Consider the following 144,179-nt stretch of genomic DNA (forward strand, 5'->3'; position numbering starts at 1 on the left):
TCCATCCTTGCCAATATGGAGTCTGTGTACCTTGCTCTCTATCATTTTGCACTTATTTATTTATTAACTCATAATTACTGTATTTTGCAAGTTTTGTGTGTGTGTATTTGCATGTGTATGTATGTGAGCCCAGATAGAAATGGGGTCAAAATTCACAGTTGTTTTTAATGTTCTTAAATTTACAATTTAGTAGAATTCCTTCTTTTTTTTATTTATTTTTATTTTTTTATTGGTCGTTCATAACATTACATAGTTCTTAATACATCATATTACATGGTTGATTCACATGGATTATGAACTCCCGCTTTTACCCCGTATAAAAATTGCTGTATCACATCAGTTTCCCTTCCATTGATTGACATATTGCCTTTCTAGTGTCTGATGTATTCTGCTGATTGTCCTATTCTCTACTATCCCCCCTCCCCTCCCCTCCCCTCCCCTCCCCATTTCTCTCTCTACCCCTTCTACTGTAAATCATTTCTTCCATTTGTATTATCTTGTCTTACCCCTCCTTTCCTCTTATATTACATTTTTTATAACCCTGAGGATCGCCTTCCATTTCCATGCACTTTCCCTTCTCACTCCCTTTCCCTCCCACCTCTCATCCCTGTTTAATGTAAATCTTCTTCTCAAGCTCTTCGTCCCTACCCTGTCCTTGTTTACTCTCCTTATATCAAAGGAGTCATTTGGAATTTGTTTTTTAAAGATTGACTAGCTTCACTTAGCATAATCTGCTCTAATGCCATCCATTTCCCTCCAAATTCTATGATTTTGTCATTTTTTAATGCAGAGTAATACTCCATAGTATATAAATGCCACATTTTTTTTATCCATTCATCTATTGAAGGGCATCTAGGCTGGTTCCACAGTCTTGCTATCGTGAATTGAGCTGCTATGAACATCGATGTAGCAGTGTCCCTGTAGCATGCTCTTGTTAGGGCTTTAGGGAATAGACCCAGAAGGGGAATAGCTGGGTCGAATGGTGGTTCCATTCCCAGCTTTCCAAGAAATCTCCATACTGCTTTCCAAATTGGCTGCACCAATTTGCAGTCCCACCAGCAGTGAACAAGAGTGCCCTTTTCCCCGCATCCTCTCCAGCACTTATTGTTGTTTGACTTCCTAATGGCTGCCAGTCTTACTGGAGTGAGATGGTATCTTAGGGTAGTTTTGATTTGCATTTCTCTGACTGCTAGCGATGGTGAGCATTTTTTCATGTACTTGTTGATTGATTGTAAGTCCTCCTCTGAGAAGTGTCTGTTCAGGTCCTTGGCCCATTTATTGATTGGGTTATTTGTTATCTTATTGTCTAATTTTTTGAGTTCTTTGTATATTCTGGTTATTAGGGCTCTATCTGAAGTGTGTGGAGTAAAGATTTGTTCCCAGGATGTAGGCTCCCTGTTTATCTCTCTTATTGTTTCTTTTGCTGAGAAAAAACTTTTTAGTTTGAGTAAGTCCCATTTGTTGATTCTATTCGTTAACTCTAGCGCTATGGGTGTCCTATTGAGGAATTTGGAGCCCGATCCCACAGCGTGTAGATCATAACCAACTTTTTCTTCTATCAGATGCCATGTCTCTGATTTAATATCAAGCTCCTTGATCCATTTTGAGTTAACTTTTGTGCACGGCGAGAGATAGGGATTCAGATTCATTTTGGTGCAAATGGATTTCCAGTTTTCCCAGCACCATTTGTTGAAGATGCTATCCTTCCTCCATTGCATGCTTTTAGCCCCTTTATCAAAAATAAGATAGTTGTAGTTTTGTGGATTGGTTACTGTGTCCTCTATTCTGTACCATTGGTCCACCCGCCTGTTTTGGTACCAGTACCATGCTGTTTTTGTTACTATTGCTCTGTAGTATAGTTTGAAGTCTGGTATCCCTATACCGCCTGATTCACACTTCCTGCTTAGTATTGTTTTTGCTATTCTGGGTCTTTTATTGTTCCATATGAATTTCATGATTCTTTTATCGATTTCTACAAGATATGCTGTTGGGATTTTGATTGGCATTGCATTGAACTTATATAGGACTTTTGGTAATATCGCCATTTTGATGATGTTAGTTCTGCCTATCCATGAGCAGGGTATATTTTTCCATCTTCTAAGGTCTTCTTCTATGTCTTTCTTTAGGGTTCTGTAATTTTCATTGTATAAATCTTTCACCTCTCTTGTTAGGTTGATTCCCAAGTATTTTATTTTTTGGGGGGATATTGTGAATGGAGTAGTTGTCCTCATTTCCGTTTCAGAGGCTCTGTCACTGATATACAGGAATGCCTTTGATTTATGCGTGTTGATCTTATATCCTGCCACTTTGCTGAATTCATTTATTAGCTCTAATAGCTTCTTTGTAGACCCTTTTGGGTCTGCTAGGTATAGAATCATATCATCTGCAAATAGTGATAATTTAAGTTCTTCTTTTCCTATTTTTATGCCTTTAATTTCTTTCGTCTGCCTAATTGCTCTGGCCAGTATTTCGAGGACTATGTTGAACAGAAGTGGTGAGAGAGGGCATCCCTGTCTTGTACCAGATCTTAGAGGGAATGCCTTCAATTTTTCTCCATTCAAAATGATGCTGGCCTGTGGCTTATCATAGATTGCTTTTACAATGTTGAGGTATGATCCAGTTATCCCTAATTTTTCTAGAGTTTTGAACATAAAGGGATGCTGTACTTTGTCGAAAGCTTTTTCTGCATCTATCGATATGATCATATGGTTCTTATTTTTAAGTCTATTGATGTGGTGGATAACATTTATTGATTTCCGTATATTGAACCAACCTTGCATACCAGGGATGAATCCTACTTGATCATGGTGTATAATTTTTTTGATATGTATTTGAATCCGATTCGCCAGAATTTTATTGAGGATTTTTGCATCAAGGTTCATTAGAGATATTGGTCTGTAGTTTTCTTTCTTTGAAGTGTCTTTGTCTGGTTTCGGAATCAGGGTGATGTTGGCCTCGTAGAACGAATTTGGAAGTTCTCCCTCTTTTTCTATTTCCTGAAATAGCTTGAAAAGTATTGGTGTTAGTTCCTCTTTAAAGGTTTTGTAAAACTCTGCTGTATATCCATCCGGTCCTGGGCTTTTCTTAGTTGGTAGTCTTTTGATGGTTTCTTCTATTTCCTCTATTGTTATTGGTCTGTTTAGGTTGTCTATATCCTCCTGGCTCAATCTGGGCAGATCATAAGACTCAAGGAATTTATCTATGCCTTCACTATCTTCTATTTTATTGGAGTATAAGGATTCAAAGTAATTTCTGATTATCTTCTGTATTTCTAAAGTGTCTGTTGAGATATTGCCTTTTTCATCCCGTATGCTAGTAATTTGGGTTCTCTCTCTTCTTCTCTTCGTTAGCATGGCTAAGGGTCTGTCAATTTTATTTATTTTTTCAAAGAACCAGCTTTTAGTTTTGTCAATTTTTTCAATTGTTTCTTTTGTTTCAATTTCATTAATTTCAGCTCTGATTTTAATTATTTCTTGCCTTCTACTTCTTTTGCTGTTGTTTTGCTCTTCTTTTTCTAGGATTTTGAGATGAAGTATGAGATCATTTATTTGTTGGTTTTTTCTTTTTTTGAGGAATGAACTCCAAGCAATTAATTTTCCTCTTAGAACTGCTTTCAATGTGTCCCATAGATTCCGATATGTTGTGTCTGTGTTTTCATTTAACTCTAGGAATTTTTTAATTTCCTCCTTGATGTCTTCTAAAACCCATTGATCACTCAGCAACCTATTGTTCATTCTCCAGGTGATGTTTGATTTTTCCTTTCTTCTTTTATCATTGATTTTCAGTTTCATTCCATTATGATCAGACAAGATGCATGGTATTATCTCTACCTCTTTGTATTGTCTAAGAGTTGCCCTGTGACATAGTATATGGTCTATTTTTGAGAAGGTTCCATGTGCTGCTGAGAAAAAAGTGTAGCTACTTGATGTTGGGTGGTATAGTCTACATATGTCAATTAAGTCTAGGTTGTTAATTGTGTTATTGAGTTCTATAGTTTCCTTATTTAACTTTTGTTTGGAAGATCTGTCCAGTGGTGAGAGAGGTGTGTTGAAGTCTCCCATGATTACTGTATGGTGGTCTATTAGACTCTTGAACTTGAGAAGAGTTTGCTTGATGAACATGGCTGCTCTGTTATTTGGGGCATATATATTTATGATTGTTATGTCTTGTTGGTGTATGGTTCCCTTGAGCAGTATGAAGTGTCCTTCTTTATCCCTTTTGATTAGCTTTGGCTTGAAATCTATTTTATTAGATATGAGTATGGACACTCCTGCTTGTTTCCGTGGTCCATATGAGTGATATGATTTTTCCCAACCTTTCACCTTCAGTCTATGTACATCTTTTCCTATCAAATGCGTCTCCTGTAGACAGCATATTATTGGGTCTTGTTTTTTGATCCATTCTACTAGCCTGTGTCTCTTAATTGGTGAGTTTAAGCCATTAACATTTAGGGTTATTATTGAGATATGGTTTGTTCTTCTATCCATATTTGTTTATTGATGTTACTAAACCTGATTTGTTATCCTCTTTGACTACTTTCCCCCCTTTACTGTCCTACCTCCCATTGTTGGTTATCAATGTTATTTTCCATTTCCTCTTCCTGTAATGTTTTGCCAAGGATTTTTTGAAGAGATGGTTTTCTAGCTGTGAATTCTTTTAACTTTTGTTTATCGTGGAAGGTTTTAATTTCATCTTCTAACCTGAAGCTTAATTTCGCCGGATACAAGATTCTTGGTTGGAATCCATTTTCTTTAAGCGTTTGAAATATGTTATTCCAGGATCTTCTAGCTTTTAGAGTCTGTGTTGAGAGATCAGCTGTTATTCTGATTGGTTTACCCCTAAATGTAATCTGCTTCCTTTCCCTTGTAGCTTTTAAAATTCTCTCCTTGTTCTGTATGTTGGACATCTTCATTATAATGTGTCTTGGTGTGGATCTCTTATGATTTTGCACATTCGGCGTCCTGTAGGCTTCTAGGATTTGGGATTCTGTCTCATTCTTCAAGTCTGGGAAGTTTTCTTGTATTATTTCACTGAATAGATTGCTTAATCCTTTGGTTTGGAGCTCTGTGCCTTCCTGTATCCCAATGACTCTTAAGTTAGGTCTTTTGATATTATCCCATAGCTCTTGAATGTTCTGCTCATGGTTTCTTAGTAGACTTGCTGAGCTATCTATGTTCTTTTCAAGTTGAAATACTCTGTCTTCATTGTCTGATGTTCTATCTTCTAAGTGATCCACTCTGCTGGTAGTATTCTCAATTGAGTTTTTAAGTTGGTTTATTGTTTCCTGCATTCCTAGTATTTCTATTTGTCTGTTTTTTATTACCTCTATCTCCCTGTGAAATTGATCTTTAACTTCCTGGATTTGTTTGTAAATGTGATCTTTCATTGTCTGATTTTGCTGTCTCATGTCTTCCTTGAGACTCCAGATCATCTGAAGCATGTATGTCCTGAGCTCTCTATCTGACATTCCATCTGTTGCAGCTATTACCTCTTCTAAAGTTGAGTTGACCTGCATTGCCTGTGGTCCTTTCTTTCCTTGTCGTTTCATGCTGCTGGCGTTTCTTTCTGCTTGGTGAAATTGTTGTGTCTTTGATATTTTCCCCCTCTATTTATTTATATTGCTCTTGTATAGTTGAAAAATCACCCTTGCAGGGCAGGTAGTGGCTGTGATCCTCCTCCAATTAGTGTGATCCGTCTACCATGCTGGCAGGCCCTAGGTCTGCTTTGCTGGTCGGTCAAAGGTCCACCTACCCAGCAGGCGCCAGAGGCACCTGTGTCACTCCATAGGTTGCTGGGCCTAACCTCCCGATGGGTTGCAGGTTCGCCTCGCTTGCAGGCACTGGGGGAGGGGCTGGTTCCGCCCCTCAGCAGGCTTTGGGCCAGCTCTGCTCCTGTTCACAGTCCCGCCTACCTGCAGACACTGGGGGAGGGGACAGGCCTAGCCCTCAGCCGTCCGCCGCCGGACCTGTCCTAGTGGGTCCGGTCAGCGTTCCCCGCCGGCGCGTGTAGCTGCAGTCCCTTGGCTGGTTGCTGGGCCTGACCCGCCCGCCCGTGGCTTGCCGGTTCGCCTTGTTTGCAGGCACTGGGGGAGGGGCCGGTTCCGCCCCTCAGCAGGCTTTGGGCTCGCTCTGCTGCTGTTCACAGTCCCTCCTCCCTGCAGACACTGGGGGAGGGGACGGGCCTAGCCCTCAGCCGTCCGCCGCCGGACCTGTCCTAGTGGGTCCGGTCAGCGTTCCCCGCCGGCGCGTGTAGCTGCAGTCCCTTGGCTGGTTGCTGGGCCTGACCCGCCCGCCCGTGGCTTGCCGGTTCGCCTCGCTTGCAGGCACTGGGGAAGGGGCCGGTTCCGCCCCTCAGCAGGCTTTGGGCCAGCTCTGCTCCTGTTCACAGTCCCGCCTACCTGCAGACACTGGGGGAGGGGACAGGCCTAGCCCTCAGCCGTCCGCCGCCGGACCTGTCCTAGTGGGTCCGGTCAGCGTTCCCCGCCGGCGCGTGTAGCTGCAGTCCCTTGGCTGGTTGCTGGGCCTGACCCGCCCGCCCGTGGCTTGCCGGTTCGCCTCGCTTGCAGGCACTGGGGAAGGGGCCGGTTCCGCCCCTCAGCAGGCTTTGGGCTCACTCTGCTGCTGTTCACAGTCCCTCCTCCCTGCAGACACTGGGGGAGGGGACGGGCCTAGCCCTCAGCCGTCCGCCGCCGGACCTGTCCTAGTGGGTCCGGTCAGCGTTCCCCGCCGGCGCGTGTAGCTGCAGTCCCTTGGCTGGTTGCTGGGCCTGACCCGCCTGCCCGTGGCTTGCCGGTTCGCCTAGCTTGCAGGCACTGGGGGAGGGGCCGGTTCCGCCCCTCAGCAGGCTTTGGGCCAGCTCTGCTCCTGTTCACAGTCCCGCCTACCTGCAGACACTGGGGGAGGGGACGGGCCTAGCCCTCAGCCGTCCGCCGCCGGACCTGTCCTAGTGGGTCCGGTCAGCGTTCCCCGCCGGCGCGTGTAGCTGCAGTCCCTTGGCTGGTTGCTGGGCCTGACCCGCCCGCCCGTGGCTTGCCGGTTCGCCTCGCTTGCAGGCACTGGGGGAGGGGCCGGTTCCGCCCCTCAGCAGGCTTTGGGCTCGCTCTGCTGCTGTTCACAGTCCCTCCTCCCTGCAGACACTCTAGAATTCCTTCTTTATGGACTTGAAATATGAGGAGATATCATTATTTATCACTTGGTTTCCTTTTGTTCATTTTAGTCACCATACATGAAAATGGATAAAAATATCTAAGGATCATTATAGGAGAATTTCATATTCCAAGTGTAGGAATAAATGAAGACAACCCCAGTGAGGATAAAGGGCTCTATTTTATTTGGAGGTGGCTATAGTCAGGGAGCCAGTCACCATCACCTGTGTTCAGCAGAGACTGAAGGACAGGAATGGGAGTGGGAAAACTTTCTGATAAAGAACAGGAAGTCCTCAAGTGCCCTCTGACTAGAGGCTTCTGGCACTGCCAAGGTAGCACAGTGTTCCCTCAGGTTAACTAAACCATAGATAGTCTTCTTTCTGACCACAGCCCCTGACCTCCATTTTTAGTGCATTCATTTTAGAAAGCTGAAAGTTGCATGTTTTTCCTCTGGCCCTTTAAGATATAAATATTCTGCAATTAAGAAAACTTTTCCAAGGGCCTGTGAGCTAATATTTTGAAATGTAATCAAGAAAGGTAGAGATCATGTCTCCCAGTCTCTGAAGAGAGTAGGAGTCTAACTTCTGTAATTCCAGATGGACTCATCACATTGACCTACCTTCCCTCTAAAGTCCTCCAATATTTTTTCTTCCCACTGCTTAAAAATCCTCCAGCCTTTCATTTCAGCAGTATTCAGTTCAATATCTATTATTGCAATTTTCTTGACCTTTCTTGTATGGTCTTGATTAAAAATTTCCTTGCCATTTTAACAAGTGTATAAGGAATTTTTTCTTTTGCAGAATGAGGCATCTGAAGGCAAGCCAACTATCTGGAAGTCAATTTTTCTATGTGATTGGTTCCCAGAGCATAATTGGCTTTCTCTGGTTGGTTCTTAGTTCATGAGTTGGAACAGGGACAAAAATTGGGGAAGTTGACCATTGTTGACCAAGTCCTAATCATATGGGCCTATACTGCATTGATTAGTTTAGATTTCTGGTCTGGATGCTACAGAGATTGTGGGTCAGAGTTCTGTGACTATTTATTATGTGGCTATCTGTTTGAATATTTAGTGTCTCATAAGAAAACTGATGCTCCTGGCAAATGTAAGAGAACCCAGAAGTAGAATATGTAGAAGAAGGGAGACTGTATTGCTCAGATGTGTATTCCATTAAACAATTTCTTTCTCCCATCCTACAGAAGATGCAGGGAGATCTCAAGTTGAGAAGTAAAGTGTAACACTAGAAAACTACCTGGAGAAAATTTAGAAGAACTTGGATTATTGAAATGCTCTATTGGTTCATGACAGATTAGGATTACTTACTTCACTTCTAGAAAAGCATTAACTGAAATAGGAACCTTTTAGAGGAATGTACCATTTCCAAGTAAGGGTAGAAATGGTTTCAGTGGGATGGTAAAGACAATGACTTTTGTGTTCTTTCAATTCCAGTGGCAAACCCAGTAGAGAAGGTTTTCAGCACAGTTGTCCCAGTTATGCGAAGCACCAATGGATAATTTTACCAGCAATACCTTCCAGAAACAAGCATAAAGCCTTGGGTACAAGAAGATTCCCATCTGAACAACAAAAAGGCCTTCAGTGGTAAAGCCAGAAGAGAATTACTTGGAATTGGATTAGGAAGAGGACCAGTGTTTATAATGACCCATTTCTCACCCCATGCTTTGTCTTTACCAAACTTTGGTCAGATTTTTTCATGCTGATCTTTCCTATAGGCACCTGCATTCTGCTTAACCCCAAACCTGAGCAGGCATGAAAAGCCAACTGTGCTCTCCTCAGCTTCTCCTGAGTATCACCTCACCATACAGTGAGACTCTTCTCTCGTTGAATACTGCTGGTCATTTCTCCTCATTGTCTAGCTTCACCAAAAAGTTTTTTTTTATTTCTGTTTCACTGCCTTTGTTATTAGCAGAAATTATTTTTATTTATTTTGAGATACTTGCAGATGTCATGGTCACAGTGTTTTACTTACTGCAATAATACCTTTGAATCAAAGTATCTTTTATTTTTTAACTTTTTTATTTGTTCTCTTAAGATATACATGACAGAAGAGTATATTTTGACATATTATAGGTACTTGGAGTATAACTTGTTCTAATTAGTATCCTATCTTGTGGTTTTGGTGGCACATTCCTATAATCTTGTCAATTTATGTGGCTGAGGCAGGAGGATCACCACTCCAAGGCCAACCCCAGCAATTTATCAAGACCCTATCTCAAAATAAAAATAAAAAGGGCTGGGGATGTGCTTCAGCAGTTAAGGGATCCTAGGTTTAATTTTCAGTACCACTGGGGGAAAAAAATCTATTGATCTGCATACAACAATTATACAACAAGAACTTGGTAGGCATGTATTTTGGAATTTTTTAAAAATTAAAATTTATGTGTTTTAATTTAAGAATTTTTGTTGTTGTTTGTTTTTCTTACTTGTTGGTTCATGGGAACTGGGTTGAATCTCTGCTATTTTTTTTTTCTCAGCTCTTTTTCTTGTATACTTATACCTGGTGGTGAAAAGAAGCAGGGAGGTTCCTCCTTTGTAATTGCCTCCTGTTTTATGCAGATGAGTCAGCACTTGCTTCCACTGTTACAATTTCTAAGCTTTTCTCTTTTGCTGGCTGGTCAAGTCTGTTGAGTCCAATAGGTATTTCCAGGGTATGAATTGTTCAGGAAGGTAACAGGGCAAAGGGATTTCCATCTTAGCCCTAGCTTTCTGCTGTATTGGGCAGTTTGGTTGCCATTAATCAAGCAGTAATTCTCCTTCCCATGGGGCTCCAATGTCAGTTTCTCCATTGCTTCAGAACACCAAGAGGAGACCAGTTGTTATTAATGGTATCTTAAAAAGTGTGCTTTCAATTTCATGAGGCTTTACCATTCTGAATATTATAACGAAGTCACCTTCTTATTTGCATTCCTAACAGCTTCCCTGGGTATGTTGCAACATCAGGTTTACAAAAGCAATGTGGCATTTGAGATTTTTTAAATCATAAAGAGATAGAAATTGTGTTTACAGTAAAAATTTAGTAGAATTACTTGGAACCAGATGACTTAGAGGCTATAAGGGCAGCAATACTAGCAAAGGCAGGAAGGCATTTCAATTGTGTGAAATGTACAGAGTGCATATTTTCTTCCCATAACTGCATTCTTTTCAAATATGGACCTATTTAAGTAAAGAGCATTTTCAGGAATATAACCTTTATGGAACTCTGTTACTGTATTATCCAGTTAAAATTCTTGATAACAAATGGCACCTCCTAGGTATATTTAGTACAACCAGAAGTTGTATCTGGTTCATGGTATTTGGTGATAATCATTGTACTGCTTTTGTATAATGTGGGAATAAATGATTTTTTGGCCACTGATGCTAATATATGATAGTCAATAATTAATTATGTCATAGCTATAAAAACTAAGTAAATGCTTTTTTAATTCAAAAATAGAAACAGATACACTGAGGTTGAGACAAGATTTTATCAACTGTCAAAGTAGTTTAATATTACTAAACCTCTGTATAAGAACTTGGTTTTGCAGATGAAGCTCTTTTCTGATACTAACTATGTATTTTTCAAGTATATTTTAGTAGCTGAAGAATCTTGACACAAGCAAAACTTATTCTCCATATTTCAATTTGTCTAGTAAGTGGTAATCATAAAGCCTACCATAGTAGGCATTTGTTGCTTGATTACCTGTATCTATTTCTTCCTTCTGATGCTCTTGCATTTCCTTCAAGAGCCTCTCCTCTGTCCTCAGATATATTATTTGGATAAGATGTACTCAAATTTTAGTTGTGTAGCTAGATCAGACTACTATAAACCCATTAGCCCATCCCAGAAATAGGAAGCACATGACTGTATTTACACCAACAAGAAATAAGGAAACAAACTCTGGAGCATTTAGGAAATATTTTTCTCTTCTCTTCCATGGAAGCTGAAGAAAACAGTTGGGTAGTCCTCCAGCTTATCATGATGAGTCGATTAGACATGCATTCTATGAGGGCCCCAGTCCTGTCTCTAAAGCTGAAGAGAACCAGTTCTCAAATGGAAACAGTACACAAATAAGTATAGAGAGCCACAGAAATTAAAATTGCAATTCTGAACTGGCCTGAAATCCTAAATTTTCTGGACTTTCCACATACATGAACCAATTATTCATCTTATTGTTTGTTTATTGCAGACATCTTAGATTTAAATTGTTGCTATTTTCTTCAGAATATATCTGATAGGGTTATTTTTAAGAATTAAAGAAAATCCATAAAGCTGAATATAAAATCTCCACATTATACATGGGAACTATAACTCTTAGGGTGGCAGAATCCCTCTGTAGTGTCAAGGAAAATGAATAAGACATAGGATATAGGCTTATTAATAAACCAGATATTTATGAAAATTAGTCCAAGAAGCTCATACTTTAAATAACATGCTTCTTTGAGCCTGCATAGAAATGAACTAAAAGTTTTGACCTTATATTGTCTTTAAACTAGAGACTACATTCTAGAAAACATGTTGAATGAAATGTTTTAAAAGAAACAACTTGTGGAACTGAGAAATTTAAGAAAGCAAATATTACTTTATTAGTTGTATGATGCATTTAGGTATCAGAATAAATTTTAACAAATAGAATGGGTAAGGAAAACAGTGTCCTATCATTAATTAAAATTCACAGCAGCCTATATTGAAATCCCGAATACTTCCCTATCATGATTGTATTTAATTCACTAACACTTTAAACACAAAGGAAGCCTTATCAGCATTCTGAAACTTTGGTCTAAATTGAAAAGCAACACTTTAAATCTTCTATTACACACTAATAACTCAGATGTCTATCAGTTAGTCCCTGACTGTTCTTTACATAAGTTACATGGAACAGGTCTAAGTGGAAGTGGATGGCTTTTTTACTGAAGAAAAAATTTTATTTTAAAAATGCATATGCATTAAGTTTGCATGATTTCATGTTATCCAAATAATTAGTGGGTTTAAGTCAGTGAGAAAGGAGGCTCAAATTGTTGATTTCTCATTAATAAGTTCAAACAAAGGATTGATGAATTTTTAAAAATATGGTGGTTGATGAAAAAGATTTATGATTTTTCATGAGTTAGAAAGAACTGATATAGTCATTAGGTTTTGTTACAATTTTGGTTAGAAGTCTCATGTGCAAATGTTGAATATCTTTTATTATTGCTAATATAAGACTGTCTCACTACAGTAGAGAGATGCTGTTTTGTATAATTCTGTGGTAAGATAACTCTCCATGGCACAATAAGGGTGAATATAGTTAGCAATAATGCACTGTGTATCTCAAAATAGCCAGCAAAAAGGATTTTGTATGTATTTGCCATAAAGAAATGATAGTCACTGAAGGTGGTAGATATGCTAATTACCTTGATTTAATTATTACCCAATATATGTATACATAAATCAAATCATCACAGTTATCCCATAAATACATACAATTATTATATAACAATCAGAAAAAGTAAAAATAAATTTTAAAATATGAAGTTACCTAACACAAACACAAGAGATAAAAAGCCTTTCATAAACAAATCCTGCTTCATGATTGATGTGTTTTACAGTCCAGAGTTGACATAAAGGTATATAGATCTCTGCCCAAAAGACTACTCTTGTTTTAGGAGTTTTCTAAGATTGAGTAGCTAGATATTCAAAATAATAAAGTTCCAACTTAGTTCCTTTCTATCATATGTTTTAAGTTCTTTTTCCTTCTTCCTCGATAAGTATCTAAAATTTGTATTAAGTCTTAGGAAGTGTCTTGTGTGTCCCCCAAATTTAAATGTTGAAATTTCAACCTCCACTACCTCATAACATGACATTAGGAAATAAGGCATTGTAAATGCAACCAATTAAGTTAGGATGATGTCAACTTGGAGCAGGGTAGCTTCTAATAGAGTATGATCTGTGTCCTTACAAAAATTGGAAATTTGAACACAAAGACACACAGGGAAGATAATAAAGAGACTTAGGAGAAAACAACCCATTGACATGCCAAGGAGAGAGCCTGGAATAGATCCTTCCCATGCCTCCCTAAGAAGATAACCATCCTTCTGACATCTTGATCTGCAACTTCTAGCTTCAGGAACTGTGAGAAAATACATTTCCTATAGCTCATGATACTCTGTGATGGCCCTAGCACACTAATACAATCACCAAAATGGAAGCCTTAAAAGAGGCAGTTAACTCAAAAATTTCTCCTCACACCTTGAAGAGCACTGACATTAAGATGATGGGGAAAAGATCTTTCTTTCACATTGAAAATAAAGGGGGACATGGCCCAAGTAACAAAATATCTTTCATATGTATTTGTTTTTCGAATCCCCAATCATTTATCCAGAAGTTTTCTTTTTCAATATATAATGAGTCCATGCTTATCAATGCTTTGAGCTCTTGATAGGTGGAAGGCCAGGTGAACATAGTTACAACCTATTGATCAAAATTAGAATAGTTAATACAGCTCTGGTTGATTCAGATTGTTCTAATACAGGAATTTAGTGCCATTTTTTTTTCTCCATTTACTTTTATCACTGTACTAAAAAAAGTGGAACTGATTTCTGTACAATAGATATTCTTTGGAGGAAAAAGTCAGTAGCCAAGAGTGGGAAATTTTAGAGCAACTGGGTACTCCACTGAGATGGGGACTAGAAGGAGCACAGTGACCTGGGGTGAAATTTCATAGATGCCTGGACCACGAACTTGAAGAGAGGCCGGGGGGTGAGGCTCTCCAGTGAGATTAAGACTTTTTGACTTGGTAAAGTAAACAGATGAGTGTCCTGGGGACTCGGTGCCCAGCTCAACGAATAGAGTTGGAGAATCGCTTGGGGGCTGCTTCTAGGAGATGGCAAGTAGTGATTATTTTGGAACTTACATTTCTCTATACATCTTTCTTCTATTAGAGCAAAATAAAAAAAGTAGCACAGATAAGTTTCTAAAATGTGAAAGTATCTTCCAAGTGGGCAGGTGGTGAAGGACAACACTGGTGGTCTTCAGACTATTTCTACTTGCGGTTTTCTGTAACCTTTGCTGGCCTCTGTTTTAAACATTCTCCCAAACTTGTCTTGGCGACTGAACATTTCTTCTGACACATGCCCCCACTTGCTGTAAGTGAATATTTGAATGATAGCTTTCCTTATTACCGTATTAACATTATAACTTTTGTACTAAACAAGTAGTTTTATGAACTTGTGGAGAATGTGCATGGTGAAAATAATATCATCCTGATTTATAGACAAAGCCATTGAGACCCAGAAAAATGTAGCTATTTGTCAATGGTAAAAATTGGGAAGGTTTCTATACTTGCTATTAGACACTGTTGGGCCCTCAGTTGTCAGTAATGGCCAGAAAAATTGGGAAGAAGATTGACATAGTTTGCTTTTGATATAACTCTGTTTTCATCCTTCTTGAATTTCTGCTCTATTTTCCTCCTTGAGAAAAATAATATCTTATTCTCAGTTGATGACAGGCCAATCACTCCTAAGCTTCTAGTACTAAATTTGGTGCATGATGACTGGGGCTTACTGAATACAGGACATCACTCAGGGTCAATGCACTGGAAAAGACAACTTGATACTGATAGAATTTAAGGCATACTGTTGGAAGGGCAGACAATGGGATTTGTACTCCGTAGAAGAGATTGCTCAGAAATATCTCCAATTACATCCAGAATTTCAAGATTACTTCCTTAAAAAGCCATCGTTGAATGCTATTCAACCTAGAGGCCCCTTTCAGTCTTCAATTATTTTCCTATCAAGGTCCTGAACATGGCTTACCAACCTGTCTAGGTTGGGACTCAGAACATCTTTGGAGCTGTTACTGCTGTGATTAAGTCATGGGTCTGGTCCTTATTACTTTTTCCCCCCTTTGTAACTACAGAAAACATAGTTTAGATGCTGTCAAGCAGACTTAAAGACTTCCTTATCAGCCTTTAGTTGACAGCTAATCACTTTTAGCCTTACATTATCTCTCTTGAAAGCATCAGTTATCTCTAGCAACCACCATTAATTTCCATTATCATTATTAGTACTATATATGCATATCCTTCATATTTCTCAAATGCTTGATGTATAGATGGTTTATCAGCCTGTTTTCTCCTTTATAACAGAAAACTCAAAACTAGATAATTTACAGTGAACAGAAATTTATTTATTTCACTGCTCTGGAGGCTGAGAAGTCCAAAAGGATGACACTAGAACCTGGCGTGCCTGTGTGTGTGTGTCACCTCTCACAGAAGGTAGAAGGATAAGAGAGGGCAAGCAAGAGATCAAGAGGGAACCTGATTCACTTTTTTAACAAGCCTGCTTTCCCACAAGTAGCTCACTCCCACAGTAACATTATTAATACATTCAAGAGGACAAAGCTCTATGACCTAATGACCTATATTTAAAGCCCTACCTCCCAATAGTGTCCTTGACAGCTGAGAACCACGGACAACTAACCTTGCCCAGAGACAGCACACTTCAGCAGACTTAGCATCCAACAGAGACATAATTGGTCTTTTCAGAGAAGAAGAAGACCATAATAATCAAATAAATCAAAAATTAAGTAATTTAACTAAATAAAACTTTTTATGGAGGAGAAGGCTTGAAGCTACATTTTGAAAGGTCAATTAAAAATAAAAGGAAAAAGAAAAAGAAAATTGACCCAATAGAGTTAAAAATGAAGACATGGCTAAGAAATTAATAGAATAAGAAGAAGCCTTTCTTAATAATTTGTATACAAATAAATTTGAAAAATGTCATTTAAAATTTTTAATAATTTAGGAATATATAATTTATGAAAACTGACACCAGATGAAGTAGACTGTCCAAAGTGAACACCTTCAAAGAAAGTTTCAGATGATTTCTTCACCTACCCATGGCAATCCATCTGGATTGTTTTGTGAAGAAATTTTATCAACAGCAATATATAATATTACTAATAATATTATAAAATATTTTAATATACTTTATAGTATTAACATATCTAAAAAATATGAAAATAACACCCAGCACCACAAAAAATAGCTTAATTGCTGTTTTATCCATTTAATTTTCTAGCAAAACTTCAATGAATTTAGAATATATAAACAACCAAGATTTCAGGGTCCACCTTCCCACTAGAGAATACTATATCATTTTTCTTTTCAATAAAAGAGGACAAGATATACTTAGAATTTTGGTAATATTTGTAAGTACATGAAAAAAATAATCACGATGTTTATAAAATAAATATTTTTAACATGTCAAGCATGTTTATAATATACCAGGCAAGATATTCTCATTTTGGCATTTCATTTTGAATACACTTCACTTAATTAAACAGAAAATTTAGTTTGTCAGTAATCCCTTTCTACTCTGTGTTGTATTAGAAAATGTTTCCATATATGAGACTTCATCTTCATAACAAAAATGGCAAACCAATTTCTATTAGCAATAAATAGTAAAAGTAAAGGAAGAGAAAACATGTCACTTCCAAAATATGTAGAAAATAATGAGTCACTCAGCAATATGCAATTTGTTTGAATAAGTGAATATTAATTCAATGCATTTTGTACATGTAATATTTATTTAACTTCCAAGAAGTTTATTAAAATTTTCAGAACTTTAGCTTATAAGATAGTGTTTACAAATTATAATCAAAATTCTAAATATATCTTGTCCTCTTTTATTGAAAAGAAAAATGATGTAGTATTCTGGATTGGGAGGAGGAACCCTGAAATCTTGGTCGTTTATAGATTCTAAATTCATTGGAGTTTTGCTAGAAAATTAAATGGATAAAACAGCAATTAAGCTTTATTTTTTGAGGAGGGGAGTGCTGGGCATTAGAACCCAGGGCCTTGTGTATGCAAGGCAAACACTCAACCAACTGACCTGTGTCCCCAGCCAACTATTTTTTAACTGGAAGGAAAACATTGGCTTTCTTTTGACCTTTGGTAATAACCACAAATCATAAATTATAATCATAATTGACCTAAATGTAATTGACTTTAGTCCAAATTGGTTCTTTATCTTTTTTTCTCTATTGTTTGTTTGTTTAGAGTTTCAAGGAAGTACAAATGTGCTGTAACATTTGATTTAAGAGTATTGTTTAAGTCTGTTCAATGAAAGAGGAAATATTCATCAGTGTTGCATTATTATAACAAAATGCTTGAGGCAATTATAAAACAAAAGGTATATGTTGGCTCATGGTTTTGGAGGTTCTAGTCCAAGATAAAGTCATTTCTTTGCTTTGGGTTTCTGGCCAGATTATTGCATTATGACTGGAACATAGGGCAGAGCAAACGGCTGGCCTTATAAACCAGAAGGGGCCAGGACCTACAATGCACTTCAAGGGCATGCATTCAGTGACCCAAGGAGCACCCACTAGTCCCACCTCCTAAAGGTCCATATCACCTCCTAATACCACCTCCCTGGGACCAAGATTTTACAAATGGCACATTCAATATACCAACTGCAGCCTATTCTAAATTTACGCTTTGTGTATCAGATTGTCTACAAGTGGAGAGCATGCATGGAAACACAGAAGTATTCATACTTTCTTATAAATAAATAGTTACAAACAATCTGGGTAGTTTGTGCTTTCTCATTACTTGAAATCTTGCTTATATCAAAGGATGCTTCCCTGAATTTTGCAGACTTAACTTGTATTATTTCCATAATCAAGGGTTAGAGGGAATATAAGGAGGAATATGTGTGGAATAAACCTCATTTCCACTAGGCTATACAAGTGGCACATAAGTATAATAAAATTTTAAAAAGAAAGATCAATAAAAAAAGTCTTTCAGAGCTCCTATAATTATTTTTATAGACTGATATTCATATTTGCATCATATGTGTAATCTATGATCCGTGCTGGTTAGCAGTTCTTTGATGTTGTTCTTGGTTATGTACTTCATGTTTTATTTATATAATACTCTTTTATTCCCAGCATTCAAAGATCCATCTGTCTAAGTGACAAATTAAGTTTTTAGCAAACATCAGTTATTTTCTTACTATGGAAAAGAAATAGCAGAATTTTTTTAAAGTCTTAACTGTGTAACGAGGAATTTGCCTTCTTTAAATCTACAGCGTTGACATACATATCTCTCTTTTCTTGAAATCTGTATTGTTTTACAGACACTTTATAATAACACTGTCTCTTTCCCATTTTGAATTCCTCAGCCACTCTCACAGAGATCACAAATAAATTTGGAGGGAGACATAAGTTTTATCACGTTAAAATATCTCTGGAATATAAAAACAAAGATTCTAAAAAACAATGATATTAATGATCTACTTCCACAAGACCCAGACATTTTGCAATTCTTAAAATTGTATTAAAAGATAGGAAAAATAGTCATAAAACTTTGAAACCTAACATTTTAATGATGAGAAACACGAAGCCTAAAAAAATCCAGTGACCATCCTAGCCTTATGAAAATTGGATTCCATTTATGAGACTGAGCATGTAAACGGAGTTTCCAGATATCTGTGTGATTTGACATGCATAAGGGTTTTTTTTTTTATCATATTAAGAAAGGGGGATAAGGGTATTAAAAGAGGGAATTGTTGTGAAAGAATAAATTGAACATTAATGTACAGATGCTTGGTGAGAACAAGGGGAGAAGTGAAAGGGCACTAATAGGACATTTGTCTGTTTCTCACAAAACTTGGGTATTGAGTTCTCATTGATATGATGGTTACATTTTGAAAGAACTAAATAGCCTTACATTTAATAAGGTTTCCCACCAACAGAAAAAGATTGTTTTAATTGAAAAAAAAATGAGTATATGTATACGTGTAAGAAATCCTCTCTGAAATACCAGACAGACATTACTGGGGATACCATGGAAAACAGAGGTTGAGTTTGCATATCAATCAGGTAGGGCCAAACCCATTGTGAGATTCAAATATTGATGCTATTTGTACCCTATGTTAGACTAAAGGCATTCACATTATTTTTATATAAAGCAAATGTGAATCTTAAAACTTTCAATAATACATATTCTCTTTCTCTGTCTCTCTCTCTCTTTCTCTCTCTCTCTCTTTCTCTTTCTCTCTTTGTTTGAATTCTGTCACTAGGGTTTAACAATTAGCATACAGAAAGTTGATGTATGTTGTTGAATTCATGGTTTGTTAAACTTAACCCAAAACTTTTCTCAATTTTACCTTTCACTCTTTCACTACTAAGATCCTTTTCAAAGACATACCTTTTTATTTTTACATAACTAGGCAACACACACAGACACCTGCATAAAATAGAAGGTAGGCTCCACCACAATGGTACACCTCCAGATTAGGTGCTCAGAACAGAGCTTGGCATGCAGTGATATTGAATACCTATTTGCTGAATGAATGACTGAAACGGATTTACTGTATAGAAAAACATCTTTAGAATTTTATTTAATGTACTGCCTCTGAAATCAGGAAAAGTCATACATTGCTTTTCATAGAATTTGAGAATAAAGTTCTGCCTGGTGCCTGATTAGTATTTAACAAAAGAACAGATTGAAACATTCTTCAGAGTTCTTCAAGCTATATATATTTTATATATAAGAACAGTAAATTGGAATGAGAATAGCATGAGATTCTTCAGTCCAATGGAGCCAGATTCAAACCCAGATCTAGAATTTTTTAGTTGTGTGATCATGGGCAAAATATACGTTTTGGGGATATATGATGTGTTAGAATTAGATTGTCAGATAGACATAAATAGTTACATAGATATACAAACTTATAGTATAACATAAACTTGGCACACAATAATATTAAGCTCTGTTCTTGCCCTATTCTTTGAGTAGGGCTTAATGTAGGTCACTGAAGCATTGACTCTGTGGCCATGAATGAAGAAAAACACAGCTATTTCTCCTGTTTTCACTGGAGAAGGGCTGCATTCAAGCTAAGTAATGGCAAACTAATGCATTCAGACTACCCTTTCTTCAGGTAGTTCATATCCTAAGGAGTATTTTCCTCAGCTGTTGCTAAAAGAGACATGGAAAGTTCAGCTATGATAGATGCAACTGGTGAGTAGATAACACTTAATTCAGATCTAGAACCATGTATTAATTATACACAGGAGCATAAGATCCCAAGACATCCACACCCACATGGATGTAGTTCCTGAGTAGCTTATTTCATCTATAGACAATGAAAGTTAGTTCATCCTTACCAGAAAGAAAATTTTATCAGAAAAGCCTCCTTTTTCTAGAAAAAAAAAATCTACTTTATTAATGATGACTGGTTATTGTGGCACTCACTGGATTCATCGACTGGATTATTCCATAAACTTGGATGTGGTTCTGGAATTGTACTCATATAAAAGATTTTCATTCTTTTGATTTGAAGTCATGATTTGATAACACGACATAAAAAAACATAGAACCACATGTGATCTTTCCTTAATTCAGTACTTTCATACAAAGGACTCAGACACCACCAATGTGTGTTCTGATAAGTGATCTGAAAACTCATTATTTGCAGAGTGGCTGCTGCCATTTATAAATGACCTGGTCAGAAATGGACTTTACTAATTTTTCCAGATTGTAATGGTTTACAAAATTTAAAAAAAAACTAAAAGATAAAAAGTGGAGAAAGATGGATATATAATTAGTCTGTGTTTCTCGGAAAGGGACAAGGCAAAGAAAAGCAGCAGAGAAGTACCAACGATAATTTTGGGTCAAGAAAGCACAAAGAAGTTTTTGAGATGATGATCAGAGGTGACTTCTGTCTTATTTCCATTTTATTTCAACTTTTTTCTCTCACTCTCTCTCCATCTACCTCTCCTTTTTATAATCTTAAAAAAGTTATTTATTAAGCATATACTCTGAGTTATGATTATATTATTCAAATAATATTTAATAGTATTCAAATACAAGAACTTGCTTTAATTGAGAAAAACTTCATGCCTGCTATAGTGTATCTTTATATTCATAGATGCTCAAATTCTATTTTTTCATCACCAGATATCATTATTTTTATAATAAGACTATAAACACAAAGATTTATTGTTTTTATATACCTTCTAAAATATTACACAGTCAGCTTCCAAAGTACTTTCAGATCTTCTGTTGAAAAAAATAAAGTTTTCTGATATCAATCTCCTAGAAAAAAGGAGAGAAAGTAACTCCCTAACCTTTATATGCACATATATAAAAATATGCATATATGCATGCATATCTTTGATATATACATATGCATATATTATCTTTCTAGTGTTCATCCACCTTTGGTAATTCCTGCACTTAGTGTTGGTGCTCATACAGGCAAAGGCAAAGCAATTCATTTAGCTACAGGCATATTCAATTTAACAAAGAAAAGATTTTACCCTTATTAAAAATAAGAAAACAAACATGTCCTTTATTTAGAGTTGGTATCATGATTACATGCTATAATTAAAGCTGAGCACTCTATTGTTTTCAATTGCATACTTGTAGTGTCTATAATATTTGGTAGAAGAAAGGAAATAGTCATTCCTATTTTTTACAGAAAAATATAGTAAAAATTTAAAAATAAGGCGCAAGGAAAAATATATATTAATATTTACTTGATTTTTTTTACCCCCTGAAAATGCAGCATGGAGTTCCTACTGAGCTCTGGAATTAGTTTGTAGCATTAAAGAGAGCTTTAGTCATTCATATTGCACTTTCTGGAGAGGTCATTTCTCTTATGTGACTGTACAACAAATGAAGGTGCAGATTCTGGACATCTGTGGACAGCTTCATTTTTTTCTTCTACCTTTGCTCACAGGAGAGGTTTCCAGACATCATTAGCTATTATGAATAGAAATGAAGTCCCTTGCTTCTGTTATATAGATCTTCCTTCTTATGGCTGTGACCTCTTAGATCTGTCCTTCATTATTTCAAGTCATAGCCATAGATTTCGACCTATGGAGGCCTTCCATTTCTGGCACAGTGTGAGTTTATTTCCATCCCCACCCCCAACAGGCCACTATGTCCTCTTTACAATTTTACATTTTTTGTCCTAAGAAGTTCTGTAGCTCTCAAGATTCCTGGAGATTCTGGAAACATTTTTTTCACCAACTACAATACCCAATGGACATTGCTAGCTCATGGAAGTAAGCAATGCATATGAAGGTAGATTTTCTTATGCTCTACTAAAAAAATACATAAATTGAACATTTTTATTGAACAAAGCATCTGTGACTTCTGGGTATTTCAATATGAAAGATGTTGCTCTCCTAACATATGATTCTTTCATTGGTAGGAAGACAACCTTAGAACCTAAAATCTTTCCTCTAAGCACTTTGTGCTCTGTTTGTCAGCTTTTCTAGAGTATTATTTTCAACATTCCCTGTCTTCTGGCAAGGGGAGAATCTCAGACCCTTATGCAGTTCATGCTGTTGCTTATAGTACATCTATTTTATACAGAATCAAGACGATCAGAACATAATACTTTGTGTGAAAATTATAATGAGCTGTAACACCTAATCAACTTCTTATTAACCCTGTCAGAATGTGCTCAAACTTTCGATTCCCTTTACTGAGTTGAGTCCCTCCAGATAGGGTTCAACCCAAGCTATTTGACTTTGACTGGAAATTTCTGAGTTTTGTGCTGAAATTTGCTCTTCTTTTTCTTTAGGAAAATAGAGGCTTTGGAAGACTCTATTTACAACTTTATTGATTAAGAATAAAAAAAATAAATAAATAAACAACAAAATCTGTGGGGAAAATGTCATGGTGGATAAGAAGAGAATAAATAAAGATTTAAAAAATCCCTCAAAGGCTCAGAAGACTCTGAACATTATGAATCCAATATTTGTTTCCTGATTGGCAGTGGGGAAAATACAAGAATAACAATGACTGCTTCCATGATGATGCAAACAATGTGATATTATCATTTAGGCATTGCAGACAAATCTGAGAAAGCTGGATGCCAGTTCCTTGGGGTCTCTCTCATTTTTAAACACCATGGATCAAGTGAAAAAAAACGTAACTTATTCCTGGAAAAAACAGAAAGTCTTCTGGAGTGAGTCTTTTAAGAGAAAAAAAACAAGTATAGTGTATGCAAAAAATAAAAATTAAGTGGAGAGGAATGAAGAAGGAATAAAAAAAGGACATGTTACTGTCAAAACTTAGTAAAAGTTCTCTCCCCTTGCTTTACAATGTGATAACTCTTCAATTTCTCTTTCATATCATTTTGATAACTATCTTCTCGCTGCTTATAATTCATTCAAATAATTTGTCCTTAGGCTTCCCTGTTAAATTAGACTACAAGAGTATGGACAAGGTTTGTTTAAACTCTGTACCATCTTTTTACCATAGTGAAATATATTCAGTTGAAAAACACCAAGCAAATATTTGTTGAATAATCCCTTTCTGACTGAGAGTTGTTTGGGGAATCAAAAGAAAGAGATATATAGGAAAGCAACTTAATAATAGCTTGTTAATAATATATATATATATATATATATATATATATATATATATATAAAAGCAAATTAATAATAGCTTGTTTTAATCTATATGTAGTTAGGGAGAAAAGAAAAAAAAGTGTACCAATGTTAATGTCTTACAGAACTATTATAAAATCATGCCAAAGTCCTACCTATATTTCCAGGTTTAGTAGCATATTGTGATAGAAAGCCTAATAATACTCCTTTGTAAGGTAACACATTTCAAAATGAATATTGCCCAATGATGTGATTTTAATGGTTTTCTTCTCATCTCTTGGTAGGTTTTGCCATTTTTTGTCTCTGTTACTTAATGGTGATACACTCAGATAAAAAAAACAAAAGACTAAATACTTGCAAAGGCCAGGATTACACTTAACAGGTTGCTTCTTTTGAAATGGGATATAAGGAGAAAGAAAGCAAAAACAGAAAACAAATAATTAAGGGCAAACGTAGAATTGGATTTTCTCCCAATACCAATTCCCTATTCAGGTACCCAAGGCTAATGGAGGTACTCATCACAGAAGACAAGCAAAAGTTGTACCACAGTATGCCTATGTCTATAGTACTGATCCAGAACTTGTAATAGAATGGGTTTTCTCACAGCAGGAAGTCTTTTACCTGGCTGAACATCATAGGCCATTTTCTTATTATATAAAAACTGAGACCTCCTGGGGGCTTATGAGAGCAAAGATCTGAAATATTTATATTTTACAAACATTAACATCAATTTACTAATAGCACTTACTGCTGACCGTCTCCTGTTTCTCAGATGAAATGAGGAAATCCTAGACATCAAATAGAGTAGAACTCACCCTTATGTGGAAACTTTTGTGAAATTTTCTGTCTTTGTGTTGCCAACCAAATCAGCTTTGATATTTGCCCTCCGGAGCAAGGAGACCTACTTCAAAGTTTGTTTCTAGGCTTATGTTCCATGGTGTTCATTCTTGCCAGTGATTTGTACTAAAAGCCAGCTGGCAGTACGAGCCCTGAAATATATAGCCTTGATCCTCAAAGGATAACAAAAAGGGAAAAGGACATTTGGGCTGTTCAAGCCAACTACCATGTAGAAGTAGACTGTACTCTGATTTGGAAGATTAATGTAGCACGAAAAAAAGACCAACATAATCTCATCCATTTGGCAAGGGCAGTCTTTTTTTTCTATACTGAGTTTCTATTTACAAAGTTTTCCTATAAAGTAATAACATGTATTAACTAATTAGTCTTCCTACTCTATTCATATTAAAACAAGAATAAGGAGAAGAGAATAACACAGAGATTAAATCATTTTTTATTAAATTCAAATAGAGAAAAAATAAATTAAATGTTTAAAAATATATTATTAGGCAGCTAAACTACAAAGGAACACAGTTACTATAGTATCAAGATAGTGGTTACCTCTAGTTTGGTGGGCATAGTCTGTGTATCCTCATAGTTTAGGACATCTGTCCTGAGAATGAATATTCCAAATTAACATTAAGAAGTTCAGTATTTCAGAGACTCTGCTTTATTCACCTATTGGCCCAGTCTATAGTATGTACACACATACACACGTATAATAATTATGCTGTGTGTTATGTTCATTTATGGAAAACTCCATGGGGAAAAGGAAAGGCAGGCACACATGTTAGTAAAGCCTAGGAGAGGCTAAAAATTTAATTGATTTCTAATGTGTAGAATCCTGATTTAGGGACTTCAACTACATATGATTTGTAGTCACAAATGCCTGTATACACATTTTATAGAGGATGAACAATGACTCCCTTGTACCAAAGCACATCTGCTGCTACTTGGTGACAGTGAGAGAAAGTAAGCCAAAGTGGACCAGGGGTTGGTCACTACCAGGAACATGGCTGAACAGCATTATACATGAAACAGCCTTGGCCATCACATCTATCTCACTCTGTACCACAATTATAAACACCCAGAAGATATCTAAACTGCCTTGTTGTACTCTGCTGCTTGTATTTTCCTTCAAAATATTCCTAACCATTAACCTCAGGACTTCCCTTTCCATATACTTAAAATCTTTATGTCATTGTTTGATTAGAAAACCTCATCCTTGCTTGTCAGTGATCAATAATTAACTTTTCATTACTCCTGCCATAATATTATTATTTCCTTCCTGTTAGACCTACCATTTGCCTGTTACTACAAAATCCCACCTCTGCAATATCCAGACAGATTCAAACATGAGAAAAGGATTATAGACTCTCTTAAGATGATATTCATATAAATCTGGTAGGGGAATTCTTAAATTATGCTCTACATGAAATTGTTTTTCATTGATACATTAACAGATGCTACCTAAAATTAAAGTGTGCAAAATAAAAATAGTCAACTGCACAGTAGCATATTAAAATATAAATGAATGAAAACTTCCACAAATGTCTGTTAATATCACTTAAGATGCCATAGTTAGTTGGACTGCAGCTTAGAAGATATTGGGCAAACTTTAGTTATCCTCTCTCTTACGATTATCTTTGTCTTTCCATTCCTGATCATTGAATTTTTCAGGCTGGGTGTGACCTGTCCCTTTTTCCATCTTGGAATATTGGTTCCGGGCTGGCCACTGGGCTCCATGCTGGGCTCAGTGTTATGACCAAACAGGCCTTTTGATTTTCAGCTCTATGTAAATCATACCTGAAATGTGACTGGATACATAGTAGGTCCTCAAGTTTCCTTGACAGCTATACTATGCAGTTTATCGAAATTTTTAAAATCTAATTTTTGAGTCAACATTTCACTGCCATACATATTGTACACACATTTTTAAATTTTTTTATTCCTTTTATATTCAAAATTTACTTTGGAAGAATAATTTAATTATTGTTATTTAAAAGGGCTTTAAGAATCATTTGATAAGTCTGAATATGTATGCTACTTGAAAGGCCCACATGTGTCTTCATGTTAGATTTTAGATATTTTTTTCAGTATGTTTAGTTCTAGATATTTGGGCTTCCATTCTACTGAGGTGTGTAAACTTAGCTTCACAAACCATACACAAGACAAGCTTTCATGTAGCATTATAAGAATTTTCCTCTAGAGAAAACATGAACATACTTAAAGGTCAAGGTATCTTTCTTAGTTGTCTGAAGTTTCCACTACTTTGGGCCAAATGTACTTTCTAGAATGTTCCCTGGAGAAAGGAAGACAGGACACTGCATAAAGCATTAACAATTCTTAACCCTGTAACATTTAATACTAGTAACAAGATTATCCATTTGCATAGACTTTTAATTTTCAAAGTGCTAATAAGGCAGAGGTCTTTGTTTTAGAAATGAAGAATCTGAGACAAGAATGTTTAGGTAACTTAGCCAAAATAACTCTCATGCTCCCTTCAAGATTTCAAAGTGGTAATTTTAATCTGAATCTTGAATTTTTACATAATATACCATCCAGTTGCCTATTGCTAGGTCCATTGTATTTGTTTGTGATTTTTATAAATAGGAAGTAATAGAGTCTGTCATTCTCACATGGTGGTATGCATGAGGTTCAGGCCCAGAACCAATTCATGGCAGATATTCCTTACTTTGTGAAAAAAAATATCCAGTTTTGAGTGGAATAACCTGCAAAGAGTAGACACAGATATAGATTCCCAACAGCACCGAAGTTCTTGTTCCCTGAGTCTCTGAGGCTGCACTTGATTGTCCCATCGATTGAAAGATTCAATAAAGTTTCCCTTTCCAAGCTGGGTTTCTGCCACTTATAACAAAATTTCTTGATGAATTCATATAGCTAAATTAGATAGTGAAAGAATTTTGCTAACATTTTCTTCTACTTTTCAAATCTGTGTTGCAAATTATACACACACATATCTATGTGTATGTGTGTATATATGATATATATGTATGTATGTGTGTATATATCACACACACACACACACACACACACACACACACACACGTATTCTAGATATCTCAGTAGTTTTTACAACCCCAGGGAGTTATGTAAAGAATGAATATCTCAGAGGACCAACCAAAATACAGATGCTATGAATACATATAACATCTGTTATGATGTTTCTGGTAAATTTCTTCTATTGATTCTACTCTTCATGGAAAAAAAATTAAGTATCCAGATTTTTTCAACTTAAAGATATATAATGCATATAGATAATATAAGATGTAATGATCTTTAAGAGTCAGATTAACTGGGAGGCTGATTTCACTCAATAATGTTTCAAATTTAGAGTGAGCTGGTGAAATTAGGGTGGTTGAAATTAGATTGTTATTGGATAGTTAGGAGGAAGAATTTATCTTATTTTTTATCATAATTTCATCTTGGGACTTTGGTCTAGGAATGAACATGACCAACCCAGAATCATCCACTGATATCAAAACTTTATGGTTCTGTGATTTAAACTGGTCTGCCATCTTTCTATTTATCCCAGAAATTCATATGGAAAGGGGACTTTGACTGTCATAGAAGACCTTGTCCTTACAGAATATTAATATCTTGTTGGGGAATGAGTATTTCAGAGAGTCCATGCCTATTTGTTCTGCCTAAAGAGGCTTTGGCTTCATTCTCTTTTTCCATTTGGTGACTAAATACTTATTTTCCTTTATATCTCTAAAATTCAGCTCAATAATTATATCCTATGAGGACACTTGAGTAGCTCATTTTGCCCCTCCATCCTGCCTGAGTTTGGTGCTATGCCTATACTGTCCTTGCATCCAGTGTAGATCTTCATCATGGTACTTACTGCTCTGAGTTTCTGAACCTTATAGGTGAGTCTCTTGAAGATGGATGTATATTTAATTTCTGTGTTTAGAGTACCTAGCACATTGTTGGCTCCCAATAAATACTTGCTGATTAAATGGGATGACAATATTTTAGTCCTGTGAGAATGTATAGCATGGAAACATTACTTCGACCTCTTGTGTCCTTATTCAGTATGAAATCTTTCTTTCTGTGTTTTGGTCAGCTTTTTCACTGCTGTGATTAAAAAGCTTACAAGAACAATTAGAGGAAGAAAAGTTTATTTAGGGGCTCACGGTTTTAGAGATCTCTTTGTCTATAGACAGCCTACTTCATTCCTCAGGGCTCAAGGTGAGGCAGAATATCAGGATGGCATAGTGCGGCAGAGGGAAGCAGCTCAAATGATGATCAGAAAGTGGAGAAAGAGACTTCACAAACCAGATTAAAAGTATATACCCAAAGGCATGCCCCCAATACCCAACTTTCTTCAGGCACACCCTTCCTGCCTTCAGTTTTTACTCAGTTAACTCCAATAGGGGGATTAGGAGTTAGGGTTAATGATTGGTCTAAGACCCTCACAAACCAATTATTTCTCCTCTAAACCTTGCATTGTCTTACACATGAGCTTTTGGGGGATACCTCACACCCAAACCATAACATCCTGATTATCTAACTTGACTAGAAAAACCTATCATTATATACCAAATTCATCTACCTATTATAAAAGCAGAAAAAATAAAACATGTTGCTATTGAGTTGCCTCACTTGTTATGCTAATTTTTCATGTAAATTGATATTTTCACTCACTGATATAAAGGTAATTCATATTCATGTTTTAATTAAAAACACCACTAGTAATATATAACTGCTGTCAACATTTGGCTTTATCCTTTTATTTACTTCCCTATCTCTTCTCTTATGTAGGTGTGTACATGATGTATGTGAATAAACATATATGTTCATTGAGGTACATTTACATATATGCATTTTGTAATCACTACTGTTATATGAATTATATATTGTTTATATTAAATGTTTGTGTTGAAAAGGTGTAGTTATGAAATTTTTATATGTCTTTCTCTTTTTGGTCTTGCCATTAAATATAGCTGTCCTAGTAAAAGGAAAATGAGATTTTCCTTAACTGCCCACCGGATGGCATTAGAGTTCTCTTCATAAATCTAAAGGTTAGCGCTTTTCTCTGACATTTATGTGCTACACTCTTAAAGTAGAAAGTTTTGGATCTGAAGATTTGAGTATTCATAACATCTTTATTACAGTTGTCTTCATATCTCCATTTTGATGCTAGTTCTCAGTGCAGTTACATGGGTGAATAATCAGTACAGCACTAAGAAGAAATATAAAACTTGGCCTGAGCAAGCTTGAATAAATGTGAGTTTTAAAGCACACACTAAATGTAAGGAGAGGGAAATATAGTTTTCTGATGGCAGGGGTAGCAGTAGCTGTCTTGATGATTGGATGCTTAACAGAGCATAAAAATTCAGCTTCAGATAGTTGCCAAGAGCAATTGCATAATTCACATGAAGCAAGTTTGCATCTAAGTAAGTCAATAGCATACATTGCTTACATCACACTATACTGATTTCTAAAAAAAGCAATATCTAGTTTCCTCAATATGCAAAGGCTATACAAACATAAGTCTGAATGGACACTTGTTTTCTCAGAATAACCAAAAGCAAACCTAATTTCCATGGTAAGGTGTACTCAAGATCTAAGAAATAGAGGCAATGAGACTTTTTCCAAGTTTCACATGGGAATGAAGGTGTCATCCAAATGTCTAGGACACAGGACACTGTTAGCTGTAGTTCAGATCAGATTCCTTCCCAGGCTTGCAAGTGGTGTTAATTTTTGAGAAAGGCTATGTGATGCTAAATAAAACCCTACACTGGGAGTTTGTGAGAGCAAGGCTTTCTTTCTAGTTACTTTGCTAATTGCCCACATGATTTTTTTAGCCTACCTGTATCCTATTTTTTGTTTTTCTATTTTTACACTTCATAGTTGAAAATGTATGGTCTCTGATATCTTCAGTTTCCCATGTTTTATAAATATATTTCTACTTCATTAATTTTAGCAAAATCAATATTTGAATTAAAGATTATTTTAGATAATAAGTTTTCATGTGAATCACTTGTTTAGAACTCGAAATATGTTTTCTTTTTTTTTTTTAAAGAGAGAGTCAGAGAGGAGAGAGAGAGAGAGAGAGAGAGAGAGAGAGAGAGAGAGAGAATTTTTTTATTTTTTAGTTCTCAGCGGACACAACATCTTTGTTGGTATGTGGTGCTGAGGATCCAACCGGGGCCGCACGCATGCCAGGCGAGCGCGCTACCGCTTGAGCCACATCCCCAGCCCTCGAAATATGTTTTCATTAATAGAAGAATAGAGTTCAAGGCGATTTTTCCTCCTCAAACAACAAGCATTAATAAAGTTCATAGTGAGAAGAACTATAATTTAGAAGGCACCATTATTTAATATTACCCACATAATTAATACATTAATAATTTAATATACTATTCATTTAATAAAACTATAATTTAATATTATCCATTTGAACTGATAATGGAGACACTAAGAATAAAACAGGAGTTTGATATTAAGTAATTGGAAAGAAACTCTGAGAAGGGGAACATCAGCCAGAAATGAAATCTGAAAAAAGAGCTTCAATTGTGAAGGATAAAGATGGGATGAAATCTGAGGAATTCCATTGTAAGAGATCTAAAGCATAAGCAGCATTTTCTAAAAGGGAACATTTCTTGAGATTAGCTGCTCTGCACAAATTAGATGTCATGATATTATACACAGGATATATAAAAGTTCTTAACCACACTGCATAACCATACTACACCATGGTTTGAAAATGTAATATATTCATAAAATAAATCTTATCCTACAGTAGGCCATACATAAAAATCTGCTAAATCAAATTGATTTCACTCAAATTTCATGGCATATACACTAAGTGTAGGAGATTTTACAAGATTTTGATTTCAAAGATAGTACAGACCATCCATTGCTTTCAAGACACTAATTCAAAACACATTAAAACATATACTAGAGTTATAGGAGAGATAATAACAATGAATGCTTTTAGTGTGAGATTAATTAATTTTGTCTAAGACACTGGAGACTAACAGGATCATATTTTTCAGTAAGAAGCTGACCATATGGTAGGTGAAGGAAAGCCTTGGATGCATATGGATATTAAAGAGTAAACATTCCATTATGGGATCTACAAAGAACAGTTGCAGGTAATTTTTAAGGAGGGTGGTAAAAAGAAATGAATCTGAAAACAGTTATTCTAATCAAGAAAATGTATGAGATGTTATGGAGTATGGACTTATTTGTGGTTAGTGGGGAATCATTTAAACACATTAGATATGAAAGTTACATTACTGAGATTTTCTTTTATAAACATTAGTCCAGAAGCATGTGGCATAAGAATGAGGAGACAGTCAGTAGGCTCTTGTAATTATCTAGGATAGAGTTTGTGAATACAGACTGAGAGAACAGTAATGCCTGAAAAATAGAGGAGATTCAAAATTATTTAGTTTTATGATTTGGTGTAATGAAATGTCATATATTTGAAAAATAGTGTACATTTTGAGTGAGCTAATATAGGTAAAAGATGCAGCTTATGTACAAACTGGTGAGTATAATGTAGATATTGTATAGGGATTAAATTTGTGTTTACTCTGTTGTCTGCTAAACTAGCCAATGAGCAGTGCAGAAGATACACATGAGCTCAAAGAGACCAACGTATAAACATAACTTTCCCTTATTCTTTGTAAAGGCCTACCCAAGTTGTGATAATATCAAATTAAATGGACTTGAAAATCCAACATTTAAAGACTTCAGAACCCCAAGTGTAATAATTTCTATATGAGTGATGAGAAGGAGAGAAAAAGTACTTAGAAGTACAAATCCTGGATGTATAAGGAAATTTTTGCTGAACTGAGAAAAACTCTTCTGTTTTATTTGTTACTGAATTATTATGCCTGTGACAGGCCTAACATGCCTATAAAATACCATGTGGTATATATTTTGGTAAGTTTAGCTAGACGCATTTTTCCATTTTTAGGCAGAGAAAGAGATAAATGTGAATCTTTTCTATTCAGTCTCTCCATGATCTTACATTCCACAAATCTGAGCACATCTAAGTATAAAGGATATCATATATTATACTTCCTTAATATAAAATATTTTGTAGCTGCATTGCAGAAATCTGTCTTGTGTTTCATATCACAAAATACTGAACTGGATTATTCAAAGTATGCATAAATTACCAGACAAAAGTCATTGTACAATAAAAAGAGAGAAGTGTCAAAGGGAAGAATTCATGTCACTTTAGTTGGTGATAACCCAGAATTTCAATTACTTCTACATTTATGCTAATAAGAATTGATAAATGACTTAAGAAGGCCAACAATCTATGGAGAAAACTCAAGGATATGAGTTCAATAGAAAATCAAGCAAGATCAGCCCTGTTAGTAAAGTCAGAGCACATATGTTAACAACAGAAGGAATAGTTAGAAATGTGTGATTGTGAGAAAATAAAATTAGATATGAAATAGTTTTAGTTGTAAAAGGAAATAGAACTGATATATACTTGCGAGGACTAACTCGGGTAAAGACTGCACTGGAAGAAATCAAGTTTTACAATTATTCTCCGTGTTTCTGCTACAATGTGAACAGAAATTAAAGAAGATAATAATAATACAGTATGTGATAATTTTAATTAAATTTAATCCAATTGTCAAAATGACACCTTTATGTCTTTTATCAGTCAAGTTAAGAACAGCATCAAGGACATGCAGTGAATTTTTTGTGTGTGGGAAAAAATTTTAATAAGCAGGACAGGGAAAGAGAGAGAGATAAGTTCTTTTACGAGGAAGGCAATCAAATATTACATAAAAAGACTCAAGGGATAAATAATTTGCAAAAGTTACAGGAACAAAAAGTTGTTCTTAGTACTTTTATACTTGTATTTTAGTACTTTCATACTTTTGGCCTTTTTCTGACAAGGGCACATTAGCACAGAACACTTTAGCTTCTTATTTAAGTAGAAAAAAGCATTGGCTTTCAAATTCTTTATACTCTGGAGCTCTTTAAGTATCTGCTTGTTTTATAAATATTGGTTGAAATGCCTGACAGTTTTCGTTCTTATTTCACATAGTGTTACCCCAGACACCTTTTTTTTTTTTGAATATCAACCAAAGGTATCTACGGTAGAAGATTAAAATAAACCTGTCCTTAAATTAAAAATAAAAAAAAATAGCATCAGCATGACCTATTATGTGAAAATTGTTCCAAAGAAATAGAAAACATTTCTATAAACAGAGGGGAAAGATTCATATCTGTCTGGAAATAAGAAATTCCTTGAATAGTAGATTTTGTACAAATGAGGAAGGATGGGTAAAATAGGGATAAAGTTGACATTTCAGGGAGAGTGTCTTAGCAAAAGAAACTACATAATAAAAATAATAGAAAATTAAATAATAGAAAATTATACTATAAGATAGGCATATTTTAGGAATTAAGTTTGATTAGAGGATAGGTTATGTGGCACGAATGGGCAGTCAAGTCAGTGAGAAACAAATTTGAAGAGGTAGTGCCTATACTACTTTAATAAGAGATTTAGCAAAATTGGGTTTATTCTTAGTAGGGAAGTGAGATAAAAGAACAACAAGTTGAGTATTGATGGGTATCATTGCCTCTTTGTGTGTTGTTCTGTATCATGCTCATGACCACCGTGAGGTAAGGCTGTTGATAGTAAGGCTCTCGTTAATTGCCCAGTGGGTATACTCTACCAGGAGTAGAACTGGCATCTGGCCCCTGTGAACCCCCAGGACTAGCTCCAAACCTCCAGTTCCCCAAAGGTTAGCATTTGATACTCTGACATTCTCAAATTGCTTTGAGATTTGGACCCAAAATACTTTAGAGCAGAGGAAGCATGACTGCCCTTTGTGGGCAGTTTGCAAAGTGACCTTACATAAAGTTTCACTTTCACTCAAGATAATTGTTCACAATTACTATTTCTGATGGAGAACACAAAGAGCAGAGTAAAGGCTCAGATTTCCCAGCTTAATTTTGAATGGAATGTCAATCTAGCTAACACAGAACTAGCAGATGCTTTTACTGTTGCACTGCTGCCTTAAAAATACAAAGAATTGCTTGGTAGCCATGAACTTTTATCGTTGCAAAGAGGAGGCTCATTCAATAATACTGCATATCACTATTGAGATCCTGATGCATCCTTGACCATGTGAAACTTCTTGTTAGATATCGTCTTGCTCTTTACTATGGTCAGCTCAGGAGGATACAATAGATTGTAGGAAATCTCAGACAACACTAAATTTTCTAAATTCATGTAAATCTCAATGAAGACTCTCAATATTTCCTTGGGAAAAAAATCTCTCTCTCTCTCTCTCCCTCTCTCTCCCTCTCTCTCTCTCTCTCTCTCTCTCTCTCTCTCTCTCTCTCTCTCTCACACAAACACACACACACACACACACACACACATTATATATACATGTTTAGATATAGAGAGGCATTTTTTAACAAAAAGATGGGATTGTCACAAAACACAAAAGGCATGTATTTCAACTAATCCAAAGCAAGGAACGCTAGTAATAGAGCAGGAGAAAGCTGTATAGGTTGAGGAGAAGATCACAAGGTAGGAGTCCTCTATTGATTATTGGTCCACCCTCCCACTTAGACATGTATGATGCACATTACAGGGTGCTTCATTTTAGGAATGATGGGACAGGTTTTATATCATGTGTTGAGTACTTTTCCCTGAGGAAATGATTTTCATTAATTTAAATTTTTCTGTCTAGTTCAAAAGAACTATTTTTTTCATATTTGACATAAAACACTACAATTAGAAAGTGAAGTCACAAATAGTTGTTCTATAAAGCATGGATTATTTTTACTTTATGTCTTAGCAAACTTTGAGTTTTTAGAATTATTATGTGGATTCTACATAATAATTTTTTTTGTGTGTGTGTGTGGTCTTTGGGTCAAATCCACAGTCTTATGCTGATGGACAAGTGCTTTACCACTGAGCTACATCCCTGTTCCATAAGACCAGATTATTTAAAAACATAGTTCAATCCCATCCAGTGTTTAATATCATGTTTTTTATTTTCATGTTTATCTTTGAACAATTTTTATCATATATTATAATATGAAGGTTTTTATTCCTAACATTTGTGCCAGGGACCAAAAGGGAGTTCTCCCTCAAAGAATAGCCTGACAGTGCCAGGGACCAAAAGGGAGTTCTCCTTCAAAGAATAGCCTGACAGTTACAAGAAACAGCCCCCTAGGAGACATCTCGCCTGGGAGACACCCTGCAGCCATCCATCTCCCTGAGACATCCTGCGGCCATCTGTCTTCCTGAAACATCCTGTGCTATCTCACCTTGTGAAGACTTCTAGCAACTGCCGATAAGAGAGCTCCCCCCATCCCCAGCCCATAAATACCCCTGTGTGAACAATAAAAGTTTTCAGCTTGATCAGAACTTTTGTCTTGCTGTCACCCTTCGTGTCTCTTGTCCCTTCATTCCTCCCCATCTAGGTTCGCTGCCCACGTTGATGTGTCCTGCCGGTCGGGGCATCCCATAAAGATGGAAAAAAACATACTCAAAAGTTTGGCTGAGATCCAAGTTATAAGTCTTCATGGAATAGTACAAGGATAGGGCAACTAATTTGCAGGAAATAAGTCACCAATGTCCAGGTAAATACAAATAGAAATATGACCAAAAGAAACACGAACTCACTGAGTAATTCTACTAAAAGGAGTTGCAACTGGAAACCATGGAAATTTTTAAATAGGCAAGAGCTGCTCTAGGACACCAGAACAAAAATGCAAATTATCAGTTTCTGTCATATAGTTTAGACATTTTGTAGTGTACCTGGGACATTTTTAGCATTGAAACCATGTAGGACTCAAAAATTCTTGCAGTAGGAAAAGCATGAGAAAAATTTGGAATCTAAAAATTTCATGTCTTGAAAAATAGGAAAATCCAGTTCAGTTAGAGTATATCTTAAAGCTTAACCTCTGAACATATAAATAATGTTCAAGACAATTTTTTTCCAGACAAAACAAAGCAAGGCCAACCAGGAAAACAATTATTCTTATTCAGAAACCAAACGAAAGATTTAACCCCTAATGTTTCTAACAAGAAAGCATCAAGGCTTCCCCAAGGTGAGGAAATCAAGGTCCATAAAACCAACTAAGAAGCCCCAGAGGTCCCTAGAAATAATACTTGGTGTATGGTCCAATCAAGATTAGGGAATTTTCCAGTTGGATGGCAGAACATTTTCTTAGAGAGCAACTTTCTGACTTATGTTTGAAAAGATTGAGGATGATGTGACTGAAATAAATGATGTCACTTTCTCGATAGCAAAGTAAAGGTTTGTCAGGAAGGTAAGCCAGCGCTGGGGCGAAGGCTCTGGGCTTTGTTCCAGGAGAACATGATCATATGCCAGCTAACTCAAAGTGATTCAGAATAGGTTTCCTGGTACATTTTTAAAAACTTTTCATGTTCAAAAGAAAGAGATACAGTAAACCACACAAAATAAAGGTAGAACTTAGTAAATTACTACAAGGCACTCCAGGAATCATGACCCTTGTCAAGAAATAGAACACTGCTAGCTGCCCTGAAGCCCCCCAGGGCCTGTCCCAATCCTACTTTGCCCTGCTCCATGGATTATCATCTAATCATGTAGCCCACAGATGTTAGTTGTTTCTTCTTCTTCTTCTTCTTCTTCTTCTTCTTCTTCTTCTTCTTCTTCTTCTCCTTCTCCTTCTCCTTCTCCTTCTCCTCCTCCTCCTCCTCCTCCTCCTCCTCCTCCTCCTCCTCCTCCTCCTCCTTCTTCTTCCTCTTTGTCTTTGTCTTCCTCCTCTTCTTTTTAAATATTTTTAGTTGTCAGTTGACCTTTGTTTTATTTATTTATCTGCAGTGCTGAGAATCAAACCCAGTGCCTCACACATGGTACGCAAGCGCTCTGCCACTGAGCCACAACTCTAGCTCCTCTAATTCATTCTTAAAAATAGAACTTTCAAAGTGGATTCTAAGCCTGTCATGGTGGTGCACACCTGTAATACCAGGGGCTTGGGAAGCTGAGGCAGGAGAATCACGCCACCCTCAGCAACTTAGCAAAGCACTTAGCAACTCAATGAGACCCTGTCTCTAAATAAAATATAAAAAGGGATGGAGATATAATTAAGTGGTTAAGCACTCCTGGGTTCAATTCTCAGTACCAACAACAACAACAAAAAGTAGATTCCACATCTCTCCAAAGGGTTAGGAACTGGTGGTCCCAGCACCCTAGTATCCTCTTATGTTTCTAATCCAGATCTGACTTTTAATGCTACCTTTAAGTTTTTAAATAAGTCTGTAGTCTGGAGATCCCATCTTGAAAATGGTAATCTCCCAACAACAATTTTTGCTGAGCCACTGGGGTGGGGCTGGTGGGAGGTCAGATCTAGAAAGAAAGCAAGGACAAAGACATTTTACTGGTAGAAAAAGAAGATTGTGTGTGATAGCTCCTTTCAGAAGAAATGTCAATTAAGAAAGTGGTTGGTGATGTTAGGTGCCCTAATATATACAGAAAGTATTTTTATCTTGTCAAATTAACTGCTTACAAAAAACTTAATGTTACAGTTCTCTCAGGACCCTACTTGATGAAATTCACACCTGGCCAACTATGAGGCAATTGAAACATCAAAATATATAATGATGGTGATGGATTATAGTCCATGGAATAAAATAAGAATCTGTGAGTACACACTAATGTCAATGAAGGAATAAATGGAAGGAATAAATAGAGGAAGAAAAATCTGTTCATTACAGTGGAATATAAACACTGATTATAATTATATCATATGTAAATTATGAGTGAAGTTTGATGATGCATGCATGGCATCTCTGCCTACTATGTGTTTACAAAGGGGAAAACAGTCCATCCACAGTGGAGGAAACAAGAACTACCTTAACCAATCGAGCAAAGATAACTTCACCAGTATTGGTGCAAACCAACACCATGCACACTTCCCCCTTTCTCCCCACTATTACACACTAAGGGTACAATATTGCTTTGGTGCACTCTGAAAGTTCCTTTATCTACCTCACCTGATCATCCAAAAGAAGAGCACAATAATTGTCTTCAGTCCTTTTACAGAAATATTAACCAGAAAAAACTAAACACATATGGTGGGTATAAAGATTAAAGTCTGTCAACACACTTGGGCAGACTTCTGTCACACTGCATTGTCCTCTACATTGGACCCACAGAGAATCATTTAAAACCCATTGTCTGTTCTGCAGGGCCAAGGGACTAGGTCCCAGGATATTGCATGTTCTCTAAGCCCATGGATTTTTAAAGATGTTTCACTATCACCCATTCTTCACCTCCATCACCTTATATACCAGAACAAGGGGAGTATATAAGTTTCTGAATAATGGAAAGTTTCTGAATAATGGACGAGTTGTTTATCTCATTCCTGTGATTTTTCTCCTTTTGTAAGTTAACAAGTTTGCATGCCTTTTCTCCTATTTAATCTGTCTTTTTCTGTTTATTTCAGTGAAATTTCAAAGAGGAGGGAGAAAATTTTCCTTCACCTTACACTAGCCTATGTTATTAAAAAAATGTCAAGGTTTAGGAAGACAAAGAAAGGCTGAGGACCTATTTAAGACAAGTGGAGTGTGAAAATAAAAAGGAAAATCAGGTGAAAGCAACACCAGAAGAGTTTTTGAAAATGGAGTGGAGGGAAGGCTGGGGTTGTAGCTTAGTAGTAGAGCTTGCCTAGCATGGGAAGTCCAGGGTTCAGTCCCGAGTACTGCAAAACACACGCGTTTGCACACACCATTAAGGAAGTAGCACTCATGTGCATCTCCAGATTATGCCTGAGAAACTGGGAATGTGAATTTTGGCCACCTCCACTCTTTGAGTGCAGGCATCTGAAATGACCAGATAATTATATCATGTTCAGAGACTCAAGATGTGGGTTAAGAGGTTATTGAGCTCTAGTTTCACAGATATTCTTACTAAGCACATATATTCTTTTCTCTATCTTCTACCCATCTAACAGCACCCGTTCTTTCCCAGTATTCAATAGAAGTTTCCTGTGTAAAATTTTTTTGCCATTTTGTCATAATTCAGAACTGTTTGCCCAGGAAAGCTCCTTGCTTCCCCTACTTCTTTGAAACCATGATTTAGAACTGTCTGAGCTGTTTTCCACATTGCAGATTCTAAGATCCAAAATAAAGTATTCTTTAGTTTCTGGTTTTGAATTGATAGACTAGAAGCATGACAACTACATGCAACGTATGATCCTGAAGGTGAACAGGGGAAGCCAGAAATATCACTGGGGCAGTTGTTGAGATTTTAATAGAGACTGTATTGCATTGTATTAATGTTAGATTTCTCAATTTGGATAATTTCACTGTGTTTGTATAAGAGAATATCCTTGTGTTTTTAAAGAAAATACACACTGAAGTATTTAGGAGCAAAGGATTAAAATATCTTCAAACTACTCTAAAGTAGCTCAGGGAGTGTGGGGGAGGAGGGGGAGAGCATATTTGCATGCATGGGGCAGTGGAGAGAATATGATATATCAAATGGTGGAATAGTAAAAATGTCCTCATACTATTCTTGGAATTTTTCTGTAAGTTTGGAACAGCATCAAAACTAAAAGTTATAAACAATGCTACAATGCCTGCGAATTTCTACTCCTGCAGAGCCTGAGATGTCATGGAAATTCAAAGTTGTTTCTTTTTCCAGAGCAATCAGCAATTCAGAAGTTATTTTCCTTAACATTAAAAAATAGGGACTATGGAATAAAACCTCCAATATGAGAGAAGTGATAGGACTACAGCAATTTTACTGAGTGTTGACATAATATCAAGATTTCATTATTATTTTTAGATTAGCTTCTAATCCTCTCTCTTTATCCAAACTCTTAATTTCAGGGAAATTTTTATTATATAAAAATGTTGAAGTGGGAAATAGGAAGTCATGAGTTGGTGTCTTAGAAAAATTTCATGTAGAACACAGGGGATAGCTGTGATTCTAATTGTTAAGATTAACACTTAAATATTTTCAGTAAAAAATTCCTCCTAAGGAACAGTATCTGCAACATTTTGAGAATTTCAAAGTCTGGAACTCTCTTCATTTCTGTCCCTGGATCTTCCTACCATCAATGTTTTGCTAAAGAGCACATTTTCCAGGTCAACTATTTGGACTCTCTAGTTGTTTCAGAATAAACCATTACCCTGTGGAGGTATTGGTCAGCATCTGCTCATCTGATTATTTTAGAACATTAAGTATTTTTGGAAGATGCTGATCCTGGTGGCCAATGGAGCAGCACTCATGAACTCCCAGGATGTGTGAGTGATGGAGGGACTTAAAGATCATCCAATCCCATGCTATCATTTGTTGGCAAAAGAAAACATTCGATATTTTCTTCTTTTACCCAAACCTGAAACAGGCAGATGGTGGAAAGAGCCTGATCTGTTATAGATTCCTGAGCACTAGTGCCTATCAGTGTATTTTGCAATCTTGATCAAAGGCCCCATTTACCTTCCCCATGAAACGCTGAACAAACATGGGCTGCTATGTAGAGCAAAGGGATAATAGAGGATCAAACCCAAGCCTCAAGCAAGCTAGGCAACCTCTGTACCATTAGGTTGCATCCCCAGTCCTTCTTTTTAAATTAATTCAAATCGTATCAGTGGAAGGGGAACTGGGTCCTCTAATAGTTATGATGGCTTAGAAGAGAAGAGTGAAAATATATTTTATTTGACAATTTTTTTAGATGTAAACTTTAAATGTTGAAGTAATTTGAAAGGCCAAAGGTTCAATAATATGAAGGAACTTAAGTTTCACCAGTTTTTTGGACATCAAGGGGCTTTAAGGGAATATCAGCGCCAACTCTAAGTTAATCAGTCTAATTTTCTGGTTTCTAATTAAAAACAGTTGTACAATCTCTTAAGACTTCAGTGAGAATTAAATGCAAGTAGAGAATTATGTAAAAGAACTGATGTTCCTTGTCCTTGTCCTTCTAATCCAAATTTATACTATTAAACAAAAAAGATTTAGAAGCGTTAATGTTAAAATTGATTTGTTGATATATCTTTATATTGGAACAAATACTAGCCAAAAAATAACTTACCAGTTTACAATGCTCTCAAAGCCAAACAAAATATCATGGCATGTTAATTCTAAATTTTGTAGAATCTTATTCATAACTATAGTTATAAAAACTTTAAAAAAATCTGTATGGGAGATAAAAACATTTATTGCCTATTTTTTGAATAGTTTTATCTGGATGCAATGCTTTTTTTCCTATTGCCTGAGTGACATAGTTGATTGTATGAGAAGAATGGATATCCCATTCCCTCATCCCTCAAGAGAGCTCATGTGCCTTGCCTTCTAACTTCAGTTTGCCTGGAGATAAATTGCCCAAGACATAGGGCCTTACCTGCTTAATGATATTCTTCTGTGTGGGGCTGTTCAAGGTTCTAGAGCTTAGACTGGGGTGTACCTCAAGGGTAGCACTGAGGAAACTTGGTCAAATGTACATCTTGAGTTAGCTCTACCCCACAGGAGTCTGAAAAACTCCATGTGTTATTGGGCTTACAGTATGCTAAGGAAGTGTCTGTGGCCTGACTCCAAGCTTGTCAGGAAATAGCCAAGAGATATCCACCCCAGCTTACTGAATTCTAAGGCATGAGAGTGCAAAACCTCACAGGGCCTCCCTCTCAAAGATGCTAGGATATGGACAGCCTTTCTCTAAGTATGGTAAGCTAGGGAAGCCTCCTCGACTTGTTTTTCTCCCTCAGCCCCCATGTGCCCTGCCAGTACCCATTCATTCAACTTATCTAAGGGATTCATCCAGTTCTCAGTGCCACTGCTCCAGCTGGGCCTTAACTGTTTCCTGCCTGCAGTAATCCAACAGCCTCCTAGAAGGTTTTCCTCTCTCTATGTGCCCACCATTCTACCCCTCATCACCTATTTTTTTAAAGAGCTGCCCTAAGTGCTACTTTTAAAAATGAAAATATAATCATGTCCCTTCCTTCTTAAAAGGCTTCATTGGCTCCCTACTAACCTTTAAGATAATGCCTGAACTCCTCAGCGGTGCATGGACAGAATCTATTGTCTAATTACTCCTTTAGTAATGACCTTTGGCCATTCTCATTTCTCTCGATGTAGTGGGATCCACCTCTCACTGTTTACTTATCCATCCTCCCTCCCCCCCAGTTAATTCTTGAGAGCAGAGTTTTCCCCGCCCCCCAACCCCAGATCAAATCCCTATGGCAAGGAGGCAGAATGTGCTGGGCATAAGCATAAATAAAAACCCAGAAAAGAGTGATTAGCACTTGATTTTAATTAAAATTAACAGTTCAGATGAAGACTGGACTAGAATAGTGTTTAATATCAACCTCTGAGAAATCACATTTATATAAAACAAATGAAACAGGCCAGGAGAAGTCCAAAAAAGGTACAGTTTACATTATTGCACGTGGATAAAATGCTATTTAGGGTAGCAAAATCCTCAGGCCAGAGGAGGAGGAAGAAAAGACAAATACAGAAGATAAACCTCTAGGAAGTATTTATTTTGCATTCTGAACTCTCCAGTGTCCTCAAAAGTATTTAGCACTTTGGACACATTCACTATGCTCTTGAAATAAAATGACTGCAGTGACTTCAACATGTTTTAGTTACACTTACATTCTTTGTTCTAGACATGTGCACGTTCAATGTGAAGCTACCTCACATACTGGGACATCTGTAACACCAAAATTCCCAGTGCCCACAGTCATGGACAATAGGGGAAGGGAGTAAAGTACTATATTATACAGATTTTAGGGAACAATACTGTGGCTATTGTTAACTCTTTTGAGCACTCTTGATTTTGGTCATTTATATTTGAACATGTGAAGGAATAACATTGAATATGAAAGTAACTCCTAGGCTGCTTCTAGAAAATAAAACACAATTTAAAAAGAGTTCCCTGCCACGTTCAGGAAGGTGGCAATTACTGTATATATAAGAAAAAGGGTGTAAACTTATAGAAAAGATCAACTCCAGCTTACAAACAAATTATAAAATTGATTTTGTTTTAACCTGTGAGTGTGATACAAAAAAAAATGTAAACTTGTGGACCTAGTTACCAAGACCACTTATCCTCCTAAGCCCAGACATGAAATTAAAGTTTGGCTTGAGCTAGTATTATCTTCAAGTTTTCTCCAAGTTTGTCCATGAACTCAAAGGTATTCAAGTAGTCAGAACGCTGTACGCTAAAAGGAGAGAAAAAAGGAAAGATGGAAATTTAGTTTGTTTCTAATATTGTAGGAGGTAGAGAAAAAATTCCTAAAAACACTACTTAACATAGTATTCTATCTATTTCTAGAAGTCAACCGATTAATGTTACCAAGCTACAAGAATACAGACAATGGCTATGTTTCCAGTTCATAGGGCTGACCCAGTCTTGGGCATCCTGCAGTGGAGGCTCAAGCACAAACATTCACAGTAGGTTCCATGCCATGTAGCTTTGAGGTTGAAACTATCAAAAGTTTCAGTTTAGACTAATCCAATGAGAGCAGACTCATCCTACTCCTTAATTCTTAGAAATAATAAAACCTGTTGAGAGTATAGCCATGCCTTTACCTACATTCTCATTCACCGTTACATGTTCTTAAAAAAGCTTAAATGCTCTTGTTTCTATCAGTGTTTTATTTAAGAAAAACAAAAAAAGAATGGACTAACTGACATAATCCTGCTGGTACATGCCCATCAAATAGGCTGCAAAGATCCTATAGATACTACATATACTATATAGATTGGAACATTTCAAACATTGTATTCTCGATGGAAATTCAAGTTAAGAAATTTGCAGTGATTGAGTATATGCACTTTATTTGGGTGTACTGAAATCTCTGAGGATATACCAGTTGGGACTTGGTATTAGTGTTAATTTTTTCTAAAATTTCTTAAGATGAGTCCTGGTAACTAACTCTGACTTTGAGAGAGTTATCTGATTAGCAGCTAATGCAATGGAATACTGGTTACCATGTCCTCAGAAAAGCCCAAGGCAATCAATGCACAGTAAGTTCCACTGTACTGAAGGTTAGTGGAACTTAAGGAAGTGATAGTAATCAATGAACATCTTATACTTGCGCTACTTATTTGTCTCATTTGTAAATTAAAGAAAATAATGGGATGGAATTAGCTAGACTCTGAGTTCCCTTTTTTCCTAATTGACTATCATTTTCTTAAAGTTAAATAAGTTGTTCATTCAATTATTGTTAACTAGATCAGCAAATTATAGCCCAGCCATAGAATAAATTTAGCCTGTAGTCTGGTTTTGTACACAAAAGTATAATTGGAAAGTTGCTGTATCTATGCATCTTTGTATTATCTATGACCACCTTCCTGCCACAACAGTAGATGCCAAGTTTAGTATTTGCATAGTTCCCAAAAGACTGTATGTCCCACAAGTTAAAATGTAGCTGGGCTTGGTGGCATATGCTTGTAAGCCCAGCTACCAGAAGATTGAGGCAGGAGGATCACAAATTCAAGGCTAGCCTGGGCAACTTAGTAAGACCCTGCCAAAAAAAAAAAAAATCCTAAAGATATAGCTCAATGATGGAACATTCTTGAGTTCAATCACCAGAACCCCCCCACACACATACACATACACAATCTGAAATGTTTACTGTCTGACACTACATAGATAATGTCTAGTGACCCCTAAAAAGGATGATGAATATCAATTTACATAATTACAAAAAACACTGGTGTTTTGATGCTGGTGAGGGTAAATGGCAATCTGACCACAGAGTTCAGGGCATCTTATACTTACTTGTGTAGACCTTTAATGCAAGCATCCAAGTCCTTGGTCATAAAGCCAGCCTCAATGGTCTCAATGCAGACTTCTTCCAAAACCTATGCAAAGATGCCAAGTTCATTATTGTTATCCAGCTTTGCCCTGTGGGCTAACCCTCTGGTCCAGGCAAAAATGGAAGCTAAAAAAGAGAAACAGCCATCCCAGGTCTAAGAATTCCCAAATATTTCACAATTCCCCGAAACAGAACATTTAAAAAAATTTAGGTTGTGGGCTTTATTAGATGATATCCATATAGGGCAGAAGTTTTAGGAAAGCTGGAAATACTTTCCCAAATAGAAACTACCCCCCAATACCCCAAACCCCAGAGGAAAGGGACCAGGGGGTGGTGGGAGGAGAGAGGGGGAATGTGCTATGAAGTGATATTGGCCAAGTTTTGTTGTTATATTTTGTGCACGTACAATATGTAACAACAAACCCCACCATTATGCAACTATAATGCACTAAGAAAAAGTGTGGGAAAAAACACCTACATTTTAATGGTATGGTACTAGAGCTTGATGTTTAAGGCATTTCTGTCTTAGAAAAGGTCTCTATATCTTTTGTCTACATGTCTACATTGGTTTCCTCTTTTTAGGCTGCTATCTCTTTTTAAAGTGCTGACCTTGACACCTTGTTGGAGGCATCTATCCATGTGACTTTTAGATGTGTAGCCTCCAGTGACACTTCACTGCTCTAGGGACAGTTGATACACTTGTTGATAATATTCTTTTCTGTAATGTATACTCTTCTACAAAATAGAAAAGCACATTTTGAGGACATTATTAAGCATGTTAAAATAGCTCCTATTAGTAGAGTTCATTAGCTACTTGCTGATGACTTTTCACACAAAACACTGAGTAGCCTAAGGAATGTGCCTGAGTTCCTCTGGAGATCTCCTTTGGAGAACACTCTCTTGTCAGAAATCGATGTAGGAGTAGACACCATCTTACCAATAGGATTGGTGGACGTCTCCTGTCCTTTCTGGTACATGTGGTAGTGGCGTGTTACTGTCCCATGGGCAGCCTCTGCTTCTACTGTCTTGCCATCTGGACAAATCAGCACACTAGTCATCATGCCAAGGGAGCCATAACCTGTAGGTGGCAGAGCATTAAGTACTGGTCCATCTGCGAGAAGACTGGTCTCTCAGCATTGAGAGCAAAAGACTCAATCTTGTCAGGTCTTGGTAAGCAAAGTAAGCATAAGCACATGGAGTCATTGGTAGCTCCTCTGCCTTTCAGAAAATGAAGTATCCAGATCTCAGAGTCAAAGGATCTGGAGAAGCTGAGCTGTTTCTCATTTATCTCTGGTACCTGCTTCATGATGGAGGGTTTGGGGTCTGACTGCCTGTTTTTCACCCTATTCTGTGACTTCATATCTGCTGTGACTCAGTTTTCCTACCTATAAAATGAGAATAATAAAAGGACCTACTTTACTGTGTTGTTGTGGGATTAGATGAATATACATATAATTTGTGAATATATATTCATATTTCTTAGAAAAATATCTGCACAGTAAGAGCTCAATATCTTGTTGTTATTATATGCAGATACTCTGCTATGCTGAGGAAATAAGGATTAAAGAGTTGTCTCCTGCCTTCAATTTACTATAAACTCATGGGGATGGGCAAAAGGCTCATAAATACAGGATGGGTTAGATCCAAGAACATTCTAATTGCTCTTCCTTGTTCTCTGTAATACCCTCAACAAAACAATTCTTTTCCATGGTTTCCTATTCAGAGAACCATATTCTAGCAGTTAAGTTAATTCACTTATTTTTTTTTAATGTACACTTTTTCACTTGAATTCAAGGGACCCTTTCTCCATTTGTGCCACCACCTATGAGTTCTCATTAAGATAATAATGTAAACTTCCAATAAATAAACAAATGGCTACTTTTGTGTGGGCAGAGATCAAGTGGATCTACTCTAATTTCATTTTAGTTTTTGGTCATCTTTAAGCCCAGTTAAGAAATTTCTGTGTGGAATTAATAGTTTCTTCCATATCCCTTTATTTCTTTGAGGCTTCATAGATACTCAAATTAAGTTGATTAGAGAATTCAGGACCCTACCATGGGGAATTTGTCTATTTATTAATATTAGGATATAAGCTTATGCCATTGTCAAAACTGAGGACATAAATGAAATGGCCTGAGTCTGAAGTAGTTTGTGTCTCTAGAGAAGAATGAACAAAAAGATAGCTGGGCTGGTTTTCATCTATTTAGCTGAGATCACCTGATCTACCAGACTCTGGTCTTGAGTAGGTCTCTTACCAGGGCCCATGGTACTTCAGATCTCTTGCTTCATAGTCCTTTAAACTCTTATAACTGGTCATTTACATCTAAAATATTTCTTTTGATACTCTCTTCTTATTGCCATGAGAACCTTTAAACATGGAATAACTTTGGGTCCCTCTCCCAGAACTCCGATGACAAGGAATAGCTCTCCTCATCTTCTGTGGAGTCACCACTAAGCAATGCAACTTTCTGTATGTACTTAGTACCAACCACCAAGGATCTGGAGACAGAGGAGGTGGGAGTGGTGGTGGTAAAGAGTTGTGTAATTCAGTTATCTGATATAAAAGTAATCTTGGGTCTTGTCTACTGATTTTCAAACTGATTAGAGATGTTTAACTTTCAAAGAGAAAAAGTAGTACTTCCTGAGAGAAAATAAACATAATTAAAGCCTATGCAAACATTCATCTGGGGAGAATCAAGTTCCTACAGCTACCAAGAGTAACTGAAACTGAGCAGCAACTTGGTGCTGAGGAAAACAGGGAAAGGGGAATTTCTGTTGATTTGGCCAATTCCCCTGGCATGAAGTACCTGGTTCCTGGAATTTCTGTGAATGGCCCTGGACTTCTTTGCTCAATATTTCTTTGTACAATCCCCTTTGTTAAAAGCTAAGCAGTAAGCTTAAATTAAAATATATATATATATATATATATATATATATATATATATATATATATATATATATATATATACACACACACACACACACACACACACACAGTAACAAAGCAGCCTGATTCAAGGCTGGCAGTAGGGGCATGATCAGGACCTGTTGCCAGGTGAATGAGCTCCTGGAGATACTGCTCACAGTTGCCCGACAACCCAGGCCACTCACTTTATTGCTCCTTCTGGCCTGAGTACACTTGGTTTTCATAATATCACCGGAGGGAAAATGAATGCAGGAAAAGGGGGTGACTTCTGGACCAGGTAGTTGGCTACCTGTTGGACATTTTAAAACTTCAAGGAAAAAAAAGGATGAGGTGAGTTTAACCTAAGACTGGAGCCAGCAGTGTTAAACCCCTGCTTATTTCCTCTGTGACCTTGAATAATCCACTTCCCCATCTAAACTTAATTTCTTTATTCGTCAGAAAATGAATGATGGATCTGGGTGCTTTGTAGCACTACCATTTCATAGTTTTACAACTAAGGACTACGAAATCCCTCTTCCCAAACTATAGATCTACCATGGAATAACCTCAGGGCTAGCAGGCTCCATCTACCTCCACCTGCTGCTCTGGCTCCTTACCTTGGGCCACGGAGTCTAACTGCACATCACCATCATAGTTTTTACAGGCCCAGATGAAGCCTCCCTCTGATTTCATAGCTTGAGCCACCATGTCATCGATGAGCCTATGCTCATACCAGATCTTTTGGGTTTTAAATTGGGATTTGTACTGCCTAAGAAACAAGAGAAAAATTAGAACAATTAAAAAAGAAGTTGGCTTTTCACGGCTGTCATCTGCTTCTCCCAAAGGCTTGGAAGGGGACAGGGAGCAGCCTTTTCAGTAGATGGAGCACAAATGTGGGACTCTAACACAGGCTAAATCTCTGCTCAAGCATTCTCTGGCTATGAAACCCCAATTTGGCCACCTGTCACACCTTGCAGGAAAGGTGTGATACAGTAGGCTGACCCAACTATTGCTTTAATTTCTAATTTTCAATATAGTACTGATCATATTCTTGAGACTTAGAGTCTTTTAAGAATGTAGCAAAGGAAGCTGAGTATAGTGGTCTATTCCTATAATTCTAGCAACCCAGGAGGCTTAGGCAGGAGGATTGCAACTTCTCAGCAATTTAGCAAGACCCTCAGCAACTTAGCAAGACCTTGTCTCAAAATAAAAAATAAAAAGGGCTGGGGTATAGGTTATTAGTAAAGCACCCTTGGGTTCAATCTTGGTGCTGAAAAGAAAAAATAATATAACAAAGGGAATAAAAGATATTCCAATGACATGATATCATTCAGGAAACTAGATGTACTATGGGACAGTTTCTAGGCTTAGTACAGATGGATAGTTGGAAGAGGGAATCAAAATGCCTTTGGAAAGATTTTTTTTATCCAGAAAAACTGCATCTGAACTGAAGAGTTAACACAGGCTCACCTCACAGGTTGTTGGGCCCGAGGTTGTTATAAATTTATACTTAAGTTCAAAAGACCATGTAAGGTAGAGTTTCAATCATTACAATGATTTTTAGAAAGAAGAAAATGGGCCTGACTCATAAACTGACATATTTGACAAATCAGAACTTTCTATCACTAACAGGGTTCTTTAGTCAAATACTAAACCATCCTGGCTCTGTGAAAAATTAAGGATGGGCCCTGTTTTAGAACATGTTTATTTTCCAAAAGCAATTTAGAGTGGTTTTATTTCACTCCTGCTAAATCTTAGTTTTGCTCTTATCTAATTTAAGGATTATTGAAGATTTTCACTTGATTTGTAACAGAATCAAAGTGATAAGGAAATGCAAATTCTATACCATAAATGCCAGCTTACTTGGAAACAAAAGAAAGAAAAAGGAATAAAGAATGGCAGTTACTTGTCATATATCTCCTGAAAGATGTCTTTAAAGCACCCATCATATTTCTTCAGAATAGTGTTTTTGGTGCTCAGATACAAAGGCCAACCCTTAGACAGAGCCATTTGGAAGGAACTGTGTGCAAAATCTTCAATTGACTTGTCTTCATTGTACATTCCCATGGCAACTCCACCACCCACTGTAGGGAGCAATGAGAGAAAAAAAAAAGAAAGTAAACGTGGGATAGCTGGAACGAGGTTAAAGGAATCTCCACAACCAAAATACCAATTCTTGGCTCCCCTGGCTGAGCCTAGACTTCAAGTCCCTGGCAGTCTTCCAAACTGAACAGTTCAGGAGTTTTCAAGGGACAGGATAGGATGAAAATCAGTTCTAGATAAGAATAGTCTAACTTGTTTTGGAAGGACCACGGAAATAAGAAAAACATATGGTCTTCAGGATCCCAAAGATACTGAAATACCAAAAACTACTAATATGGGGGCTGTGGCTGTGGCTCAGCGGTAGCACACTTGCCTGGCATGTGTGAGGCACTGGGTTCGATTCTCAACACTGCATATAAAAATAAATAAAATAAAAGTCTAACAACAACTAAAAATATATTTTAAAAAACCTGCTAATGTGACAGAAATATACTCACAAATGGGCAAATAATTTTGAATTTGTTTTTTATGTACTTTAACAATTTCCAACATGTATTTTGAACTTAAGGGTGTACTCAGCCCATAATTATTGAGAGAGATTTGCATTTTAAATACGAAATGAAAATTCTTGTAATTTCCAGAAGGATACTGAGCATGCCTACTGCAATTGGTGGAAATAATTACGCTACATGTAATCATTCATGTTTCACAACTTTTATTAGTTGAACTCTGTTATTACTGAAACTTGAACCCATACCAACTCCCAGGGTGCTGAAACTCACAGAAGTAGATTCTATTAAGATGACATTATTTAAAGGAGGTAAGGGAAAAAAAAGATATATAGGTGTTATCTTTTTTTAAAATTTGTTTGTTTAAATTTTTTAAATTTGTTTGTTTCAATGAGTACTTTCAGCAACTTTTGGGTGGGATTGCCTTAATGAAACTTTGAAGCTGCCAGGGAAGAAAAATCAAAAAAACAAATGTTTCACTTTCACAGGATAAATTCCCAGAAGGGCAAGGAGAAAATCTTAGCAAATAATGCAACCATTTCTAAATACAAACCACACCAGAGCAAAGGGCAGGATTGCATGACAGATGATTTGGGGCTATTAATGTTTAATTTATACCATTTGTGCATAAGATATTCCTGCAAATCTTCCCTCCATATTTTAAGACAAATGCATAAATGTCTCCTTGTCATTGCCTATATGCATTTCCAGTTAAGTGACTAAACCCTTCATGCCTTATTCATGCCATGGGAGGGTATGGAACCAACTACTTTTTAAGTTAGATTTTTGGTCCGTAGAAGTGTAGAATTGGGTTATATTTTTAGGCGGTCACATACTAATTTTGAAAAAAAACAGTAATGATGTTTCTAAATCGTTTGTTTTTTAAAAAAAGAAGATGTAGCTTATGATGGACTCATACATACCTTCAAAGTTATGTACCAGGTATGTCACCTTCTGGGTTCCATCACTTGGTGTGTAGGTTATCTCTACTTTTCCAGGCCCAGGAATGACAAAATCAGTTGCTGTGTACTATATAAGTAGGAAAAAGGTATTAAGAAAAGAAAAATATCCCAATAGGAATTATAAGGAAATATATATATATCTGAGAAAGAGACAGAGAGACAGAGAAACACACATGAGCACAAGAGCACACCAAGATAAACAAGAGAATATAGCTTGTCATTTTTTGTTGTTGTTATTAGGGATTGAATTCAGGGTGCATAACCACTGAACTACATTCCCAGTCTTTTTTATTTAATTACTCTGAGACAGGGTCTCCGAAGTTGCTGAGGCTGGCCTTGAACTTGGGATCCTCCTGCCTTAGCTTCCTGAGTTGCTGGGATTACAGGCTACCACATCTGGCAGATCTTTAAAGAGATAGAAACGAAGATAGTCCAGAGTTCCTCTAGTTAGTGGTAATGCACATTAAAAAGTCAGTCAGTATTTATTAGAAGGCTACCATGTATGTGACAGTTTTATGGGCACTGATACAGAGAACACAGAGAATAACACAAGATACTTTCTTTAGGAAGCTTAACAACCTAATAAAGGCAATACTAAGTGAGAAGTGACAGAGAGTTTTCAAATGTCAGAAAGAGTCATAAACCTATAAATCAATAAAAATGCTGCAGGGTGATGAAGAGATACGACCTGGCCCATGGGCTGAGGAAGCTGTCCTGCAGGGAGGATTATAAAACTACTTGTGCTGAAAATGATGATAGAGCTGACGCTTTGTCCTTACTATGTATCAAATGCTTTAAGATGATGTCATTTGATTCTCACATCAATCTTACAAAGATGTCAGTGTGATATAATGAAAATAATGCATCCTGAGTCCAGAGACTTGGGATCATTACTTAGACTTTCAGGGCTCAGTCGTTCCAGTTATCACTTGTCCACATGAAAAAAATCATCTGGAAGCTGCTGTGACAGTTGATGAACCCCCCCCCCAAAATCCTGTTCACCTCCCTCATGAGCATAAGCCATTCCAGTGGAGAAATGTGCCTGGTACACATGAGGTGTTCGCAAGTCATTCATGCCCTGAAACTTACTCAAAGACTTGGGTTAATTGGGAGACTTGGAGTTAGGAATTAACAAGCACCAGCCACACCTATAGGTTTATAGTAATACTAACAGTAGGTAAAAGAGCATTCAGATACCGAAAAAGATTAAATATCTATTCTACAAAGAACACTTATGACATATAAAGTCATTCACTATGGGTTGCTGATTTGTTTCCATTTCTCAAAAGGAAGAACTGAGACATCAAGGCACTATAAATGCTTTGCATAGGGTTTATGCACATTTACACAGCAAATCAACCTGGCAATTGAAAATTTTAATCTTGACTTTAAACAACAGAATGTCCATTATTACAAATGACTGATGCTACAATTAAAAAAAAAAAGACAGACTGAATTGGTAAGAACTGCCACCTATGCATCCTTGCTTGGGACTCTGGTACCTATGTGGGGCCTGGCCAGGATGAAGGGACAGTATGAACCACAGGGTGGAACAAAGTTAACCAACTCCTTGGGGACTGAGCTGGCAACCCTGTCCCCAGAAATATCTTCCCTGGCCACACCGTTTACAGGGATGACTACATAGAAGTGCGGATTTTGGATTTTAGCATTAGGGAATTCCTGTTTTTAAGGTTCTTGTAAGACATAAGCTTCTTTCTATGAAAATCTGAAACCTGCCTCAGCACAATTTGGAATTTGTTTAATTGCCAGCTTTTCTGCTTAACTTGGCAATGAGTCTATTTGTATAGAAATACAGAATCCATTTTTGGTTTTCAAGTAGGAAAAAATGTTCTAACTAGATTGCTTTTGAATACTAAGCCAGTTATCATGTTTAATATCATATTTAGTGGTTCTCAACCCTATCTGTACATTAGAATCACTTGTGGAACTGATTCAAAAGCCTGAATTCAGATTTCAGCTGGTGGAGATGGGACTCAGATATTAGACAAAAACCAAAAAGGTAAAGCTAAACCTAACCAAACCAATGAATCATTCATAAGTGGATCTTATTATGCAGCCAGCATTGAAAACCACTGATCTGGTTGGATCATATGATACTACTAAAAAATAAAAAAAATAAAAAACAATTGGCCATTTGTGTGATATAACTAACAAAAGGATAAAGAAAGAAAAAAACATGTTTGGCAAAAATCATGTGTTGAGATGGGTATCTACAGTAAGTTTATCTGTATTTACCTCTACCTAAATGTGGGTAAATATACAGCTATACATATTAGAATTTCTAAATTTTGCAACTTTGCTTAATGGGTGTAGACACCAAAAGATAAGGATAAAAACCCATATAAATCAGAATTACTGGGTCATGTAAAAATATATGGAAAATTATGCCCAAATGACTTACTTGGTCCCCATAAGCATGACGGCCTATGATGATGGGTTTTATCCATTCCACTCACAAGTCGTGGGATATTTTTGCAGATAATTGCTTCCCTGAAGACAGTGCCACCCAGAATATTTCGGATAGTGCCATTTGGTGATTTCCACATTTGCTTCAACTTGAACTCCTCACCCTCTTCTCGTCAGGGGTGATAGTAGCACATTTGATGCCAACATTATACTTCTTTATAGCTTCTGCAGCATCCTTGGTGACCTGGTCATTGGTGGCATCACGATTCTCTATGCCTAAGTCATAGCTAGAAAGGGAAAAAAGTATCAATACTTCAGGAAAATAAATAAGTTATAATCCATGACCCCACTGGTGACAGGCAGAGGTTGCTATGCAGAACATAAAGGCCTCAAAGACACCTAAATCAGTCAAGTTTTAGCACTGATGTATCCTAAACATAGAAGATGACTGACAATTCAAGAAGGAAGTAAAGAGTCAAGAGAACTAGGCTAGTGGGCAGCTGTCTATCCGGAAATTGAATGGAAAACAACGAACTCTGCCAAATTGCCCCCTATTTTTCACCATCTTGAGGCAATAACAACACATGAACAACCCTTTGGCATGGCTTCCCTCTATATAATTAGCATACAAGTTAAACCTAAGCACTACCTAATTTTCCCTTAGTAAATATTGTGCTTGAAAAATAAAGGGTTGGAAGGCTTAAAGGATGTTTTGTATTCTGACATTAAAGTGGTGAAGGGTATAGAGATTACTGTTGTGCAAAAAATACTAATGACTGCTTCATTTATGCCAGTTAGTCATAAGGTGAACCTTCCCCTAATTCTTGGGCAAGTCTCTATGTTCTGGAAACAAGCCTGCAGTTTATTGGATAAGTAGTAGAACCCATCAACAGTTTCATATGCACCAGAAAGTTTTAGCTCAACGTACACCAACACCCATACTGCAGGTCATGCAGAGCTGAATGAATGTTGGCTGTTCATGGAACACAAAAACATGATTTTATGGAAAGTAGTAAAAACAAAATAATAGAATAACTTATTTTGTTCTCTAAGAATTTAAAGTTTTTCAGCTCTCAAAAATTGCTAAACCAAATAGTCTCTAGATTTCTGTTCTTAGTTTTCACATCTTCTTTCCTTAGATATCCCAGCTGCTGATGCAAACACAGAAATAGCAATCTTGATTGATTCGCAAATAAAAAAAATGTCTAATGCTTCAACTTTAGATAATTCACATAAATCTAACAAAGCCACATACTTTCTTATCTTCCTGCATAGAAAATGCTGAATATAGACAACGTCTAATCCCAACTCCACAAGATGGATGGCCACAGTTTTCATGTTCCTAAGTATGATTCTCATCAGAAGAATCTACCAGAAAATTAGTGGATTTCCTGCTTCCCTTAACATTTCTAAAAGAAAAGAAGAAATAAATAGCCAGGACCACTACTGAGTCTTCATAAAAACAACAACAACAAAAACAAAATCAAAAATCAAAAAACAAAATCAAAAACAATCAATCACTACACTTCTTTCAAAAAGAAGCAGAAATAACAGCAATTTTGGAACAACTTAAAACTTATTTGAACTTGCAAGAATTCTTTAGTTTGTAGCCACTGACTTTTTTTTCTGCCTAGGCATAAAGACACCCCTTTAAAAGGCCTTATGAGTCTATACTAAAGAGGCTAGCATTATTATTCTGGACCCTGTAAACCCCTGCAAGTTCACATAATGTCATGCAAAGTTCTGAAAAAGGAGAGAGTTTGTGAAATGCTTCTTTAACCCACTTGGAAACTGTTTTTATGCTCTGTTCCCTGTATGTTTTGTGGACTCCTACAAGCACAGTCTTTACACCACATGGTGGCTGCAATACAGACATTATCAGCACCTTAATTTTAGAACAATTAAAAAGGGCGTCTAATGATAGCATGAGAACTGAAAGTCTAAACCAAAGCAAGTTAACGGGTCCTCGGGACACATTCTGAATACTTCTGGATGGAGGCAGACACTTAATTGTTGCCAACAATTTGTCTGAAACGTGTTGCTCTATATTGTACTCTACCAGGCTTTAGCCACTTCACCTTTTTAAACATTCTGCCTCTACTTAGTTTGAATGCTCAAAAACAAGAGCTGCTTATAAAAGACACAAGGAAAAAATGAGAGAATTACGAACATACTTTCACATCTGCCCCCAAACACTGTAAAGACGGGGCAAAGAGACAAAGATGACCTAAGGGAACTGGGGCTTGAGGTGGGTGTCTCAGAGAACCATGAGGTTTCTTTCAGTGCAGCAGCTGTATGAAAGAGTGAAAGGTCAAGAATGAAAAGGAAACATCCACTGACTGATTAAGAGAATGATAGAAAATTGAGATTGAAAGGATAAAATTTACTTTACTATTTTTTACATCCTCTCGTTTTTTTTCTCTTCCACAAGTAATACATTGTGCTACTCGTGGGCACTGATTTATTACAAATAAAACCATCACTGGAATCAAGGTAAGAAAGCCCTCAAAATTTGTTCCCCTTATGATTCTTGAGTTCTAGATAATGATAAATCCAGTTTTTCTACTAGAATGTTAAATTAGAAGGTTCATTAGGTATATTTAAGCCTGTTCACAAAACATGGCTACATCTATTTTTAAAAGCCAATTGCACCCTGAAATAACTTAGATTAAACTTTCTGAATCTGCTAGCTTCATGGACGAATAATTCATTTACCTATGCAGATCCAATTCCACATAAGGAAAAATGAGTTTTTTTTTTTTAATCAGTTCCCAAATGATTCGTGTCATTTCATCTCCTTGCATCTCTACCACAGAACCACCATGGATTTTTTGGGACATTTTTACTTCAATAAATCTAAAAAGAAGAACAGATTGGATATATGCCTTGTCATTATTTCATTATAAAGTGGAAATGAAATATAAACAATCTCGTGACTACTAAAAGAACAGTTCATAATAGTTATTACATGCAAAGCAAATAACAATTATATTTACCATCAGAATCGAGAATTTTCTCTGTATAAAGCATTGTGTTGTGTTCTTTATATGTGGTTTGTGTCAGCCCTATTAGCCCTATAAGATGGAAATTTTTTAATCATTTTACCTTTAGAGAAAACTAGCTTTGCCCAAGGCCACCTTGCTAAAGGGTAGGGGTGTCTGACCTTGTACATGTCCTTAATAATGCAATCACTATTCTCAACTATTGGTTTGTCTTATGAAATGAGATTATTTTCACAATATCATCCTATTTGAACATATTTATCCAATTCAATTCCTCATTTTATTGGGCCCATAAGATGAGCAGAACAGCAGGTGCTAGTATTTCTCCTAAAAGGATATTTTGGTGAAAATAACTACCATTGAGGAGATTCAACTGGTTCTTATGACCCATATTCCAGATAACTTCAGAAGTGCAAGACAAAGAATTCCTGGTGGAACTGTGCAAGATAAAGAATTCCTGGTAGAACTCTGCTTTCCTAGAGACAACACAGGCTTCAGAGATGTGAAGCTAAATACAAAAGTGACTTCTCAATTAGAGAAATCTGAGTAGGAAAGGTCCCCTGCCCAGGACCCAAGCATGTCCCTGTCTTGTTCTTCAGTATCCTAACTCCTCCATGGTTCCTCTGGCCCTTCACAGGCGAGGATAAACTACTAGTGGGTGGGATGGGGGAAACAGCATTGTTTTAGGGAGGCATGGCCCTTTAAAAAATGGGCCATGGGGGGTACAAAATACCAATTAATCTAATCCCATAAAGAACAAAGCTGGATCCTTTGGAAGAAATGAAACTGTGAGCCTTCAAAGAAGACCATGGTTTACGCTTATTCCCGAAGAGACACAGGCCTTGAGCCTGCTAAAAGAATCTGTTCCTTCTCATGACACTTTAATAGAAAGTTTGCCCAGCAACACAACTGCAAATTACTTTTAACCCCTTAAGTTAGAGTGAGGACTGAAAAGTCAGGAGAAATCAATTGAAAAAAAAAAAAATACAAAAATAAATAAGAAGATTAGATCAGAAGCTGAAAAACAGTCTCTCTTGAACAGTTGAGCTAAAGCATTCTGGCCTTTAAATAAAAAATTATAATACTTAATAAGCTGTAAACCTTAGTTTCTTGTGATAAATAAGGATATAATCCCAACTCCAGGTGCACTTTCACTTCTCAAATTTGTAGTTCTAGATTCCTGCTTATTAGTATTCAGGAGGCTCCCTATATCTTACCAGGGAACTTAGAACTCAACTAGAATAAAAGAAATGAGCAAACTTGTTGATGAGTTAATTACTTCTATCAGTAATTTCAAGAACATTTTATAGTATAGCTTTAAGTGTATGAATCTGTCATGCTTAATCCTACTTTCATACCTGTCTTTGCTTTAAAACATAACAAATAAAAGCAGCGGCAAGCTTATCTTGGTTTTGATAGTACATTTTCATGGCCATGTTCTTACACAGTATTATGCAATAGTTAAGACTGGGCTATTTTTCCTTAATGGCAAATACAGTTAATAGATCAGACTCTGTACTTAAAATGTCAAAACTAAGTAACAGTTTTTTTTTTTTTAGTTTCCTTCTCAGTGAATGCAAACATACTCTCTGCAATAATTTTTCTATGTGTTATAATGCATTACTGAACATTTTAAGTTTTCCCTGCATTAATTATCTATTAAATTTTTACCATCTTTCAACAACAACAACAACAAAGAATTATTGTTACTACAATGTAAGGCATTAGTGTGTTTCTTCTGGATTTGATTTTAATGCCCTGGGCTTTAGATCTCACTGGATTCACTGAATTCTTATACCTCTCTGGTTTTCTGTCTCCATCCAACCCCAACTTCTGAAAGAAGGGCTGTTTCAAGCCCAATAAATGAACAGCCACCAGTTCATTTATTGAATCTGAAGGTAGTTGAATTCCAATCTCCTGACATACTAGTGTAATTCCAGAAAACAAACTTGGAATAATAATACAGGGTAGTTCAAGTAAAAAGAGCCACTTGCTCTATTTTATTTTTGTTAACCTCAAATTTTTAGCCAATTTTTAAAGGCTATGTTTAAGAACTACAATAATTGCTGGCCAAATATAGTCTCTTGCAGATCAGAGAAGACGCTAGGCTAAAAGAAATAAAGCGGTTTCAATTTATCATTGGAAATATTCTTGACTCATTCCATTGCAGTATCTTAGCTTGCCCTCAAAACTAATTAAAGGCAGGATCGCCACATCAAAGAAAGTACAGAAGAAGAGAAATTATGAATTCTCACCTTTACAGTGAACGGACTTCTAGTCACACCAACTCCTCTCAATCTTGTGGACTCAACTGCAGTTTATCTCCTAAAACACAACAAAACCGGGAATAGAAAGTCTTAAAACACACACACACACACACACACACACACACACACACACACGTCAGGTGGATTTAGCTGTTTTTAATACCAGTCAGGCTGCCTGATTTATCTGGTTTAAAGTACAGTGCTGAGTATCCAGAGGAGCAAAGGGCAGCTTTGGGTCCACGTCCACCTTCCAAATAAAGGTCGAGGGAGTACAAATCTTTCTACGTGCACACATCTGAGGGTGCGTCCGAGGTGTGTCCCTGGTCCGTAGTCTGTTAGCTGGCCTAGGGGTTTGTAAGTCCTCGGTGACGCTGTGAGCTTGCAGATGTCCCTGTGGACGTTGTGCAAGAGGGCTCCAACGGAATCTGGACGGGTTCCTTTTTCCAGATTTCCACTCTTGATGTTCCCTATCTGGTGCCCGGACCTTAACACCCAGACACTTGGAGCTGGCGGAGTAACGCCCTCCTAGAACTTGAAATCCCGTCTCAAGGGAGGATTGCTTTCCCGACCCCCACCGCGCCCCGGGGTGTCCTAGGGAACCGTCTTCGAATTCAAACCAGAGCTCCGCCCCCTCGCGCCCCCAGGCGGACGCAGCCTATGTGCCACTGCCAGTCCCTCGCAGCCTGAGTTCGCTGTCCACGCCCAAGTCCTCAGTTTACACCCTTCTTTGCACCCAGTTCCCCACTGTCGCATGTTTTCTTCCTATTATATCCAAGACGGTCTTCTAAGCATCTTTGAAACCTCCTACAGCAAGATTTTCCTTTCCGTATGCAGATCTGGTCTTCCACTTGTCACTGCATCCAACTTCCTCAGCGCCCAATTTATTTCTCCCATGCCGGAGAGCAGGTTTCCCTACCTCCAGCACCCTTTTCTTCCTTTTTTCCCTTTCCCATGCTGAATACCTGGATTTGTCCCTACTTGAACTTAGGCCTTGCCGCTAAGTTCCTCCCTCCATAGCCGAGCTTTCTTTCTTTTCCACATTCCAGCCTTTTATGAATTAAAGCCTCCCACAGCAGCCAGGCACCTGGGCCGCCCCTCAAAGCCTGAGGTTACCTGCAGGGGAAGGTACGTTGGCGAGCAGCCGGAGGCGCCACAGTTATTCACAAGCTCAAACTCACACTCACACACAGGTAATCCTCACTGGGCCCAGCTGTTTCAGCCTGTGACACCACCTCTGTACAGATCCAGGGACCAGTGGGCGGGTCAGGGCTTTTCCTCTTCCCGGCTTTTGTCCCCTCCCAAGCCCCACCTCCTCAGCTCACCTCCCGGGGGCCCCGCCCCTGTCTCCAATCGCCGCCTGCCAGCTCCTCGGGTTGGGCGGGGCCAGGGCCTAGGGGCGGGCCCAGATAAGCTGGGGCTCAGTACTTGGGGCGACCTCCGTGTCCTCCTGGCGGGGGAAGGGGCTTCCTTGCAGCTGGGATTCCTCTCCAAGCCCAGCTGCCGAGGAACGTGAATGCCACCTGCAGGCCGGGGAGCTGGCCGCGCTGAGGCTGCAGCAGCCCAGCCATGTACCAATCTTGAGCACTGTGAAGCGTGTTTTCAGGTCCGCAGTAAAGGCACCCAGACCAGCACCTTGGCGGGTTCCCTACCCGCTGCTGCCGGTTGGTCTGTAGATTGTAATGTGCCTTTGGAAGGAGAGTGTTCCAGCCAACATGGGGTTGCTTTGGGGATGCCAGAATGCAAAGGATGCAACAGATATAAAAGCAACCCTTCCTGCCTCAGTAAATAATTTCCACCACAACCAATAACGAGATCTTTAGGGTTTTATGCACCTATAATTTCAGTTATTACCATATACTATAATAAGCCGCATTTACAATTTGCATTAAAACATAATGAAAAAGATGATTATCCGGGTTCCAAGGTAGCTGCTCTAAAGATGTGAAGCCTTAGAAAACAGTGGATTTTTTTAAAAATTCCATTTCCTCCAGAGATTCATTTTTGTATGTGTATTTCTTAGTCTAGAAACATGGGAAAACAGTATTTTATATTGCTATTTGTAGGATAATAGCATGATCAAGAGTCAATGTTAGAAATTTTATTTTTTAAAATAATCTTTCATTGGATTATAATTGACAAGCAGGGAAAAATGTTCAAGGTGCATTTTGGACGCTAGAGGGCACTAGCATTTTTCCCACAAGAAAAGGGAGAAGAAAGCAAAAACCCAGCCAATTTATTAGTTTTTAATATGGATTAACGGATATTAGCATCCACGTCTACTTATTCCTGAAAAAATGGTTATAGAAGAGTGTAAGGGTGTATCTGCATCTCAAATCTCAGGTCTTTGGTCACCTGAGATTGTAAATTTTACTCCATATCACATCTGGTTCACGTGGTTTATTATCCCTTGCTGATTATTAAAAGTAAGCAATCATACCCATTCTTATTCAGGGCATCCTTCAAGTTACCTAAAATATAGTTTCATAAAAAATGTTGGTAATGGGCTGGGGTTGTGGCTTAGTGGTAGAGTGCTTGCTTCTCGCGCATGAAGCCCTGGGTTCCATCCTCAGCACCACATAAAAATAAACAGGGATGGGGATGTGGCTCAAGCGGTAATGTGCTCGCCTGGCATGCGCGGGGCCCTGGGTTCATCCTCAGCACCACATAAAAAAAAATTAAATGTTGTGTCCACCGAAAACTGAAAAATAAATATTAAAAAATCCTCTCTCTCTCTCTCTCTCTCTCTCTCTTTAAAATAAATAAATAAAAATAAAGGTATCTAAAAAATGTTGGTAATATATGAGAAAAATGAGCTAAAAATAAAATAAATATAGGATATTATTCAAAACCACGGTGAGTTTAATCATAAAAATATTCCATTAAATCATAAACATTTGCTAGAGAAGGGCTGCAAATTTGTCTCAAAGACAATGTGATAGGAAAGATGACATGGGAATCTCATAAAACAGTGTTTCTTAGGCCACTAATATAGGAATGAGTAGATTTCAGGTTGACTTTAAATATTATTTTCTTGTAGATTTCAGTTTGACTTACAATAAAATATTATTAAATATATATTGAAAAAATTAAATGTAGTGCACCATATGCTGATAATTCTTACACAACTTTAAAATAATAAATCTATAGACAAAATGGTTATAAATAAAACTATGAAACAATAAATTACCATTAATAAAATGAATTAAATTTAACAATGGATGTTTGACTGAAATTAGATTGCTGATAGAAATGTGAATATGAAGCTCCCTGCTTACATGCAGGCTCTTTTGAATTGAACTGGCCTATTCTATTGGATGCCACATTATGATTAATTTAACCCACCACTTTCCCCAATTTGGTTAATATTGCATACTTTGACATCATTTGCCTTTCATTTGGTCAATAAAAGAATCTAAATATTTTAATAATATCTAACGCCAAATACTGTCATAAATACAAACTGAAATCTGGGTCATGAAATCTCTGTTAGGATTTGGTTATGAGACTATCATTAAGATAATGAGATTCTCGTAAATATTCAAAAGTTGTTATTTTTTCATTTTGCTGATCTTAGAGAATCTGAATATGAGTAGGGCTTGATCACTGCTTATTCATGAAGATTAAGGGAGAGACAACAGTGAAGGTGACTTCCTGATTTAGAGTTTGGGTGACAGGATACCCTTCAACAAGGAAGAAATAAAGATAGAGTTACAGATTTGATGACCAATATAATGAGTTAAGTTTAAAGTTTCTTGAATTTGAAATGCCTGTGGGACAGAAACATGTTGATGTCTAGGAGGCAGTCATCTGTATCTGGAGTTCAGGAGGGATGTCTGAGTTGAAGAGGGAAGGAAATCTGGTAATCTTTAGCATATACTGATAATAGCTGAAAACAGCATATGAGATCATTCAGGAGTACAGAATCAGAAGAAAGCCTATCTCAGTGAGAACTGTGAGGAATACTCACATTTTTAAGGGCCATATAGAAGAAAAGGAGTTCCCAAAGTAAATGGGAAGAAAAATCTGGGGGGCAGTAAGAGAATCAGCAGAGTTTTCATGTCACGCAATGTTTTCAAAAAGCAGGAAATACCACAAAGAGATAAGAAAGACAATCTGAGAATAATTTTGGCAAGCAGAAGGACCTCATGAATGCACATTTAGTAGAATGATTCTAAGAGTGATTTTGATAGAAATCATAATAAAAGAGTTTAAAGTATGAATGGGAGGTATAAAAAAGGAGACACAAAAAACTTTTCAAGGAAGTTGATTGTGCCACTTCTATTCAAAATGCTTTATAAAATTTTAGTAAACATAATTTTCTGTTACCTATATTACTTACATATCATTTGTCTTGGTTAGAACAGATTAGATCATCTTAATTTCTTGTCATTTATGTTAGTTGTGTTGTTTCCTTTTATTTCTTCATTTTATTGTTTAAATAACTATGACAGATATCTTTAACTTACCTTTTTAAAAACAGTTGAATCATTTCTTTAGGCTACATTGCTAGAATTGGAATGAATGGATAAAGGAATTTTTAAGGCTTGTTAGATCTACCAAATCATTCTATAGAAGGGATATAACAATTTATATAGTTATATAAAGGGTAAAAGGGAGCTAATTTTATTATATCCTAGCCAGAACTGAATTTCATAATTTTAAAAAACATCTTTGCAGCTAGGTGCCATGGTGCATGCCTGTGATCCCAGTGACTTGGGAGGCTGAGGAAGGAGGATCCCAAGTTTGAGATCAGTCTCTGCAATTTATGGGGACCCTATCTCAAAATTTAAAAAAATAAAAAGAGACAGGGTCCCATTGAATTGCTTAGTGCCTTGTTTTTTGCTGAGGCTGGGTTTGAACTTGCAATTCTCCTTTCTCAGCCCTCCCCCAAACAAACAAACAAACAAACAAATAAATATTATAAATAGAGCTGGGGATGTAGCTCAATGATTGCACTTCCCCGGCATGCACAAGGCTCCAGGTTCAACCCCTAGTACTGCAAAAAACCAACAAAAACATCTTTGCATTACCTATTGAAGTGAGTTAGAGCTCTTTGTACAGAACTGACTGACTCCAGGCCACTGGACAGGGAAGTTCAAGATAAGCCTACTGGTCAAAAATTAGGAAGTGCTTTCAATGACAAACAACAGTTGACATCATACTCAATGGTGGAAAGTTCTAAGCTTTTCTTCTAAGATCAGGCAAGAATGCCTACTCTTGCCACTTCTATTCAACATAATATGATAGAGCAATTAGGCAAGAAAAAGGAATAAAAGGCACCCAAATTGGAAATGAAGACTTAAATTGTCCTTCTTTGCAGATGACTTGATTTTACATGTAGAAAACCCTAAAGATGACATAAAAAAACTGTTAGGAATTATGAACAAATTTGACAATATTGTAGGATACATCAACATACAATGATCATTAGCATTTCTATTTACTAACAACAAACCCTCCTGAAAAGAAAATTTAAATAGTCTCATTTATGACAGCTACAAAAAATTAAATACTTAGGAATGAATTTACTTAAGAAGATGAAGGGCCTGCACACTGAAAACTACAAAACATTGATGAAAGAAATTAAAAAAGACACAAATAAATGGAAAGACATTCCATGTTCATGGATTGAAAGATTTTAATATTGTTAAAATGTGCATATTACTTAAAGTGATCTATAGAGTCAATCTATATCAGTCAAAATTTTGATGACTTTTTTTAAAAAACAAAAATAGAAAAACAAAGCAATGCTAAAATTTGTATTGAACATGGAACCAAAAAGGCTCTGAATAGCCAGTCATCTTGAGCAAAAAGAACAAAACTGGAAGCTTCACACTACCTGACTTCAAAATACAGTACAGAGTTGCAGTAACAAAACAGCATAATACTGGCAAAGGAGCAGACACAAGACCAATGGAACAGAATAGGTAGACCAGAAATATATGACTTTGGATGTTTAGTATTATTTATGGTAAATGGGTTATTCAGAAAGTTGCCAAGAACACACTATGGGAAAAGGGCAGTGTCTTCAATAAATGGTATTGGGAAAACTGGAGGTCCATATGCACAAGAATGAAAGTAGGCCAAGTGGATTAAATATCCAAATATAAGATCTGAAAATGTAAAACTACTAGCAGTAAATGTATGGGAAAAGGTCCATGTCATTGGCCTGGGCAATATTTTTTTTGGTTATGACCCCAAAGTTTAGGCAACAAAAGCAACATAGACAAATGAGCAACATATGAAACCAAAATGCTTCTGCGAAGCTAGGCAAACAATCAACAGAACAAAAAGACAAGCTACGGAATGAGAGGATATTTGCAACCTTGCATCCAATAAGGTGCTATTATCCAAAATATACAAGGAACTTAAACAACTTAATAATAAAAAAATGAAAAACACAACTATAAAATGGGGAATGTATGTGAATAGAATTTTCCTAAGATAGCATACAAATGGCCCATAGATATGAAAAAATGCTCAATATTGGGGCTGGGGATGTGGCTCAGTGGTAGAGCACTTGCCTATCATGTGTGAGGCACTAGGTTTGATTCTCAGCACCACATAAAAATAAATAAAGGGACATTGATGTCCCTTTATTAGTTGTTGACAACTAATAAAATCTTTTAAAAAATGCTCAATATAACTAGCTATCAGAAAAAATACAAATTATAACCACAGTGAGAGATACCACCTTGCACCTGTTAGAATGACTATTATCAAAAGATAAGAAGCATTGCAGAGTATGAGTAAAAAAGGGAAGCTTGCATATTACTAATGTGAATGCAAATTAGTACACTCATTATGGAAAACAGTATGGAAGTACTTCAAAAAATTTAACATAGAACTACCATATGATTCAGCAACCCCACTTTGGGGTATATGAAATCAGTGTATCAAAGATATATCTGCATTCCTATGTTAACTGTAGCATGATTTACAATGACCCAAATTGATATCAATCCAAGTGTTCATCAGGCAGGGATGGATAAAGAAAAAATGTGGTATATATGCATAATGGAATATCAGTGAGTCTTAAAAAAATCTTTGTGATAATAAAGATGAACCTGGAGGACATTAAGTGGAATGAGTCAGGCACAGAAAATTGATTAGCATCCATATTGATAGTAATCAATATAAAGAAAAAGGTATTTTCAGCAAAATGCAACTAATATATGGGGAGAAATATAAATATAGTACTATACCAATAGTCAATTTATCAAGAATTATAAATGGAGGCTCAGATGAGTTTTCTGGGAGGATATTTACACAAATCATCTCTCTACAGATAAAATTCATCTGGAATGACTTTGGATGTTTAGTATGAGGTCAGAATCTAAACTGATTTCTCTCCCCACCACCAAATGGTAACCAGTTTTTCATCTTTTTTTCCCCACAGATTAAACTGTAAGTGAATACAGATATTGGACTGAAAAACTTATTGAGGTCATGGACTATAATCATGTTCATAGTTTGATCCCTAGAGTAGTGCCTACTTAACAACACACATTGTTGGTGACTCCAAAATGTTTGTTACAGGGTCTGGAGGCACATGCCTAGAATTCTAGTTATTTGGGAGGCTGAGGTGGAAGGATGGAAAATGAGTCCAGCCTGGGCAACTTAGTGAGCTCCTATCTCAGAATTAAAAAAAAAAAAAAACATTAAAAGACTGGGGATGTAACTCAGTGGTAAAGCACCCCTATGCTGCGGAAAAACAGTTTGTTGAATAGATGTTTTATTATTATTTTTTTAATCATACATGGAGTTTCTATATACATTAAGGTGTTCTTGTCTAGAATGACTACTTTATTCATATGCTCTCTGGGTCTATTTTGTACTTTATTTTAGGTTTATGAAATATTAATATATGGTGGACTGATTTAAGAAAGTTTTTTTTGTTTTTCTTCCTAGAAGGCAGAGACTTGAGCATGTTCATAGGCTGAGAACAAAGAGTCACTGGGAAAAGATTGGTTGAAGATACAGTGCAAGATACCAGGAACAGGAGAGTAGATTGGGTGCCAGGAGGATTGAACTGGGAAAGAGCAGACCTCTCTCTACCAGAGAGGAGGGATCCAGGTAGGCCAGGGTAGAAGTGGATATGTGGATGCAGGAAAAAGCTGTGGCAGGGGAGGTTAGGTTGTTAAGGATTGCACCCAAAGTAACCTTGGCTTGTTCACTTGGTTAGATAAGATTCTCTAGAGAATGCTAGTCAAGGTAATGTGTGTGTGTGTGTGTGTGTGTGTGTGTGACCGCAGTAATGAAGAATGACAAGGGGAAGCTGAATATACTCTCTAGAATGATTGCTGAAGGGCCCAGTTGAGGGTTGTGACCAGGTTTTGTACTAGGACAGATTTCTGTGGTACTCTCTAGCAGCTGAAAAGATCATCTCAAAGAAAGCTTGAATGAGGATTTGCCAAAACTCTCTGAGGAAAAGAATCCCCAGAATTGAATTAAAATAGAACCTCCCTTTATATTTCTTTCCTTTCTGTGCTCCTCTGCCAAGCCCCACAATTTCAGTCAGCAGGTTTTGGTATGTTTTCTACCGAACCAAAGTGACGATCCAGCTAGCCTTAGCATCTGCAACTCAAAACCTGAATGAAAAGCTTAGAGCCAACATCACTAACTCTGGGTCAGGCACTCTGCCAACCGCTTTTCATGAACTGTTTTACATAATCTTAAAAAAAAAGTATGTGAAGTGGGTACTGCTATTATTAACTCCATTTTACACACCAGAGGTCTGACGCCTGAAGAAGTTAGCAATTTTTCTACGGGAATATGCCTAGCTATGGTCGGAGTCCTGCAAGTCTGACACCGGCGTCTTCGCTCTCACCCACTGATCAGCGCTACATAAGTCAAAGTCCGGGTCACGAGAACGCCGAGCACTGTAACCCATTAAGAGTGCTCACGGTGTCGAACACATACGGTAACCGCGGCCCAACCAGCACCCGTCTGGTGCCCAGGACACCAAGCACGCATCCAGTGACCCACACGCGTGACGCTCAAGTGCGCCGTGATCCTGGCTTCCTCAAAAAAGGCTGAGGAGGCCTAGCTTTGGCCAAGTGGTCCCAGACGACACTCTCTGGGCTGGACTCTTTCTGCCTGAGCATCTGATCCGAACGTCGTGTGGGCAGGGAGGAGGGGGCGGAGTCGGCCCCCAGGAAAGATTGCGGATTGGTAGGGAGGAGGAAAGGGGGGGCGGAGCCTTGGGGGGGAAGGGAGACGCCGCATCTACCGTGTAAGCATCTTCGCTTCCTGCTGCAACAGCCAGCGATGGAGTACCCCTTCGCTGCGCTCCGGGGCGGGCTCCCTGCACCTGAGCGGGGTGAAGCTGGGGTTGGGGTGGAGGGAGGCCGGCGGGGCCGGGGCGGGAGGCCCAGATAAAGGAGAGGCCTGGGGTGTGGCCAGCTGGGGCTGATAGTGGGAAGAAGGCCGGCTTGGGTGCTGTGCGGGCCAGAGCAGTGGGGGAAAGCTGAGGTGAGGGCGAGAGATGGGGCTCCTTCGCTGGGCTGGGCCAGGAAAGGCCAAGAACCTGTCCCAAGCATTAGCTGGTCTTCCTAATTCCAGGCTGCCCTAAGTCTGGCGAGTGGAACGGGAGCCGAGTAGGGCACTTCTTGAAGAGGGTTCCTTGAAACATTTGAAGTTCCCTTGCACCTCTTTTAACCTTCATGCCCGAACTTATTTAGGAGGAGGAATGCCCACTCCTCTTCCCTTTGAGTGGACGAGCTCTGGTCCATGTGTCAGAGGTACATCATTAGGCTGGAAAAGAAAGTTCATAAGCTACAGAACTGGTAACAACATTGGGCTTTCAAATATGCGTATATCTCCTTAAAAGCTTGTTTCTGCCATTAAAGGCGATTTTATTTCAACTCAAAGTGTTTTGGGAAAACTTGGTTTCCAAATTAGTACTTCCCTTTCTTAAAGAATGTTCTCAACAAAAGGATGAGAATGAAGTGGGTGGATACTTTTAGGAATATGGGGTCTTCTGCCTAGTTTAGAGTTTGTTGTTATTAAGACATTCAAGAAATATGAAAAATGCTAGAATTCTGTATCAAGCAGAATCGGTTATTTCTGTGTATCTGTGTATAATATGTTAAATTATTAAGATGTTAATTCCGTGCATTCATTTAGTAAAAATTAGTACAATGACAATACAGATAGTATTTTGGCATATTTGCAGTATTTTATTTCGGATTTATTTGAATCTCATTTTCTGCCTCTCCAAAAGGTCCTACTCTGTCATTCTTACAAAAAATATTCTTAGTTTTCTTTTTCTTGAGTTTGGGCAGGTTGACTCCTCTGAGAGGCAAGTCTAATTTCCTGGGAACTGCCTCTTTCTTTCTGGAAAGAGTAATATGGATCAGTTTTGGTATTCCTTTAGTATTTTTGTTGGCAAAAATTGAACAACAACAACAACAAAACTCTTTGTTGGTGGAAGCCAACACTACTAGTATTAAACTGTCCTGCATTATTAGATAAAATTTGAGTATTTTAAAAAAAAAAACTACTTAGAGATGACTAGGCTGATACTTGGATATTCTAACTAAAATTTTGATATTGGCTGATAGAGCAACTTATTTCCTACCTTTAATACCCCATAGCCTACTGATTAGCTTTACTAACAAGGTAATATGCGTATACTACACTAACCTTGAAATGGAAAGAGGTGGAGTGCTGGTGATACATCAGAGGTCTTTGAGTAAGTAGATAAATACTTCTAATTACCTGTCAGGAAGGAGTCCTAGTTTTTATAATAAGCAGTTATTGAGTTGTCAAAAAATTAGAGTTGTAATGTAGTTTTTTCAGGATCCCAATATCATGTAATTATTATTGATAACTCCATGTGATTGTATTTATGTTGTAGAGACAATACTTGCTATATTTTAATATTGTAATTTTTTATCTTCATATCTCCAAAACCTAATAAAAGTTTCATGTTTAGTTGATCTTTAGAAGTAATTCAAGGTAATTCTAAGGCTCTTTATGCAGGTTTTTAACTCTGCTTCTGATATTACTTTTGTGAAAGTAGAATATAGGTTGTTTTCTGAGGTCTGAGGTTGCTATTGTCATCATGTCCTTCATCTCTAGTACTCTTTTAAAAAATACAGAACAAAAATTTGAGTTTGTACTTAATCAGTCACCATCTTATTTTCTAAGTCTTGAAGCTGGAATATGGAGTGTCATGATACTTTGGAAGGATTATTAATTACTTTCCCCAATAGAAGATGATATTAAAGACTTTTCCCTTTTTCCTTCCTCCTCCTCTTCTCTCACTTTCCCCCCTTACTCTTTTTCTTTTCCTCCCTGCCCCAGCTTCTAATAAATATTTATTGCCAAAATTCTGTTTAAGTTATTGGTTTCATTTGTGCTTTAATTAAAAGTCAATTAAATTATAAATAAAGCAAAGTCTTGAGTAGTCTTGAGTAGCTAGAAAATAGCTTATAGGCTAGACTTGGAGGTCTGTGAAAAGCTACAAAAATAATTTCAATCTAAAGAATTTTGTGGTGAGATTAGATGCAGGTTCCCAAACTATCTTTGTGACCTCCCTCCAGGAAAGTTATTTTAGATTCAGAGTACCTTGGTTGCCTTGAAGATAAAAATGTAATGAGGACTGCTTTATGTACCTTCCAGGATTGTAAAAATAAAATGAGATGGTGCATATGATTTCAGAGAAGCAAAGCATTTACAAGAGTGTAATGTCCTCTTTTTAAAAGTGTAAATTATATTAGAAACTAAAGCATTTTAATGACTAACTAGAGGTATGCATGGTTCTTCTGGTTGAACTATAACTCCGAATAGCAAAATATAAATCGGTGCTTTTTTGGTAAACTCTGATGTGGAGATTTACTGCTTTGGCTGAATTATGATTTTTGGTAATTTAGGGGAAAAAGTCCTTTAGGAAGATCTTTATCTTAATATTTATATAGGGTTAAAGGGGAAAATAGCAAGTTCATGTTCCTGGAAGGAAACATGATGGAGCATAGCTTATTGATTTGAATAGTTGTCAATATTCAAATAAGGTGTAACTTGAGCTAATTATTGAGTTTATATAGAAATGTTTAAAGGATGACTATTTTATTTCCTTTCTTTAGGTAGATAATTTTTTGTTATATTTTTAGAGGGAAAAGCTGAAATAAGTAAGATGGAGGAATTTATATGTTGGCATATAACCAGTTTCCCCCTATAACTTTAAAAAAATATTAAGTACCTTTTTTTCCCAAAATTTTTACAGATACGAAAATATTTTTCTTCTTTGCCTGCTCACATTTATGCCTTACCTGCAAATTTTTTAATTTATAAATTTTAAAATGATTTTAATAGTAATGCTTGAAATTAGGTTGACCATCAGTTTTAGGTGTTGAGGTTTGATTTAGACAGCAGTGTTTTTAAACCTTCACATGAGTATGCTAAGCTAAATTCACTGACCCTTTGGTTTTCATAGGTAAAAACTCTCACAGAATAGGATCTTCCAGATGTATGCATATTGTTTGAAATTAACTTTTGGCTTCTGAAACAGTAACTTTTTTTTTTCTTTTGCAGACTCATGAAATGGCCACAGATGATAAGACTTCCTCAACACTGGACTCTGCTAATGATTTGCCTCGACCTCCTACCAGTCATTCTCATCTTATACACTTTAAACCTTTGACTCCTGACCAGGATGAACCTTCTTTTAAATCAGCATATAGTTCTTTTGTAAATCTTTTTCGATTTAACAAAGGGAAGACTTACTCTTAAGCATCAGAAAACTTACAGTTTTGATTCTTTATAGTTCCCTTATTCAACTTTCATGTTGTATCTTTGTGAAAAAGTGAAATATTAATAAGGTGCTTAATTCATATATCACCAGATTTTTCTGCTTAAGAAGAAAAAGCTAGATTTCTTTTTTTTTTTTGGGGGGGGTACTGTTGAACCCAGGGGTGCTTAACCACTGAACACATCCCCAGCCCTGTTTTATATTTTATTTAAAGACAGGGCAAGAGCTTGTCTTGCTGAGTTGCTTACAGTGTCACTAATTTCCTGAGGCTGGCTTTGAACTTGTGATCTTCCGGTGTCAGCCTCCTGAGCTGCTGGGATTGTGTGCCATTGAGCCCAGACTAGGTAGAATTTTTTTTAAAATATTGTTTTTAGTTGTAGGTGGATACAAGACCTTTATTTTGTTTAACTTGTTTTTATGTAGTGCTGAGGATCGAACCCAGTGCCTCACATGTGGGAGGCAAACACTTTATCACTGAGCCACAACCCCAGCCCCTCAGTAGAAATTTTGATAGTTCTAATTAAGTTTATTAATGGTTAGGTTTAAAGTACTGTAAAAACTTGGTACATTTTTAAGATGATAATTTTTAAAAAATAAGCTTTAATTTTTAAAACAGGTTTATTAGATTTATAGAAAAATTGGAAAGATAATGCAGAGCACTTAGTTTACCCCTACATTCAGTTTCTGCTATTATTAACATCTTAGGTTAGTATTACTATACTATCAGTATTACTGCACTAATGTAAAGATTTTACAATTTTCAGTAACTACTGTATGTATTTTATTCAGAGTTTTAAAATTTTTACATAATGTCCTTTTATTGTTATAAGATTCCATCTAAGATATTATATTATGTAGACTCTTTATAAGATAATACTCTATTTATTTAGTAAACGTTTATTGAGCAGCTACTATATTGGGTGCTGTTTCAATAGTACAAGGAATCTCTTCCATAAACACAGCAAACATTCTGGGCCTTTGTGTAAAAAGCTTGCATTCTGTTTCCTCAAATTTCAAATGAAAAGTAAAACAGAAAATCACATATACCAAGGGTGTGATTATTGGCTTATAATTTTGCTCTACTCTTTGGATTTCTTTCTTTTAAAAAAATCCAAAAGCCTAATTTTAAATTATGCATGTAATATATACATACATATATATAAGTATATATATGTATGTGTGTGTGTATGTATGTATATATATAATATAGTTGTCTGGAAAATTTCATGTTTTCTCTTTGCTGAATTCTTGTGTCTCAATTTTTCAAATAATGTCAACCTTTCTTTTGCTCTACAGAGAGAGGAGAAGGGAGCCAAGGAGAGCACCCTTCTCCCAGTGGAATTTGGTCCAGCCCTCAGCTCCCTTCAAGGACACAGTCAGTGAGGTCACCTGTTCCTTATAAAAAACAGCTTAATGAGGAACTTCAGCGACGCTCTTCAGTGTTAGGTAAAAGAGTGTTCTTATTTCATTCTTCTAAGATTTTTCCACAGTCATTGTTTCCCAAGTTATTTACTGACTTAACTTTCTTGTTGTTTGGAATAGTCAGGTACTCTCCAGAATAAATAAAACTATTACTTAATTAGTGAAAGAATTTGTTGATATCTGAATAAAAGCTCTTAAACATGTCACTAAACTTTGATTTAGGCAAACAACAGACCTCTTGGCTGCTTTTTGATTAATTACTTGCTTGAGTTTCAGCAGAGAACAATTTGCAGCATCCCCAGGAGAACACAGGTTAGTTTCAGTCTTGTGAATGAATTCTGCGTCTGTATTTGGGTGCTAGTGAAATGTGATGTGCATGCCTCTGGCTGCAGAATTCTTCAACTCCATTACTGGGCTGCCACTTGCTCTTGGCCTGTGTCCTTTGTGGGGTGCAAACTGTCAGTGTGACTGTATAAGCTGAGCTCTTCTTGCCTGTTTATTCTCCATCCTGGTTTATTACACAGTCACCTCCTTCATTTTCATGCTCTTCTAATGAGTGCGTGCTAGGGATCAGTGAAGTGAAGAAACTGGAGAGAGTAAATATTTTATGCTTTATTTCTGGTAGATTGCTAAACTCAGTAGAATGGTTTGCCCAACCATCTATCAAGGTGATAGAAGAAGGCAGTGGGAAGTGGTGTAATAGAGGCAAAGGGATACAGCATTGAGAAATCAAGTGTCCCTGAATACCAGATCCTGTCGGCCCTGGCCAGTCTTCCCCATGAGAATGAAAAATAGATGAAAGCAATGGTGTTTGGCAGAAGGATATTTTATTTCTAGCTGAGATTTGGTTTATTGGTAGAGGCAAGAGAAATCAAGTCAGAAGAAGTACTGCTGAAGAACTGGATCAGAGCTGGCTGTGTCATCTTTACAGGACTTCTAAGGCAGTGAGCTTTAACCCCTGGTTAAGAATTGGAAGGTGGGCAAGGGAAGAGAAATAAAGGAGCTCTCCTTTTATTTTAAAACATCTCCACTTTAACCTTTAACCTTAGCTCTTATACCTGGCCCATGGCCAACAGCCTGTTTTTGTTGAGGGAGCCCTTCTGACTAAATAATATTGAATGAAGACATTATTGTCTGAAAATTTCACCTACCACCTTTTCTTTGCAGAATTATTGAGTCTTAGTTTTTCAAAATACCACGCTTTCCTTAGCTACAGAAAGAAGAAAAGGAGACCAAGGAGAGCAGCAGTCTCCATTTTAAGCATAGGATTTCCTCACTTGTTCAGTTGAGGAGTTGGAGTAGAAACTCATCTTTTAGTAGTGACAGACTGCCTAACTTTGCCTGTCGTGTTATGATACAATTGAATTTAAATATTTTTAGATGGAGCTTCTAATGTCTCATTTGTTGCAGTTTCTATATTAAAAAAATTTTTTAAAATATCTTTATTTTACTAATTTAGTTTTTTTATGTGGTGCTAAAGATCGAACCCAGTGTCCCACATGTGCCAGGCAAGTGCTCTACCACTGAGCTACAACCCCAGCCCCTCTACCTTTTTTATTGTCTTTATTCTTGGATTCTACCTTAGATGCATTCGAACTTCAAAAGCCTGGGACTGTTTGGCCAAATAATTCCTTTCTTCACTAAAGAACTGTAATTATGTACTGGCTTTAGACGTTAGGAAAATAATTTAATTTTCTGGTATCTCTTTTATAAGAAGCAGCTAAGATTATTTGCCTAAGAGCAAAGAGCTAGACTAGATTTTCTCAGTATCTGTTCATCTTAATTCAAGGGCACTAGTGCTCATGGTTCTAGGAAGAGCCTCACTCATCCTTTTCCAGTGGATGATGTTATTAATACTATCTTGTATTTCTAAGTAGCTAAATGCAAGGGGCTTCACAGTTTGTTATTGCCAGTATGCGGAGCATTGCCATTGTAATTCTCACAGCTTTGTCTCCTTTTTCAACTTATAATTCATGGATAGTTGCTTTATATTTTGAGACTCAAGAATAATTTGGTCGTTCTAATACTTACATTTTAGTACCACCTCTGAGGTATTACTAATGCTAAATTAAGATAAAAAGTTTTCAAAGTGTTTTAAAAATAAGTGCAGTTTAGATACAGTGATTATTTCATTAAATTGTTTTAGGTAATTCTTTGTAAATTTGGATTTGGATATCAACCTCTCATTTCTTTGTAATCTTTTATTTCCCACCCAACTAAAACAAAGCACACCTAATATAAATCTGGCAAATAGTGAGTTTGAGGCAGATTTTCCATTTTATTTTTTAAATTATTATTATTTTGTTGTTGTTGTTGTTGATGGACCTTTATTTTATTTATCTGTTTGTGGTGCTCAGAATCGAGCTCAGTGTCTGATGCATGCTAGGCAAGTGCTTTACCACTGAGCTACAACCCCAGCCCCAGATTTTCCATTTTATAGTAGTTCCCATTATCTGCAGGGATATACTCTAAACCTCCTTTCTTTTCTGTACCAGTAGAGGCTTGAAACCACAGATAGTACCAGACCCTATGTTTTTTATCCCATATGTACACATCTGTGATAAAGTTTAACTTGTAAATTAGGCATAGAAAGAGAGTAACAAAAATAAATATGACAATAAATATGTTAAAAATCATGTGATTGTTGTCTCTTTCTCTTGAAAGAATGAAGACAAATGTTAAAATTTTTAGACTGCAGTTGCCTGTGGGTACTTGAAACCTTGGAAATAACTGCAGTCTGTTTAGGTTAGTGGGAGCTCCATGGGTTATAAGACTAGAGTGTTTAAGCTAATTGGATGTTCATCTTTTTTGTCAAATCACCTCCTATTCACCCTTAGATTTTGAAACAGCTGGAGTGTCTTAACTTTTTGTCACTATGACCAAAATACCTGACCCTTTCAGTTTGGAACTACAGGATTGGGTTGGGTGCAATAGAGAAGGATAGGACTAGAGTTTTAGCAATTCTCTGGCAGTTATAATATGCTTGGACATTTGTCAGATTTTATCATGGTCAAATCTACTCTCTTAGATGTTTTGAATTCTATCAGAATCTTTTTTTAAAAATATATTTATTTTTTAGTTGTAGCTAGACACAATACCTTTGTTTTATTTATTTTTATGTGGTGCTGAGGATCAAACATGCTAGGTGAGTGCTCTACCGATGAGCCACAACCCCAGCCCTCTATCAGAATCTTTAGGGGTGAGTTATTTCTTTTTGATGATTAGCCCCAGAAGTGAACCATTTGATCCTATTGCTTACCTATTTGACTATAGAGACTAAGCTAAACTAACCACATTTTTTTAACCTAAATTCTTAACTTTAATGTGGTTTATTAGTTAGTTTTTTTTTTTTTTTTTGCTCCTTTTATGGCTAGTGTTTAATCCTCTGGAGTTGCTTTTTCTTCTGTTAAATGTCCAGCAGGTATTTATTATAGGCTGGGACCAAAGAGCAAAAGAAATCATTACTGAATTCTGACCATGTAGATAATGCTGCTGTTTTAGGCCTCCAAACCATCAGCTCAGATAGTTCTTGTCTTAGATGGCTTTTACTTGCTTGTGAAATAGTATTTTACATGGCAATAAGAAATACTTTCAACAGTCTGTTACCCTTATAAAGACCACCCTTAACTCTCAACCTATGTCACTGGTTGGGAGAATACAAGTAATAAAAGCACTTCACATCACATAGATGCAGTGTTTTTATAGACACAAGGAACCGTTAACAAGATTGCCTTTGTTGTTCTCTGTTTTTTTTTTTTTAATATGACTCAGATACAAGAAGGAAGGCAGAACCTACCTTTGGAGGTCATGATCCTCGTACAGCTGTTCAGCTTCGAAGCCTCAGCACAGTATTAAAACGTCTCAAAGAAATCATGGAGGGAAAAAGCCAGGTAATAATTAGTGCTTTGGAAGATTTCTTCTTACATACTTTTTGGGATCATACCATTCCCACTGAAAAATGACATAATATGACTTGAAAGAAAATGTATTTGTTAAGCTGGGTGTGGTGGTGCAGACCTGTAATACCAGAGGCTTGGGAGGCTGAGGCAGTAGAATCTTGAGTTCAAAGCCAGCCTCAGCAACTTAGTGAGACTCTATCTCTAAATGAAATATAAGAAAGGGCTGGGGATGTGGTTCAGAGGTTGAGTGCCCTGGTTTCAATCCCTGGTACCAAAAATAAAGAATAAAATGATAGTATATTTATTATTTATTTCAGTTGTGAAAACCACAATTTTTTTAACGTAAGTTCTTAACTTTAATGTGGTTAATTGTGTTAGTTTTTTTTCAACTTTTAAGGCTAGTGTTTTTTTTTCTCCTTTTAAGGCTAGTTTCAGGCCAGGATCTGTAGATATACCCCTATGATTCTTTTTAAGAAGCTTTATTATTTGTGTGAATAAATAGGGTCAAGTTTCCTTTTATTTTCATGTCTATTTGGATATAATGGACATGAGGATAGAACCATAGTTTTTGAAAGACCATCTGTCATTGATTGTGCTGTAAATCTTATCACAAAAATCATGTACACATTAGTGTATGCTAAGCTACTTTTTTCTGTTCCATATCTCCATTTTTTTTGTCCTTGCACCAGTACTATTTAAAATTATATAGCTTTTGAATAAGTCTTGAAGGATGGTAATGTAAATCCTGTTTTATTCTTCAGGATTGTTCTTGGTCATTTTGGTCTTTTGCATTTATTATGAATTTTAGAATTAACTTCTCATTTCTGTAAAAAAAAATCTTCAAGGATTTTATTTGCCATTACAATATAAAAATCAGTATTTTCAAGAAGTCTTCACACATTTTTATTGTTATAGGATAGTGACCTGAAGCAATACTGGATGCCAGATAGCCAATGTAAAGAGTGCTGTGACTGTAGTGAAAAATTCACAACCTTTAGGCGCAGACACCATTGCCAACTATGTGGGCAGATTTTCTGCAGTCATTGCTGTAATCAAGAAATCCCTGGAAAATTATGGGCTATACAGGTAAATGCATTTTATTGACAGTATTACAATTTTTAAAGGTCTTAAGTATAAAATAATTATAATATAGGACCAACAATAAGCCAATTTTTATTTTGGGCCTTGTGTGTAAGGCGTGGGGATGCAATAGTGAGGGTGACAGCACTTCACAGTCAAGTGATAAAGTAGATGGAAAGTTAAAAAATAACTAGAATAAAAGACAGTGTATCATAGATACTAGCAGAAAGCTCTAGGGATGTTAAAAGTTATCAGACAAGATGGTTAGAGTAGATTTCTAATTTATATTATTATGAGAGATCTTATTTTTAAAGTTTTTTCTTGACTTATATGACACTATGTTTTGGCAAATTGTATCTTACTCTTATTCTTCCATAAGGAACATAGTCAAATTTTAGCAATACTGAAAATTCAAGTTATTTGTTGAAACAGAAGAAAGCTGACAATGGTGTGTGGATTTATGCAGTGATTTGGAGTGGAAGGTGGACCGAAATTACTCAAGAAAATGCTCTTGACTTCTTTCATGTTATTTTTGTTATTGTATATATTTTCCTTTTGCTTTCATTCACTTGAAAAAAAAAAGAAACTAAAATTGCTACAGAGTTCATTATCTTTCATCCAGATTGACTAGAGCTTTTAAGAGATTTTCTTACTCCTAGTTTTTCCCTATCTTGAATTCATTTTTCATATTCAAGTCAGTATTTGTAGAATGCCAATTGATCATGTCAGGTTATTTCCCTGCTTAGTACTCTTAGGATAAATACCTTTTCAGAGCTACCATTACCCTTAGGATAAAATCTATCTCATACGGTTAGGATTGATTTCTTTCCTTTTTATTGAGGCACTTAACCACTGAGCTAGGTCCCTGGTCTTTTTTTTTTTAATTTTGAAAGAGGGACTTGCTGAATTGCTGAGGCTGGCCTTGAACTTGTGATCATCCTGCCTCAGCCTCCTGTGTCACTGGGATTTTAGGTGTGTGTTCCATGCCTGGATGGCATTTTAGTCTCTTAGGACTACCATAACAAAGTACAGGCTGAATGGCTTAGAACAATAGAAATTTATAGTCTTACAGTTCTGGAGGCCAGAAGCACCATAATAGAGGTTAAGGAATCAATGTATGGATTTTACCAGTTGCTGAATATGTCTATATCAATTATATATTCTAGAACTGATGAAATAACCACAGACTGGGCTTTGGGGATCCACTAAACTTACTGTCACATGTACCTGAGCTAAAACTCCCATCAGTTGCCATGCCTCCCTAAGCCTCTGCTGTGACTGGTGAACAACAGTGATGTTTGAGTCCTTGGAATTAGTTTCAGTTTAGAGTTAGTGCTGGTAATCCCTGAAAAAGTTGACTGTTTCCTTGCTTTAATTGTATAGTCACAGTATTCAAAGGCCATAAATCCCTTTGGCCCCTGATACCTGAGGATCCAGTTATCCCAATTGCATTTGGTTTTCCTGGTTCAGTGGTAGCAGTAATTTCTTATCTAAAAAGAAAAGCAGTAGCAGCCAGAGCCCTTCAGGGATTCTGAGTCTCCCCTCACAAATTTATGTTTCATGGTTGTGCTGAAAGGTATATCTTTCAGGGATAAGGGAGCAGGTTTTATATGGCAAATCCACTCTATTTTATGTGTGTGACCAAGTATGATTTATTATAGGCAAATCATAGAAAAAGGTTACTAATATCCATAGATAAATTCCTTAAGTCATATGTAAAGAGAGACTATTATTAAAAGTTTACTTTAGTTTTCTGTCAAATCAAACACTACTATCACTTACAACTAGATTTTTTATGCTTTCCAAGTATTAGCACAATTAGCATTACTTTATAAATAATCAAATCATAACTAGGTCCCAGTGGTTTTGTCTACATCCAGATTATTCAAGTTATCAGGAAGAAAATCTTTTGTTTACTTTAGCTTTTAGTTCCTGGTGATAGCTCCAAATACAACAAGTATGAGAAGCTTCTGCTTCCATATTACGAGTATCTTGACCAAATAAACCCAGTAGCTGTTGAACAATGAATTGAGCTGTACTGAATTCCTCTGCAGGTTTGGCTACGTTAGCCAAACCAGTAATACCAATCCCTGTTTCATAATTGGCATCAGGAAAAAAAAAACCAAATACCTGTTTTTGTTGATTGTAGAGGTACAAGGTCTAGGGTACTCCTCTGGTGATATCTTTCTTGCTAGCAGAGCCCAAAGGTCATGCAGAGCATCACATAATAAGAGAGAGGGAGTGTGGTTATATATGTGCAAAATTGACTCATTCCTGTTTCCTAATCTCATGTATTCCTTGCTCTGTAGTATATTAGGGAAGTTCAGGCATTTTATCTTCATTTTTAATATAAGCCACCTTTTAAAGATTCATATTTTTTAGCCAGTCAACTAAATAGACTTAAGAGCTTCTTTTAACTTCTCAAGCTACAAGATTAAATATGGAATCTCTATTTAATGGACCCATATCAGTAAATTCAACTTGGGCCAATTTTCTATCCACTCTTATCCTATACCCTCAATAGCCATCTCACACATTCCTTGGGTTTTTGTCTATATTAATTGGAATAGTCATTTGGTTCTTCGGGTATACCACATACATCCTCATTGGTCTTACTTTGTACCTTACTTTTAAGACCTGACAGGACTTGACTATTTGATGGAGGTACTAGGAATAGATCTTGAGGGGAATTAGAAGTGTCTTGCAAGGCATCTAACTCGAGGGAGGGCATTACAAATTCCTGAAGCAAAGCAGAGTTAATTTCGGATGACTTGGAAAGGCTACTTCCGACAGGAGGTTCAGATTTGGGGGTTTAATAGCCTTAGCTTCTTTTGGCTTTTCCCATATATCTTCATTCTAATTTTCAGGATCCCATTTCTTCCTAATCAGTGTCCTCACTTTATTAGCAGACATACTGCAAGATTGGTAATTGAAGTTATGGGTTTGGTATTTTTTTTAAACAACTGAAATTTGTTCTCCCATTTCTGCATTTCTGGGGGCCAAAAGCTTGGAATCAAAGTGTTGGCAGTCTTACTTCCTTCTGGAGGCTCCAAGGGAGAATTCATCCAGGTTTCTCTCCTATTTTCCGGTGGTTGCTGGTAGTTCTTCATGTTCTTTGGCTTGTGAACAGAACCATCACTCCTGTCTCTGTCTTTGTTGTTATGTGTATTAATTCAGCCACTTGTATTTTGAGAATTGGTTAGATATTCAGCAATCTTAGCACTGAGGCCATAGGAGATAAGGGATTCTTTCAGGGAAGACAGAAACTTTTAATTAGCTCAGTTCTTGAACTGGGAATTTGAATCCTGAGGTTATTCTTTTATTTCTCTACTTTGTGTAGTGCAATTAGGAACAATAAGTTTATCTTAATATACTTATTAGTTTGACAAAAATGTTCAAAGATTAAATACATAGTAACTCATAATCTTGCTTCTTATAAGTATTTGATTAGGAGTATCCATACATAGGTGATATTTTGCATGTTTGTATTGCTAAGCACACCATAGATTATCAATATTCTCTTTGCTGTTAGAAATAAAATCATTAGTGCCTTTCAGTCCAATCAGAGAACCAGTTCTAGAAACATGAAAGCCCATTCAGGAACCTTATCCTTAAAATTCTTTTCCTTTGCAACCATTCTTTTTACCAGTTTTAGTTATGTTTGTGTGTCTGGTGACTAAAAATACCTGACAAAAACAATATAGAGGAGGGAAAGTTTATTTTGGCTCCTGGTTCCAGAAGTTTAACCATGGTCAATTGAGTCCACTGCTCTGGGCCTGAGATGAGATGGAGCTTCATGGCAGAAGGGAGTGGTGAAGGAAAGCTCCTTAGTTCATGGTGGGGTCAGGAAGCAGAGAGGAAAGACATGAACCTAATGACCCACCTCCTTCAGCCACATACAAGTTACCTACAGATACCAGGAGGTCCATTTAAACTAGGCTAGACTGATCAGGTTACAGCTCTCACAATCCAGTCATTTCACCTTATTACTGCATTACTACAGGAGCTTTTGAGGGACATCTCATATTCAAATATAACAGTACCAAAATCTGCATTAGTGAGAATTCTTTAAAGAAACAGAATGAATGGAGTTATGCACACACACTGAGCAAATGAGTGAGAGAAGTTTATCTGTATTTTAAGGAATCAGCTCAAGTGATTTAATGATTGTGAAGGGCTGGCAAGTCTGAAATTCTCAAGGAGGCTAGCAGGCTGAAAACTTCTATAGGATTTCTGCCTTGCAGTATTTCCTTTTTATTCTGGAAACTTTAGTCTTACCTCCTCAGACCTTTAACTGATTGGATGAGACTCACTACCTTGTGGAGAATAATTTGCTTTACTTCAGTATTTGTAAATATTAATCATACTCCCTGCACCCCTCAACCCCAGATAACTGTTTAGATTACTTGACCAAACCCCTTGTCTAGCCAAGTTGACCCAAGATTAACCATCACAAATGGGAATAATATATTTAGTGCACAATTGCACATTGAGACGCTGAATAAATGTAGAATACCTGGAACAATGTCTGGCACATATCAAAGGATCCATGAATATTAAGCAATTATTATGGTAATAGTAAAAGTAATATCTATGCATTCATCATGCAGCATTTTAAATTATATATGTCCATCATCTCCAGTATACTGTGAGTTCTCTGGTGGCAGGACTGTGTCTCATCAGCCTTAATTTTTCCATCATATAATACACTTATATGTGTAGTGGCCTTTGCTGATGAATGCTCTAATGAAATGAAACTTTCCTGGTCAGGCTTGACTGTCTTTATTGGTTTGATAACTTTAGTTTTGAGAGCTGACTGGTTCAGGGAGATTTCCTTTAATAGTGTAAGAAACAAACCCACTTTTGTAATGGTAAACTGTAGGTCTTTCAGGAAGGAAGTAATTTCACATCCTCACTGAAATTCTGCCTTGGTCAGTTGATGGTAATTATCCTAGTGCTTTGATTATCCTAGACTGGTGTTCACTTTGTTGTTACTGTTTTCTGGGGTCCTGATTGAAGTGGATGCAGATCTATTTTTCTTAATAGTTTTAATAGATTTTATCTTTTAAATTGTGATGACAGAAATTAGTATATCAACAACTGACATTTTATTTTGATTAAGATACATGTATAGTTTAATAAAATTAAGTATTATATAATAGTAGTTTTAAAATAAAACAGAGGTATTATTATAGTTGGTGAAATTATGGCAAAAGCAGTACAGTGAACTTTTAGAAATCTTTTCTGTCACTTCAGATTTTTAGTAGTAGTGGTAATAAATAATTAAGGTAGAATTGTTAAATTACATGTAAAGTTAAATATAGTCTTGTGTTGCATAATGATGGGTAAGTTCTGAGAAGTGCATCACTTAGGTGAGTTTATCTTTGTGTGAACATTATGGAATATACTTAAACCAACCTGGATGGTGCTGGTTAATAGATCCCTATGGCCCCCCTTTTTTTTTTGGTAGGGTGGATTGGGTTTTTGGGGTCTTGCAGTTGCCCAGGCTGGTTTTGAACTTCTGGCCTCAGGTGTTCCTTCTATCTAGCCTTCTGGGTATCAACATAGCATTTTGAACAATTGAGAGACTGCTACTGATCCAACATGGTATACTGTTTTATGGTAAAATTTTTTATAAGTAAAAGGTTGTTCATTCTAAAATAATGATAAAAAGTGTAGATCATAATGACATAAGTCAGTGACATAGTCATTTATCATCATTACCAACTTTTATGTAATATATGTAATTGTATGTGCTATGCTTTTATAAGATCTACAGAGTAGTAGATTTATTTATAACAGCATCACAAACATTAGAAATGTGTTGCCCTACAACATTATGATGGCTACCACATCACCAGGTGATAAGAATTTTTCAAGGGCCAGAGCTACAGATAAGTGGTAGTATTCTTGCCTCAGAAGTGTGAGGCCCTGGGTTTGATCCGCAGTACTGCAGGTGGGGGGAACAAAATGGAGTTTTTCGGCTCCATTATGTGACAATTATTGTATTATGTGATCTTGTTAACGAAAACATTATGTGGCATATGACTATTTCACCTCCATTTTTAATACACCAAATTGTTACGGAATCACAAACCAATGTTTTAGAAAAACAAGGTAGAAATTAACACTTATTTTTGGGCAGGACTACATCCTAAAAAAAAAAAAAAATAGAAGTATTAAGTAATCTTGTTTGTTCTCCCAAGTACATTTCATTTCTATTTTAACTGTTCGTTATAAGAATTTCAGCAAAGTTTATCTCAATATATCATATTGTGTTTAGGCCATTTTATTAGTTTATTTCAAAATTGTGTACCCTTCTAGAGGCCACTCTTCAGGGCTTCATAATAGAAACTTTAATTTCCTCACTTGTTGCCTAGGGAAATTGTGTTGTTTACATTTACATTGGTTTATTTACTGTATTGAATTTTTTTTCCTCCCAGGAGACCTCCGAGCTTGCACCTTTTGTAGAAAAATAGCTTAAGTTATGCTCATTCCACAGACAGTAATTCCATTGGGGAAGATTTGAGTGCTCTTTCAGATTCTGCTTGCTCTGTGTCTGTACTTGATCCCAGTGAACCCCGAACACCTGTTGGGAGTAGAAAAGCCAGCCGTAACATATTCTTAGAGGATGATTTGGCCTGGCAAAGGTACTGGCACTTGAATATAATTTTATTTAAACTTGAGAAATACTAACTTTCTTGACTTATAAGTGCTTTTGGTTGACTTTTATTCAAATTATTTCAAATTCACCATTTTCTCCTTTCTCTTTGGTTCACCTCCAGCAGGATCATAGATGTTTATGGGTAGTGAGGTTATTGACCAATTAGAGTATAATCTCAGTAAGACGAGAGACTATATCTTTATTGTTCACTCACTGTTTTACTGTTGGCACCAAGAATAGCACATGGCATGTATATAAACTTCATGATATTTGATGAATAGGCAATAGAAGTCACTGAGATTAATAATTCCTAATGAAGTCTTTTTAGGGATAATACTAATGAGATTTGTATTCATATTTCTAAACGAAATTAGATTTTTTATTTTAATTAGTAATATCTTTTAATTGTGTATGATCTGGCTATATGAGCCCTTAATTGGCAGGTACAATTTAATAAAACAAATTTTATAAAACAAACCAGGTATGATAGCTTCCTGAGAGGTGTTTGATAGATGTCAAAGGTAGAATAATAGTTTTAGACTTTGTGCTAATTATTTAATATTCATTCTCTTTTATTCATTATACCTCTTTGGTAGGCACTGTTTTTTCCTTTTGACAGATGCAGATGCTGAAGTTCAGAAAGATTAAATAATGAATTTGGTCACACAGCTAGTAAGAGGTGGAACCTGCTCTTAGACCTAGTTTTGCTTTTTATTTTGCTATTCCAGTGGGCTGTGGGGACAGAGAGTAAAGTTTTAGAACTCATATTTCCCAAATCATTTCCATCTTATATGTGATTTGGGAAATTATCATGTAAGTCACTGATCCAACCAATTTCATTATTTTATTGTTATTTTGCGGGGGGTGTACTTGGGATTGAACTCAGGGGCACATGGCCACTGAATCGCATCCCCAGCCCTATTTTTATATTTTATTTAGAGGCAGGGTTGTATTAAATTGCTTAGCTTCTCACTATTGCTGAGGCTTTGAACTCACAGTCCTCCTGTCACAGCCTCCTGAGTTGCTGGAATTACCGGCATGCACCACCGTGTTTGACTATTGGTGTTCTTAATGTTTGGTACACTTAAAAAAGTTTATCATTCTTTTGACATTTGATAATTTAATCACACAGTTTTCACCTTAATCCAAGCAAGTGCAAAAGTGACCCATAATCCCCCAATTTCAGGGGAAAAGATTTAATTTGCTTTTAAATGTTAAAATATCTCATTGGAATTGGGTTTGTCTTTTACTGTTCCAAGCGATCTCAATATTTTCCTATTTTCTTTGTAGTTTGATTCATCCAGACTCCTGCAACACTACTCTGTCAACAAGACTTGTATCTGTTCAGGAGGATGCTGGGAAATCCCCCGCTCGAAATAGGTAAATGCTAAATGGAAACACTGTATTCTGTGTCTGTTTTTTATTTCCTGTCATGGTAATAACAACAAGCATTAAAAAAGGTGATTGCTTGTTATAATCCCAGTTCTAAAAGCTGAATTAAACTATCATTTTCTTTTTGTTGGTCAGCTCTTGCTTTCATTCTTTGAGTAGCTCTTTCCAGTATTCATCAATGGCTTAAGATATTGGGACCTACACCATCCTCTGTCTTCTAGTTTAGTAAAAAGACCTGAAGGATGTGAGAGAATGATGTGAGAGAATGAAACCTTGTGGACCTTTTGTATAAGAGTGTACCAAGAAAACAGGAATGACAAGTTCCCAGCAACTAATAAGAAACAATCCCGTGAGTCTGAAGTAGATCAGTTTTACAGTTAATTGTCAGGACTTTTACTCTGAATGAGATGGGGAGAGTGTTTTTTTCTTGAATTTTTAATTGTTTTAAAAAACTTTCAAACTTGCAGAAGATTTGCAAGAATAGGAAAATAAGTATCCATATATTCATTAAGATTTACTTATTTATGTTTTTGCTTATTCTGTCATTTTACACATGCACATACATTTTTTTTCCTGAACCATTTGAGAGTATGTTTCACGCATTGTTATCTTTTATTTCTTTAGTTCATCAGATTTATTTTACATGGCAATTTTAGGGTGATAACAAAATTGAGGAGAAAGTACAGAGGCCCTTTTCCATTGTTCTCCATATGCTCAACCCTTCACTACTGTGAATATCTGGGACCATGGTGGTATATTTATTATAGAACCTACACTGACACATTATCATTCAAAGTTTGTAGTTTCCATTAGGGTCTACTGGTATTGTAGGTTGTATGGATTTGGACAAATGCAAAATGACATGTATCTACCACTGTAGTATACAGAGTAGTAGTTTCACTGCCTTAAAAATCTGCTGTGTTTTGTCTGTTCATCCCTCCCTCTAACCCATGATAATCATTGATTTTTTTAATTGTCTCTGTAGTTTTCCTTTTTACCAGAATTATATTCACTGAATATATGTAGATTTTTTAAGATTGGCTTCTTTCACTTGGTAATGGGCATTAAAATTTTCACTTTATCTTTTATGACTTGATATTTTTAGTGCAGAATAATGTTCCATTGTCCAGTTGTACAGTATCTGTTTACCTACTGAAGGGCATCTTGATTGCTTCCAAGTTTTAGCAATTGAAAGATTAAGATTACTATAAATACCTGTGTACAAGTAATTTTCACTTTATTCAGATAAATACCAAGGAGCATGATTGCTTGATCATTTGGTAAGAAACATTTTTGTAAGATATTTTCGAACTGTTCTTCAAAGTGTCTATATCATTTTTCATTCCTACCAGCAAGAGTTTCTCTTGCTCCTCATGATACCAGCATTGGTGTTTCCAGTATTTTGGATTTGGGCCAATGTTATAGATGTATATTGGTATCTCATTATTGTTTTAATTTGCCATTTCTTAATGACATACGATGTTGAACATCTTTTTTATCTGCCTTGTGGTTTGTATATCTTCTTTGGTGAGATGTCAAAATCTTTTGCCCATCTGTAATCAGTTTGTTTATTTTCTCATCATTGAGTTTTAAAAACTTTTGTTTTATTTTTTTTTTAAATACAGCAAAAAACTTTATTGTTTTTTAATTCTCATTGTTAATTAAAAAAAAATTTTTTTGGCATTACTCACATTGAACATTGACTCCTGAGGTGCCTTCCTGCTGAGTTATAACATCAGCCCCATGCCCACTGTTTTTCCATTCTTTATTTTGAGACAGTCTCACTAACGTGTGTCCTCCTGCCTCAGCCTCCTGTGTTGGTGGAATTAGAGGCATGTACTACCACACCTAGCATATTGTTGTGTTTTAGATCATAGTCCTTTATCAGATGTGTCTTTTGCAAATATTCTCTCCCAGTGTATGGCTTGTCTTTTCATTTTCTTGACATTGTCTTTTGCAGAGCAGAAGAATTTAATGAAGTCCAGATGATCAATTATTTCTTTCATGCACTGTGACCTGAGTGTCATATTTTTAAACTCATTGCCATATCCAGGATCATCTAGATTTTCTGTTATGTTATTTTCTAGGAGTTTTGCCTTTTACAATTATGTCTATGATCCATTTTGAGTTAATTTGTGAAGGGTATCAGTTCTTTTCTAGATTTATTTATTTTTTAATATGTGGATGGACAGTTGAGTTTTCAGATTGGAAACTTATTTGGAAAGATTAATTGCTCCTTTGTATTACTTTTATTCCTTTGTCAAAGGTCAGTTGACAATTTATGTGAGTCTATTCCTGGGCTCTTTTATGTTTTCTTGACGTATTTGGCTATTCTTTTACCAATACCATTGCCTTGATTATTGTGACTTTATAGTAAATCTTAAAGTCAGGTTGTATCAGTTCCCCAACTTTTTCTCCTTTTATAGTGTGTTGACTATTTGGGATGTTTTGCTGCCTCTTATATTCTTTAGAGTTACTTTTTTGATGTCTACAAAGTAACTTGCTGGTTTTTGATTGGTATTGCAATGAATCAGATCAAGTTTGGAGAAACTTGACATCTTGACAATATTGAGTTTTCCTATTCATGAAATATCTATTTATTCTTTATTTTATTCATGTGTTGTAGTTTTCCTCATTTAGATCTCATACAAGTTTTGTTAAACATTCTTGCACTGTTAATTCCAACATTTGTGCCGTACCCAATTTTTTCTTATATTTGTTCTATATGTCCAAACTGTTTTCTTTCCTTTTAGTATGCCTTCTGGGTTGGTAACTAGACATGATATAGTAGGTGAAAGAAACTGCAGTAAATAGGCCTTTCTTTAGTCATGTAATGATAAGGCATGGATGAGGGGAAGTATCTTCAGACTCCTTTGGTTAAGTCTCAGTTTTTTGGTGAGCCTGTGCCATGGGACTATAAACTTTTTAAGTACTTCCCTATCCCTCTGTCCTTGTCCCCACTCCTTTGCCCTCCTTAGGTGGGACAGGATGGTTGGAAGAGGCTAGAGTTGTGTATTTCTCTTCCCCTACATGGTTGGTTTAGAGGGGGCTGGTATTGGGTATTTCTCTTCCCCTGGGGAGGGGGGAGTGTTTAGCTCTGCTATTTTACTAGGTTAGGCTCTAATAAAATAGTTTCTTCTCGGGGAAGGCCTTATTAAAAAGATCTGGCATATTCAAAATTATATTTTTTTCCTCCCTGGGTGGGGAGCTGGAGGGCCTTTTTCTTTGACATTCACCACTAGGACCTGGTAGCACTCCTGAAAATGAAACTCACAAATACATGCCCCAATCCCCAATACTTGGCCCACCTAGAGTTTTCAGGCTTATTCACACTGAGCTATCTGTAATTTGTCAATTATAGTTCAGGTTTTTCTACCTAAAATGAGTTGTTTTTCAGGGAGGTTTCTACTTGTGAGTTTCTGCTCCAGTAAATTGTTATTCTTTGTACGCACCTGTCTCATTCTTATGATTGAAGTAGCAGTTTGTCCTGTGATCTCATTTGTCTGACAGATCTATGAAGAATTGCTGACTTTTCAGGTTTTTTAGCTTTTTGGTTGTTAGGACAGAGTAAAAATTTCTAAGATTCTTACATGTCAGGCCAGAAACAGGAAGTCTTATTTTTTACTTATTAATATTTAAGTGTGTTCCCTTAGAACAAAAAATTAAGGTCCCTTACATAATCATGTATAAATTCTGGAAATTATAATGGTAAGAAATTTCTGTCATCTGATGTGTTGTATGTATTCTGTTTTTATCAATGTTCCTAATAATGATCTTTGTATACATTTTGAGTATAGACATAATGACATTTGCTAGTCAATTGAATGTAGGCCACAACAGGAAGAGAATTCAAAGATGACTCAGGTTTTTGACTTGAGCAATTGCAATCGCCATTAATTGAGATGGAGGAAGACAGGGAGTAACAGTTTGATTTTATTTATTTATTTTGGTACTGGGGATTGAACCCAGGGGTACTTTACCACTGAGCTACATTCCTAGCCCTTTTTATTTTGAGACATGGTCTCACTAAATTGCTGAGGCTGACCTTGGACTTGTGATCTTTCTGCCTTAGCCTCTGGAGTTGCTGGGATTATAGGCATATGCAGTTCTGACTAACAGGTGTCAAGCTGAATTAGACACCTTCTAGAGATCCAAGGAAGATGTCAAATAGACAGTTGGATATATGAGTCCAGAATTTAGGGAAGAGGTACAGGCTGGAAATATAAACTTGGGTTTCATTATTATGTGAATGGTATTTAAGGTTATAAACCTGGATGGGGATCGTCAGCAGAGTGAGTGTGAAAAGAGGAGATAGGACCAAGGACTGAGATTGGGGAAGTGAAGAGGACCCAATAAAGAAGGAGATGGAGGGGCCAACCAGGCCAGGTGTGTTTGCCTTACTAGACAAGTGAAGAAAGGTTTTCATGGAATTAAAATGCTGAAATGTTAAGTAAGATGAGTTAAAGCATACTAGGTAATTTCAGTGGGTTGGTTGGGGTTTAAAATAGGATGGAGGAATAATTGGAAATGGGAGTTTTGCTATAAAGAGAAGGAAGGAAATACAGCAGAGGGATGTGGAAAGTTTTTAAAAAATAAGATAAATTGTAGTATTCCTGTGGGCATGTACTCAAAGAGATAGCTGTGTTTACAATATATCTTCATGTGTTTTCAAGTAATTCTAAGACTGATGAAGGTCTTTAGGAGAGATGTAATTTATTCAATGAATGGCAGCCCTATGCTTATAATTTTCATCAGCATTCTTGCCACTAGCATATTCATTAGCGCTTTTGACAACAAAATTAATCAATTTGCTTTTTTCTTACTGCCACTGTAATAGCATAAATGCAGGATGGTTAGAACATTAGACAAAGCAGAATGCATGAACTAATGCTCCAACTGGAAAAGAGATTTTAATTGAGTAAGACATAGTGGCAATCTTTGAACTGAAAGAATATGCCAAGAAATGAATAGCTGATTATTTTTTAAAATATTGCTTAAAGGTTATTTGATATATTAATCATTAATAGTGACTTTCTGCTAAATCTCTGAATAATTTCTTAAATTATTTAAAAATATTTTTAAATCTTTATATTGGAAAGAAGATGATTTTCATTTGAGACCTAGTTTCTTTTTTTGGTTGGGGGGGGCGGGTTCGAGGAATTGTACTCAGGGGCACTGAACCACTAAGTCACATTCCCAGCCCTATTTTTTGTATTTTATTTGGAGACAGGGTCTACACTGAGTTGTTTAGCACCTCACTTTTTTCTGAGGCTGGCTTTGAACTCACGATCCTCCTGTCTCAGCCTCCTGAGCTGCTGGGATTACAGGAGTGTGCCACTGTACCCGGCTGAAACCTAATTTTGAATGGCAGCCCTCATGCTTATTAACTGAGTTGCCCTAAAATTAACTAAAGCTCTAATTCTGGCTTTCATTATCTATAACATGGAACTATAAATACCTACTCTAAAGAATACAGTGAGGATTAAATAAGGTATGTGTGTGTGTGTGTGTTGCCCTAATGAATGGGTTACATAGTATCTAACACAGAGATGCTTCTGCCTTTTATCCTTTGTTTGGAAGCTAAAATTTGGTTTCATTTTTCCTAGGTAGAAGCAAAGTAAATTTTTAGCTACATATTTTTTTTAAATAGCTTGCTTGATGCTGTTGATAATACACTTATAAATCATTTAAGTAAATCATGTATAAGTACTTTTGTCATCAGAAGAAACAAATATTCACTAGTTTTTTTAACTCATGAAATGAAAATTTAATAATAACTGGGGACAATATTTTAAATGTAGGTCTGCTAATAAGAAAAGAGGAATTCTTTTTTTGAACATAACATTTCACTTAGTTGGGGTTCAGAATTGGTGTTCCTTGAGCTATACAAAAACAGGATGGATTTGACCTCTGAACTATAGTTTTTTCCTTCCTGATTTGTAATATTATTTCTATGTTTATTTACCATTTTTTATATTTCTCTATAAAACCCCCTAACTTTTAATATTTTAACAAGTGTTTATATCTACTTCCTTTGAAATATTACTGATATATAACTATATAATTATTTTTCTGTAATATTTCCATAATTACTTTCTACTTTCTTTTAAACTTACTTCTAAATGATTTTAGACTCACATAGAAATTGCACAGATAGTACAATTTCTGAGTATCTTTCACCTAGTTTTTCCCAATAATGACATTGTACATAATCATCATAACTACTTTTAAAAGTGCCTTTGAGAGCTTATTTGGAGGTTCTAGGAGGGCAATGCAGCTACTAATATACCCTTGACTAAAGAACAGTCCTCCACTATTGGAGAAGGTCATCCTCTTCAATTGAGCACACAGTGGGGAGGACATACAAGAAGTGGTGAGCGAGTAAGGGGGCACCCACCTAGGCAGCCAAATCAGCTGAATCAGCTCTGGCAATCAATGGGTTAACAGATGTCACAGCTGGATTGTCCTCACACCCATAAATGAGATGGAATCAAACTAAAAAGCTTCTTCACAGCAAAGGAAACAATCAAGAGCATGAAGAGGGAGCGTATAGAATGGGAGAAAATCTTTGTCACCTGCACCTCAGGGTGTTAATTTCCAGGATATACAAAGAATTCAAAAAAACTTAATACCAAAAAATCAAATAACCCAATTAATAAATGGGCAAAAAACTGAATAGACATTTCACAGAAGAAGAAATATGAATGGTCAACAAATATATGAAAAAAATGTTTAACATCTCTAGCACCTTAAAACTACACTGAGAATACAGTAAACTCTAGGAAGAATGGCAGTTATCAAGAATTCAAGTAACAATGAATGTTGACAAGGGTGTGGGAAAAGGATATACTCCCACATTGATGGTGGAACTGCAAATTGGTGCACACACTCTGGAAAGCAGTGTGAAGATTCCTCAGAAATGGAACCATCATTTGACCCAGTTATTTCACTCCTTGGTTTATACCCAAAGGACTTAAAATCAGCATACTATAGTGACGCAGCTACATTAATGTTTATAGAAGCACAGTTCACAATAGCTAAGTTATGGAGCTGACCTATGTGCTCTTCAACAGATGAATGGATAAAGAAAATATGATACATGTACATAATGGAATATTACTCAGCCATAAAGAAGAATGACTTTAAGACATTTGCCAGTAAATGGATTCATCTGGTCACTATCATGCTAATTGAAATAACCTATTCCCCAAAACCAAAGTTCTTTGATATGTGGATGATAAGCCACAACAAGGAGAGAGTAGGGGAAGAATAGAATTTCATTGGATTAGACAAAGAGGAATGAAGGATAGGAAAAAGAAAGACAGTGGAATGAATCTGACATAACTTTATTATATACGTATATGACCATACCACAGTGAATCTCACATTATGTACATCCATAAGAATGGGGTCCTAATTAGAACAAGATATATTCCATGCTTGTATAATTATATCAATATAAATTCTACTGTCTTGTATACATAACTAAAAAGAATCAATAAAAAAAATGAAATTGCCCTTAACATTGGCAAGTAAGCATTTATTTAAATATGAATGTTTACTGTATTCTATTTATAGATGAATTTACAACTGCTATTTTACTTTTTGTTTGTTTGTTTGTTTCCAGATCAGCCAGCATTACTAACCTGTCATTGGATCGATCTGGTTCTCCTATGGTACCTTCATATGAGACATCTGTCAGTCCCCAGGCTAACCGAACATATGTTAGGACAGAGACCACTGAGGATGAACGCAAAATTCTTCTGGTACTAGTACACTGTCTTTGACCCATTGCTAGTTTTGATCATAAGGATGTCTATTTCATTGATTTTTTTTAAAGAAACATAAATGAAATAGCATATCAGTTAAACAGAAATGATTAGCTTAACTTTTTACTCAGATCACCTGAGAAACTGGTCAGTATTCTTTCTCTACTTATTGCATTAATATTTTTTTTACCCCTTTCTTCTGGCAAGATCAGAATTCAGTTTCCTACATAAGAGAGCTTAACTCTTAGGTTAAGCTTGCTGTTTAAAATTTGAAGCATTATTTTTTTAACTTTTTTTATAGAGAGAATTTTTTTTAATATTTATTTTTCAGTTTTCGGTGGACACAACATCTTTTATTTTTATGTGGTGCTGAGGATTGAACCCAGCGCCCTGCACATGCCAGGTGAGCGCGTTACCGCTTGAGCCACATCCCCAGCCCCCTGAAACAAGTTTCTTATACACATGGAGAAGCCTTTGAGAAAGTTTATTCAGTTTATGTGAGATAATATTTAGTTTCTTCCATTTGCTTATATATAAAATCATGTGTTCAATCCACAGAGTGATTCAAAGAAATGAAAGATATGGCTTCTATCCTCAACTTTTAATTCAGGAGGTAGAAATAAAATCAATAGAAATGTTTTTAATGGTAAAATAAATACATATATGTCTTAATACTAAAAAGCGTCACGAATGATATAAAATTTAAAAAATTGATCATTAATTAGGGTGTCAGAAAAGGTATTGAGCTCTATGTTTTGAAGGACGAAATGGATTTGGATAAGTAGTAAAGAAAGTGAATCTTATATATAGATGTAAGGAAAGGTATAGAGATAAGAATAAGCATGGCATTTCCATGGAATAAAGTAGGATTTATTAATTGTGAGAAAATTTAAGTTGGAGAGTGTGGGCATTGAGAGTGCAGTTATTTGGGACTACCCAGTGAAAGGCAATGAATTTGGTCACTCAAGTTTAGATTTGAATCTGTAGTTGCTGAGCAATGGATAAAGTTTTTTTTTTTTTTTGAAGATTTATCTAGCAGTTGGGTGGTGCTGAAAAGGGTGGAATGAATATGGTGGCATAAAGGCTACCAGGAACAGTTACCTTAGATTATTGTGATTTGCCTGTTGTCACATCTTCTACCGTTATCCAGTTTCCAAAAAAGAAGAATATATTTTGTACTTAACTAGGAGATGGATAATATGTGCCATTGATCCAAAAATATAGTACTTGGGATCATTGATTTTTAACAGAAAAGTCATGCTTGGAATTAGTTCAAGTTGTTCCTCATGTGTGCATCATTTATATTAAATCATATAAATTAGTTGCTCTAAATTGGTGAGGCCAATTTGGAAAGCAGTATGGAGATTCCTGGGAAAGCTGGGAATGGATCCACCATTTGACCCAGCTATTGCCCTTCTCGGACTATTCCCTGAGGATCTTAAAAGAGTGTACTATAGGGATACTGCTGCATCAATGATCATAGCGGCACAACTCACAATAGCTAGACTGTGGAACCAACCTAGATGCCCTTCAATAGATGAATGGATAAAAAAAATATGGCATCTATACACAATGGAGTATTACGCAGCACTAAAAAATGACAAAATCATAGAATTTGCAGGGAAATGGATGGCATTAGAGCAGAGTATGCTAAGTGAAGCTAGCCAATCCTTAAAAAACAAATGCCAAATATCTTCTTTGATATAAAGAGAGCAACTAAGAACAGAACAGGGAGGAAGAGTATGAGGAAAAGATTAATATTAAACAAAGACGAGTGGGGGGAGAGAAAGGGGGAGAGAAGGGAAAGCATATGGAAATGGTAGGAGACCCTCAATGTTACACAAAATCACATATAGGAGGTCGTGAGGGGAAAGGGGGAGGGAAACAAGGGAGAGAATTGAACAACACAGAGGAGGTAGAGAGGGAAGATGGGAGGGGAGGGGAGGGGGGATAGTAGGGGATAGGAAAGGTAGCAGAATACAACAGTCACTAATATGCCATTATGTAAAAGTGTGAGTGTGTAACCAATGTGATTCTGCAATTTGTATTTGGGGTAAAAATGGGAGTTCATAACCCAATTGAGTCAAATGTATGAAAGATGATGTATCATGAGATTTGTAATGTTTTGAACAACCAATAAAAAAAAAAGAATCTTTAAAAAAATTAGTTGCTCTAAAGAAATGCAAATCAAAGTTCCTTTTATGAATGTGAAAATCACAGGAAAGCATCTGTACAGGTAAATAGCATTCTTATGAGTAACACTTGCTCTCAATGTATTGCAGGACAGTGTTCAGTTAAAGGACCTGTGGAAAAAAATCTGCCATCACAGTAGTGGAATGGAGTTTCAGGATCACCGGTACTGGCTGAGAACCCATCCCAATTGCATTGTAGGAAAGGAATTGGTTAACTGGCTAATCCGAAATGGTCATACTGCTACCAGGTATTGTGATCTTAAGAAAGAGGTTTTTTCATCAAGACTGTAAGTTCTTTGTAGGAGGCATGCTGTTTTTAGCATGTTTTTACTCTTCCGTTATGGAGAGGGGTGTGTGCATGAATTGAGTATTTCCTGTAATTAAAATAAGGTTTTTAGGACTGCCTTACCATAGGTTCTCATCCTTTACTATGGTATCTAGAGGAATTTTTTAATTTGCATCCAGTCTCCCCAGTCTCTTGTTTTATTCCTTATCTGTCCAAGGATAATTTGAAATTCGAACTCTGAACTGGAAAAAAAAAAAATGTCTTATACTATAAAATTATTCTGACTGACTTTTAAAATATTTCATGTTTCTTGCTCTTAATTCAGGGCACAAGCTATAGCAATTGGACAAGCAATGGTTGATGGACGTTGGCTGGATTGTGTTAGTCATCATGACCAGCTTTTCAGGGATGAGTATGCACTCTACAGACCACTGCAGGTAATCTTCATTTTTTACTCCTAATGAGAATATAACAAGCTTGTTTTGAAGTCTTTCTTCATCAATGAGAATAAAAAGTAATTGAATTAACCAAAGAAACTTTTTTTCTAATAGATTTTCCTTGCTGTTTGAGGAAAGTTACAACTTTTTTTTTTTATTGAGCTATACCACTAGTCCCAATGCTGTTTTCTCCTTTTTAAATATTTTTTTTTAATTTTTATTTTATTTTTTTTAAGTTTTTTTTTTTTTTTTTTTTTTTTAGAGAGAGAGAGAGAGAGAGAGAGAGAGAGAGAGAGAGAATTAATATTTATTTTCCATTTCTTTGCGGACACAACATCGTTGTTTGTATGTGGTGCTGAGGATCGAACCCGGGCCGCACGCATGCCAGGTGAGCGCGCTACCGCTTGAGCCACATCCCCAGCCCAAAATATTTTTTTTTAAAGTAAGGTAATAAAGATGAAAACCTGCTATTAGGATTAAATACTTTATTTGGTGTGGTTTTGCTTAAACTTGGCTTAGTTTTATAGTTAACTTATAGTTTGTCATTTAATAGCTTTCACTTTTACTGTTTATGTTTTTATAACTAAAAGTTGCATGTATAACAAAATGATTGAAAAATGGAAAGTAAATAGAAACAGATTTTGACTCTTTAGTACTATTAAACTGTGCACTGATGATAAAATAATATCTTTTTCTAACTCAAGGGAAATGAAAATTACTTAAAGATAGAAAATTTTAAAAATATTTATATAACCATATATGTATATTTATATATATATATATAAAGTACATACACACACTAAATATATATGTTGTGTGTGTATGTTTACTAAATAACTTTAAAAAATTTTTTTTGAGGTATTAGTGATTAAATGCATGTCTTTCCTGACCCCTGCCAGGCAAGTGTTCTACCATTGAGGCACATCCCTAGCACCTAAAATGAGAAACTCAGTAGTTAGAAATGACCCTGAAGACTGGTGTATATTTGTTAAAGTATGACAGTTATTTTTTCAGGATGTGACCCAGAGTTTGTTTAGGGTTAGACTAGATGCTGTGTAGTCTTTTCTGATAACTATAGGATGACATAAAACCCTGTAAAATCTATATCAAAGAAATATTGTGTTTGTAACATGCTAACCTAAGACTTCTAGTTAATTAAAATTACAGTTTAACAATGGAATTGCCTGTATGATAATATTTTATAGCTTAGTTCTTGTTAATTTGTTTATTTTTCTAAATAAATTTACTCAGTTATGTTTATAAAAATATTGGGTACAATTTATTTCTTGTGTGATACCCCCAGCATCGTTGACATTGAGGGTCAGTTGCTTGGATCCTGTCTTGATACTTTCAGAGTACAGAATTTTCTGAGACACCTTCTCTGGACAGTGACTCCGTGAACTCTGTGGAAGGACACTCTGAGCCATCCTGGTTTAAAGACATAAAGTTTGATGACAGCGACACAGAACAGATAGCTGAAGAAGGTGACGATAATTTGGCTAGTGAGTTTTACTTTCTAACATTTTAGTTTTTATGGATCATTATGTGTGTATGGTAAAATGAGTGCATTACTTATTTCGTTGAAAAAAAATCTGCTTTAAAATTTATGGCTTCAACCGGATGTAAACATCTAGTAGCAATCCTTGTCTTAGATACAGTATTTTCTTGAGATACTAACTTGTTAGGCAACGTATGTTTTCAGATTTTACCGTAGTCTATAGTTTGCAGCAGCTTAAAAATATCTCTGAGCAAATAATATCACAGCAGATAACTTTCTCACCTCTTCCCTATGATATCAGACTTTCTTTCTGCAGAACCTCCAATATACTTATTCATTTTAAAAATTGATTTTATATTTAATTTTGTTCAAATTTTATTAAGTCTACACAGAAGCACATGAAAATACTGTATCCATTTTGGTATTGCACATTGGGCTTGTATATTAAAAACATTTTTCTACTTTCCTCTAATACCCTGATAAAACCCATTTTTACTCCCCTCCTCTCCCTATATTTCTTTCCCCTCCCCAACACTAAAAGATTCTGCCAGTCCTAGCAAGCGCACCTCAGTCAGCAGTTTCCAGTCCACAGTGGACAGTGACTCAGCTGCGTCTATCAGCCTGAACGTGGAGCTGGACAACTTCAACTTCCATATCAAGAAGCCCTCCAAGTACCCACATGTGCCCCCTCACCCTGCTGACCAAAAAGGTAGGAGGTAGTCACCATCTGGAATCCAAATAGGCTGGAGAGCTGGGCTCTCATGCCAGCTTGTCCTTCTGGCTTCCTCTGTTCCAGTATGGCTGAGGGGATTTGATGTGGGTTTTGTTTCACCCTTTCTCATTTTCCCCATACCTCCTCCCTACATCGTTTTGGTTGGTTCTTTTTGTTTCTTGTTTTCTCCCTCAGTATCACCATGCCCAGTTTAAAGCTTGTAGTCTTTTAAAAGGACCTACATCTGACTGCTTTTCCCATAATGTGCAACTTCCAAGGTGGCATTTCTTTGCATTTATAACATGGATGTTCTGCTCTATTCTTTTCTCTTTGTTTAACATTTTAAAGCCTATTCACCTATGCTATTTTATAATAACATATTTATTTAAACCTGTTCAGATGATTGAATTAAATTGGGGGAAATTATTCACACATTTAAAACATCTTTCTACTGGAGTTTAAAAGGCCTATTATACATATAGTATATTTACTAAAAAATTCTTCTCTAATAAAAAGTGAATTAATTTGTTATTTTTAGTTATGTTGATATTAGTCTACTTATATAATAATAATAATAATAATAATAATAATAATAATAATAATGGCCATATCCAAATTGCATTTGAGGTAAAAGGAAAAATTAGATAAATCATTTTTAAAATCTAAGATAGCAGTACATAAAAAATGAAATGCCTTTAAAAAAAATGAATGGTGAGATTTACATTATTGGATATAATCAAAACCAATTTAAATTATAGCCCTAACATGGCATTATGTAAAAGTACATAAATGAAAAAAAAATGAATGATTAAATGAATAATTATGGGAGTTTATTATGTCATAATAACTGAAAAGTCATTATTATAAAGTATTTTATTGTATGATTTTACCTGAAGTTTGAATTTTAAGCATTTAGTTTTCTCAGGTCAGATTGTCTCTGAACTTAGATCTGGACTGCTTTCCTAATTCTTTGTTCCTCTCTGTTTTGAGGAACAAAGAAAAATGTAACAAATGGGAAGATTTTGAACTTAAATATCTTTATTAAAATAATTTGAAAGAAATTTACATTTCTAAACCAAATTTCTCTTAATTGTCAATGTAAGTTATTATCAAGATGTGGTAGAATGTCTTTAAGAGTTAAAATAATAAGCTGTATTTTATTTAAAAATAAGAAATTTAGAGAGTGTGGGATAGGAGAAGATTTGACTAGCAAGGAACATAAGTAAGGTATACATCTTTATGGAAACCCTCAAAACAGAAATTGGATGAATGATGGAGAAAATATGGGTGTGCATGAAAGGACAGTGAAGCAGACATGACACTTTTGTGAGAATTAACTGTCACCTGGAGGATATTGTGATGCTTTTGAGTATTAATTTACAGATGTGGATCAGAGGCAGAGTATACCATGACAGAGGACATCTGTTCTGGACATATGTATTGGCAGTTTCATTTCACTAAAAGCAGAATATAAAATACATTTGTGACTTGCTGATGCTTTTACCTCTTGGAAAGTTAAGAAAGTTTTGAAAATCTTGAAGAAAGTGATCTATCATCATAGAATTCATAATGGCAAGGGGCACACTACTGAGCACAGTCACACGTGTATTTTAGGAAACCTAACTTCAGAGTGTTGAGAGGGGAATGGATCAGGAGGTTCCAATAATGCCTTTTTTTACAGCACAACCTCACATTTTTCAGGGAGAATAAAAAGGGAAGCACCTGAAGTTGAAAAAGCCATCATACTCCTCTGAAACTTCTTTGATCTCAAACCTTTAAAAAAGTTGTGAGTGGCAATGTTCTTATGATAATGAATCTAAAAGAGGGACCAGCACTCCTAAGGAAAATGACAGGATAGCAGGAGTCTAGATGGCACTAAAGATTGAGATGTTACTAAAGGTTGGAGAAAAGGCCAAGGATATCTGAGAAAAGATATTGCCATAGCAAGAAAGAAAATTTAGAACGGTTATTTAGGGAAGTCAGTATAATATTGAAAGAAACTTTTCTTTTTCTCTGTCAAGATTTATCTTGTCAGGAAAGAACACAGGTTAAGGGGAAAGCAAAGCCCAAGAGAGAGAAGAGATAGAAAATGTCCTGCTATTTTCAGTGAGTCTGTTGCCAGGTTTAGGCAGACCACATGCAAGATTGTTGAAAGAATTTGGGTCTGAGGTCATGGAGCCAGAGATGATTATTTTGTAAGAATTGTGTAAGGTAATACAGAATCTAGATGACTATTGATAGATGAGTTACATTTTTTAAGATGGTTTCTTGATGTGGTATTGGGAGATGGAAAAATTGTAGGAAAATTTAGTGAATTGGGTGTACTGTAATATTTAGAAAAGGATTGTGGTAAAGGGCAGCTGCATTGGTTTAGTAAAATAAGTCATTTTGAAAACAACTCCATTTTCATCTTATGTTAATATGAGGTCATAAGATAAGGAGAATATCATATATACGATTTTATATGATGTTAGGCATTTGATGGTTCTCAAAAACATTTTAGACAACAATGAATTTTGCACTAGAAATCTGTTAAAGAGGGAGTTGAAGGAGGTGATCATATTTATTATTTAAAGTACCGGTTTTGGAGCTTTTCAAAAATTGTAAATTGACAAATTATAATTGTATGTGTCTATGGGGTACAGAGAGATGTTAATAACATGTATACAATGTAAGTCAAGTTAATTAACATATTCATCAACTCATTTATTTATCATTTTTTTGTGGTGTGAACTCTTGAAATTTACTATCTTCTCAATTTTGAAATGATCCATAAACTGTTATTATATTATAGTTATTATAGTCATCATTCTGTGTAATAGATCTCAAAAAATTATTCCCCTGGCTAACTGAAACTTTATATTCTTTAACCACTATCTTCTTTACATCCTAGAATTTCATATTCACCATTGTACTATGGAATTTTTGTATGAGAAACACACAAATAGCATGGTGTGTTTAGGAATGTAGGAGCTCAGCAGTGCCACAATTAATATTAGCATAGTAATTTATAGCTTATTTTAATGGTCGGACAAAATGTTAAAAGGGCAATTAATAATTTGATAGCAGCAGGAAAGGGATGATCCTAAATTATACTGTAGGGCTTTGTCAATTTGTATTTACTGTTGTTCAGTACTTATTTTAAGTTTACACTATGATGGGATTGCCGAAGTGTGCCTCTGTGTCCTTCTTTTCTTACTATTTTTTTAAATACTAAGAATCATTCTTTTTCCATTTACTTTATGAAGTTGAAATGTGATAAAAATATTTTGTTCTTTGTTGTTAAAATTATCCTATCAGAAAGTAAAGATTCCTAAAGTGAGCTGGTAATGGTAGTGCATGCTTGTAATCTCACCTACTGGGAAGGCTGACACAGGAAAATCTCAAGTTTGAGGCCAGCCTGGGCAACTTAGTGAGACTCTGTATTAAAACAAAATAAAAAGAGTTAGAGATATATATCTCAGTGGAATATATATATATATATATATATATATATATATATATATATATATATATATCTTAGACTTACCTAGCATGTGCAAGGCCCTGGGTTCAGGACCCAGTATGGAAAAAAAAAGAGTATGTGAAAGATTAGAGTTCTTCTGCCTGTTTTCATTCCCTTTAAATAAATACAAGTGGGATTAACTATGTTTGATTTTTTCCATTGGAATTAAAAGCAATGCTCTTTACCAATTATCCTCTATCTTTTATGACTGAGGAAATTTGGGTTTATAAAATATGTTGAGGCCTGGAATTGTAGCTCAGTGGTAAAGCACTTACCTCACATGTGTGAGACCCTGGGTTCAGTCCCCAGCACCACATAAAAATAAACAAATAAAAATAAATATATTGTGTCCATCTACAAAAAAACAACCACAAAAAACCAAAAACTTTGAAATATCTGCACTTAAAATATGACATTTGATTTGGTTAATTTTTCACTATTGGTCTTAGAGAATTGTACAATTGAAATGTGTTTTATTATGTGGTGCAAGCAGAATTCTGAGCCATTCTTGGAAAGTTATCGCAAGTATGACCTAAAAAGAAAGAGAAAATAATGGCTTCCTTGAGCCTCCAGATATAATTTCCCATATACAGGAAAACATGGGGGAGAGATGCAGATTAAACATACCATGAAGGAATAGTTGCTCAGATCCAGATGTGGGATATTGCACAAAGACATTTGGCCTGGGTTGCTTAAAAGTTCTTTATCATGGAAAAGAATAAAGGTAGGAGATCTGTTCTAGATTAAAAGAGAATGAGCAAGCATAGAGCCAAATATTATGTATGAACTTTTTTGGTTATATGTTTGAGGATATTTTGAGAACAGTTGGATAAATTTCAATATGGACCAGTTCTATGATATTAAGGTATTGTCAGGGGCTGAGGATATACCTCAGTGGCAGAGCCTAACTTGCATGAGGCCCTGGGTTTGATCCTTAGTACCAGAAAAATGAAAAACAGATATTGACAGTTTTCTTAAGTCTGTAATTGGTGGTGTGGCTATAAAGAAGCGTGCCCTTATTTTAAAAGGATGCATGTTGAAGTACTGGTAAAATGTGATGTGTATAATTTTAAATGGTCAAGGAAAAAAGCATATGTATATGTGAAGAGAAAGATACGGCAAGTCCTTAGCAATTGTTGAATGTAGGTAGATGGTATACAATATTTTCTGTATGCTTGAAATTTTTTCATAATAAATGTTCGGGGAAATCCACAATTTCTGGAGTCTCCTTTGTATTTAAGCTTTAGGGTGAAAAGTAAAACTTGTAAAAGACTTGTAATACATTAGTTGAACTAACAGAATTTAGCATTATTCATTTTCTGCAAGGGAAATATAAAAATAAAGCATAACATTGTCTTTATTGTATTTGGCATGGTGCACTTGAATTTTCTAAATAAAATATTTTCTCTGCTTCCTGGTTGGGAAGATGATCATAGTGGCTCATAGGTCCTTTTAAAGCCCATTTGTTTATAAATGAACTTAGAAAAAATTTTGTGGAGAACATTCACCTTAAAGGAGTTAAATTGTGTTGTGGCTTGCTTTGCATAGTATACAGAACCCCACCTGAGCTATGCTTGGTCACCCTCCTAGAGGAAAGTTCAAAGGGAAGTAAAGAGTAAGTTTCACTTTAATATTTTTAAAAGCATTCAGCGCCTGTTCAGGAGTTACCTCCTGGCAAATGGCAATGTTGGGTTAGAATTTTTGAAAAACAAAATCTAATTCAAAACTATTAAAAATCTGATAAGTTATATCTTTATTTTTTTTTTTTGCCAATGTCACTTTCATATGACTTTGTTTTATAGTTTATATTCTGCAATTTTAAAAAACCTTACATTGTTTTCTCAGATGGCTTCTCTGGGAACTACCTTGTATATAGACAAAGTCATTATGTATTAAAATACAGTTACATATGAGAAAAGCAATGTAATATTTTAGGCTTATGCAAATTACTAAAGATTTTAGTTTTCATAAACTTTCAGTTTTGGTATCTGAATATTTACTATTTGGAAAAATGATGTTAAAAATGATCTGACATTTGAACTGAGGTGAACTGTTTCATGGTTCTGTTGAGTTATTAAGTTTAGTATGAAGTGCAAGTATAAAAAAATTTAGTCTGAAGCTTTCTTGAGTTCACAAAGCAGTGATGGGTTTTATATGAGTAATACATTGTTGTGTGTGGGTGTGCTCTCTATATAATTATGCCGGCCCATTATAGTCATGTGTCTTTCCTTCCTCTCTGTTCTCTCCTTCATATGCAGAGTATTTGATTTCTGACGCTGGAGGACAACAGCTCTCAATAGGTGATGCCTTCATCAAAGGTAATTTTATCAACAACTGTCCATGTGATGGTGTTTCTTTTGCTCAGGAGGGTATCCTTAGGGCTTAGCACATTGACTGACAGAGAAGTACTGAAAATATGTTTGATTAGTACTACTAACACAGTTTTAATGTGTATAATGGCTTTAAGAATGTTGAAAGACAAGGATATAAATTTAGATTTGGTTTGAGAGAAGGATCTGAAAAGTAATTGTTTAAAAACTTTTTAAAAAAATTTGAATTTTATTCTTTTAAAGGCATGGATAGTGTCTTACATCATGAATACAGTATTAAATATTGATATACATATCATCAGGGATTGTTAGCTTTATCAAAAAGCCTATAGGTAGATTTCATCCATTTGAGGATGCTGCTTTCCCATGTAGACTTGGGAAAAGAAATAGACAAAAAAGGCTAAAGAACTAATTTTGCTGATCAGTTTCTTGGGGACAACAGGAATATAGAAGAATATAAGCCTATTATTACCCATTCCTTATTTAGCTTACTGTAAAGTAAGAACATACCCAGTTAGTTCACAATACTTCTTAGTTTAGGTCTTGAATATGGGAGAAGTTCCATTCCCAGTGTCTTTTTGGCTTCTGGAGTTTTGGATAAAAGAGAAGGTAGGGCAAGTTAGTGCAAGGGAACTGATCACTTGGCAATCCTTCTAAATTCATTTCTAAGCATCTGGTTCAACTGGAAGTTTGTAGACTGGCAGTTTATATGATTGAAATGTGCAGGTCTTGTACCTCCCACATCATGCACACATATTTTATGTAATGACTGTTGGACTGTTTAGTGTAAGTTTTTTGCTAGATTAGTATGCTTTAAAAGGGAAAGGATTAGAGGATTTTTCTAAGCATTACCTATCTCCTTTCTTTCCATTTATTTAGTCACTTCAGTTATTTAGAATAAGCATCTTTTCTACAAAACATTTATTATCTGTTGAATTTGTCTTGATTCATTTTTACCCTTTAAAATATTTCAATAATTTTATAAAACTTTGTATAATTTGCTATGTATCATGTTTTAATATTTCTTTGTAGTTTATTTTCAGGTCTATCTTGTTAACAAGTTTCTTTAAAAGTTTCTGCTAATATTGAAAAAGAAACACCATAAAGGATTGTCTATATAGATTTCTACATTGTCACCTTCTGTTTTGGGATATCTGAGTTGAGCTTCTTTCTTGAAAGTTCAGTACCCCCACTATTATATATTATTCTGCCAGCATTCAGAATTCAGTTGAATGCAGTCAGTTTGTAATTTTGTAGGTGAAATTAGCATACACAACTCTCTCTCTTTTGTGGTGCTGGGAATCAAACCCAGGGTCTTGCACATGCTAGACACGTGCTCTACCACTGAGCTATACACTGTCAATCTCTGCTTCTATATTTTTAATGTATTTATATATGTACATGTTTATTATTATATATATTTTATATAATTTATGTATTTATTTTACATTTTTGCCCTTTCATACCTGTATTTTATATTGGCTAACTTAAAAAAATTTCAAAAGAAAAGTTGGTAATTTCTAAATATGTGAGTAGATGGCATTAAAACATGGCAATAAAATACTGACTTCATATTTTATGTTTACTTAGAATCCTTATTTAATCATCAGGTGGAGGAAAAATCCAAAGAGTTGCCTTTCACACCTTTGGGCTGGCATCATAACAACCTGGACCTCCTAAGGGAGGAGAATGGGGAAAAACAAGCTATGGAGAGATTGCTGTAAGGCAGAGAGCTTTTAAATTTTAAATGTCCATTTTTATGTTCAATGACTTAGGCATATGTGTAGTTCCTCTTCCTTATAAAGCAAAAAATACAAAGATTACTTAGAAAATAAAGCCTATTCTGATTTCTGATGAAATATCTTATTAAAAAGGGACTTGTCTGTTCACATTTGAATTTATGTACTGAAATTTCATTTTAGCAAATTAATGGGGAATGTTGGTTGGATTTATTCACAGATTTTATTTATATACAAAATCATTAAAGTACAGATACACCGAGAAAATATAAATTGACCTAGAAGATTCATCTGTGAGGTGTAATTGAAATGTTTATTCCATTGTAGACTGCTTATATCTTGAGAATTATGTGTTTGGTTATATTAACTATGCACATTTCTTTCTTCTGACATTTTCATAGTTCAGCTAATCATAACCACATGATGGCACTACTCCAGCAGTTGCTCCATAGTGACTCATTGTCACCATCTTGGAGGGACATCCTCGTGTCACTGGTCTGCCAGGTTGTTCAGACAGTGCGACCTGATGTCAAGAACCAGGATGATGATATGGATATTCGTCAATTTGTACACATTAAAAAGGTGAGCTCTGCTAATACTCTGCCTATGCTAGGAATCAGTGAGGCAGGCCTGGTAGCATTTGTGACTTAATGGAAATGTAAAAAGAGTCATTACCCTGAGGGTTGCTGAGTGTGGGAATTTTGGTGTCTGCTCTGTTAGCAGTGCACTTAGGGGTCATGAGAGCCACTCAGAGGAAGTGAGAGGTGGACAGAAGGTGTGAGTTGGGTGGATAATCCCCCCAAATAGTTTCTCCTTTCTTGCTTCCTCTTCTTAAGAAAGAAATCAGTTATGAGAAAATCTTGTTTCAGATTACTGTCACCATTCTGAGGAAAACAGTGGGTAATTAATTTAATTAGATAGTAATGGAATACTTTGTATTTTTTACTATGATATTTAAAATAATAGTTTTAATTGCCAAAGCAACTAATTTATTCAATCAGTGAGTATGTTAGAGTACCAACACTGTATAAGAAAATTGGGAGTAGGATGATAATCATGCTGAGATGCCATTAATCATTGGTTGATAGGAAGATTTATATCCTGGAATTTCTTGTCTTTATTTGGATGTATAGTAGAAAATGTTAGCACCATCTGGCTGGATACTAAGGATTTATCACTTAATTTTATTGTTTTTTTTTTTTAATTTTAGTTATTCCATCAGATCCCAGGTGGAAAGAAATTTGATTCTGTGGTTGTCAATGGCTTTGTTTGTACCAAGAACATTGCACATAAAAAGGTAATGTGATTTAGTTCAACAGTGAAATTCAGTGAACTATGGCTCTGTGCTCTGTTAACTAGTCTTTCTGAAACATGGCAAAAAAGGAGAATAAGACATTGAGGGGCAACTAGTAATGTTTGTCACAGGGGTGAAAGTTTGGAGGTTTCTTGGAAGGTCCCTGTTTTAGTCAGCCTTTTCGCTGCTCTGACTAAAGGACCCAACTAGAACAACTGTAGATGAGGAAAAGTTTATTTTAGGGCTCTCAGTTTCAGAGGTCTTAGTCCATAGAAGACTGCTCCATTTCTGGGAGGGGGCCGCTCCAGGTGAGGCAGGACATCATGGCATAAGAGTGTGGCAGAGGGAAACAGCTCATGATTTGATCAGGAAGCAGAGAGAGAATCCATTTGCAATATACAAATATATAACCCATAGTCACACCCCCAATGTGACTCCAGTTCCTCCAGCCATATCCCACCTGCTTCTAGCCACCATTCAGTTAATCTCATCAGGGATTAATTCACTGATTAGCTTAATGTTATAATCCAATCATATCTCCTCCAAACCTTCTTGCATTGTCTCACATGTGAGATTTTGGGGGACAACTCATAACCAAACCATAACAGTCCCCCAGAGCTGATGATGAATGAACTGGAATTTGGATAATAGCATTCACCAGATGGAAGAAGGAGGCTCAGTCTTCCATATAGGAAGGTTTCAGGTTTCCCTAGGGATACTAAAATCTGAGGGTGCTCAAACCTCTCATATAAAATGGTGTAGTGTTTGCATACTTTGAATTATCTCTGTATTACTTATAATAGCTAGTACAATATAAACACTAGATTAATAGTTGCTGTACTGTATATTTAGGGAATAGTGACAAGAAAAAAATCTGCATATTTATTTAGGTACAGTCCTCCTGCCCATGAATATTTTCTGTCTATGGTTGGTTGAATCCATGGATGTGGACCTTGTAGATACAGAGGGCTTCAACTGTAAGGCATTTTACCTCTAGAGAATTGTTAGTGATCAAAGATAAGTAAAAGTTGCCTGAATTCAGTATTATTTTTCAGCAGTGGTCCAAAGTTAGTATTTACATATAGACACTTATTAAAGCGGCACATTACCTTTTAAAGTAGTGCTTTAAATCAGATTAAGTAGGGTTTTTGGTGGTTGCTATTGAATTAAGAGGTCAGTGTGTCATGCTGTTTTCAGGAACTGAAGAAAACCATGTGTAACTGTGGTAGAAATGTATGCATGAGTGACCAACTTGTCCTACTGACCATATTTAGAGAATCTTTAATTTGCTAAAAGAACCTTGAATATAATTCCCCAGCTAGTGAGTCACTGTTCTCAGTACTGTTTGGGGTCTCTAAGATGGGTCAGTCTGAAATCTTGATTAGAGAACTCAGTCCCTTTTGCCTGTGACTTTAGTCACATGTTTTTGAACATGCTTGAAGACTTTCTCTATGAACTTCATGTTACCCAGTTCAGTTTGCCAACTTGTGATTGTTTAGAAATTTATTTCATTATAAATGTTCAGGAGGCATTTTAATTCTTTTCTTCCTTTTCTATCTTGAATTAAATATGCTTTCAAATTTGCTGATCTCTTTGAGTTTTTAAGATAGCCTATCTGTAAGACCCATTCCTACCTCTTCTTACAACATTAGGGGGAAAAAAGTTAGATTATAGAGGAATGGATTCAATTAGTGTTTCAAAAGAGTAAATTTTTAAAGAATTTTTCATTGATCAGAAAAGATTACTTGTTTTTTTAAAAAATGAAAGTTTAACCCAGAAGAATTAAATTAATACTGATATAATGAGATATTTTAAATTAGCGGTAATTAGGAACCATGTGAACTTAATTATTAAAGAAGGTCTGTAAAGTGCAAACCTTTAACAGCTTTAACAGTCTGTTCTTTTTTTTCTAGATGAATTCTTGTATTAAAAACCCCAAGATTCTTCTGTTAAAGTGTTCCATTGTGTATCTCTACAGAGAAGAAACTAAGTTTACTTGCATTGATCCTATTGTGCTTCAGGTAAGCACTCACTACTGAAAGTGGTAATTTGAAGGAATGGCTATGTACAATGATGCTTATCTCAATTATTTTGAAAGGAAACTTGTTGCTCTTGTTTTATTTAAAATTTAGTTATAGAAGACACTTCTATGAATTAAACTTTACAGATAGCTTACCAAAATCTCTGTCACTCATTATTTTTAAAGCTTCAGAGTGTTAAAGGGAAATGTACATGATTGGGAATTTATGGAAGAAAAAATGAAAATCCAAATATTGTTTTCCCTGGACCATTGATATACTGAGAGAGTTTCACCAACTTTTCAGATCTCTAAAAGACTTTCCAGTTTGTAATACAGTCACTTTTACTAAAACACATTTCTAGAACATAGCTTGTACGTAGTTAGAAACTTGGGGAATAGTGTCAGATGGAAGCTGCTGATTCTGGGGCTGTTCCTAAGTATGGGGCTCCAGAATAGCGGAGTAAGATTATAGCCCTCATTTTGGCTGCCACATAAGCAAGAAGTCTCTCAGCTCTATTTTAAGAAATTGAAAGTGAGCATCTGTTGGCAGGACTTTCTCCCCAGCGAGGTGCACCTTCCAGCTCTGGGTGGCTTCTTGGTAGCTCTGCTGCTCTGAGCTCCATTTCCATTTGTACTGCTATAGTTTTGTGCATTTAAAATTTCTCTTGAGGCAGCCTCCAGCCATGATGAACAATGTACCTGGTCTTTCCAAGTTCTCTGTTAAGGTTCCAATTAGTGATTTTGTTATTGCTGTTGCATAGGTTTTAAGTCTTCTGCCCCAACTCTTTTCTCCCATAAATACTATTGTAGTTTGTGGTCATTCAAAATAGAAAGTTTTTACCAATGTAAATATAATACTACAGGGAAACATTTATATTCAATTCAAGAAACATAGGAAAAGCATTTCTTAAAAATTCATAGATAATCACATTTTTCCAGGAGTCATAGGAACAATCACTTTTGTTCTAAATTCATAGGTATCACAGAAAAAGTGAGGAAGTAAATTGTGGTCAAAGGCACAGTGCTTTTATTTATTTATTTATTTTTATGGAGATTGATTAAATACAGGGCACTTAACCACTGAGCCACAACCCCAGCCCTTTTATACATTTTATTTAGAGACAGGGTCTCACTGAGTTACAGCCTCTCTAGGTTGCTAACGCTGACTGTGAACTTGTGATCCTTCTGCCTCAGCCTCCCAAGCTGCTGGGAGGTGTGTGCCACCTCAGCCTCCCAAGCTGCTGGGAGGTGTGTGCCACCACACCCAGCACACAGTGCTTTGGAAACTCTGCTCTTTTACTTAATGAAGTGTGTTATCTGGAACTCTGTGATCTTTGGAATTAAGCTATGTTTTCAATAAAATGGAGGGGTTTTGATTAGATTTATACCAGTCTTTCTAACTCTAATTTACTGTGACTTTTTGAGATTTCAAAGAAAAAACACAATTATTATTGTTCATGTAATCCAAGATGCTTTGATGTTGGGTTTTGGCTGCAGAAGATTAAACTCCAGGCCTTGCATTTGCTTATCACACCCTCTACCACCAGGCTAAAGCCCCAGATACTGCTCCGGAGGCTTTTTGGTGTCACAGAAGATGTCATATGACTTTCACAGGATAATAATCATAATTTTATTGATTATAGGGATGTATCCTGATTGTAGACGTATTCAGATGTCTAGAATTGTATGACTTGGATCAACGAACTAGTGTAATTGAAACTAAACAGGTATTGTTTATAAAAATTTTATGCTTCATCTGTGTTTTTAGTACTCCATTCTTTCAGTCCAATTAACAAACTAAAGTTTTTTCATGTTAGAGAGGTAAGCTCTGGACAAATATGTAGTTAATAAACATGGATTGATTCAGATAACAGAAAGTGTCTTATCTTTTCATCAATGCTTTTAAACATAGTTTAATGATACCTCCAACATTTCAGTTTGGAATTGATGGAAATAAAGTACCAGCTGATATGATTTTTCCCCTCCTTCCTCCCTCCCAATTCCAGTAATGAAATTAGTAATCAAAGAAGCCTAAAGGTAGATAGTCAGAAAAAGGAACATACAAGGGCAAGAAGATAATTAGGCTGTGATATTATATTGTCTTTACAAGGCCAAACACACTAGGTCTGATGGTTTGCTATGTTCCCCTTTGTGTCTACCTTTTCTTACTCTTTTCTAGCTGAGCATGGACCAGACCCCCTTTTTAAATGCTGTTTCAGGTACACTTACAGTAGTTGATTGGAGTTGGGTGAATAGGAAATTTATTTGTCATTCCTGTAGGAGAGGCAAAATATTTTTAAAAAATCAACTTATTTTAATTATGCTTTATTGGAGCTTCATAAATAACTTTAAATGCTATTAAATTATAAATTAATAAGCAGAATAGAAAATTAATACATTTCACAAAAGACATTCCATTTTGTTAATAATGGGAGAATTTGAAAATATATACAATAATGGAATTTCTCCTGAAATTCTTTTAAGCATAATCGATGGTTCAGAATGATGAATGAAATTCCTGATTGGGTGTGAATTAATTTGGTTACTGATTTATTGTGATAAAAACCATTTAGGTAAGATTGATATTAATAGTCAAGCTGTCCTAATATTTTAATATATCCTGATCTTAAATTGTATGAGGTATAAGGCTAAAAGGACCATACCTCCTAACAGGCAGGTTCATTAAAGGGAATAAACAATAAGCTCTTGCATTTTTGGTGGCTGTGAACATTATTATAGTCTTGCTCAGAAAATACTTTGGACATATGGAATAGGAGTGGCAAGCTTGCTCAGTTTCAGTTGTCTGCCATCTAGAGCCCAGAAGTTTTATGAAGTAGTTAATGAATTGTTTTGTCTTAATTCTGGTTGTTGTTGTCAATGTTCATTTGCTTTGAAATCAAACGTTTGTTATTAAATCATATTAAGCATTAGTTTTAGATCTCTCTAGCTATTCAGGGTGGAATATGATCAGTTGGGAGATTGGAATTAGGAAAGTAGCTGAAATAGCGTCTGTTTGAGAGTCATTAATTCTGATATCTAGAAAAAGGGTGACTTTTGTTGGTTTCAAAAAAGAGGATTATAACCGTATTAAAAAAATTCAGTAAGTGGGAGCTGTGAGGTTAGAGTTTGGTTGGTCTTGCTGTAGTTTTTTTAAACTAAGAGCTAATTAAATGTATTAGTACTTATGGATAATGATGCACTAAAAATCTTTCAAAGTAAAATTAGTTGGAGATGGCAGTTTCTCCTAATTTTTTTCAGCACAAGTAATATAGTTCAGAATGATTAATGAAATTCTTGGTTGTGTTTGAATTAATTTGGTTATAGATTTATTTGTGGAATAAAAATATTTAGGTTGAAAGCAATTTTAATTGTCAAATTATCCTGATATTTTAATATGTCCAGATCTTGAATTGTAACAGGCATAATATTTCTGATTTATCTTACTTAGGAAAGGGAATTCTTGAAGAATTATGTCCAGCGAATAGTTGATGTTCGACCTACATTAGTTCTGGTTGAGAAAACTGTGTCTCGGATTGCCCAGGACATGTTACTGGGACATGGCATTACTTTGGTCATTAACATAAAGTCAGTGAGTTCTTATTTTTTAATTTTTATGTCACTTAAATCCATAGCTTTTCACTTTATATTTGTGCATGGTAGGTCTACAGTTATCTTTATTTCTTTGCTGCACCATAGAAGACATGGTAGGTATTTCATTATTAAGACTGAAGAATCTCAGATTAGAAGAAAATCTGCTTGATTATATGACACTTACTAAAAGTTTAATTAGCAAGTATTTGTTGGTCCTTTATTTTGTTTGGGGGAATTGTACAGCAGTAAAAATGTTCTCTCCTTTGAGAAGATTACCCTCTGCAGAATAGAGGCCAATTCTAGGGAGTTTTTCTTTCTTTTCCTCCACAGTAGCTTGTGATAATGCATGATACTCAAATGCATTTTGATAATATTATTAGTATGCGTATTGTATTTTAGTGGGCATGTTTTAATTACTTAGCAACCCAGTGTAGACTTAACTCTGACTATTGTTTATAATGTTCATTTGCTTTGAATTCTAGAATAAAAAACTGATTTTAATTATTAAAATTAAGGAAATTCACTATGAGGTTCACATCCCCATTACTTTTCCAGGTTAAATTCACTAAGGTTTTTATTTTTTTCTAATTTTGTAATACAATGTTTTTCTCTTGTAGCAAGTTTTAGAACGAATCAGTCGGATGACCCAGGGAGATTTAGTGATGTCAATGGACCAGCTACTCACAAAACCACACTTGGGCACTTGTCACAAATTTTATATGCAGATATTTCAGTTGCCTAATGGTGAGTGATTTTTGGCATAGATTCACTTGAGATTGGGGATTTCAGAGATTTAATGACCTCCTTAGTACTGCAGCATTTAGTTAGTAGGAAATATCAAGCAGCAGTGGTTAAGTGAGTGTAGGCAACTGTAGTCTTATTCTTGGTAGTGTGGTTTTTGTTTTTAAGACATTAAGGTAGTGAATTAATTCTGTTGGGACTTCTGGATTATCACCTAAACCTTCTTAACTTTTTGTTTGTTTATTTGTAGAACAAACCAAAACACTGATGTTTTTTGAAGGCTGCCCGCAGCACTTACGCTGTACAATCAAGCTCAGAGGAGGCTCTGATTATGAGCTGGCTCGAGTCAAGGAGATCCTAATTTTTATGATCTGTGTAGCCTATCATTCTCAACTAGAAATCTCCTTCCTCATGGATGAATTTGCTATGCCTCCCACATTAATGCAAAGTCCTTCATTCCATTCTCTGATTGAGGGACAGGAGGAAGATGGGCCTGTGCAGGAGCAGTATAGCAGAACCTCCCTTCCCTGGGATCCTGACTACCCTCCTGAGTTTCTGCCCTCTGATGATAACACTTTGCTGGAATCCAGGATTATGTTTGAGAAGGGTGAGCAGGAAAATAAAAGTATTCCACAGACTGTTTGAAGCATCAAGAGTATGCCACCTCTGCTTGCCCAGCTGGTGTCCCCAGTGCTCTTTTCCATTTGGTACCAGAATCATTGTTGCCACTTCATGTGGACGAACAGGACGCTGTCAGCAATCAACAGCCAGAGATTTTGCAGCAAATATAGGAGCAAGATCCCAAAAGCCAGATGAGAACCTTTAGAGACCCTCTACAGGATGACACTGGATTATATGTTACTGAGGAAGTTACCCCCTCTGAAGATAAACGAAAGACTTATTCTTTGGCCTTTAAACAGGAGTTAAAAGATATGATCCTTTGTTTCTCCCCAGTAATCACATTGTGGGAACCTTTCCTTTTAACTGAGAAGGGCATGAGATGCTCTACTCAAGATTATTTTCCAGAGCAGATTTACTGGTCTCCTCTTCTCAATAAAGAGTTCAAAGAAATGGAGAGCAGGAGGAAGAAACAGCTGCTCAGGGATCTCTCTGGGTTTCAGGGCATAAATGGAAGTATTCAGGCCAAGTCGATTCAAGTCTTGCCCTCACATGAGCTAGTGAGCACTAGGATTGCTGAGCATCTGGGTGATAGCCAGAGCTTGGGTAGAATGCTGGCTGATTATCGAGCCAGAGGAGGAAGAATTCAGTCAAAACATTCAGACCCTTTTGCTCACTCAAAGGATGCTTCTGGTACTGCCAGTGGCAAATCAGGAAGCAAAACTGAGAGTGATGAAGAGAGAGGGCTGATTCCAGGTGATGCATTGTGGTCCACAAAGGTAAGCCACGGCACTGGCTTTACACTTTGCATTGTTATCTAGCTATGAAAGTGATCTTTTTCTTTTGTTTTCTATGAAGAAAGATTTGTTTATGGGCACATTACTAATAATGGTAGTAATTAATGAAGAAATCTACTTTAAGATGAGAAAATGCAATTGCTTAATAAAAAAGACATTCAGATTCATTCCTTATCAAGGAAATGCTAAATAGTAATGGTGTTAAACAATTTTTTATTTGTGAGACTGGCAAAAAGATCCACGATTAATGAGGGTTGGAAAAAACAACTTGCATAAATTTCTATACACTTCTGTAAATTTCTTGAAAGTGATAGGGAGGTATCTTAATGTATGGGTACATTTATATGCCTTTGACCCAGTCTTCCTCCTTTTTATAATCTATTGCTGAAGAACCAATTAAATCTGTTTGTATAAGGATGCTTGCATTTGCTAAGAATATATGTACTAGGATATTTATTGAAGCAATGTGTTTAGTTGTTTGTAGTGAAAACAATGATTTGGATTGCGTTTAATGACATGGATAGAATCGATGATACATTTTTGGGTTTTTTGGTGTGTGTGTTTGTAGTAATGGTGACTGTACCTAGAAATGTTCTATCACCAAGCTAATCCTCAGCCCCCCACCTTTAAATTTTTTTTTGCAACATAGTCTAGCTAAATTGTTAAGACTGATTTTGAATTTGACAATTTTCCTGACTCAGCTTCTTGAGTTGCCAAGACTATAGGAAGACACTATGACATCTGGCTTTGTGATATATTGTTGTGTGTTAACAAGGAAGTTGTATTTTAATATATGTAGCCTCATTTTATAATTTTTATAAAAAAAAATCATCTGTGTGTTCATACTTATGAGGGTATTTGTGTGTGTGGATGTTTTAGAGAGCTAGCAAAGAGGATGGACATATGATTTTAAACTACAAACCACTGAGCTTGGGAGGTGGGGTGGAAGGCTTCTCCTCAGATGCACAGAGGCTTTGTGTATTTTAAGAACTTCTTTTTGGATTTCTGTAGCATAAATTTGAATTTCAACAGATAGCAGTTGCTACCTCATAGAGAACAAAAACAGGCATAAAATATAGGTGAGGAAATACCTTAGAATTTAGAATTCTGGGCATCTCTGATTAATGTTATATTCAGTTATCAGATCAGACTTTCATATGGACATTTTAGTTTCATTTTTCTCCCCAAATAATACAATTTTGAAAGAGTATTTAAGAAAACAAACTATTTAGTATTTTTTTTATATTTTAATTTAGACTTTTTAGATTGTCTTTCTTCAAATATCAAGTTTTCTTCTTCCTTAAATATAGTTTCTTGTAGTATTGAATTCTCAGCAGAACTACTGCAGTGATGACAGGAGACTTTACCAATAGAGTGGAATATATTGTATGTTAGAAGCAGGTAGAATTAGATGTATTCTGACTTCCAGTGGCTCATGTGTTCCTTCTCCTTCAGGTGGACTGTCTGAATCCTGCTAACCATCAAAGACTGTGTGTGCTTTTTAGCAGCTCATCTGCCCAGTCCAGCAATGCTACCAGTGCCTGTGTCAGTCCTTGGTAGGATTCTTCTCCCTGTAAACTATTGCACTTAAGAACAGAATTCTAGCAACTGACAAAAATGTAGACATTCATACCTGTTTTTAGGTATATGGCACATTGCTGGTCATAGCTAAGTTGACAAAACTCTGAAATTTGTAAATATGTAATTTGTTTATGGGAAGAAATAAATGAGAATAACCTGAGAGTGAAAAAAAAAATGTGAGGGATAGAAGAGAAATTTGTACTTACAGAAAGAAAGTTGACACACACAAGTTGAATTTTGATGATAACTGTTAGGCAAATTTTTCTTCAGATACCATTTTTATAAAAGCAATCAGCCTTTTGCTATATTGTTTTTATTTTTGGTGCTGGGGATTGAACCCAAGGGCTTTGCACATATTAAACATGTGCTCTACCATTGAGCATAACCACAGCCCAGTCTTTTGCCTTATTAATGGGTTTTATTCTAAAACTTAATTCTCTGTTGAAAATATAAATCATATTTTATAATGTTATAAATTATTGTTTCAAATCACAGGCACATGATGCTCACATAGACTATATAGTTTTACATGACATAGCTTACCTTTAGTTTAACATGTACCTTGTAGCTCAGTGGTAGAGTGTGTGTTTATATTTGTGAGTCTCTGGGTTCCATCCCCAGTACCACACACAAAACAAGACAAAGTACTATAAGAATGTAATTACACTTTCTGCAGTATTGTTTCCATGACAAAACACTTACTTCCAGAAGTGATATTCTGGAAGTGGTATAGCAGTGGTATAGGTCCAGTAGGCAGATGGGGGTTGGGGAAGCCCACAGGGATTTTCTCTGGGAGAAAAGGGACTCCTTAGGTCAAAATTTGAATAAGAAGTGGGTTTTTAAAGGCATATAACCTAACTCTTGTTTGTGAGCATTTGTAGATTAGATAAAAAGTTAGCAGTTGGATGCTTAGTAAGAAGAGCTGCTGTTCTCCATGTTCAGTAAAGGTGTGGACTAGAGAGCAGACGACAGAGTCCTCTTTTTATGTTTAGGAGGCATAAGGTTTTGTAAAGGAAACTTTTACCTCTTTCTAACTCAGATCAGTTTTACTTAATTAATATTATAGTTTATGCATCCTCATTAAACAATTTCATAAGGTACTAATGGACTGGGAGTGGAAAAGATGGTATGGTGTTGCTAGTCCAAACTTGTTTTACAAGATGATGTAAAACCTGTTCTATAACGACAAATATTACCTCCTTTAATACTTCATCATAAGCCCATTTTATAATCAGAATGTGTGGTCTCATGAAGTGTATTTGCTGTGTGGTCCTTATTTTTCTAAGAAGTGATCTCTTCTTTTAGGATTGTAACAATGGAATTTTATGGGAAGAATGATCTTACATTAGGAGTATTTTTAGAGAGATACTGTTTCAGGTAAGAGCTAATTTCCTTGTGTTCCATTATGGCTTTTTGAAGACCAGAATTTCAACCTAAAACATAAGTATGAGTTTGATGTCAAGTGTTATATGGTCCTCACTTTAACACCACATTAAACCATGCCATGCAAAGAAGTAATCTACTTCATATTCAAATTGGGATGTCTTATACGGCACTTTTCTCATATATTTATCAATCTAATAACCTTGCCATCCCTAGGGCTTTTTTAAATGTCTTGTCCAATAGTGATTCAAATGACAGGCAAGGGAAGTGTTGGAGGCAGCTAGCTAGTCATTTTAAATCTTAGTGCTATCATTCCTCACTTACATGACAAAAGGCAAGTAATTTAATCTCTATCATTCCCCCTTTAAAGGGAATACCAGTCCCCCAAAATGTCTAGGTTTTAATGGATAAAATGAATCATCTTGAAATTGTTGGACAAATAGAAATGACTTAACACACAGTAGTTGATGACAGGGGTTCAGCTGCAGCTCAGAGCAGCAGGAGTGCTGTACACTTTGCTCACTGGTCATCAATACTCTAGCAAGAATGCTGCTCTTTATTGACAGTGGTTCTGAGTAACCAGTATTCATTATTCTTGGCTTCTATGTTTTATGCTTAATATGAGAAGGGCTCTTTTGTTTGTCAAAGGCCTTCTTATCAGTGCCCTAGCATGTTCTGCGATACTCCTATGGTGCATCACATTCGGTGCTTTGTCCATGGGCAAGGTTGTGTGCGGATAATCCTTAAGGAGTTGGATTCTCCAGTACCTGGATATCAACATACAATTCTCACGTATTCCTGGTGCAGAATCTGCAAACAGGTAAATATACCTTGGTACTATAATATATGACATTTATTTCTTTATTTGTATAGTTTTTTGGGGAGGTAGTAATCTATAATATTTTGAAACTGGTTGTAATTGGGCTCTTATTTTATCTTCCTTTGCTATATGTTCAAAATAATGTTCATTTTTTGACAATTTCACTACTGAAATATATCAGTCATTAAGTAAAATTCAGGTGCTTTGTTCAGTAAAAATATTGAGACCGTATCTTGACAGTTATTAATTATTTTATTTATTCATTCAGCAATCACTCATTTTGCACCATCTGTGTGTCAGGAGGTACTGTGCTAGGTCCTAGGAATGAAAAAAGAATACAGACTTTTCATCTAGGGGATAAGACAGATTTGTAAAGTTAATTATTGCAGTATATCAGGATGTTTGCACAATAAATCTGAGCTTATATCAGTATTTCTCTCTGAAGAGGTATGAATGAGACAGTGTTGAAAGTGAACCCTACTGATTTTCATGTACAATCTTGAAAAAGATATGAGTTTTATTTCTTTCATGTGCCTTTCTTTACTTTTCTAACTCTGGGGCAAATATTTGGCAGCATGATCATGTTTTTCATACATAATTTTTTTATCCAAATTACGGTGAGTATATATCCAGTTTAACTTCATTGTTACCATGGCTTTTTTTTTAGTTTATTTTTGGAAGGAATATATGACAATTAGAAAATAATAGTATGACTTACGATAATATATGCTGTCAAATCTAGTTCCTCCTGCATTAGCAAATATACCAGCCTAAAATCATTCTATCATTTATCAGTCTTACTTTCATATTTATCTTATAGGCCTTTAGTTCTCATTAGATAGTTGGTAATATTTTTTGTGAACTCTGTAGATTGATAATTGCATTAAAGGAATAACTTGAATTTGAACTTTATATCTTGCATGCTTCAGTATATGCACTTTATTTTAAAGACAAAACTTTCTGCTTTGGGGATTCTGATAGAAAAGAGTTTTGTTACACAAAAATGAAGAACTTCTAGTGTAAGAAAAGTTACAACTTAAAAAAACCAAACATAAATATACTTAATATTAAATATATTAAATTTCTAGAAACCATGGTTATAGAAACAATAGGCAAAGAGCATAACATAGCAACTTAATACAAATGGACAGTAAATGTGCAAATAAATTTCACATTAGTAATCAAAGCAATGAAATCAAGTAGAAATTAAATAAAATGACTTTTTTTTAAGAAATGACATTTCAAATATTTATAATTCCTAGGATTGGTAAGAAAGTAGAGATTGATATTCTGAAATACTGTTGGTACTGGAGGTTTTATAAACTAGTACAACTGTTTTGGAAAACAGTGTGTCAAAAAGTATGAAAGCCCATAAGAATGTTCATGCCCTTTGATATTTTATTAATTTATTTCAAGGATGTAACTATGAATGTTTTTATGTATGTACAAGGATGTTTAACACAGCATCATCCAAATAAGGTGGAAATTATAATGTCTTACATGCACATAAGTAGGGATTGGGTTTAATATTCTAATGTAATAGGATAATCCTACAGCCATTTAAAAAGTTGTAAAGATTATCTTATGATAAAAATATTCATGATTTCTTGCTCAGTAAAGAATAAAAGCTTATAAAATTGTAGGAAAAGAGTTTGTACAAGTAACATTTACTGTGTAAATTATATATTCATATATAGAAAGTAAACATACAGGTGTATTGTTGTTGGTGATGTGATTATCAGTGATATTTCTCTCCCTCACAACCCTCAGCTCCATTCACCTATAAACTTTTTTCTCCCTGTTTTCTGCATTCAGAATATATTGTTTGTATTAGAAAAGACATTTTAAAAAATGAAGTTCTCATTATTATTAGATAACTTAAATTATTTTTGTCGAATTCCAGGTAACACCAGTTGTTGCTCTTTCCAATGAATCCTGGTCTATGTCATTTGCAAAGTACCTTGAACTTAGATTTTATGGGCACCAGTACTCACGTAGAGCCAGTGCTGAGCCTTGTGGTCACTCTATTCATCATGATTATCACCAGTATTTTTCTTATAACCAGATGGTGACATCTTTCAGGTAAGGAATCAAAGGGATCTTGTACATTGTCATATTTCCTGAAGGTTTTGCAACATTTCTACTGTTACTGGATTGAATTAAATTGTATGTGTCATCTCCCACGTCCACCCTTGCAAAAGCACAGAACCAGACACTGCTAAGAGCTATCAGTGTTAACTTAATCTACCTAAAAAATGTATTATTATCCTTACTTATAGACTTTATAGACCTTACAAGTGAGGATAATAATATTGTATGTTCATTATAGAGCTAACAAGTTTTGGGGTCTTGATTTGAACCCTGGTTGACCTATCGGTTTCACTTTTTTTTTAAAAAAAACTTTTTTGTAGTTATAGATGGACAGAATGCCTTTATTTTATTTGTTTATGTGGTGCTAAGAATTGAACCCAGTGCCTCATCTATGCTAGGCAAGCGCTCTGCCACTGAGCTACAGCCCCAGCCCCTCGGTTTTACTCTTTGTTTTGGCATTCAAGAAACTCTGTCAGAATTTTTGCTAAGGTATTAACTACCATAAAGATAATCAAATACTTGTAATAAAGCTAAAATTTCAAGTTTAATAAGTAAATAATCACCACTGTGGTATTAAATAATTTGAGGAAGGGTTCAGGCTCTGGCTTCAGAACATATCCAGGATCTGAACACTTTTCACTACCCTCAAAATTTAGTAGTCTCAGACAGTTTCCTTTTGGCCTTGTCCCACAGCCTGTGCTCAATATGATCTTATTAAAGGAAAAATCAACCAAGGTCATTTCTCTGCTCTAGATGCTGCACAGAGTCCCCGTTTCACCCTGAGTGAAGGCCAGAGTCCATTTACTGGCCTATAAGTCCTTACAGGCTCTGTCTGTTTGCCTATGGCCTATCACTGTCCCCTCACACATGTGCTAGCCCCTTGGCTCAGCATCACCTGTGTCAGGTAGGTTCCTGTCTGGGAGCCCTGTGCTGGTTCTTCTTTCTCTAAGCTCTTCATTCACAGGTATCTGCCTGCTGTTTACTTACTTTGCATGAGTGTCTGTTCCAGTTTTCCCTACTCTGATCCCCTCTCATGACTAGTATTCCCCTGCTTCTCTTTCTTGTTTTGTATTTCTCTGACACTTAGCACTTGATGTATGTGTTTTAAATATTTATTTGTTTTTTTAAAGAGAGAATTTTTTAAAATATTTATTTATTTTTTTTAGTTTTCGGTGGACACAACATCTTTATTTTATATTTATGTGGTGCTGAGGATTGAACCCAGCACCTCTTGCATGCCAGGCAAGCACGCTACCACTTGAGCCACATCCCCAGCCCCAATTTATTTGTTTTATTTTAAATATTTACTTATTTTTCCTGAATCATGAGGAAATATCTTCAGTATCTAAAATAGCATCTGGGACATTTTAGACTCTGAGGGAACATTTGCTAATTAGAACTTATTTCTTTTCTTAAGCAAGAGCTTTAAACGTGAAAGTACTGTGTAGGTGGGGCATAGCATTGACTAGGCAGTACCTCAGGCGGAAAGGAAATATTCTCATGAAGATTCCTCAGGAGTGGAAAGGTAAAGAATATCTATACCTATACCTATTATATGAAGGAGTCTCTTCCTTACTCATAGAGAAGGTTTATATCAAAATCAGTTTTGTTTTTATAACAAATGAGGATAACTTCAAAAGGATACTGATGGCATCACAGTGTAGTGATGAAACAAAACAAAATCTAAAATTGGGGAAAATATTTATGATTGAAATTTGACTTCAATAACTTTGATTTTTAAAAAATACAACTTTATAGAAACTTTACTTTTCTTTATGCCTTATTAGGATTTAATTGACCATCTGGATATATCTCTGCTCAAGGTATTAAAATAGTTTTCATTTTTCTGCTGTTACTTGTATTTCTTCTCTCAGTTATTCTCCCATTCGGCTCCTTGAAGTATGTGTTCCACTCCCTAAAATATTCATTAAGTGCCAGGCCCCATTAAAGGTGTCCCTTCTTCAAGACCTTAAGGACTTCTTTCAGAAGTAAGTTTCAGTTTCTTTGGTGATCCTCTTTTTTTAAAAAAGTCTGTGATGTACAGGTATCAAGTATCAAGTATCACGATTTGTTCATTTAACCGTCTTTGAAAATGTCGATAACTTTTTTGAATTGTATGTTATATGTGCTTTATGGAAAAAAAAGTAGACAATACAGAAAAGCATTTTTTTTAAAAAGTTGAACTCTGACAATGCAAACAACTGTTCAAATTTTGAAGTATATCCTTCAGGTCTTTTTTGGTGTGCACAATTATATGATTTTTAATTAGATAGGACTTTTTTCAGTTATGGTTTTGTGTCTAGTGTCTGCTTTTTTACCTGTTTATGTGGAGTGGGAAATTTGATCTCACCTTCTTTAAAGTATGTAATGTTCTCTGGTTTTAGAGTTTCACAGGTATATCTAGCTGTTGACGAAAGACTTGCATCTTTGAAAAATGATACATTTAGCAAAACAAGAGAGGATAAAATGGAAGATATCTTTGCACAAAAAGAGGTAGTTCATTTCTTTAATAGAAAATCAAAAAGTCAATTGTCTGCTTACTAGAAATTGTTTTTTGTGGGGAAGGGTTATCTATATAGTGCCTATTTACTGAAATTTTATCTTGTTACCTGCTAGATGGAAGAAAGTGAGTTCAAGAACTGGATTGAAAAGATGCAAGTAAGGCTCATGTCTTCCTCTTTAGACACTCCTCAGCAACTGCAGTCAGTCTTTGAGTCACTTATTGCCAAGAAACAAAGTCTTTGTGAAGTTCTGCAAGCTTGGAATAACAGGTATATGATTTTGCAATTTAATTACTATTATTGCCAAATTGGCTGTGCCGTGACATTTGATAAATTTAAATAATTTATTAATTATAGACATTTCATCATATTTTTTTAGTTATAAAGAAACTTCACCTACCCCCTCCTTTCCCTTTTTTTAAATCCTTTAAAATGTATGGTCTAACCTTTAGATTGCTTGTGAAGATATAAAAACCAAAGAAGGGAACAACCTTCAGTATTGTTTCAAATGTGTATGCTGCTGAATGGAATTTGACAGAATTAGTGTGCAATGAGTAATAATTGGAATAATTAGTGTGCAATGAGTAATAATTGCTATGAGAGTATTTTAGTTAGCTTTTTTGCTGCTGTGAACAATTAGAGAAGGAAAAGTTTATTTGTGGCTCATGGTTTCAGAGGTTCTTAGCCATGGATGGCTGATTCTATTGCTCTGGGATGGAGGTAGAACATCATGGCAAAAGAGTATGACAGAGGGAAACACCTCAGGAAGTAGATCCAGAAAGCAGAGACAGAGACTTCTCTCACCAAGTACAAAATATATATCCCAAAGGCATACCGTCAGTGATCCACCTCCTCCAGCCACACCCTACCTGTCTATATGCCACCCAATTAATCCCTTCAGGAAATTAATGCTCTTATTAGGTTAAGGCTCTTATAATTCAATCATTTTCCTGAACTTTCTTGCATTGTTTAATACATGAGCTTTTGGGAGATAACCCATATATAAACCATAACAGGGGTGAGAATTCCAAATATATTACTGTATTTATCTTATGTCATTATTTAAATATTTATTTTTAGAAATATTTTTCTTTATACTAATTTGCTATTCTTTTATAATTGTAGTCATATCAATAAGAGCTCTTGATTTGTTGGTTAGATATGATAAGAATTTTGTCCTAGATAGGTACAACTTTAAAGTCTGTTGCAGGGGCTGGGGATGTGGCTCAAGCGGTAACGCGCTCGCCTGGCATGCGTGCGGCCGGGGTTCGATCCTCAGCACCACATACCAACAAAGATGTTGTGTCTGCCGAGAACTAAAAAAATAAATAAATATTAAAAAAAACTTCTCTCTCTCTCTCTCTCACTCTCTCTCCTCTCTCACTCTCTCTTTAAAAAAAAAATAAAATAAAGTCTGTTGCAATCCAAATAGGAAACAATTGTGATTTCAGAGTGTAAAAAGAAAATTTATAAATATTCAAAGTGCTAAAAAACAAACCATATTCTTTGACTGCAGGTTGCAGGACCTTTTTTCAGCAGGAAAAAGGTAGAAAGGACCTTCAGTTCCTCCAAGTCCTGGAAGACTGAGACAAGGAGAAGAAAGCAAGGTAGGAAAATAAACTTTTGTCTTTGGTCCTTCACTATAATTGATTCCATTCATAACACTTAGAAGTGGTAGTTTAATACATAATTGATTAATATCTAATAGATTTTCCATCTTGAAGTTGTGAGGTTTCAAGGAGATATAGGACTTGGAATACTTTTATGTACTAGCCTGAAATAAATGATCTGTTCTGTTTCATTTATTTGAAATATTTATCATAAATCTGTTCTCCACTGGAGTCACTGAGATACTCTCATGGTGATAGCAAGTGCTTCAAAGGAAGAGATGTGGGTACTCAAGAGTGTGTAATATAGTCCTCGTTTGTTTTACTATGAGTATTTATCTCTGTGCTTAAAATGAGAAGTTCTTAAGGTGTCTGAACTGGGTAAGTTCTACATCTTAATTTAACTGAATTAGTTTTATTTTGCTGGGGAACAAATTGCCATAGATTAGTGTCTAAAAATATAAATCTATAATTTCATAGTTTCTGTGGGCCAGAGATCTGGCAAGCATGGCTAGGTTCTCTGCATAGAATTTCACATAACTGAAATGAAGATTTTGGCCAGTGCTTCTGTCTTACTTGAGGCTCAGGGTCTTCTTCCAAGCTCATTCAGATTACTGGCAGAGTTCATTTTCTGGTGGTGATAAGAAGCAGATTATGCTAAGTGAAGTTTAGCCAATCCCTAAAAAACATAGGCTGAATGTCTTCTCTGATATAAGGTGGGTGACTCAAAATGGGGTAGGGAGGAAGAGCATGAGAAGATTACCACTAAATAGGGAAGAGAGGTGGGAGGGAAAAGGAGGGAGAAAGGGAATTGCAGGAAAGATGGAAGGACACCCTCATCATTACAGAATACATGTATAATGATGTGAGAAAAAAAAGAAGTGTGTCACATCAGATTGGGTAGAGAGAAGTAATGGGAGGGGAGGGGAGGGGAAGGGAAGGGGGGTTAGGAAGCACAGCAGAATAAAATAGACATTATTATTGCTATATGTATATGTGTGACTGTATGACCAATGTGATTCTGTAACCTGTACACTCAGAAAAATGAGAAATCTGATTCAAATATATGATATGTCAAGATCATTGTACTGTCATGTGTAACTAATTAAACAAATAAAAAAAAGATTATGTCTGGCTGTGGAAATTCCCCATTAAAAAAAAAAAAAAGAATGAGCTTCCCTTCTGTTGGTGGCTATTGATTTGGAGGCCATTCCTAACTCCTCCAGGCTATCTGCATTCATTGACCTGTTCAAAGCCTGCCACAATAGTCAAATCCCTCTTGTGTTTCAGATCACTTACTTCCTCTGTCTCTTATTTATAGACTCGGTTTTGGTTTTAATGACTCATGAGATTACATCAGGCCCACCTGGAATTTGAGGTTTGAGGTCAACTGACTTGGGACTTTAATTACAGCTGCAAAATTCCTTCATAGCAGTAACTAAGTCAGTGTTTGAGTAGTTGGAAGAAGGTATATACACACCAGGGGCTGGTGACCATCTTAGAATTCTCATCATGCTGCCCAAATTTCACATGAGTTGTTACCAGTATTTTTCAGGTCCTCATGCTTTGATATCACAACAGCTTTGAGCGAGTGTCTTCTTTTTATGTAGTGTTTTGTATTTGTAAAGGAATATTTTCATGCACTGATGGATCCAGGAAACTTTTGCTTTTTAGTAATATATAATGATTTTTCCTTTTGCCTCTTAAACAAATGTGTAGGAATCCTGTTCCCTTACAGTTTAGGTGAGAGTAAGAAAAAGATTATTAAGGATCATTTAAATTTTAGTATTTTCCAACTAGTTCAGGGCTATTAATAAGCACAAACCCCTGGTGACCTTTCCATTTGCCCACTGAACGCACTGCAAAGGTAATGGTGTAAGAGGTTGATACAGAATTGAAAAGATACCATCATTCAACAGAAAGTTATCTTTTTGAAAGATTAAAGATTGATTTGAAATTCTGTTGCACTGCCTTTATATTTAATTATTTGATAAATAGTTCGCAAGTACTTATGATGTTCTGGGAACTTTTCTAGGTTATAGTGGATGCAATTAGGAATAAAGGTCATATAGTTACTGTCCTCATGAAATATTTTTCTAGTAAGTAAGAGACTGATAGTACACATGTGAACCTATAATTATAAACAGGCTCTGAAGGAAGAAATAACCGGAGATAGTTTTGCTGAAAGAGTAGGTAGTGGTGGTGGGTTATTTTATCTAGGGTGTCCAAGGAGGTCTCTCTGATGTGATGATATTTAATCAGTGAACTTAGAAATGACTTTATTGAAATCATGTGGCACTGATAGTCATTCTAAATATATTTTATCCACAGATAATTAGGACTTGAGAAGGTTCAATGGATAATAAAAGTTTACCAGCTTAATGATAATCTTATGTATTTCTAGATGCCATAATGCCAAGAAGTAAGCTTCTGTTTAGAACAATATTCTCAAAGTGTGGTTCAAGGACTGTTGAGGGTTTATGACCAATTCAGGGCTTCTGTAAGTTTCTCTTTATTAACCACATATCTGTATGGAGCCAGAACTTTAATCATAACAGTGTATTCATCAGATTAAATGCAGAAGCCAAATAGGAATCTAGCTATCTAGACACTAAAGATAATTGAAAAATGCAAAACAGTGCCACTTTTTCACCAATTGTTTTTAATTTTGGAAAATAAGTATTTTTTATTTACTCAATGTTTTTATACTTGTGCTAATATTATAATGGACTTATTACTATATTATTATTTTAGGGTACTGAAGATTGAATCCAGGCGTGCTTAACCACTGAGCCACATCCCCCAGCCCTTTTACTTTTTTATTTTGAGACAGGGTCTTACTAAGTTGCTTACAGCCTCTCTAAGTTGCTGAGGCTGGCCTTGAATTTGTAATCCTCCTGTCTCAACCTTCTGAGCCGCTGGGATTATAGGCCTGTGCCACCAAGCCCATCTTGGGCTTATTGTTTTTAAATGAATAAATGAATATTGTAAAATATTCTCAGGTTTAATTTCTAATAAAAAGTAGATTGATTAATTTCTAATTAAAAGCTACATTAAATTATAAAGGTGGTTCTTTGTTATTTTTAGTATAACAGGTCTTGACATGAAAAAGTTCAAGATTCATTTGGTTAGACAGTTTTAAAAATGTGATTTTAGTATTCCCTTAAGAATACAGTATTTATTTCTTTACAGATAAATGCAATGGATGCGTCTCCACGGAATATTTCCCCAGGACTTCAAAATGGGGAGAAAGGTTGGTTCTTGAGTCTATTGACCACTTGCCATTGGAAAGTTTGCATAAGTTGTTGTTTTATAACTGAATGAATTGTTTTTAACTGCCAATTTTAGCATTTTTCCCCAATACAATTACTCAGAAACTTTTAACCCCCTACGTATAGATCATTTGTAACTCTATCATCTTAAGCTTATCATATAATATATTGTAAGAAATTAAGTTAGGAGAGAGAAACACATGAAATATAGAGAGGACTGCTATTGAAGGAAGAAGGAATAGAGAACAGGAAATTGAATTTCTATTTGCTCATTCCTGAATCCCTAGGTTTCACTAAAAAAATCTTCTAACATTTAATTTATATTTTTAATGTCACTAAAATATTTCCTAGGCTTAAAATATCTTTTCTAGTATCTTATTAGATAATTTGGTGTTATTGTAGAAACCTTGTGGGAGAATTTACATAGACTATTTTTGTTGGGCAAGAGCTCAACTCAATTTTTTTGGTATTTTTCTATAATAATTATGATCTAGTATCTTTTCTCCCCCAGAATGAGCATCTGATTTTTTTCCCATAGTGTCCTAAGACATTGTGTTATAGTGGAAAGAGTATTGTGTTAAATAGGAGTCAGATTTGATTGATATAGTCCCCTGAGATTTGATTGTGGTCAAGTCATATATGGAATTTTGTTTCCATTTCTGTGACATGAGCTACCTGACCTTGATAATTTTTTAAAAACTAAAATTCTGTGTTTTAGCAATTAAAAATATGAATTGGCATTTAAAAACATTAATGTTAAGTTGAAATAGACTTAATATTTTTAAATGACTCTTAGGATTGTATTTTTTTTTTTAGAGGATCGTTTCTTGACAACACTGTCCAGCCAAAGTTCTACCAGCTCTACCCATCTCCAGTTGCCTACTTCACCTGAAGTCATGACTGAGCAGTCAGTGGGAGGCCCACCTGAACTAGATACAGCCAGTGGTTCCGAAGGTACAGTTTAAGTCACTTTTTCTATATTTCATTGACTCTAAGGCTGTTAGTTGTCTCTTTGGCTTATATGGGTCTCTGAGAAAGAAAAAAAAATCACTGCTAATTCTTTGACATAATGCTTTCTTAACTCTTAGAATATTTATATTATACTTACCAAAAGTGCTTTTTAAGATAGAGCTTTTCATTCTACCACTTCTTTATTTAGTTGCACTACTTGACATGTAAGTATTACAATAACAAAATGTGATTCAGCTTTATTTACCTTCTGGCGCTCTTACTTCTGTAAGTTCCATGAAGTATAGGATTGCTGCTTTGAAAAAAGAAAAAGAAATAAGAGAAATCACTGCCATTTCTTCCAAAAAAAATATTTACTTCCTAACAGTAAATTAGTGCCTTGTCCTTTCTTTCCTTGCTTTCTGTTTAAGTAATAAATTGCTCAATATAAAATTTGGAATTACTTTCCAATTGCTACTAATCTCAGGTATAATAACCACAGTGCTCATTACTTAGTTGGACCTGAACTTCATCACATGAATAGTTGTAATGAAGTTCATGCATATTTTGGCAGTTATACCCTTATGGCTACTCACTGTCTCCTGCAGCAGAAACCATTGATGGTAGAATAATCTCAGTTTCAGAGGCGCTAAAATGTAAAGAAGAAAACCTGTCTCTAGAGTCAATGATATATATGTTTCACTGTGCTTTCTCTTTCATTCCATAAGAGTCATTTTTCCTAGATTAGAAATTTTGAATCACATCTGATAATTATGATATTGATATGTCTGCCAGTATTCCCCAAGGGGAAATCAAGTTGACACTTTAATTTTTTTATTCTTCCTGAATGTTAGTGTACAAGTGGAATATTTTTTTTATTCTAGATGTGTTTGATGGATATTTGCTGGGATCCACAGACAGCCAGGTGAAAGAGAAGTCAACCATGAAAGCCATCTTTGCAAATTTGCTTCCAGGAAATAGCTATAATCCTATTCCATTTCCTTTGTGAGTATTATACAAACTTTGTGTTTTTTTTCCACTCCAAACTCTACCACGTCTGTTTTTTCACCATTATTAATTTCTTAATTATGTAAAATGCTTTGTTTTCCTTAATGTCGTAACCTTGCCCATTAGGGGCTGAGTAAATAGCACCTAAATAAAATGAATGAATGTGCCTTAACAGTACCTAGAAGAGTTAGACTGGAAGTCAGGGGAGCAAAATTTACACTGAGAGGGAGTCGCCATTGAGTTTTCATGTAATAACAGTAGAGTGGCTGGGTTATTCTTGTTGGACTAGTAGTATGTCTTCTTCACAGTTTCTAGAAGACTTTTCTCTCAAGCTTATACTGGAAAAAAGTATTTTAGACTTCTCTGGTTCTTTGGAAATTCTTTTTGAGATTAATATGGCCAAAATTTTGGTGCTATAGAAAGTTTTCTGGAGTCAATATTCTATAGTCCTGTGATTTGAAACCTAATTCTGACAATTTTCCGGTTGCCTTCAAATTTTTTTCTTGATTGCTTTTTTGTTTCCTTTTGATTCAAGTTCTCATAATTTGCATACATTTTTGCTTAATTAATTATAATTCTGTAGTATTTAGGTAAAATTGTCCTGAAATTTACTTACAGAGTGTTAATGGATTTTGTATTTGATTTTCTGCTAATTTTAGTTTTATTTATTTAATGCATTTTAAAAATTTAAACAGTGATCCAGATAAACACTACTTAATGTATGAACATGAATGGGTGCCCATTGCAGTCTGTGAGAAAGAACCCAGCTCCATCATTGCTTTTGCTCTCAGGTATTGTTCTTGGGACTTTTTCCCCAATGGTTATATCTGTGTATTTTATGTATGTCTATAATTCTTTTTTGGGAGATTGTTCACATAAAGCATAACAAAATGATTAATAAAATACTTTTTGTTTCAGCATGGTGGTCTGTTCTCTTTGTACCTGAAAACATTCTCTTTATTCAAATAATGGGGTATAGCATGAGTCTTAAGCAAGTTCCTAATAACTGAACTGACTAGAGAGTTTATTTACTGCCCTTGAATCCTGTAACTGTTTAATTTGTACCCCTGTATCCCTTACATTGATTTACTTATTAACATAATATGTGGGACATATTTTCCTAATAACAGGTGAATATCTTGTTTTTGTATTCTGTTCTCATTTCCTTTCGGCTTCCTATACACACTAGGTAAATTTTCCTACCTTGAGAATGCTATTTCTATTCCTTAAGTCGTAGGTATATTTGACTTTCTGACATAGTTATCATGTGTCTTAAAGAAGTGACCCACTGGGCTGAGGTCCTGGCTCAGAGGTAGAGTGCTCGCCTACCACCTGTGAGGAACTGAGTTCGATCCTCAGCACCACATAAAAATAAAGCAAAGATATTGTCTCTACCTATAACTAAAAAATAAATATTAAAAAAAGAAGCAACCCACTTTAAAAATATTGATATGTCTAAAAAACCTCAGCTTTTTGATCATAAAAGTATCTTGACAGTGGTTCAACCATTTAAATAGAATCCAAGGTGTTGAATCAAATTTTTTTTTTCTATTGTAAGGCGTTAAATTTTTCCTTTTGGATATTTGTTACAAGGTGTATATTTATTCAACAAATATTTGGCATTGTATCTACAGGGGTAAACAAACTTTTTTTTTTTGTACCAGGGATTGAACCCAGGAGTCCTTAACTGTTGTGCTACTCCCCAGGCCTTTCTTTTTTATTTAGATATAGGGTCTTGCTAAGTTGCTTAAGTTGTATTCAGAAGTATATTTTTTTCAAATGAAAACAACACTGAAAGCTTTATATTTAAAAGTACCACAGGTTTTATGTGTACTTGATGTCCATGTGTCATTGAAATAGTAGATCCAAGGCTGTTTGTAAAACAGAATGACTGTACTTTTTATATAGGAATAGCCCTAACTTAATGATGTTGATTTTAATGAAATTCAGTGGGAGTGGCTTTTTTGCCCTTCATTTTTACTATGCTACTGAAATACTCTCCCCCTACCCAATTCAGAGAACCAACTGTTCTAAAAAACAGGAAGTGAAAAGAGGACATACAATCTGTGGAATCTGTGGGGGATTATTTCCAGAAACATTCCCCTCACCCCACAGATACTAAAATCTGGAGATATAAATCTCCTCTATGTAAAATGGCAGTGCATTTGCATATCATCTATGTACATCATCCTGCATCACCTCTAGCTTACTTATAATACAGTGGAAATGCTGCATAAATAGTTGTTTGGGGAATAATGACAAGAAAAAAATCTGTACATATTCAACCCAATTTTCTAAAATGTATTTTTGATCTGTGGTTGGTTGAGTCTGTTAAATATGAACCCTGCAGGTACAGAGGGCCTATTGTGCTGCTGTTTCTGGTGGTTCTTTCCCTGGTTTTGGGTAGTTTTCTCACTTATGTGATCAGTATTCTGCTAGACACCTGAGTTGAGCCCTTAGCAAATCTTTGGGGTTCTCTTTCTCTTCGATTCTTACCAGGCTGGTACTCTCTCATATGAATTTGAGCTGCCTTGATTTCCCCAAATCTCAGTCCTGTCTTAGCCCAGGAAGTGGAACAAGTTTTTCTTAATTGCTCCCCTCTGTGCTTCACCTAGAACCTTCCCAGGTGTAATCTGGGACAAACAGGGCTCACCTTATTTCCCATCTCTAAAGGATTATTGTTCTTTCTAGGATGATATATAACTGCTTTTATTAATTTTGTTTGGTTTTCTTGGCTGTTTTTGGAGGGAGGTTAAACCTCCTGTTGCTTTGTCTTGCTCAGAAGTAGAGGCCTTCTTGGTAATAGAATTTTAGAAAGATTGGGTAAATGCTGTATTGAATATTTGATGTATTTGATACATTTTATCTGTTGGAGAGATAATTCTTTATTTGTAACTATTTTAAAAAATCATTTAAAAATCCAGTCTCCTCTAATTGAAGTCCTTATTTTATGCAACAAATCAGAATTGACAATAACAAGAGAGGGATAATTTAGTCAATATACAAAAATATGCCTGAGGTGCCATCAGATAGTCAGTACTGTGGACATGAATGCATGTCATTGCCTCAACAGAGCAAGCTCCTGGGAGTGGAGAACCTGGAATTGCTGCCAGCCTTGCATTTCAGCTTCATGTCTGGGAAGTGCTGCTGAACTTCAGAGTTTTTAAGAATGTCCAGTATAATTAGTTGGAGTTTAGCTTATTGGCAGCAGGGATTTATCAGTACATCTAGATTTTTCCACATAGAATTTGATGAACATTTCTGCTACAAACATGCTACTTTATCTGTGAAAAACTTCCTGGCAGTTTTAGCCTCACAGGATCTGGCTGTCATCACACCTTCAGGAACATCACTTACGCATAGCACTCCTGAGAAGGTGTGCATAGGCAGAGTCTGCCTGGTATTCTAAGTGATTCTTCTAAGCAACATTTGTTTGCCTGGCCACACCACTGCTCTTTAGGGGCCCTGGTTTATCTTTACTGTGCTCATTTCTAAATGCTCATAGGTGGAAATATCAAGCATTAGCCTAATTTCAGAAGATTGCTCTTTTCTTCTGTCTTTTGGAAGTGAATGCAAGTGTGACACTGAACAAACTGGATGAGACATCTTTGGGAAATCCTAGTTCTTTGGCTATGATGGGAGTTGATACTCGTTGTCTTAATGATTAATTCAGGCATGGGAGCTTCTGGTGACATATTCTGCCTGCCATAGGAGTAGTAATTTTAAATTCTACTTGTCATTAATGTGTGTGCTCTTCATAATGCTATTTCAGCAACACTTTTGTTCTATACTGTCAGTGAAGACACCCTGGTGGATAGAAATTCCTTTAGAATAAATCCATCCATGGCTGTTTTGCTTCATATCATTTTAATACTAAGTTCTTCCTCCCGCCCTTGCTTTCAGATTTTGCAATTTTTTTTCTAATTGCTGTGTGTATGTGTGTGTGTGTGTGTACAGGGATATGTGATTCACTGGAAAAATTATCAGCATAGCTGGATAATTCTAAAATACTTTCTTTGTTCTGCTTCTAACCAAATTTACTTAACTAGGAAAACCTACATTGTATATAATGGAAGCTATTTTATTTTGATTCATGTAGTAATATAAATAAGTTGATGATTTTGAGATATTCATGCTTAAATTATCTCATAGATTAGATTTACAAGCTTTAATTTTGGTAATTATATTTGCTACAGCATTCACTGATTTTAAATATTGTAAACAAGAATTGACAGTTCCTACCATTGTTCCATAAAAATATATACAAATGTATGAGTGAAGAATGTTTTTGTTTTCAGGGCAGCAATAAAATAGGTGAAATTTTTAATGTGTCCTCAGATTACTCAGAATACCAAGTAATACAAATAGTTTATTCATATTTGCATATATTTTAAATCACTGTGTGAACTGGATGTGTTTATTTTCACTTCATTTGTATTACTGGTAATTGCATCTTGAAGGAGGAAGAGTTCCTTCTGTCCAGGGTTCACAACTCCCCTCTTCAGCTTTTGATTCCTTACTCTCCTGTCTTATTGCCTCTTTTCCCAAAAGTGGCCCTTATTCTTCCCATGCTTTTTCATTTCTATGTCACTTTTCATTACAGAACTTTGAGAAGGCTCATGCCACATTTACTGCTACCTTGTACCAACCCCCCCCAACCCCCTACTCATTGCCTTCTACCCACTACTGATTTCTCCTTTGAAGATTATTTTTTATTTAACCCACTTGTGAAATCTAATTGAAAAGACTTTTTTTTTTTTAAGCAACTAAATCCAGGCAGTGCTTGCACTCATTCAGTCAACAAACTTGGCTACAAACTCTTGGCTAGGTACTAGTGCTGCAGAAATGAAAGATGCCACTACTTGCCTTAAGGAGCTTGCAGAACAGTTGTGGCAATAGGTGTAAAATAATCATGAGTGAGATAAAGACTGATAAAAGTCTGTTTCTTGTTTTTGTTTTGTTTTGGATGGCAGTAAACATTTTTCAGAGAGTGTTGGTTCAGTTTTCAACATGACAAATTTGTTGACTTGAAGAAAGTTATCTGTAAATGAATTTAGAGATTTGTTTTCACATTTTAAATTTCAGACGATAATGTTATTCAAATCTTTGATTTTTTAAAATAGATGTAAACTTTACACAGCTACTTTAAAAGTGATATACCCCCTATTTCTCCTCCCGCCCCAAACTTCAAGGAGAAGAAGAAAATATATTTAACTTGAATACCTAATTTCAAGCATCTCTCACAGAACCTGATGTAAACTAAGGTAGAAGGATAATGCAAAACCCTTGTGAAGACAACCTACCTTAATCTTGCTGAAAACCTGCTGTGAGCAGCTCAAAACTATTTTATGAAGGCCAGGATCAACAAATACTTATTTTTTGTTTTTCACAGTTGTAGTTGAACTGTAGGCCAGTTGACTAGGCCACAGACCTTTAGGACTATCCATGGCAGTTTTCCTGTTAGAATAAAGAGACCATAAGCAATTTCTTTGTATAATTTAGACATTTTTTTGTCATGTTTCCTGATTACAATGACCATTACTGGTTGATCCAACCCTTTCCTAAGCCCAAAGCAACTCTGCACACCGATATGCTGGAGACCGGCAGCCTGTGAGGCCATCCAGTTTGAGTTCTCTGTCCAATGAAAAGACTTTAAATTGGATGGTGCCTATGAATCCAATAAAATTCACTTTCATGGACTTTTTAATTTCCAGAGTGTAGTAGAAGCAGTGTATATAAGCTGAGATGGTGGAGACAGAATGCGAGAGGGTTGAAAGTCTAGTGGGCTCAGTAGAGAATAAGACAGCTTTTAAAGGATGACTCGCTGCCCTGGCCCAGGCACTTCTGTATGTTGCCCAGGTACCCTTCTCTTATGAATGGCACTGAACTTTCTAGTTCTTGACACAGCCCGATAGGTCCAGGGTTTCCTGTCTTCCTACATACAAACGATAAATGCCTGTCATATAATGAGGCACGGCTGCTCCTTACTGCCTGTAAGAATCTGCACTATATTTAGGCACCAATAATTCTAAAAGGAGTGAATGATTCCCTGCCATTCCACACATCAGTGAACAGCAGGTCAGTTTGCCAGGCCATTAACAATTAGCCTTATGTTAGTTCACCATTTTTTAGTAGCTAATGGCCGAGTTTGCCAAGATAATATAGTGTTAAATAGTATTGGCTGAGATCCCAGGCTTTTTAAATATGTAAACCAGTACTTTCAAAAATATTACAAAGAAAACCAACCAGGTAAGCTTGAGAAGGAATTTTATTATCCACATTAGTTTAGAATAGTTCTAATATAAATTAAAGTGCCTACTGTTTTATATTAATGTGTTTTACACATATAAATAAAATCTGGGCTAGCAAATATGTGATTTTTATCCATATGCTTTGTTTGAAGATTATTTTTGTAAAATGTTTTCTTTGCTGAGATTAAAATTTCATGTTACCATGTGAATCAATCAGTAGTTCATTTATAAAATGTAAATTAATTTTTAAGAGTGCTAACATAGTTTAGCTGTTATTTTTTTATTTGCTCTACAACCCACACAGGCAATTAAGTAATAAGTATGAAAAAAAAGTCCTTGTCTGAATCATCTATTAAAATCTAGTTTCCACTCAATAGTAATATCATTTTATTTCTTGTTCTCATAATAGTGAGCCTTGATCATACCCCTATCTATGTCCTCTCTTCTCTGCAGTACTTCAGTCCCTGCCTCTCAATATGTGCTCCCTTGTACCCTCTTGAGTGGAAAAGGCCTCTTTCAAATAGCTCAGATAAGACTGATGTTTGCCCTCAGCAGTACCCACCCCACTCAATCCATATGTTGAAATCTTAACCCCAAATGTGATGGTGTTGGGAAAGAGGGCCTTTGGAAGGTAATTAGGTCATGAAGGTCAAGCTCTTGTGAATGGTATTAATGCCATCATAAAAGGGACCCCAGAGAGCTCTCTTATCCTCTTTGGCCATGCAAAGATACTATGAGAAGACAGCTATCTGTGAAGTAAGAAGCAAAGCCCTCAACAGACACCAAATCTGCTAGCATCTTGATCATGGGCTTCCCAGCCTCCAGAACTGTGAGGAATAACATTTTTTTAAGTCATGCAGTCCATGGCTGCCTGAATGGACACTAGTGGGAAGGGAGACAGTTCTTCCAAGGAGCCTTCGTTTGCTTGAGGTGTGGAGCTGCCTTTCAAGGTGGTTGAGAGGATTACAGAATGTGTGCATACACTGGCCAGGACAGTGCCTGGTGTCAGTACGTGGTGTATCTGGGGAGGTGGTTGGAGGCCAGAGTTAACTAGGGAAACACGTTCTATACATATCATAGGATTTCTTGGGCAACATCCAAATTCCCATTCTACAGTTTTACCACCCTTATTACCAAGTCTTTGACTTCACCATGTTTGAACCCAGTCTGGGTGCTAAGCTTTCTATTTACATGGTAAGAAAAATGTATATTAATAAATTACAGAGATAATGTTCTTTGTTGAAATGTCTTTATTTTGGTACAAAAAGGAAAAGTCGGGTTAAATGTACACTTATACAATTGGTGGCCAGAATCTTATAATTATTTAGCTAATAATTCATAAAGGAAGACTTCTGGAGTAAGTGAATTAGTTAGTAACTAATTCAGCCATTGTTCTTCATAGGTAAACTTTAGTAATAGTTGCCTTCTGCTCATTGAAAATATATTTGCTATGCTGAAAGTTGTCAAAGCAGCAAAGCAATGATGTTTAACACATTAGGAGTTTAATAATGGAAAACGGACCTTAAGTTCTACATAAAGAGACCTTTGGTAAGGAGTATTCTACACAAAATATTTTAGACCCAGTTTCTAGCATTGAAAAAATTCATCCCAAACCAGTTTCCCATTGGCATTTCCTGATACCATCCATGTGATTTGTATGAACATGTACAAGTTATTTGACCACAGAATTCTGTAATGTCTTATAGGACAGTAGTGGGGGTTCAGTGAACAGTGTGCATCAAGTTTCCCTGGCACAGAATAACTTTCCAGTCAATGTTATTTTCCTTAGCAAGTTCCTGTACATCATGAGAATTGATGTTAAATGTATGAAGAAGCCTCAGGGAGATACACAGCAGAGGAAACAACTGAAAACAAACTTTAAACTCACAAGATGCTTATATGTGAATTATGATAGTGCCTGACATAAATGATGATATTTATAAATTAGTCATCACTTTTTCTTCTTATCTTGAGCTTTATAAAAATCCTGTCTACAAGTTATACACATCAGGACTTGATCATCTTCATGATTGAAAAATACTTTGTATTTTATTGGAAATAAATAGTAGATTTTGATGTATATGATTCAGTGTTTTGAGTTGCTATTGCATTGTTACTGCCCTTGCAACTTAAAAGACTTTTCCTAAATGCCCCTGGCCTTTTCCCCTGATTCTCTTAATGTCTTTGGAGATAAAAGTGAGTTACTGTGCTGGTAGGTGCAGCCACTGGTCAAATTTCACAAGTGTGGAACTGGTCTAATTAAAAAAAAAACTCCACATGCAGGTAGGTCTCTCTGCTTTCTTCACCCAGGGCTTGTGAAGTGTGCCTGTTCCAGAGAATCCTCTTTCCCTTGTACAGAAGGACCCAAACCCTCTATTCATCAGGCAGGGATTGTTATATGGTGGTCTTAAGTCACCTATCAACTCTGTATCAGTAGTAAAGGTGACAATGGTCTCCATCTGCTAAACCCATGTGTACATGTTTTGATTGTGAGGAATAGAAAGCTGCTCCTTTTCTTCTTGAACCCCAGCACGTCTCAAGAACATCAAGGTTAAAAAAAAATTTGAGGGGCTGAGGTTGTGGCTCAGCGGTAGAGCCCTTGCCTAGAATGTGTGAGGCCCTGGGTTTGATCCTCAGCACCATATAAAAATAAATAAAATTAAAGTATAAAAAACATTGAGAAAATGATTTGGGTTCACTTAGTAAACCAGCATCTTTGGACAAAGTCCTGTACACTTTGCAATATAGCACATGATCTTTCTCATTTCCTTTTCGCATGTTATTTATTTTAAAACTGTTATATGTTGGGCCACCACTTATCTGCTCTGTGATATGGGGAAAGTTGTTTAGCCCCTCAGAACCTAATCTGTTAATACTGTTCATCTCACTGGGTTATTGTGAGAATTAATAAAAAATATATGAAGTGCCTATTTCAGTGTCTGAATTATTTCCGTTTATCGCCCAAATATATTAAATCCAGTAACTCCACAGCATTTTTTTATTTCCTATTTTTAACATTTTCTTGAATTTGGCATAATTTGATAGTAATAAAATACATGATTTATTTCATTAATTTTTATAATACAAAATAAATATTCTACATATTCTAAATATTCTTAAATTTTGAATAACTCACACTCATGAATTAACACGTGGAAGAACAGTGTGGGAATGGAGGGCTTCATCATTGTTGGAGGTAGAATTCTGCATTGACTCCCAGTGGCCTAAACCCTTGCACATGGCCTGTACATCCCAGTGGCCTCCCCATTGAGTCACTTGCCCTAATCAGTTGACTTTGAGGTACTAAGAAGGGAGATTATCCTGGGTGGAACTAATTGAATCTGGACAAGAACACAGGGACTTCAGTTCTACAACCAGAATGTCACATGCATGGAATCTTCCCTGCACAGTGTGTCAGTTGATTGTCAGATCTAGGGCAGGAGCTTGAGTGTGAGCGGATGTGAAATGAAGGTGTACCCAGCATCTGTTCAGCTGCTAATGCACAACAAGGCAGACATTTAGGGGAGTGGCACACACAGCCAAGTAGGAACAGTATGTAACCTTTTGAGTCTAATTTCTTCCAGTGATCATAGTGGGTTTTTTGTTGTTGTTGGTACCAGGGATTGGACCCAGGGGTGCTTAACCATTGAACCACATCCCCAGACCTTTTTGTGGGGTGAATCAATGCTGCAGGTTGAGCTTTATGAACCAGGGCACATACAGCATTATGATTATTTTGAGACAGGGTCTTGCTGAGTTGCTTGGGGTCTCTTTGAATTTATCATCTTCCTGCCTCAGCCTCCCATCCCAAGTTGCTAGGATTATAGGCGTGCACCATGGCGCCCAACTGATCATAGTGCTTTTGAGGTTCATCCACATTGTTATTTGTGTCAGTAGTTTGTTTTTATTGCTAAGTAGTATTACATTGAAGGGATATTCTTGTATTACTGTATGGACATTTTTGTGTTTATCCATACAGTAGTGGACATTTGGGCATTACCAGTTTAGCTGTTCTGGATAAAATTTTTTTTTTTTGTAAAACATTCACTTAACATCTTTGTGTAGAAATAGATTTTCCTTTCTCTTGGGTAAATATACAGGAGTGGAATTGTTTTCCAAAATGGTTCTATCATACTCTGTCTTTAAATAGTACTGTAATACTCTATGGCTACAAAATAAGAGAATCTCATAATAGCTTCCCAGTCTGTCAGTGTAGGAATTGCCTACATAATACATGGAAGGTATGGATGGAGCAGGTACATATTGATGTGGTTAGAGAGTTTTGCCTCAACTACCCCATCCCACCTCATTCCAGTCTCAGCTCTCCTACCTCTTGAAAGTAGGCTGTGAATTCTTCTGCTGGGCCCTTTTCTTATACAGTGATGGAGCTATTCCAGGGAAGCTCTGCTATCACTCCATACTTATGGATATTTGGATGATAATACCCGTTACCCCAGATGCCAGCTCGATTGGGGTTTATTAGCCCCACATTGACTAGCACACTGCATTATTCTCCAAGGTTCACTTCATGCTGCTAATGTGCCCTGGTTTTAATGTATTGTTTTAATGTATCTTTATCTTTGTTACCACTGTCTTTGTTTTTCTGGACACTTTCTTCTCCACCTCCCTGGACACTGAGAATCATAAGTTGAATATCACCCTTATGTGCCAGAATTGGTTAGACCAAAATTTGGCAAAACATAAAGCAAAACAACAAAACCCCTGAACTGAGAAAGAGTCACTTTTCTAGGAATGATTTCTATTGCAGAACTGGAAAGCCTCCAAAGACCATACTTCCAGATATCTGAGCTTTGGGTTGGGGGGACTTCAGAGAAAGTCTAATGAAAAGAGAATTTAGCAAATATAATTGTAAAGCCGACACTGAGAGGGAAACCTGAGGACTCTGAATCCTTCATCAACCAGTTCCGGGGTGAGAAGAAATGTACCTTCCTACACTGCTTTCCTATACCTAATAAATTTTAAATGCAAAACTTCCCTCTGCTTGTCTGTCCCTCACAGTGTGCCTTTTTGCTTGGGGAATAAACGTGTCTCATTTCCTCAATATAGAACATTCATTTCCTTTATAAGCTGTATCGTTGGCATTGGTTTTTGTCATCGCACACTGAAAGCTCCTACATTTTAAGTAATGTATTTTAAAATCTTATTTACTATGCTTTATGACATCTTCTGGCAGACAGAGCACCAAGAGGCAAGATGAACATTCAAGTCTAGACCGAAATGTGTCCTTGAGTCAAAATCACTTCTTGACCATTTTCCACTTTTCAGTTGGGGGTAACAACTGCTCTATTTACCTGCACAGCATTGTAAGGGCATGAAGGAGATAATAGATATATTGAGCATGTTTTCACAGAAGCGCCATCAAACTGCAAGCCTTCATTCTTACTGGTGCTCTCTGGCAGCTGGAAGCTGTCCATTTCCAGAAATTTCATTGCTCCTCCTGTGACCCAAGAGAGGCGGAAGTCTTGCTCATGAAAATACCAAACCTATGGCTTGTTCTGTGACTTCAAATAAAATAAGAATTGATATCTTATTTAGATGGGCTCCAGTTTGTGTAGACAGAGCAATAAATAGTTTATTCATCCTGAATCCTTCCTCTGGGAATTTTCTTTTGAACTGCACCCTAACATCTCATTTCAAAGTGGGCAAGGAAAACATCAGCTCCTGAATGACGCTTCATTTTAAATGCACCGCTTAAAAACACCGCACCTGGTGCAAAAGAAACACATCTGTTCGTGCAACTATCCAAGCTGGGTCATATTCAGCACATTCAGAAACAGCTTCACACACGTAGGATCCACATGATCCTGCCTGGTGGTGCCAGGGTTTGAGAACCACAGCCGCCAATGCCCTTTATACATTTGACTTTTGATGCTGAAAATCCTATATGAAAGTAAAGAAACAGTAGATTTTTATATCCCTATTTCCAAATCAGCTATTGCTGTTTAAGACTGATAAACCTCACTTGTAAAGCCAGGTCAAGCAGATAGAACACAGTCAAGGCAGCAGCAAATGTATAGATATTCTTTTCTGCCAGCCACATCACACAGGAGATGTGCTAAAGTCCTTCTGATGGTTCAGTTCAATTTTAAAGGCTCTGTTTTCTCAGCCCTGTTAGAAGACAGAGATGAGAAAATGCCATTTGATCCAGAAACTAGGGCTATGGTTACATTTTTGATCAAGAATAGAGAGTGAGGAGGTTCTCTGGGGTGGGGTTCAAGAAGACATAGAAGTCTTTCTAAGAACTGAAAGTTCTGTAGCTGTCCACAGTAACACCGCAGGTGAGGCAGGACATCAGGCCTTCTCCTGCCTGTGGCTACTGATGATGGCATTCTGCAGGCCGCCACTAGATTTTTCCTTCTCACCAGGATTCCCAGAACAGCGTTTACAGGGCCTCCATCAATGTCTTTAATTACACACCATCGTTCGTCCCATTGATCTTTGCATTGTCCCCAAAATATAGTCTACAGGGAGATTTAAATTTCTCACTACCTCTTGTCATAGAGTTCCCCTGTAGTTTTTAATTTGCTCATTTATTCAGTAGATATTCATTGAGGGCAATGTTCCATGTTTATCCGTAGGGGTGGGACAGATGATGATTATGTGGAGTTGAAACTGAAAAGCTGAGTGCATGCAGGAGTCGGGCTCCCATACACACCCTGGGGCTCTGCATTGCACTGGGCTGTCCACTTCCCT

General features: G+C 36.1%; 1 protein-coding gene and 1 pseudogene across 1 annotated transcript; one reads left to right on the forward strand and one right to left on the reverse strand.

The window, feature by feature from the left end:
• Positions 1-43,455: 43,455 nt before the first annotated feature.
• On the reverse strand, positions 43,456-60,419 carry LOC144250589 (isocitrate dehydrogenase [NADP] cytoplasmic-like; annotated as a pseudogene).
• An 11,390-nt stretch (positions 60,420-71,809) lies between these two features.
• On the forward strand, positions 71,810-99,376 carry LOC144250587 (1-phosphatidylinositol 3-phosphate 5-kinase-like). The gene is given in 13 exon segments (XM_077793479.1): positions 71,810-71,979; positions 73,312-73,463; positions 77,211-77,329; positions 78,254-78,407; positions 78,410-78,424; positions 84,862-84,894; positions 84,897-85,068; positions 86,373-86,462; positions 94,102-94,240; positions 96,526-96,683; positions 97,047-97,158; positions 98,513-98,660; positions 99,198-99,376. Coding segments are annotated over 13 exon segments (1,641 nt in total).
• The last annotated feature ends 44,803 nt before the right edge of the window (positions 99,377-144,179 follow it).

The sequence above is a fragment of the Urocitellus parryii genome, chromosome 16 (genome assembly GCF_045843805.1).
Source record: "Urocitellus parryii isolate mUroPar1 chromosome 16, mUroPar1.hap1, whole genome shotgun sequence".
NCBI lineage: Eukaryota > Metazoa > Chordata > Mammalia > Rodentia > Sciuridae > Urocitellus > Urocitellus parryii.